We start from the raw sequence: 144,179 nt of genomic DNA on the forward strand, positions 1-144,179 counted from the left end.
TTCTGCCCCCCCCCCTGCCTTTACCTCTGGTGAGTTCAGAATCCATATTGTGATCCCTTCAGCACTGACTTACCCCCACCCATACCTGTGGGACTTCAAAATCCTCAGCCCCATTCTATTTCAACACCTCCTCAGTCATACCCTCAGATATCACAACACTGGAAACTACCCTAGCTAAAAAGCCCAACCCCCCAAAGTCCCCTTCCCCTAATAGTCCTTGCTTCCTCATATGTTCGCTCTTACTAAATATATTTTATGCCCTTAATGTTAGCCAACCATTCACCCTCTCTCTGCTCTTCTAGACCAGGGCCTCATGCCTACCAATCCACCATTCATCTTACTGTCTAGGCCATTTCAGCCTCCTCCCTTGCATGACCATAGAGTCCCTCAACTCCTTGGTCTCCTGCTAAAACTGCCTTGCCACTCTTCAGCCCTTGGGAACACTCACCATCTGCTTTCATCTAATAAAATTCTCAAACCATGCTGATTGGATTCAACTTTCAATACTGTTTCACTTTAGCTGGCCCCTCATTGCTGATGAATCTCCCCTCATGGCTCTTCTGAACTTCCTCCCACTTACAGCCCCGTTCTTATCTGCAACCTTTAACTCCCAGCAGTGGCATTCCCTCCTGCACATGGAGACATTCAAGTTAATATGACAGGAGCTATCACAGCATCTCTCTAAATGGACCTACTCACTTAAGAGTCTCTGGTGACCTCTAATAGCCACATCCTCAACCACTTCCAGCACTTGATCCCATTGCTCACCATTTCCTTCTTGAAGCTCACTCTTCCTTGTGCCATCCTTTACACTGTAGTTAATTCTCCTGCCTTTCTCCTTCTTGGTTCACTTCCTCCTCCAAATCCTAAAGGCATAAATTCCCACCATTCTGAACCACAGGCCTTGACCCTCTGCCCTCAATACTCTCATTGGAAATCTCATTTATCCCCATTACTTTTGCCATTACCTCCAAGAAATTACTTCCAAGTTTCATGCCTCCAATTCTACCAAACACTCCAGAGGATTCTGTCAGGATATCCCAGGAGCATCTCAAATGAAACATCTTTAAAATTTATCTTGTTTCTTTCTCCATCTTTCTCCTATTTCTATTATAACACTACCAATCTTCTATTCATTCAATCATTCTTTACTCCGCCTCTTCTCTCTTCCTTGATAATCCAATCATGCCAAATCACATTTATTCTAACTCTTGGCTCCATCAGTGACTCCTATTCCCATTTGTACCTCTCTGCTTTAGGCTCTCAGAACTCTCACCTAAGATATGATCAGAGCTTTATAACTACTTTTCCTTCCTCCTAAATCCCAAATTCCCACCACCAGATTAAGTGGCGAACAAATTAAATCTAAATCAGAGTTTAGCTTGGAATTCCAGAACCTCCATCATGTGGCCAAAACCTAGACTTCTAGCTTAATCATTCACTACTCTTCTCAATGAACCTTAAATAAATCTAAAATTGCCCTCCAGTTCACTGTTCCCTAAACACGTGCTTACATTTCCTGCTCTGCACTTTTGTTCTCATCATTTATCCCATCCCATTTTGTTCTCATCATATCATTTCCTCAAATGTCTGACTGGAAAAAATCTTATGCATTCTTCTAGATTCTGTTCAAATGCCACACACACCCTGAAGCCTTCCCCGGCCCACCATCAAATATGATCTCCTCTCTTTCTGAGTGCAGCTCTTCGTCCTTCCTTTGCTTATTGGATTTAAAACATTCTGTGTGACTTTCTAATGTCTCCTGCTTATAGATGTGTCACCCCAGAAAGAGGCTCACCTTCCTCTTTCAATCTCTCACACCCTCGAAAATGTCCCCTCTAAGCTATTTTGGCAGGCTCCAACCTCTCCTTTCTCTTTTCCCCTTGCCTTGCTTTGCTACTGCGCTGCAGCCAATGCTCCAGCCTTACTGTCATCACCTACCCCTTTCAATGAAAGATATTACATCTTTTCCACCCCATGTAGTTCTAGTGTCCCTTAATTCCATTGATACTGACCCTGAAGTATGTTTGAAAGTCAAAGGTATGCAGTCTAAACCAGGGGTCCTCAAACTACGGACCGCGGGCCACATGCAAATACAAATATTGTATTTGTTCCCGTTTTGTTTTTTTACTTCAAAATAAGATATGTGCAATGTGTATAGGAATTTGTTCATAGTTTTTTTTTTAAACTATAGTCCAGCCCTCCAACGGTCTGAGGGACAGTGAACTGGCCCCCTGTTTAAAAAGTTTGAGGACCCCTGGTCTAAACCATCAACTTGCGTGGAGGTTCTGTTCTCAGAGAGCTAGACATAAAATTACAGAATTCCTACCTGTGCTTTGTCTTTCATGCACAGTCTTTAATAATATATTTCCATCTTATTGTGTCGTCATGTTCTTCTTTCCTTCACAATTGAACACTCACTTGCCTAACTCACTCAATAGGATGAAAGAGTTCCCAGTTCCAACATACCCAAAATAATCCAACCTGTCATGCTTACATTCACTTGGATGAAACCTACATTTTTAGTTGCCACACTAACATTTTCATTCTCCTGCTTTGGATTAGTTTTGAGGTGTTTTTGTTTTTTTTTAATAATCAGGGGAAATTAGATAAAATATTTAAACAATTGCACAGATAAACATATTGTACAACTAGAGATTAAAAAACACTGCACAAACTATGAGAGGCTGGCAGGCAATATCAAAATTTGGAACTAGCCTATTGACCATGGTAAGAAAGCCTAACTTTGGCCCACAAAAGATAATTTAGGGGTATCAACTACAAAAGTAAGGGATATTCAAAAGCTGGGACCCACTGGCATCCCTCACCCAACACTCAGGATGATGTCCTGCCACCTTGGTAATCCCACTTCCGAGTGAAGTGGCAAAGGAAAAGCCCAGGATTGCAATGGTGGGAGCTCTGGATTTTAACACAACTGGTTTCTCATTGCCTTGTTTCAAGTACATAAGGAGCTAAAGAGGCTTTTGTTTTCTTGCCTAGGATTATGATACTATTTTGTAAACGATAAAGTACTATATAGCTGCAATGTGTTAGAACCTTGTTTATATGGAAAATTCATTTCAAATTCCAAATGACTTCAAAATGCTTTTTAAAAATGTATCTCATTGTAAGCTCATAGAAGGCAGGGCACATTTCTTGCTTATCTTTGTATCTTAGCTCTCATTATATTTTTAATATAAATGCTCACAAGTTCTTATTATAAGCATGACCAAATGAATTGATATAAAAGAGAAGCCAGAATTAACCAAAAGAAACCTTTTAATGTAATCACTTGGTGATGTGTGAGTCCCTGTAAGTTACTTCACATGGGCATATTAAAATCAGACTCTTTCCAAATAAGAAACAGAAAGCCTACAGATAAGAAAACAATTGTGTACATTTACATCTTCATCAGATTATACTTCCACTCATGCAAATCAGCGGAATCAACTTGCGTGGAATTTGACAGCAAGTCTTTCGGCAAAGATGAAGGAAAATTATTCAGCTTCCTTGGTTCAAAGGCAAACTTGGGCTGTGGCTAGAATGGAGAGGAAATAAAAGGCAAGCACAGGCATCCATAGAATGTGGGTCCCTTTCATTTCAAGTTTTCATTCACTCTCTCACACTGGCCAATATGAGAGCAAGAAAATGTTTAACTTATGCAATCGTGTTGCCTGTGCTTGCTATTCAGGGAATCACCTAGCTTGAGACCTCTGTATCCTCCCTGCGTGGTACTGTTACACACACACACACACACACACAAACACACACACACACACACACACACCATTTAAACTGCCACAGCTTCAGAGCTGGCTCCTCTACTGAGAATCTCTTCCCTGGGAGAGACATCAATGGAGCAAGGAAATGGTCTCTACCTCCGGTTGGGTTACCAGGGTTCCCTCTTTTCAAGGCTTGCCACTGCCATGCTCTGAGAAACATTGATCTGTGCTCCCCTCATTGTCCTGCTGTACCAGAAACAAGGAACAGCAAAAGAACAGTCATTATTTGCATTTGGCAAGAAAGGCAGCAGTAAAAGCTGAAAGGCAACGGGCATGGAAATGTCAAAGTGAGGCTCTGAATGAGATAGGGACAGCAAACACGGAGGAGCAGTCTCAGTGGAGAGAAACCCATGATAGATGGACAGATGACGTTATCTATGATGGAGAAGGAAAGGAAGCGAGAGGAAGAGGCAGGGAGACAGACAGGGGAAGTCTACCATTCCTAAAAGCCAACACACGCAGGTTCAAATGCTGCTTTCACATCCTGAGGACCATCCAGGCTCTGGAGCTGAATGTCCACAGTTCAAATCCTGGCTCAGGCAATTATATGATTTGTATAGATAAATTTCTTAACCTCTTTGTGCCTCGGTTTCTTCATCTGTAAAATAGTGATTATGATTATGATGATGATAACTACCTAACAGAACTGTCATGAGGCTCAAGTGGTTCTCAACCTTCCTAATGCCGCGACCCTTTAATTCAGTTTGTCATATTGTGGTGACCCCCAACCGTAAAATTATTTTCATTGCTACTTCATAACTGTAATTTTGCTACTGTTATGAATTGTAATGTAAATATCTGATATGCTATATGTGTTTTCCTATGGTTGCGACCCACAGGTTGAGAACCACTGGCTTAGAACATTCAGTGTTAGAACAGCATCTCACACATAGTACATGTGACTTGCTGTTATGATGCTGAGCTGGTAAAAGTCATTACAACACTGGTGACTTCCTTTTCTTATTTAGAAAAAGAGAAGAAACTAAACCAAAATATTCTATCATTCTACCATTAGATATGTATTATTTGCCACGTGCCTTGGGAAAACAATTGCCTAATTCTGCAGGTGTAGGTAGACTTGTGGGTGAATGTCCTGTAAATCAGGATTCCTGGTGTTATTTAATACAAAATAAGCCTCCCCCTATAGCCAGCACTGTCCTCACACAGCAGGCACTGCCTCAGGGACCTCTACTGGACCAGATTCCTGCCTACAGGCTGAACCCCAGGCTCTGAAGAAGGTTCTAGAAAGAGGTATCACTCCCAAAATAACATTCACTTTCAATAAGTGAAAATATTGTACTACTTTCAACAATAAAGATAAATTTTTAAAAATAAGTAAAAATGCTACTGCACAGGACTGTAAGCCAAAATAAAATGAGTAGTGGGTGCTTTACTTTTTCCTTCAAATTTGGCTTCAAGATGGGTCGTTAGCCAAATCAGGCAAAATCTGTCTTCGATGAACCTTCTTTGGTACTCTACCCTGAGCCTGTTCCAGGCTGAGCTGGACTAAACAGCAGGATGAGTGGGTGGGAAGTTCTATAGGGGCCAATTTGTAAGGGGCACTAAAATATCACTAGGACACAAAACATTTCTAAACATGTCATGAAATGCTGAAAGATGTGCTAGTCCAAACTCTTCTAGGGAGGGCACTGTAATAGGAAATAACTCAATGGATCTTATGTGGGATTGTACTGTTCTCCAGGGATATGTGGAAATGGGTGGAGAGAGGGATTTGGGTAATCACAGCTATTGGGAGAGCAATGCTGGCAATTAGCATTTAGTGGGTGGGGCCAGGAACAATAATCCAGGAAGTAGAACTTTTCTGTCTAAAATGCCATTGGCTGCCTTGTGAGAAACAGCATTAAGTGCTCCCAGAGAGCATGCACCTTGTAAGGCTGGTCCCACCCTGCTGCTAGTACAGCGAGTGTGCCCACAGGGGCCAGAGATGGGTTTTCAGATAAGAGAGAAGATAAAGCTGCCACCAGCAAGCCCCTTCCATGCTCAGACCACTCCTGGCTTACTGCCCAGCCCCTGCACCTGGAATTCAAGGCCAAGCACCTGTTTGTGGAATAGAGGAGTGAATTTTGAGTGATATGCTCTGTTTCCCATATGGTTTCACATTTAATACTCACAGCAACACCGTGATGATGATACAGTAATTTTCACAGAATCTAGAGCAGGGGTCCTCAAACTACGGCCCGCGGGCCACGTGTGGCCCGCCGAAAACATTTATCCGGCCCGCCGGGTGTTTTTGCCGCCGCTGCCTGTCCTGCTTAGCAGCCGACTTGTCCCGGGCCCACAGTGTGCATATGTGGAATGTCTGAGGGACAGTGAACTGGCCCCCTGTTTAAAAAGTTTGAGGACCTCTGATCTAGAGGACCAAAGAAGGAGAGTGAGGGCTGTGCATCACATTCTCTGCCCTGGGCTCTGGATCCCAGGGCAGGACCACCCTCCCTGCTGCACCTAGAAACTATGGGCTGCTCTTTGGAGACCCCAGTTTTTCCAATCACTAGCTCCCAAGCCAAAGTCCCTGTGGGTGTGTCTGCCAGGCAAAGCAGGTTACATATCTGTGCCCTAGGGCAAAGGGGTCTAAGAGAACAGAGTGAAAGACTGGCCTCTGACTCCTAAGGAGACTGAGGAGCCCAATGTGTCAGTACGAAAGAGGCTCCAGGTGGCAGAAAGGCAAACATGCAAACATAGAACTGAGAGAAGAAAATTCATCTACAGGGACTTGGACTTCAATCCTCCCTCAAACTAAGCTGACCACATGTCCTGTCTGCCTGGGGCCAACTCACTTACATCTGCTGTCCTGGCTTCATTATTGATAAGATTCTTTTCACTCTCAGAAATATTGCAGTGTGGACAATGAATTATATTGTTACCCGCCCTGAGACTCACGTCTTGCATGGAGCCTCCAACAAAGTGGGAAGGGACTTGCAGGCATGCATGTGTATGTATGTATGTGTCCCCAGGCTGCTGGGAATCATGCCCAGAGACCAGGCACTGATGAAACAGATGCCACTCCACTTCCAGGAACTGCTCAGCACAGGTTGAGACTCCAACTTAAGAATAATTCACAGGAACCGCTTCCCTAATAGCAGAATGGCCTTGACTTGGTATATGATTTGTTGCTTTGCAGTTGGAAAACCGGGAAGTGATAATTCTTGGGAAAGATTCTTTCCACTGTGTCTGTTCTGTTAAGTGCATTTCTCAGACTCCGTTATTTTATCTTGCTTCCCTCAGGATTCTGCCCTTAGCTGCCTTCCAAGTAGCAATAAAATTCACCTTTTGTTTTAACTTTAAAATGCCAGCCTTTTGGAGACCAGTGGCTAGCGGAAGAAGAAGAAAAGAGAAAGAAAAAAGAAATCCAAAGAGTAAGGTTGAAGAACAGAAAAAGGATGGGGATTAGAGAAGAGAAAGAAAGTAAAAAGGAAGAAGAAAATTAAGTGAGAGGAAAAGGAGAAGAAAGCAAAGAGAATCATCTTACACTATATATTACTGACGTGTTTATTTCTCTTGGACTAAAACATGTGTTGGTAAAAGCTAGCAATTCATCAAGCATGGTGGTCTCAGCCTGATTCCAAAGCCTTTCTCCAGCTAAACTTGCTCCCAGTGTCTGAGCCAGTAAGCGCTTCTGCCACAGGACCCAGGACAGGACCGCAGAGTCCTGAGGATGAGCAAGAATCCACCCAGCAGACTGCTGTCTAGTAGGAGGGATGCATGTCTGGTTTATCCAAGCTGACGTTCACAATGGACCCCGAACACAGTCCCTTGTGATGTTAATCCTAACAGGAAACATGCTCAAATATTATCCCACCGTGATTTTCAGTCCCAGCAAAGCAAAATTGAGAAATCAAGCGATATATTACCTTTACCTGGGAATATTAGCTTTTTGAAAAATCCTTCCTCATCTTGAAAAATCCTTAAGTCAATTCCATTTATGTCTCTGTTATTCCCAGAAATGTTTTAAAACTAATAGAGGGGAAATGGCACTTCCCAAATTAAGACAATGCTACTTCTGGGAGGGGTGGTTGGGGGCTGGATGAAAAAGGTGAAAGGATTAAGGGAAAAAAAAACAGGCAAAAACACACTCAGACACAGACAACAGTATGGTGATTACAAGAAGCAAAGGGCAGGAGGAGGAGGTAGAAGAGGGTAAAGGAGGAATAAATGGTGACGGAAGGAGGTTTGACTTTGGGTGGTGAACACACAAATAAAATATACAGAGGATGGATTATAGAATTGTACACTTGAAACCTATATATTTATTAAGCAATGTCACTCCAATCCATTCAAAGAAATTAAAAGGAAAAAAAAAGACAATGCCACTTCTCAAAATAAAACGCGCCCTATAACCCTGCTATGTTACTGGGTGGCAGTGCCAGCATTTTCTCTCCCTGTTTACAGGTAATTTAGGCCCTGCAGCATGTAATGATCACTAAATACTGAAAGATTTTTTAACGCTTTTGTTTTAACCCACAACCTCATTTTGATTTGTACATGTCTACAAGGATAGAGATGGGGAAAATATCACTTCTCCTGAATGATCCAACCTCACAATTAATAATTGAGAATCTCTTTTTCTCTTTCTCCCTGCCTTCTTTCTCTCCGAACCAGAGTGCACTCTTCAGCTTGTTAAGCTCAGCTCACTCCCACTGATAATTCACTAGAGATCATAATTTATGGACAATTGAAGCTGCAGAAACATCTCTTAGAAGGAATAGAGCAGATCCATAGCAACAATTCTTCAGGGGAATATTAATCCCCGGCTTTATGTAGTGCTAAGTGTACAATAGTAATCAGAACTTGAGTAGAAGCTGCTAATCATTGAGGGAAAAGGCTGTATAAAGAATTCATAATGGAATTAGCCTGCGGCAAACAAAGAAAGACAAAATTAAATCAGCCATCAAATTGCACCAAGGAATTTTAATTTACAGGTTAATGTAGGATTATGTAACTAATCACAGCTAACATTTTCAATGAACAACCAATAAAATTCCGCTCTTTTTTTCCTCTCTAATCTTGCTAATGGTATTCCAATAACATGCTTTTATTGCCCGATAATATGTTAGAAATGATTCTCAGAAATTCTAAGTCTTTCCAATGGTCAGAATTAGTGTAAAATAGATTTGAAATAGTCAGTCAAAAGTGTAGATCTAGGAAGATCCACTCCTCGGTTCAGTCCAGACCCAATAATATCTGGGTGAGTTTACATAAAGTAGATTTACATAACCATATAGCTTTAAAGGATATGCATGTTTTTCATGCAGTGCAGGGAGCTAAAATGGGACAAAAGAGACTAAATTAAATATGTGAAACTAATTTGGAGCACAAAGTATATCAGCTAATTCTAAATAAAACCACCGCCATAGATTTATATGTCAATATTGCAGACATATCCAATGACATAAACACCAAGGACCGCTCTAACGGAGTTTTCATGGTTTATAAATGTGAACATCATAAAAAGAAATAAGGTTTCTAGGCTAAAAAGTTGATTAGCATTTCTCATGGGAGGGGGTGGACTCTGGTGTCCTCCCCAGTTATATTCTGATATCAACCAATGCATGACAAAGACAGGAAAAAAAAAACCTCTACACAATTTGAAAAATTATATGAAACCCGCTGCTTCATAAATATAAATATATAAAAGACAGCATAACTCTTTGCACATTGGCAAGGAGAAACTCCAAAATTATACTGTATGCTTAAAAAGACATCAGTTTAATCAAAAAGATCTTTTTCCAACATATGGCAGAAGGAAAATTATTACAAATGGAGTAAAAAGTATGTTCATAAGCTTTACTTCACGAGGGAAGAATGCTGGGAAGAAAGGCAACGGCATTCTTCTTGCATATGTTTTTCTTGTCGAGAACAATGTGGGAAAGTCTCATTTTCCTTTAATCTAAATGTTCATTTTATGGAAGCAGCAACATTCGGCCCAGTTATTAGCAAAGGAGTTTTGTTGCTTTATAAAGTCTAATTTTAAGATGCTCACTTCCAAAAAAACATTATGGTGTCAATTGCACTACCCTTCAGCAATCCTGTAATAACTTTATTCAACCATTTCTAATTATAATTATATTTTCAATTCCTTTTAGCTATAGAAACTCTTTATCAATCAGAGCACAAGACAGAAAATTACTTTATTACAGCTACAGCTCGTTAGGCTGAGTGCTCTTAATGAAGCAGCCTCATAATCAGATGAAAATCATGCTGGAGAAAACTTGCATCATTAGTCTGGGCCTTAATTACCAAGAAATATAGTCACTAACAATGATATTCCATTTCATGATATGGTGCATGCACCTTCTACACTAGTTGCAATTAATAATTCCACCGACTGCTACAGAATCTTTTCTATTTATTCATAACAATGGAGGGGGGGGGCGATTCTAAATTTAATTGAGCGCTTCGGATTGCACTCTCTTTCTCCCTCTCTCTCTCGCGTTCAGATTAAAATGTCACAAGGCTAATATTCTATCTTACAATAATTCATCATTTTAATTACATATTTTATGTATGTGAAATGTCTTTTTCAGTTTTATAGTTGAGGTTGACATTTTTGGGGACGCATCTAGGAAAATGTGTGGCTTCTTGTGAAGGTGGTCCCTACCACCCAGGACCACATCATGAAAATCTGAGAGAGAAAAAAAAAATCACGCCAACAGTCCATCAACTCCATCCATGTTGGGAAAAGCTGCCACAAGAACAGGGACATTCATTTAAATTAATGACGGCGTCTTCTGATAGGTTTTGGATGGCAGAATGGCGATGTGCTGGGAGGAACAAGGCCCTGTGTCATGGGTCTCTTTGTTAGGCATGATTGATCACAGACAGAATCAGCAACTTTCCTTTGTGAAAGCCTCCTTTCTTCTGCCTCATTTCCTTTCGCCCTTTCTTTGCCTCCCTCTCTCACCAAGATCCTTGCTTTTGACCTCCTGAGAAATACCTTCAGCAGGGAAGGAGACCTGGTCCCTTGCTACCCGTGTGGCCCCCTCCCGCCCCCCGCTGGGTTCTGCACACTACCAGGTCCCTGCAGAGACCCACCTATTTCTCCAAATTCTCTCCAGGCTGAATGAATGCTGGAATTCAAGGTGCTGTTGCAACTGCTGCTCTTTTTCAAACGCAAATTAGGTTACTGGGTGAGGGCAAAGAGCACTTGGGGGAGGGCAGAGGGCAAGGGGGTTGGCATAGATAGATGAGATCCCCATTGACCTCAAACCCACATGTGCCTAGAGCTGAACTTCCTGCCTGACATTGTCTTTTCATAGAAATCGTTGCCAAACAGTTTATTTGATTAATCTGGGCTGCACTTTCCCCAATCATCTGCCTTATAAGCACCAAGCAGTTTGATAAATGAAATGGATAAAAGAATAGAATGACTTGGAAAAACCCACAAGCCACAAGATGAAGAGTTGGCTATGGCATAAGGGAATGGTAATTTAAAAAAAAAAAAAAAAGAAACTGAGCATCCAATCTCTATACTATGAACATGAAGCTCCCCAACTTAAAGATCATTGCCACCATACTAATTAGTGTTGAGCAAGCTGTGGTTCAGATCCTAAAAAGGCAGAAATTCTCCCCACCCAATTTCAGACCCCAAATAAGCAAATGGCTGAATAAATTAATAATGAAAAACTTGCCCCAACAAAAACACCAGATGACAATTAGCTTAAAGATGGTAAAGAACTGACTGTGTTATTAGTGAATCTTTGTCCCTTCTGGCATCTTAAGGTTTGGAAGGAAGTAGAGACAAGTAGTATCACATTTGACATAGACTTTACAGGGAAAGGGGCTCAGGGGAGAGATTTGGAAGATGAGAGCCAGTAGACCCAGAGTCATGAGGCAGAGCGGGGGGCTGGGAGCTGCTTGGAGAAGAATGCTAGATGGGCAAGAGGAGGTAGGCCTGGACCAAGGGAAAAAACACAGGAAGCAGCAGAAATATGAAAGCTGTCCAGGAAGACAGCAAAAGAAGACGGGGCACTAATCAGAGCATATTTCCATAAAAAAAAATTGCTTGGCATTTTGGACGGCCCAATGGCTTGTAAAACAGCTTGAGATATCTAAGGATCCCCAAGGACAACTGGTTTGCAAGGCCCAGCCTGACACCCTTAGAAGCAGCCACAGGAGAGCCAAGTAAGAGTTAAAGGGAACTGGCTGAGTGCTCACATTCTCTTATTAATGCAATGTCAGGAAAAGCCCTCAGCATTACTGCCCTCGTTTTCAATCACTCTTTAATGTTTCCTCCTAACAGCATTTCATTTAAGTACAGAAGTCACTGCAGGTATTTCCATCTGGCAGTGGCCACATGGGCACAAGAGAGGCCCCAGGGCTGCTGGAGACCTTTGTCAGGGGCTGTCTCCTGCCTTCTGATGTTGCCACTCTCTGTGCCTGGCAATGCCCACACCCAGTTCCACAATGAGACAATAGCTCAATAGCTGTATCTGAGGAGACTGAGGTCTCCTCCACCCTGGAGGGTCTTCAGAGGGAAGCACTCAGCCTAACAGCCCAATCACCTTCCATCAGTACAAAGGCTACAGCATAAGATCTTCCTGGGTGATCTCAGGAGGGTGACTAAACTCCTCTGAGTCTCAGCTTCCATATCCCCACATAAGGGCAATAGAAGCATCTGCCTCGTAGGGTTGCTGCAAAGGTAATCTGAGATGAGGCATGTAAAAGTGCTCAAACACAATCTGGCACATAGGAAGTTTCAGTAAATGTTAGTTCTGATCAACATCATTGTTGTCATCATTACAACCATCACCACAGACATGAGGCAGGCATGGCTTGCTCTGAAATAGGTTCAAGGATTTCAAACAGTGGTTTTCAAACCTGGCTACACATTAAAAAAATCGCCTTCTCCCCCGAGTTCTCTCACTCCAGACAGATTAGATCAGAATCTCCCAGTGGGTCGTTTTTGAAGCTCTTTGCATGATTCCAGTGTGCAACCAGGACTGAAATCCACCGATATTGAGTCTCAATGCCTATGCGTGATATTTAAAACATGATGTTGCCTAGCTAGAAGGCCTATATCTTGGCAAGTGGCAAAGCCCTTGTCTGGGTCTCCCAGAGAGCAATGGGAATGTTGTAGCTGCACTTTGAGACGTGAGGGTTTAGAGCATTTATGGCCCATGAAGGAGCAACCACAGCCTTGGCTGAAGGAATGCGCTTGTTGTCTTTTCCAGCTGGCACCGTGGTCCATTCCCACTACACGGAGTATAATGCATGTAGCCAAATGTTCCCACAGGCTGGCCACCTGTGACTTGAAAACTCTTCTGTCTGGACCCAGGACATGCATGGGCCACAAGGCAAAAGATCACCTGTGAGCACCAGAGAAAAAACTGTCTTCCCCTGTGGTTTAGTAAGGGCAGCCCATGCAAAACCTGCCCAGAGAGATCAAATTAAGTCCACGGGTTGGAGGAAATGACTATATTCAGGTCTCTGAGAATAAAGATTAACCTGTCAGAATAGACGAAGTTAGATTCGGGCTAACCCTGAATGAATTCAACAAATCTAACTACTTAAATCCTTAGCTATCTTGATGACTTTGGCAGCTGTTTGACACTTGCATTTACAAGATCTAGGAAAACTAAAAATCTCAACCACTCAGACTACTCAAACCTACATAAATCTGTCAGGCACTCAAAAGACAATCCTCTATTTATTTATTTGCTTTTAATATTTAAGACACTTCCGCCACAGAAAGACCTCCAAGACCATGTATGAAATAACAGAGAAACCACAATTTTAAAAAAAATTAAGAACACTGAGCAGCATCTAAACTCATCATTCATTTCAACTCATATTTTTCTTCCGGCAGGAAGAGGTTTACTTAGACTGTGGTGGTTACTGGAAACCCTGGGGATCAGTTCATGCCCAGTAGTACAGGTTAGCACAGCCCTCCTGTCTTTGCAGGAAGTAGAAAAAGTATAGGAGGGTTCTAGTCCCCTCCCAGTCAGAGACATCCAAACTCTTCCTCTGGCTGCTTTTTCTCCCCACAAAAGGATCATGGGAGAGAGATATACTACGAGAAAAAAATAATCAACAATGGTTAGGAAATACCAGCAGACTCATTTACAACCATGGAATTTAGAATGGAAACTTAAAATAGACTGGCACACCAAAGAACTTACAGTCAAGCACAAAAAAAGAACAAATATTGTATGATTTCATTGATATGTGGTACTTAGAATAGCCAAAATCATGAAAACAGAAAGTAGAACAGTAGTTATTAGGGACTGGGGAGGAGGTGGGAGTATAACAAGGAGTTGTTTAATGGGTATAGAGTTTCAGTTTGGGATGATGAAAAAGTTCTAAAGATGGATGTTTGTGATGACTGCAAAAATAATACAATGTACTTTTGTACATGTAAAAATGGTTAAAATGGCAAGTACTATATTATCCATATTTTCCATAATAAAAGGATCAAACAGAAAAGGGCATTTATCTTGAGGTCCTAAGGAACTTGTTTAACATTGTACATATTTTTATTTCAGTGATTAAAAGAAAAAAGCAAAAACAAACCAAAAAATTAAAGAAACTAAGTTCTCCTTTGAAATGCTGGAAGCAGACCAGAAAAGGAAGATTTGAGGTGTGAGAGAGAAACCGACGAGGTCAGGTGTCCTGGGTGGAAGACCTCTCTCTGACCTAATGGGCTGGGTGACCTCGGACAGGTTACCACACCTGTCTAGGCCTTGGTTTCCTCATCATTAAAACCAGAGAGTTAAAGATGATCACCAAATCCATGCCAACTCGAAAGTCCACAATTCTACACTCTCTTTCCTTTGCCTCATTTTTCTATTCCACCATGGCAGTCATTGAAACGTTGTTCTAGGAAAAACACAGCAGCCACTACAGGCAAATGTCAGTATTCTCGCTAGTGGATAAAGAAAAGAGGAAAGAGCTTGGGACAATTACATAAAAGCAACTTCATTGTCAAACCTGTAGGTAAAGAATCCACAAAATATGCAAACCCCAAGACTGAATATTACTTTTTAATGTTTCACTCCTTTATCAGAAGAAGTGTGGGGGATTTTGCCCCATGATTGTAGATTATCTAGTTAGAAGCTGTTGGGTCAATGCCTGCCCTTGAGTGAGTGGCTGAGCCTGCCCCTTAACACTCAGACCAGTGGGGTCCAGAGTTCATGAATAGTCAGGTCATCACCACAGCAGAACTTGAAGAGTCTCTGCCATCACTGGGCTATTTCTAAACTCTCACTGATCCCACTACCCACCAGTTTGGCAATCAATGCCATGGTTTCAAGGGACCGATATCCCAACCATAATTTGCATCAGTAAGTATCTGTTTGCCTGACTTTTTCCCTTCTTCACACTTCGACACTAAAATGTCTTAGCAAGCAGGACCATCTCCATGCGAAACCCCATGGCATCTAAGGGAAGGTAGGAGCTGTGTCAACCAGCCTCTAGGTCAGTGACGGCGAACCTATGACACACGTGTCAGAGGTGACACGCGAACTCATTTTTTTGGTTGATTTTTCTTTGTTAAATGGCATTTAAATATATAAAATAAATATCAAAAATATAAGTCTTTGTTTTACTATGGTTGCAAATATCAAAAAATTTCTATATGTGACACGGCACCAGAGTTAAGTTAAGGTTTTTCAAAATGCTGACACGCCGAGCTCAAAAGGTTCGCCATCACTGCTCTAGGTGCTACGAACCATGCAGATCTGCATTCTATTCTTTGTGCCTGTGATTCTCAACAAGGAACCATTTGACCCCTTTCCCACTCCAGGGACATCTGGCAATCCGTGGAAACGTATTTGGTCATCACACTGAGGAGCTACTGGCACCTACTGGGTAGAGGACAGGGATGCTGCTACAATGCACAGGACAGCCCCCACAACAAAGAATTATTCCACCCAAAATATCAATAGGGCTGAGAAACCCAGCTATATACAATTCAAAATTTCACAGTAATTGTGAAATAGGTTTTCAATTCCTTATTTTACAGATAAAGCTCAATGAAGTTAAGTAACTTCTCCAAAATCACCTAGCAAGGAAGTAGACAGGCCAGGAATGGATCTCAAGTTTGTGAGGTCCAAAGAGCCACTGTCTCTCCTCGAATGAATGAATGAATGAATGAGCAGATAATGAATAAAGTCAGCCTGCTGCTCTGTGCTAGGGAAGCCGAAGGGCAGATTGCACTAGAGACGGATGCAGGCTGACCTGACACTAATGCTGGATATCACTATTTATGTCCCAGGACAGATGTTCAGGCAAGACCTGCTCATGGCCTCTCTATCACTGCTTGTTGGAGCTGCCCACCCCAAAGGAGCAGAGACAGAGAGGTCGAGCAAAAGTCCTCACTGCCCAGCTCCAGGGGACTTGAGGGGGGGCGTGGCTAAGCTGCGAATTTAGGCCACCGAGTTGCATCACAGAAACTACAGGCCAGGAATGGCCACCTGGGGAGGTGGCCCCTACCTGTTGACTTGCCCTCATAGGTCCTTTCTTTCAGGAAATGGAGATGAATGGAAGAACAGTGATTGGAAGTGGTCCCTGAGTTTCCCCTTGTGGGAAAGCCACCTCTCTACCTCCTAATTGCTTTCAGTTCCTTTGAAAAGTAAGCCATTCACTCAGCAGAACCACACGAGAGATGGTAGTGGTTTTAAAAGATAACAACCCCCCACCCTAACCCACCCCCTAAAAAAGCTTGCTTCACACTACTAAGGTTTCCAAAGATCAATGCCAAGAGCCAAACTTCATGGTAAAGTGGAGTGGGAAGGTTTGTTTCTAAAACCTGGTCACTGGGGCCCCAGCTTGGGAGACCCCTCTCCTCCCAGTGCCTCCTGCCCCCTCACATCTCCACCACCCCCCTCGGAAACAAGAGCCCACTGTCCGAAGCGCTGCAGACTAGCGAGCTGATGAAGTAATGAAGAGCTGCACCTGTCAACCATTTGTGTTCAAAAGTCTTAAGTTATATGTTATATTTAACTCCCGCAGGCCCCATGCGTTAATTAAATCATTTTTACCTGCTGCCTCAGATTTTTCTGGAAGCAGACTTTGGAGAAAGAAGAGATAGTCTATGATATATCACACTATGGACATCAAAACCCATCCCTAGGGGTTTGGAAAGTGCGCCCACCTGTAAGGGCCACTTTCCCGGGGCACAGACCATAGTGACAGAGATGGATATAAGCCTGCAGCAGCCTCTCAAGGTCACTGTGGTTCTAGGGCAGTGATGATGAACCTATGGCACGCGTGTCAGAGGTGACACGCGAACTCATTTTTTGGTTGATTTTTCTTTGTTAAATGGCATTTAAATATATAAAATAAATATCAAAAATATAAGTCTTTGTTTTACTATGGTTGCAAATATCAAAAAATTTCTATATGTGACACAGCACCAGAGTTAAGTTAGGGTTTTTCAAAATGCTGACACGCCGAGCTCAAAAGGTTCGCCATCACTGTCCTAGGGTCATCCCCAAAGCACTTGTGGCTGGTGGAGCTTTTTATCCCCCACTACTGAGCAGACAAACATTTATTAAATAATACATGAACTGTTTGTCATTATTTTTTACTAGTAATTAAACTTCCAGCTTGATTTAGGTATCACTAGTTTTTCCACTCATGCTCTTTTTCTGTTCCACGATCTAATGCAGGATAACTCGCTGCATTTAGATAACTTGGTCTCCTCTCATCTGTCACGTCTCAGTCTTCCCAGGCTTTTCATGACCTTGACACTTTAGGGTACTGGCCTGGTATTCTATAGAAGGTCCCTCAATTTAAGTATGTCTGATGTTTTTGTCATGATTAGACAGAGGTTACAGGTTTGGGGGAAGAATATCACACAGGTGAACAACTGTTCTCATCACATTATATCAGGAGGTAATACACACACACACACACACACACACACACACAAAACATCACTGGAGATGTTCATGTTCACCTTGATCACTTGGTTAAGGTGGTGTTTACCAAGTTCCTCTACCACAAACTTACTATAGTCCCCTTGCTATATCCTCTATTCTTTTAAAGCAAGACACTGAGTCCAGCCCCCATTCAAGGCAGCGTAAGTATTTTCATCATTTCATCACATTCTGCCTTAAGACAGACTCCTCACAAAGAAACAGAAATCCATTGTTTTAAAAAAAAAAAAAAAAGCACAACCTGGAAGTCAGGATCTTGGGCTCTAGTCTCAGCTCTATGACCAGGGATGCATCCCTTGTTGTAATCTCCCTTCTGCATGATAGGCAGGGTGGCCCTGCCTTCCCTGGGAGGGTGCTGAGGGATCAAAGAGGCGAGACATAGGAAAGGACTTTCAACTGCCCCGCTCCACCCCACAGCCCCAAATGTTCACTTCCTGCCACCTTCCTTACTTTTCCCCTCAGCAGCTGCCCACTCTGTCCTGATATTCCCACACATACTCAGCACTTGCCCACTTCCGGCCTCTGCTCCCTTTACTGGAAATGTGCTTCCCTCAATATCCAAAAAATGTTCTCCCTCACTTCACCTCCCTCCTGCTCAAACATCACCTCCCCAGGAAAATCTTCCTGGACCCTGCCACTTAAAATAACATTCCTTTCACCCTGCCTGGTGTCTCTGTGGCTGCCAGTACTACCTGCCCTGCAGTCTGTACTTTTGTTTCTATTGTTTGTCTTTGCTCCTTGAAGAACAAGGCTTGGTATGTTTTATGCCCCCACTGAATCCCCATGACTAGAACGCAACCCACAGTAAGCTGAGCCTTAAGAGGCATTTATTGAATAAAACAACACAAAGGGGGAGGGGGAGAGACATACGTAATACTGTCAACAACGAAGATGTTTTTGAAAAGGAAAAGAAAAAACACATGGGAAGCTTTTTTGGGGGGAGGGGCTATCTTTACGGGGCCTAATGTCCTTGTAGGTTCATAAACCCTTGCAATAACTCTACATCACACAACCTCCCAACGGACTCATGAATGATTACAATTATAACTTTGGATGGAGATATCTTAGAAAGGAGAAAAACCATAATACATGGATTAAAAAAAATAATGGTTTTATCTGACATGATACCTGTGGTCCACTGACAATACTGCCAGAAAACTGGAGAGAGTCTGAGACCAGATCTGGGAGGAGAATGTGCCATAATTGATCTGTAATTTTGTAATGTCTGCCATGAATAAAAGAATGGGAGCATGTATATTCACACATGATGTGTGACTATAGGTTATTCCTGATCCTAAAATCATTCCACTGTGAGTAGGTGTGGTTTTCTAAGTGATACAAAATGACTGCCACTTAGCCAAACTCCTGTAAGGGCATCACCTCTATCAAGGGTTGGCAAATTGTATATGTAAAAGGTCAGATAGTAAATATTTTAGGTGTCATGGACCAAACAGCAGTCTCTGTGGAAACTACTCAGTCCTGCCAAGGCAGCACAAAAGGGGCCATAGACAGTACATAAGCAGTGCGAGTAGCTGTGCTCCAATAAAACTTTATTTACAAATAACAGGCTTCAGCTACATTTGGTGGGCTACAGTTTGCCAACTCCGACCTCCATGAATTTCTCTTCAAAGAACATCTTTCACCTCTTTACTCTCCCCACTCCTCCCCCAAAAGCAATAAGATCTTTAGGGAAAACCAAAATTATTACTCAGCCCTTGCTAGATCTTCTGACTCTTTGCTCTAAAGACCACAGAGAGTATTTACCTATCAACATCTTCTGGCACCTTAAGAGTTATCAAAAATGTCACCAGTCACCAAATGTTTCATTAATTATTGCAAACATCTTTAGGAAAAAATGCCACAGTGGGTTTCTTTCACCAAGTGATTTATTTCAGATATAATTTCAGTTTAATTAATAGGGGGTTTCATTGTGACCTGGAGGGTGTGAAAACCAGCAGCGAGTCTGTGGTTTGGTTAGGAGAAAACTAGAAACCTGTCCATGCCTGTAGAAGGAAAATTTTACAGATAAAGAAAGGGGGAAAAGCTGGGATTCTTTTTTGCAGCTGTGAACACCCAGCTGATACCCTCATTAAAGACAGCAGTGGAGCATCTTGAAAAAACAAGTTAAAAGGAGGTAGAGGAGCTAAGACATTTGGAAACCAATTTCATTTTAAAAATTTGAGGGGGGGGGGGCTGGAGGAATGGGATTTGGTTTATTTATTCCCTGAAAATAATTCTCTTTCTGAGACGTATTGTAATCTGAACTGTGCCATATGTCCTTACAAAATCCTAAACCAGCAAAAGCAACAAATCAACAATGAGATTTATTAGGCCCTGCCTGGCATCGTACAGTCAAAGTCAAGAGACACAGTCTTTGCACTTGATGAGCCAAGTCTTCCTTCAAATGGCTTCATTTGAACTTTCTGGCATTCTGAAAACGTATAATCACTTATCTAAGCAATAAAGTGTTGTTGTTTTTTTGAGAGTTGCATTTGGAGGGGAGATGTTTTTTTCAATTACCAATAAGCAAAATGCCTCGTCCACATATTCCAAAACACCAGGTTACATTAGTTTCAGTTTTAATATCCTGCCAACAAGAAAAGTCTCCAAATATGAAACAAATACAGCTGTCTAATATTGCTGTTCAAATGCCACTGCATTAAATAAAATTCTATGCTGTAAAATTTTGCAAGGTGCTAAAACAAAAATGATATAATAAATATAAAACATCTGCATTTTTTTAACAAGACATTTGGAAACCAATTTCATTTATATTTAAACTTGTTTTGAAGTGTTCCTAGTTTTGAAAAACATCCTAGTTACAGTATATTAGATTTTTTCCCCCCAGGCAAAAGATTAAAGTGCTGGGATGCCCAAGTGAGGGACCAACCACTAGTGGAGGGGTGGAGAAACCATCGTGTTTTTCCAGAATGAACCTTGCATTTGAATCCTCAGCTGGCTTTCAGTCATAAAAGGGGGTGGGGGTGGGGAGAGTGCCCTCCATCAGCAATGCTGGGGAATGGATTCTCACACATGCACAAAAATGCGTTCAAACAACATGAAGTTTCTGGCATTCGCTCAGGCACACACCCCCCTCCTGCCCCCAGGAAGTAGAGACTTTAACAGCATCTCTGCCTCTCTCCATGTGCCTAGGTGGGGTAGTTCCTAAAACATTGAGAGAACAGTAGGACCACCCACCACCTGTGGCTCATATGGGCTCTGGTATGGAGGAGAAGGACTCACCTCTCAGGAGCTCTACCTCAATCTGGGAAACCCAGATCTGGGCACTGGACATGCAACAGTTCAAAAAGGTCTCATGTTTCCTTTGGAAAAACCAGAGGAAAAAAGGACATTTGAGAGAGAGGGAGAGGGTTCAAAACATTTGCATCTGTTTGCCAGGGAGAAGAAGGCATGGTTACCTGAATTCACAGATGGGAACTCCACTACCGGTCACCTACCCAAACACCATTTTATCGACAAGACCCACCTTGTGACCCAACACCAGCCATACAGCTGCAAAATTGGGAGCAAGTTCTTTACGTCACGGCTCACAGCAGTACAGATAGACTGTTTTTGGAACAAAGAGAATCCGGCCTAGGATCTGCTCCTAAGTGAGTGTGCAATAGCAATGCTAGCAGCTTTCACTGAGCACCTTTTGTGTCAGGCATTTTACAAACACTGCCACATTTCATCCCTATGACTACTGCTACTGTAGGCGATCATTACTGTCACCTTCCGAACGAGGAAGATGAGCTTCAGCAGGGCCAAATAAATTCCTGGCTCACACATCTAGGCAGTGGCAGAGCAGGAAACTCAACTAAGTCTGGATGACTGCAAAAATCACCACAGGACACCACTCAGGATTTGATAAATGGGGAGTGGGGGGTAGTCCAAGTTTTACATAGGAAGTTTACTCATTTCAGTCACTAAGGATATGTTCGAAAGTCCTACAACCTTTGAATGGAACAAAATCGACTGAACAGAGTATTTGAAGAGAAATGGAATTTACATTTTGGGGTAAGATTGCATTTAGATCTAGGTTAACTGCATGTCAAGTAGAACTAGAAGACCATGCCTTGATGCACAGTAGATGTGGTTTGCATACAATACATGTCACCATATGCATAAAAGCATTGGTTGGGCCATTTGCACAGAATGTGCTCTCATAAAGAAGCTTTTCTACAATCTTGCCTATTAATTTATTTGGAAAACTTTTTCTTCTTAACTAGTTTAAAAGCTATCTTCATCTCATCCTCTACTCAATTCACATGAGAATGCTGCATGAACATGTTCCTTCACCACCATTCCACATATACAACTATCTATCAAAATTTTAATTTCCCCTCCTCACATAACATGGGCCAAGGCGTTGTTCCCAGGTACCTAAATTAATCAGGGTTTTGGCTTTTTGTTTTTATGTGGGTTTGTTCTATGACTGATGGACCCTGTAATTCTCTCTCTAACATCAATTCTCTGCTCCCAGTAGACCCTCTAATTCTCTCTCTAACATCAATTCTCTGCTCCCAGTAAGGTTTGAGTGGACTGCCCAGACCTCAGCTCCAGGAATCTGTTTCAGGCTGCCACAGTAATCTCATCACTCTGGACATTGTCAATCCAGGCCTGAACCAAACATCCCAAGACTCAGGAATGAACCAATCAGGGTAAAGCTCAGGATTCTTTTTGGACAGTCCTGGGAAGAGACTTACCCTCTTCCCAGATGGGAATTAGGAATCAGGTAGTTTGCCCTGCCGGCATGGCTCAGTGGTTGAGCATGGACCTATGAACTAGGAGGTCATGGTTTGATTCCCATTCAAGACACATGCCTGGGGTACGGGCTCGATCCCCAGTGTGGGATGTGGGCAGCTGAACAATGATTATCTCTCATCATTGATGTTTCTGTCTATCTTTGCCTCTCTCTTCCTCTCTGAAATCAATAAAAAATATTTTCTTTAAAAAAAAGAAGCAGGTAGTTCCATCATGGCTGTGCAGTAAAGAGGGAAACCAGACTGAGAATTAACTGAGAATGAAGTCCAATCCACACACAAAGCAGAGAGCTGAGAAAACCTTAAGAGAGTCAGAGCCCTGACTGAACTACATATTGAAGCTTGACCTCAGGTTAAACATATCAGATACGTGAACCAATTAACCCCTCCATTGTTAAGGCCAATATGAACTGAGTTTTATTTTGTTTGCAAGTAAAAGAATTCTAACAGATACACTGAATTTTCTACAGCATTTTGAGACTGTACTAGGCAACTTCCAGTACTAATTCCTATAGCATCCACTCAATACAATGGAGTTGCATCTTAGCCGAGAGTTTAGAATCTAATATATGAGAAAATCACACATAGAAAATATGTATTATGAAAAAAATGCCTAAAGATGCTATGCAGTAATTCTTATGTGCATTAAAGTTTGAAACTCAACTACATTAGAAAAATACTTACACATGCTCTATTCGACATATTTGTACCCATTGATCAATGTACCTCAAATTCAATATTCCTACATTGAAACCTACTCCTTAGGACAGCAGTTCTCAACCTGTGGGTCACGAACCTTTGGTGGTCGAACAACCCTTTCACAAGGATCGCCTAAGACCATCCTGCATATCAGATATTTACATTACGATTCATAACAGTAGCAACATTACAGTTATGAAGTAGCAACAAAAATAATTTCATGGTTGGGTCACAACATGAGGAACTGTATTTAAAGGGCCAGAAGGTTGAGAACCACTGCCTTAGGAGGTATTCAAGGTCCTTCTCAATCTGACCCCATCTACCCCACTTGCCTCACTATATTTTATGCCTTCATGCTCTTGCACATGTTGCTTCTACTGAAGTTCCTTTTACATTTTTCTTCACCTAGAGTACTCCTATTTATACTTCAAGGCCCAGCTCAAATACCACCACTTGCCTTAAGTCTCTCGTCCTGGAAAACTGAATCACTGAGCTCTCATAGTACTTTGTTCACATCTCTGTTGAAGCACTTACTTCATGACATGTGACTAACTTTACACATCTTTTCTTTTTGTATATGGTATAACACATTTATTGATTTGCAGATATTGTACCAACCTTACATCCCCAGAATAAATCCCACTTGAATGTGGTGTATGAACTTTTCAGTGTATTGCTGGATCCAACTTGCTTATATTTTGTTGAGTATTTTAGCATCTATGTTCATCAAGAATGTTGTCCTATAATTTTCTTTCCTCATAGTATTTTTACCTGGTGTTGGAATTAGGATAATGCTGGCCTCATAAAATGAGCTTGGGAGTTTCCTCTTGAATTTTTTGAATAGAGAAGGATAGGTGTTAGTTGTTCTTTGTTTATGTGATAAAATTCACCTATGAAGTCATCCAGTTAAGGACTTTTGTTTGTTGGAAGTCTTTTGTTGCTTGTTTGCTTGTTTGTTGTTGTGTTGTTTTTTTATGCAGGGAGGAAAGAGAACACAGTTAGTCATGTCCTTCAAGCCAAGGTGGAGAGGATGACTGGCTTACCAGTGAAGAAACAATCTGAGTCACAGTAAGAACAATCTGGGGTGCAGCACCATTATATTGTAAGCGCAGGTGTCTGACCAGTGGGGTCAGACTGGACCTTGGTTCAGCAACCTTGGTACTTAGAAAGAATTCAGAGCCAAGACCCAAACTATAGAGAACATTTATTTATAAAATTAGATAGTAGAAGTAATTTGTAGAAGAAATGGGCTGAGGAAACAAGTTATGGAGGCAAAGAAAGAGCCCTGGGGCTTGGGAGTGGGGAAGGTGACGGTAACATACCTACAGGTGGAGGGAAAGGGGAAAGGGGAAGAGAGGCATGCTCCCAGGAGGGAGAGTGCCTGTTGGAAATTTTTTTATTACTGTTTCAATTTCATTAGTTGTAATCTGTCTGTCCAATTCTCTGATTCTTTCTGATTCATTTTTGGAAAATTGTATGTTTCTAGGAATGTATCCATTTCTTCCAGATGTCCAATTTGTTGTCATATAATTGTTGGTAATATTTCCTTACAATCCTTTATATTTCTTTGGTGTCAGTTGTTATTTCTCCTCTTTCATTTCTGATTTTATTTATTTGGGTATGCTCTCTTTGTTTCTTGATTAGTCTGGTTGAAAGTTTGTCAATCTTGTTTATCTTTTCAAAGAGCTAGCTCCAGCTCTTGGTTTCATTGATCTTTTGTATTATTTTTCTGGACACCATTTTACTTATTTCTGCTCTGATCTTTATTATTTCCTTTATTCTGCTCACTTTGGGCTATGTTTGTTGTTCTTTTTCTAGTTCCTTTAAATGTAAAGTTAGATTGTTTATTTGAGATTTTTCTTCTTTCTTGAGGTAGGCCTATGATGCAATGAAATTCAATCTTAGGAATGCTTTCACTGTGTCCCATAGATTTTGGGTAGTTATGTTCTCATTTTCATATCCTATCCTACCCCAGACCTTGCATCTTCCTGAGCAGAGGGCAGGGACACAGTCGTGACATTACGGTGTAATGGATAATTTGCATATTTCTTATTAGTGTGTGTGTGTGTGTATATATGTGTGTGTGTGTATATATATATATATACGTATATATATATACATACATATAGCCATTTTATTCTTTATAACTATATTCCTGTTTTGTTTTATATATTTTTTCTATCTTCTCTTCCAAATTACTGATTCAATCCTCTCCCTCATCCAGCCACTTATTCCTTGCAGTATATTCTTCATTTCAGATATTGTATATTCCTCATTTCTGACTGGTTCTTTTTTATGGTTTCTATGTCCTTTTTCATGCTGTTGAGTGTCCTTATAACCATTACTTTGAACTCTATATCTGATTAATTGCTTGCCTCCATGTCATTTAGCTCTTTTTCTGAAGATTTCTCCTCTTCTTTAATTTAGAGTTATGTTTCTTTGTCTCCCCATTTTGGCTGCTTCTTTGTGTTTCTTTGTATTAGATAGGTCTGCTAAGACTCCAAGTCTTGGTGAACTGGCCTTATGTAGTAGGTGTCCTGTGGAATCCAGTGGGGCAGTCTCCTTGATCACCTGAGCGGGGTGCTCCAAGAATGTCCCTTGTGTGAGCTATGTGGTCCCTCCTGTTATAATTGAGTCCTGATTGCTCTTGGCCTGATCGTGTGTGAGACTGACCCTCAAGCTGGCTGACTGTGAAGCTCAACCTCAACCACAGTATGTGAGCTGCTGTGCAGATGCTGATCACATGAAGCAGAATTTGCCTCAGCAGGTTATGGTGCCTGTTGAGATCTCCTTTGGATATGCTGCTGGTGAAGCTTATTATATCCCATTCTGATGTTGCCTGAACCTGGACACTGAATGTATTGGTTCTGGGCCCCTTGGGAGGGACTCTGGTGCAGGCCAATAACAAATGCTGCCTGTGAATGGTCCTGCCTTTTTGGAGCTACAAGTGAACCACAGCTTGTGGCTGCCTCTGCTGGGCCTGGCTGTGCATGGGAAGGACCAAGCTGCATACCAAGGCTGGCTTTTACCAGCACCACGCCTGGGTTCAAGTTAGCAAAAGTCCCAACACATGCTGAGATCTTCCTCTGCCTGCCTCCACCTGCCAGCTACTTGTTAGGCTCAGTCACTAAAAGAGCCTCTGGTGATATTGGTGTTTCATGAGGTAGTTTCTCTGTGAATCACTAGGTAGGGGTGAGTGATGTTCACCAGACTGATGTAAGTTCAAACTCGGTGCCAGTGCTGTGTCTGAAGCCACTCAGCAAATGTCCCTGGGTATACCAAGTCTAGCTGCCACCTCGTGGGTGCTCACACACCGTTATGGTAGGGTAGGGATTCAAAGAGTTGTCAGTGAGGCCAGCAGAGTTTATCAGGACCAAACAAACCAATAATTGGCTGTGCAAATGGGGTGAGGACTCTCTTCAGGTCAGGTGTGGGAGAAAAAAATGTCCCCTGTCCTCAAACCAGATTCTGCTGGGAGAAGATGGAACTCAGCAGTTTGGGGAGGCCAGGAGTCAGGAGGATAGTTACACATCTTTGTTACCCACAGACCAGGAGCAATTTTAGAGTGGGAGTATGTCTTATTCAATGTTGCATCTCTTGCTTTAGCATATAGAACTGACTCAGAGTAGGCACTCATTCTGCTTGCTGTATAAATACTCTTAATTCAGTTGACATATCCTAAATCCATTCACGTCTCTCCATCTTCACTACACATGGTCTAATCCTCTCTTACCTGGGTTATAGAAAAACCCTCTTAAATTACCTGACTGCTTCCATTCTTAACCTTTTCAATCTCTTTAGAGCCAGAGGTACCTCATAAAAATTAGAAAAAGGGACTACTTCCCCCCAAACAGAAATGTGTAACACCTTCAAAAAAAGAAGCTGCCTGATCTACTGAAAACTGTTTGAGTGTTCAGATGGGTTTCATATCATTTTTTAATGCTGAAAGATACCCTTGAAATCCTATGAAATGTTGAACAGAAAACCCTGAGGGCAAGTCAAAAAGCAGCCAACATCATTAGATAGCTTACCCTATTCTAACCAAGGTTATAAAAAGTAAACTTAAAAAGTAAGAAATTCTGCCAATGGTTTATTTATTTACTGCTACAGGCACACCAATGATCCTTCCTGCTTACGCACCACTCATCAAGGTTGGATGATTGAAGAGGTCTGGTGGCATGGTGGGTGGGCTTTGGGCTCTTTTCCTGGTTCTGCCACTGACTTGCTGGGTGACCTAAAACCTGTCAGTTGCCTTTGGACTCAGTTTCCTCTGCTGAACAAATAGAGATGGTCATAATCCACAGACTCTTGTGATAAGAGAATGAGATCCCCAATTAGTGCACCCAGCACAGCATCAGGAACACAGCAGATGCTCCAGACACATCTGTTTGCTTTCTTTTCAATGAATTAACTGTCTTTGGCAAAACCAACTAGTTATTTAGGTATAAAATAAGGTAATTTCACAACTTCTTGCTCAAAGTATTCTTGAGCTAATAAATTCCATCAACTTTAGCCACCCCATTGCTAGGCTAAACGTGAAGTACTACCTTGAATCTTGTTTTCCTCCCATCCTACATCCAATCTACCAGCAAGACCTGTTGTTATACCCCAATAAATATCTCAATCTGACATTCACCCCCTTCCTCTTACTTTCCTGTCCATTTCATCACCATCTATCAGTTGGATATTTCAACAGCCTCCTAACTGATCTACTGCCTCCCCTCTCATCTCCCTACAGCCTCCTTACGGAAACCAGAGTGACATTTTCTGAAGTGCCAATAAGTCCATGTCACTTCTGCTAAAATCCTCCCATACCTTCCAATGATATTAATAAAAATAATGATATAATTTATTGAGCACTTACTATATTTAAGGGGCACGGGTCTGAGCACTTGCACATATTAAATTATTTAATTTAAAATTACTGTCCAGTGTTCATCAACAGATGAATAGGTTAAGAAAATGTGGTAAATGGATGTGTGTGTGTATAAAATGGAGTAGCGTTCAACCATGAAAAAGAAGAAAATCCTGCCATTTGCTACAACATGGATAAAACTGGAGGGCATTTTGCTAAATGGAATAAACCAGACACAGAAAGACAAATACTATATAATCACACTCATATGTGGAATCTAAAAAGGACAAATTCATAGAACCAGAATATAGAATGGCTGCAGCTAAGAGTTCAGTGCAGGGGGAGGAGGAATGGGAAAAAAATTGGTCAAAAGGTACAAACTTCCCTTTAGAATTCTGATGAATAAGTTCTGGATCTAATGTACAGCATGGTGGTTATAGTTAATAATACTGTATTGCATACTTGAAATTTGCTAAGAGAGTGTCTGATCTTAAGTGCTCTTAACACACACACACACACACACACACACACACACAAATGGTAACTATGTGAAGTGATAGATGCATTAATTAGCTTGACTGTGGTCATCATTTCACAATGTGTATGTATGTTAAATCATCACATTGCCTGCCTTTAAAAAACCATCATGCTTTACAACCTAAAAATATATAATTTTTATTTGTCGATAAAACATCAATAAAGCTGGGTTAAAAATAAAACTATACAAGGTAGGTACTGTCATATCCCTCCTTCCTTTACATATAAAGGCCATGCAATTAGTGGCAGGAGCCAGGATAATGCATAAACCCCTGTCTCTTTCTAAGAGACCTACCCCCACTGCTGTCTGCTTCCTCACTTTACCTCCTAACACTTCCCCTTCCCCCTTGTTCCCTAAGCTCTAGCCACTCTGGCTTTTTTTTTAATCCCTCAAATGTACAACAGCTCAATTCTTTCTCAGGTTCAAAGACTCTTCATTCAGGCTCTGCTCAAAAGTCAGCCTCGTGGAGAAGCCACCCTTGCCCACGCTGATGGGTGAAATGGATGTGAGCACTCTTTATCATTATAACCACCACCATCTCACCAGTCCAGAAGGGCATTCCTTGAGGGCCTCTTATTGTTTTTGCTGAGGTTTTAAAAACACGGAGAGGATATTGACTCTCAGAGTGCTATGATTTATCACTTAGTATATCAGGTAGTTCATAAATCCCCTTGCTTGCTTCTGAGTTTGATTCTGAACAGAAAAGAGTGGAACGTCTATGGAGCATTTTTGAAAATTGCTTCTTAGAACCCTGGAAGTTTTTTTGCCCCCTCAGTGAATGAACTGCTCTCTAAAAGACTCTGAAGGCTGAAAACCGGCTGTACTGAAAACATTCTCTCACAATAAGGGCTTATATTAACTTTTCAAAAAATATTTGTGTTTCTTCAAATATTCCTACGGTTCTTTTTTTTTTAAAGCAATTCAATTTGGGGGGAACATTATGACAATATGCTGCTTCATGCCAAAGAAAGCTTTTCATTGGCCTCTCTCATGTTTCTGGCTTTCTTTTTCCAGCTGTTATATCAGATATAATCATCCAAAACTGCGATTTGTCATCTCCGTCAAATTTGGTTTCTAATTCTCAATGTTGCAGTTTATATGAAAACATTTATGGATTAAAACTCAGAGTAAAATGAAGATTTCACAAAATAGGGACAAGGTTAATATTCCTCCAAAGGTTGAATTACAAGCAAACCTGAACAAACAGTGGAGTTACCCCAGATGTTAGACCCGCAGCATTGCCTGCACTACTGAAATGCAGGGGACCTGAAGCCATCCACGCTGCCAAGGCAGCCTGGGGATTTGGTTCCCTCCTACAAGTAACTGGAAGACTGAAAGCTCCTCATGTATAAAAGTAAGTTCTCAGATCACTTGACCTGTCAATCTAAGCAGAAAGATCACCTTTAGGCCCTTGATTAAAGTTGACTGAATGGTTATTATATACTTCTGACAATCACTGCCCATGGCAGCAACATACTGATCAAAATAGCTACCATTTATTGAGTGATTACTATGTACCAGGCAGTGTTAGGCTGTGCTATGTGCAGGCAGTATGCTAGGCAATTTGCATACCTTATTTTATTGAACAAATGTCTGTTGAGGAAGTCAAGGTTATTTTAGAATGAATTATATGAGATCGACATTTTTGTAGGAAAAAAATGGTCCAGGAGCAGCAATTTCATGCAGTTCATTCTAATACTTATTCTGTATCTCCCAACTAACTCAGCACAATGCCTATCACACACAGTAACGTTCAGTAAGCTCTTAGTTACTAACTAGAGGCCCGGTGTACAAATTCATGCACAGGTGGGTTCCTCGGCCTGGCCGGCAATCAGGGCTGATCAGGGCTGATTGGGGCCACGGGAGGTTGGTCAGCTGCCCTGATCAGGACCCATGGGGCTGGCCAGCTGGGGGAGCTGGCCAGCTAGAGGGGGAGGGACCGTGGGAGGTTGGCCGGCCAGGGTGGGAGGGGCTGTGGGAGGTTGCCTGTGGGAGTGCACTGACCACCAGGGGGCAGACACTCAATGCAGGAGCTGCCCCCTGGTGGTCAGTGCACATCATAGCGACTGGTTGTTCAGTCGCTTAGGCTTTTATATATATAGACAGTGTTACAAAGAAAGAGCTTAGATGTGGGCATGGGGGGAGCAGCAGTATTTCAAGTAAGATTCAGTCCAGCCACCTCTGCTGTGTTGATCTCAGCCACACAGGTTTCATGTGAACTATCTCAGGCCACCCACCTGCCTGCACCCCCCAAAGTTTACTTAGTAAAACAGTGAAACTTGCCTGTGTGCTCCCCCTCAGTGTAACTATAGAGAGCTATGGGATATTGCTAGTATAAACACAATTTCAATTCTTCCACCTACCTCCAGGCAACCAGCTTTTCCTCTCTTGAATGTCACCATAAAAAGCATGTTATGGTTAAATAGCTACAAAGGATAACCCCAGGAGCACTGAATTTCATGCCAGGGTTAACCTTAAACACTGCATTCTAGAACCAACATGTACATCAATTAGTAATTTTTATCATTCTTTAGGCGGTGAAATGAGATCACTAGACATGAGTGACGAGAAAAAGATTCTACTCCTAAACAAGTTGGGAGGAACAAATGCTCAAAAGCCCCAAATGAAACCTTAGAGATTTATACTAAATATGAACAGGAAAGAAAGTAAAGCCATTCAAACAAGGGGATATGAAGTTGTTCCATTTTAAAACATTGCCTGAAAGAATCTTTGCCAAGTCCCTCCTCACCAAGGTCTCCAAACTCTCACTCCCAACCAAGAAACAATTTTTGTTTTTATTGCTTAAAGTATTACAAAAAGTTTTACATATGTCTCCTTTTTTATTCCCCCGTCCATGACAATCCCCTGGCCTCCCCTACCCCCCAGTGTCTTATGTCCATTGGTTATGCATATATGCATGCATACAAGTCCTTTGGTTGATCTCTTACCCACCCCCCTCCTGCCCTCCCACCCTCCCCGGCCTTCCTGCTGTAGTTTGACAGTCTGTTCAAGGCAGCTCTGCCTCTGTATCTATTTTTGTTCATAAGTTTATAATGGTCTTCATTATCCAGAAATGAGTGACATCATGTGGTATTTTTCCTTCATTGACTGGCTTATTTCAGTTCCATCCATGCTGTTGCAAATGGTAAGAGTTCCTTCTTTTTTATAGCAGCATAGTATTCCATCGTGTAGATGTACCACAGTTTTGTAATCCATTCATCTACAGGTGGGCACTTAGGCTGTTTCCAGATCTTAGCTATGGTGAATTGTGCTGCTATGAACATAGGGGTGCATATATCCTTTCTGATTGGTGTTTCTGGTTTCCTGGGATATATTCCTAGAAGTGGGATCACAGGGTCAAATGGGAGTTCCATTTGTAGTTTTTTGAGGAAACTCCATACTGTCTTCCATAGTGGCTGCACCAGTCTGCATTCCCACCAGCAGTGCACAAGTGTTCCTTTTTCTCCACATCCTCTCCAGCACTTGACGTTTGTTGATTTGTTGATGATAGCCAGTCTGACAGGTGTGAGATGGTACCTCATTGTTGTTTTGATTTGCATCTCTCAGATGATTAGTGACTTTGAGCATGTTTTCATATGTCTCTTGGCTTTCTGAATGTCCTCTTTTGAAAGGTGTCTATTTAGATCCTTTGCCCATTTTTTGATTGGATTGTATATCTTCCTTTTGTTAAGTTGTATGAGTTCCCTATAAATTTTGGAGATTAGGCCCTTATCAGATATGACATTGGCAAATATGTTTTCCCACACAGTGGGTTTTCTTGTTGTTTTGTTGATGGTTTCTTTTGCTGTGCAGAAGCTTTTTATTTTGATGTAGTCCCATTTGTTTATTTTCTCTTTAGTTTCCAATGCCCTAGGAGCTGTATTGGTGAAGAAATTGCTTCGGCATATGTCTGAGATTTTGTTGCCTTTGGATTTTTCCAGTATTTGTATGGTTTCCCATCGTATATTTAAGTCCTTTATCCATTTTGAGTTTATTTTTGTGTATGGTGTAAGTTGGTGGTCTAGTTTCATTTTCTTGCATGTATCTGTACAATTTTCCCAACACCATTTATTGAAGAGACTATCTTGACTCCATTGTATGTTCTTGCCTCCTTTGTCAAATATTAATTGAGCGTATTGGTTGGGGCTGATTTCTGGGCTCTCTATTCTATTCCATTGATCTATATGTCTGTTCTTGTGCCAGTACCAGGCAGTTTTGAGAACAGTGGCTTTGTAATATAGCTTGATATCTGGAATTGAGATCCCACCTACTTTGTTCTTTCTCAGGATCGCTGCAGCTATTCGGGGTCATTTTTTATTCCAGATGAATTTTTGGAGAGTACATTCTAGGTCTGTGAAATATGCCATTGGTATTTTAATGGGAAGTGCGTTGAATTTATAGATTGCTTTGGGCAGTATGGACATTTTAATGATGTTGATTCTACCAATCCAAGAACATGGTATGTTTTTCCATCTCTTTATGTCTTCCTCTATCTCTTTTTTCAATGTCCTATAGTTTCCAAGAAACAAAATTAAGCAAAACCAAAACATGCCAGAATCAAGAGGTTCTATTTCACACAATAGGTAAATTTAAAACAAGACCAGTAGCTAAAAACAGAGTATATTTCCATGCCTCCCACCATCCACTTTAATAATTATAACTCAGAATCCTAGAAGACAAGACCAAGGGTATAGCCTAGATTTGATGTGTTTTGAATGAGGAATAATTTTCCATTTGGGGTGAGGGATGTCCAGAATGTCCCTAAGCCAATCTTTCTAACCTGTTTGTCATGGAACTAATAGACAGGCAAACATCTGCTTGCCAGCTGTGAACAGGAACCAGCTGATTTATCTACAGACATCAGACACCCACTTGCCCCAACTTGGTCTGCAGACTACTGGAGAAGTGAGGAGGGGCGGGGAGGAGGGGGAATGGAAAGGGAAGAAGGGGAAGGGATGTGAGGGAAGAGGAGGGAAGGGAAGGGTTGGATTGGTAAGAGGATGGGAAGGAGCACTTTTTAGAAGCTGGAGGCAAGGAAGCTCATGTAAGGGCTCACTGTGGCCTACTTATGTTTCTACCTCTTTTCTCCCCTGCCCTGCCCTACCCCCTTTTATCTTCATGGGTTAACCAATGAAACTAATATCTTCCAGGTTATTATGCACTGGAATACCAAACAGGAGATGTGTGTTCAAGCCCAATGACAGCAATATACATGACCACTTGGTATTATCTCAATTTTGCGAAATAAAAATGAAGCAGTTGTGACATAAATCTATGAAGAAATGCGATACAGTTTGAAAACTGCCTAGTGTGCACTGAGTGGTACCCAAATGCCCCATTCTTCTGTAAGGAGAGTGGCCACTCCCAATCCAAACAGGGTTCAAGATAGTGCCGATTAGATCATAGTCTCCACCAAACAGATACAGAGCTGATGCCATGTGGGCAGTGATCAGGCTGGGGAAGACTATGTCCTCTTTGGCCAAGTATTCTTCCTTGTGAGACTGAAGTGCCACAGCAGCAATGGGGGTGTAGCGGTCCTGCACAGGGGTTCTTATTGGAGCAGCTGTCTTGAGTGAAAGCCTGTTCATACCTCCCCTGCTTTATAGCTTCTGAAATTCCTCAGCCATCACCACTGAGCACCAGAAGAAATCTTACAAAACACCATTGGCGTTTGCTCTTTTCTGCCAGCCAAACTGTATCCTGTACCCCATCCCATTCCTCAAATGGACAAGAAGTGAACATTTCATCTTAGTGTCCTCCAGGTTGAAGCAATAAAGTTGTGGCCTATTCTACTAATCATCAAAGAGAGTGATGATGTTAAAAGCATAGGCTTCGAAGTCCAAATAACTCAGCTTTAAATGCTGGTCTACCCCTTGCCCTCGCAAGTTGCTTAACTTCCCTGTGCCCAATTTCTCCTATGTAATGGGGATAATAACTGAATCTGTTAGGGTTGTTGTAAGGATTAAATGAGTTAATCTAGTAAAAGAATTTAGAACAGTCCCTGGTACATAGTGAGCAATAATAAATGTTATCTATAGTCGTCGTCATCATCATCATCATCATCAGCCCAGCATCCATTTTTAAAGACGTGGAAAAACTCTGGTCTCCTGAAGTTTACAATCTGGGGTGAAGATTAAGTTGACACCAAACATGAGAAAATAAAACCAGCCCGAATTAAGTCAAGCATGGATTAGGTGACACAGATCAGATACTTTCTCTAGGGGTCTAGATGAGGAGGGAGAGCAGAGCAGGAAGAGCTGGGGAAGGTTCAAGGAGGAGGGAGGGCAGCTTGAGACCTTGCAGAATGGCAGCATTTTTATTGCTAGGGGAGGAAAAACAGGGAGATTGTAGAATTCATTTCCTTTAAAGATTCTTGGGTGAGGGGCTCCTATTATTTATAAGGGGTGAGAAATGTTTGCAAGGCTCTTCTCTCAATTACCTCTCTGAAAAAAATTAATTGTGATAAAACTGTACATTTAACACAAGCCCCACTGCAAAGAGCCAGGGTGAATTCCCACAAAAGCAGCCCTTCCCCCACCACCACCCCCAACCCCCAGCTAGTCAACACTGTAAATAGAACTTCCATGTTATTATTGAGAAGAGTGGTGGCTCCCATGCAAACTACATATTTGATTAGGATCTGAACTCTTTGCTGAACCATGAATTCAAAATAATTTAGGTGATACATATAAATTTAATTTCCTTGTTCAAAAACTCCACATCTGAAATGCTGCCCTGCACATATAGAGCTCTCACTGAGGTCTACAAAATGAGTCTCCTTCTAACTCGTCTATACTGTGTGGAAATAATCTTCAAGGAAAGGAATAAACCTATTTTAAAAACAGCTGAGTCCTTTAGATCATATACCCTAACCAATTTATGGAGATAAATGGAATTCAGTATTAAAGAAACTTTTCCCACGTCTCCAGAAAATGTAAATCCAGCTACAAAATAGAAAGAAAGAAAAAGACAAAGAAATCAAGAATAAAAGCAGCACAGCCCTACCTAGTTTGGCTCAGTGGATAGAAAGTCAGCCTGTGGACTGAAGGGTCCCAGGTTTGATTCTAGTCAAGGGCACATGCCCAGGTTGCAGGCCCCAATGGGGGCGTGCAGGAGGCGATCAATTATTCTCTCTCATCATTGATGTTTCTATCTCTCTGTCCCTCTCTTTTCCTCTCTGAAATCAATAAAAATATATTTTTAAAAAAGAATAAAGCAGCACAGAAAGGACAAAAAAAAATTTCAAGGACAACTAAAGATCCTGTGACTTATTGTCCCTTCCTGCCTTACCTCTGTCACCCCCATGTTCCCATTGACCCAAAGCAACTGTACATAATAACATCACACAGTAGATGAACCCAGGGAAAAACAACCGCTGAAGAAAACAGAATTCATTTCTACCATCTGGAATCAGAGAAGGCATAGTTTTCTATGGAAACAAACCCCGCTCTTTCTACAGTGAAGCAGTGTCCACTGTTGGCTATCTTTGCAGCACTGGATGCTATTTCAGTAACTCTCACATTAACCCTGAGCTAATTACCAGAACAGATGAAAAAAAATAACAAAGGAGAAAGAGCAAGAAAAGGGAAACAAAAATAACACTGTGAGTGATTGCTTGTGCTCTATTAATATAAATGAATACAAAATACTTTTTAAAAAAATGCATTAGGCAGATATTGGCTTATGATGGGGTCAATATCACGATTTATTTAACTCTGGGGACAATAAATCTTGATATTGACTAAAAACATAAGTCAATATGTGTACTGTTGTGTGCATTCTATTACAAAAATAGGTTTTTAACTTTAATGGTCCGTTTTGCAAAGTGGAAAAATAAAAGAACTCTCTCAAAGGCCCTCAAATCACAGCAACACCAACATTTGCTGAGAATGGACTGTATGGCCCACCATCTCAGCATCACTTATCATTGGCCAGTCAGGCCATTAATACAGTAGATTGAATTGCTGATCCTGATTCTTCACCCCTCCTGTATCCACAACCTTTGATGTTCATTCTACACAAAGCAGAGGCCACTACTTGACTTACAGCTTAGCTTGTGATACTTTAGCTAATGAAACAAGAGCAAAATTGAGAGTTTGCCAGTTCCCAGTCTAATCTTTAATAGACATCTTATAGTCTGCTTCTTTTCTTGCGAATCTGTCATCACAATTAAAATAGCTTCCCTTGAAGTAGATGCTATCCCTTCAACCTGAACCCTCAAAGAAGTCCACATAGAGAAGACCAGAGTCCAAGACACAATGAGTATCCAAGCCCAGCTGGACCTACAACTGGAAGCAGAGGCTCCTATTCAAGCTCAGTCTCTCAAGTAAATCCACAGATATGTGCAAATGCAGCTGAGATCTGGTGGTTGTTTGTTATGCAGCTGTAGCAGACTGACACAGCACTCACTAAGGTATCATTATTCACAGATTCCTTACTCCCTTGTGGAATCTTCAAAGAAAGTTGGAGATACATGCCCTGACTCTAAGGAACTCAGAGTATAATAGGGGAAACAGAACACCCACATGATGGACTGTCTCCCTTTAGTGTATGGTCCATGTAACCTTAGATGATTGTTAGACATCCCTCCATTCCCATAGCCAGGAGAATGGATTTGGAGTATGTAGGTTATGGATGAAGACTAGGTTTGAGGAATATGACAGATACTGCTAATTCTCTGACAACATCCATTTTCCCAGTTTTACTTAGTAATAAAACTCTAGAGTTTTAGCTGAACCCATGGCTATCCAACAAAATAGTACATTCCCAGACATTCTTGCAGCTGAGTTTGGCCATATTAACTATGTTCTGCTAATAATGATAGGTGAGCAGAAGTCATATATCCTAATTCCAGGGTGTGCTCTTAAGAAAAATCAGCATGCATTCTTCCTGTTTTTCCTCCCTGTCCCTTACATAGGATGGAAATGGCACAAGCTTTGCACCCAGAGATGGAAACCACATATTGAGGATGGCAAAGGCACCCTACCAAATCCTGGATCTCTGACTATTGTGCTAGAGATAAATACATTTTTGTCATAGTTGAGCCACTATACTTAGGCATCTCTTTGCTACAGCAGCTTACTTGGTACCCTAAGAATACAGAAGAGAGAACAATATGGGCCCATTAAACCCAGCAAAATAACTAGCCCAAATGAGCATGTTCTTGTGCAGGTTTAGGAAAGTAGTACTATCAACGGGAAAAATATTTTGCCCAAGACTGGACTTTGCATTAATCATCTGGCTATTTTCCCCATTGGTCAGGGCCAGATACTCCCAATTTCCACACAGGCTTTGATGTTGCTCATGCAATGTGGTCACTGACATAGTCCTTTCCTGAACAGAGGAACCAAGTCATTCAGCAGCATTGACTGAGAAAAGCTATCATTCCAAGGAGCCAGGACATGAGTTTTTAGAGACTCTAATAAAGTAGAAACCTCTCTGTTACTTTTCAGCTCTCAACTTTAATGCTTCTTGAGTTTCTTGGATGATATGCTCATCCCATCTTGTTTCCTAATACAGAAGAGAAGTTATTTTCTAAGCTGTAGCTTCACAAAAACTATTTCCCCTTAGGTGAGGGGGAAAGTATTAGCAACTCAGAGGAACACAGATTTTTTTTCTTGAACTTAGGCCTTCTATGGAGGAGCCTAAGAGAGGGTTTTCGCCGAGACCGGTTTGGCTCAGTGGATGGAGCATCGGCCTGCGGACTGAAGGGTCCTGGGTTCGATTCCGGTCAAGGGCATGTACCTGGGTTGCTGGCAAATCCCCAGTGGGAGGGGTGCAGGAGGCAGCTGGTCGATGTTTCTGACTCTCTATCTCTCTCCCTTCCTCTCTGTAAAAAATCAATAAAACATATTTTTTTAAAAAAAGAGGGTTTTCAAGTTTAATTATTAAAATTGCCCAGATGTTTATTTAGAAATCTGAACAAAGATTTATTGCAAGAAATATTTAAATTAGGGCTGGGGTAAATATTTAAAAAATAAGAGACTTCCTGAAATCTGAGGACAGGAAATGGAGTAGAAGTGGGAGGTGGGAGAAGTGAGAGTTGGACACAAAGAGTGGTTCTAGATTCAGGTGGTTCTCAGGATCCCATCAATAGATACACTTGGGCCTTCATTCTGCTCTTCACTAGTAACCTGATTCAGCTACTCCCACAGGAATGCCATTGTCTTTTGTCCTGCCATCAACCACTTGAGTTCTCAATATTCTAATTCCTAATGCCTTTTGACAAAGACCAAGAGTACAGGCAGTTTCCACAGAAAATGAACTAAGGGTGAACCATGAATCCCAAAACAATCCCACCACCCCAGTGTTTGGGGGACAACACAGATGCCTGGAATTTTCAGGATAAGTTGGGGGCAGAGTACTGAATTCTTGATCTTGTTTCTAGCTCTGTGGTAAATGTATTTGGCCAAGGTCATCTATGCTAGGAGATCTAAACTCATCTATTTATTCATTCGAACATTCATTCAATAAACATTTATGAGCACTTGCTCTGTGCCATGGACTAGGAAAACAAAGTTGAATAAAAAAGAATCCCTCTACTTAAGAAGCTCACAGGCAAACGCATAAACAGTTACTTCCCAGAGAGTTGAAATATTTGAGAAAATTGGGGGAGGAAAGTCACATGTAACTTGAAACACGAATTTAAAAATAACTAGTTGAAATACGGTTTAAAATGGTTTTAATGTAAACTGATGTTTAAACTGAAATTTGAACTCATTTATATTAAGGAAACTTATTTGCACAAAACCATCACATTTCTTAAAGAGGTCAGCCAACAGTAGATAAAATGCACAAGTGTGATCTTGACTTTGCTAGATAACCTCTCCTTATTGTAGATGGCATCTGCCATCCACCCATTATGTCCCTGTTGCATTTAAGAGTCCCAAATGCCAGTTTTTTTAATTCTCAACCTCTATTTAATATTGCTTTATATTGTAAAAGATAAGTTAAGGATACCTTCAGTTCTGAGAGTGTGAAAGAAACATTTTCCTTGTCCATCAGTAATCAATCCATGCATTCTTTTTGCCCACTACCATGGGTCTAAACCAGCATTGCATTATCAAGGTTGTTATAACAGTATATTTCTCATGGTTTTGATATTTCATCTTCAGTCAACTTCATGGATTCACTGAGGATGCAAAAGAAATGAATTTATCTTTATTCTAAAACCTTAAACACACCAATGCAAACCTGGATGACCCAAAATAGATATTATACATAGGACAAAGCATGCGCTTAGTCCATTTCCAGAACAAAGATGGGAATGGCCAGTGCCATGGGGAAGGTGGGATTAGATGGGGCACTGTGGGGAGGAGATAGTAAGTGTTGAGGAAAAGCTTCACAGAAGAAGTAACTCTTGAGATGAAGTAACTAGTATTGAAAACGAATGAGAAACTATGCTTTCGTAAAGCCAAGGTAGGTAGGATATAGGATTCCTTAACTGCCCTACAGATTGAGGCTCTCTTACAGAGAAGAGATGGTGTCCACACAGCAATCAATATACTCACTGTCTCTGTGCCTACCATCTGATAAGCAGGTGTCCTGCTCTCAAGGAGTATCTAAAACAAGATCATTATTTCCATAAACTCCCCTCCCCCCCCCGCAACCTGTTATCTCTCAAAAACACCTAAAAGCATTATAATTATAGATGGGCCTTCAACAAATCCAAAGTTCCATCCAGCCAACTTTTATTGCCTTGCTTTAATAACAGAAGAGTATGTGATCCATAAAAGCAGCACCTTTCAGCCACAATTCAACTTAGCCCTCACCGTTTAAGAAAAATTATAAGTCAAAATAATGTTGGTTCCTTTTAAAGAAAAAAATTATAAAACATAGCCCATACGAAATTTTTTCCAAATGTAATTAAGAAAACAATGACAAAGCCCATCCTTTAATGAAACTTTTTCTCATTATAAGGCCACCATTGCTGATTATTAGTCACCACTAACTTAAACTGCCTTGCAGAGCATTTCACTTCATGTTCCTGGAAACAGATACAGTGTGAAAAGAAACACAATATAACAGCTTATTTATTCCCTCTTGCTCTTTCCCAAGACACTTCAATGACCTGGGCATAAGAAGTAGTGAAGAAAAGCCCCTTTTTTAATTATCTTTTCTCTCTTTTTCCCCTTTTCCTCCCTGATAACCTTTAAAGACTTCCCTTAGAACTAATATGGGACTCATCATTTGATGATGAATTTGCATGTCGATCGGCAGCCAGTGTAGCAGCCCTCAGATTAGGGACATGCCGCTGCACACTAAAAGGCACAAAGAACAAGAAGTGCATTTCCATCTGCCCTTCCTTTCCAGTCAGTGCCTTCCCAGCCGTGTCTATTGATGAGCACTTGGAACAATACCAAAATGCAGCGTAAGATCAATCCTGCTGTTTACTTCGCTGAGCTAAAGGAACAAAGAACAGAAGAAAGGCCTGAAACCCAGCCGTCGTAAAGGAGCAGGATGAAGGATGAAAAATGGGTCTGATGAGCAGTTGCACAGAGTAAACGTATTTGGAGAAGCAGCAGCCCCAGCTGAGAGGAAACCAATGATGATTTGTATTTTGTACTGAATCTTCGGGGGATAAAAGCACTTCTATCAGATAGCATCGGAGGCAAACTTGAAACACTATGGTACAGGGCTATGTTCCCTGCCAGGGAAAGAATAAAAACTCCCATAATTGCTGAAGAGTGTTAAGTATCCGATTGTGCATGCCTCTGTCCTCCCATGGTGAGGCAACTCAACCAGGTCCTCTTTTTAACTCTACCAGCCCCTGCTAACCCAACAGTTGGCTGGGCCCTGCTATCAACAAAGCAATAGGACACTGGGTTTTAGTGGGTAATTGTAATTTGTAATTGCAATTTGTGGGATTCTTTGTCTTTACACCTTTTAAAAGGTGTTTCAAATGGGAAGCCCAGCAACTTCACTGCTGTGAAAATAAGAGTTGCAGAGGGAGGGGGTGGACCGGATGAGAATGGAGAAGCTGAGCTGGTGTTCAAAGGCAAACATTTTGAGAAAGAGAAGGAAGGATTACAAGGCCATTATAGCAAAGGTGGGAATTTTCTCTTTCTGAATAAAGAGCAGACACAACATATTGCTTCACCGTGTGGTGAAACCACGTGACATTGACCAACTGCAATGAAGGGGCACCCCAGGTGAAAGGTATTTGGGAGGCAAAGGCCAGAAATACACAGGTAAAACTGGGCACATCCCAGCTGGGGTGCCCTCCTCAATTCTCCTCCCAGGGCTAGATCCAGCTCATCTCTTAGCCTCAAAACTCAAGTGTGGCCTTAAGACCAGCAGCACCACCTGGGAACTGGTTAGAAATGCAAAATCTCACGCCTCACTCCAGACCTTCTGAAACCCAAACTCAGGAGGTAGGGCCCAGTAAGAGTTCAGAAGCATCAGCCTTAGATTATCCCAAAGAGAATGTCCTGACTCCAGCTCTCAGCAAACCCTCTCTTCTCTGAATCCTGTATTCTTATTTTTCTGCCAATCACAGGCAGAAAAAAACAGAGGAGATCCAACAAACATATGTTGATGTGCTTTGGCTTTGTTGCTGTTTCATGTGTATTTATGTGTCCTGAATCACCCATCAGATGTCAGATTCTTTAAGAACAGTGAAATAACAGCTTATTTATTCCCTTAGTCTTCTTTGAACCCTTAGTGACTAGTACATACTGGTGCTTGTTCATTGTTAAAGGGATGATCTGGGCATTCAGCTTCCTGTTTCTATCGGGGGGTATTATAATAAGTGGTTTTGAGTAGATTCTTCATTGGCAATGAAAGGTCAGCATTTCCATACTTTAGTTACTTTGACAAAAGAACATAGTGGCCTTAAGGGAAATCAACTGGATTCTCTATCTTCAAGTGGCTCAGTTTCCCCCATTTGCAAAGCAAGCATGGAAAATCATAAATGCATAAGTAAATATTTTGTAGAGATAGTAAAAATTAACCGCAAAAATATTTACCTTTGGATGGGGGGAAGTCCTGAGTAGATGCAATGTAGGATATCTGTGAATTTGCAAAAAAATCAAATACACCCTTTTAACTTAACTTTTTATGAGCAAATCTATTACTAAATTCTAATCATCACATGGAGGCAATCTAAATTAATCCTCAAACAACTAAGCAAGCTAGATATAATTTACTCTAAAGTACGTTAAGGAAACTGAGGGCCAAAGAAATTAGATAATTTGCTCAAGGCCACCAAGTTATGAGGCAGAGCACAGATTCTAAGGTAGACTCTGGAGCCCACATCTGTTCTTTAATATCCCACTACAGAAGAGAAAAAAAGAGGAATTAAATAATGCATCGAAATGCAACCGGAAGGTCTTTCTGTACACACACAGGGAGTGGAAATGCATGCAACTGTAGGCATCTGGGTTTTATCAACCAGAAGACAGATATGCTCAATGTAATTATATAGATAAGTGAAAGAAATATCACAGCATAAAACCATGTCTACATAATATCAAATAGCTGGATTTTTTAAATGCAAATATTCCACCAATCATCTAGATGTTTAACTAGTGGGTCCTTGAGTTTTCCACTTTTTCCTAAAATGTTTGGGAGACACACAGACATAACTCAAAAGTCCAAAATTTCTGAAAGAGAACTGCCTCCAAAGAACACATTAACAAAAAAACACATCAAGAATCAAAACTGTTTCTTAGCATTCGTATTATCTGAGCATGGAAAACACACTAGATACCATATAGAACATTAAGGGAGACTCAATTTCAATCGAGAGGGTCATAATATAAATTAGAATGACACAATCTAAATTAAATAGACACAGTCTAAATTAGATAAACATCATCATCAGAGTTCTGACTCCTTCCCAGTAGAGATTGTGAAAGAGTAAGATTCCCAGAGTCTCTGATTCACAGAAAGGTCTGCATTTCCCAAGTTGATAAGTCATTATGTTTAATTTTATTATATACCCACTGTGCCCAAATACTGATCTGGTATTTTTCTGAGTCTAGCCTAAGGTGGAACAGAGATGTTAAGGATGAGATTTATTATACAGTTTGTCAATCTATTTCATAAGAAACATAGTTTTGAAGAGACTTTGTTTGGCTAAAAAGTCCTATTTATCATCCAGCTAGCCACAAAAGGCAGACCTTCCTGCCTTTCTTCTTGAACTCTGTGTTCTTCCATCAAAAAGTGGGCCCAGTGCAGATTAAAAAGTACCCTCGGTGTATTCTTCTCAGAATCAGGAGGATGTGGCTGCCTGCACCCCAGACATCATCCAAACTGGCTTTAGGAATAAAAATAAGACAACATACTGAAGTGTATAGTTCTCCAACACTGCTTTTTCCTTCTTAGCTATCAGAGCCTCTGTACAGGCTCTTCCATAAAGGCCTAAGGTGCAGATTGGTTAGTTGGCTCATTCAAGGTTACATACTAAATTTGTGCAGAAGCAAGACTAAGATAAGCTCTCTGGACACCTGATCCACTGCTCTTTCCTCCACCCTGCCCTGGAAGTGTATCCCCTTCTAGCAGCACTGGCTAAAGAAAATATAAAATGTGAGCCACATATGTCATTTTAAATTTCCTAGTAGCCACAACTTTAAAAATAAAAATAAAAAATTAGGTTTAATAACAGGTGTTACCTAACCCAATATAACCATCATTTCAACAAGTAATCAATATTAAACATTATTAATGAAACTAGAGGCCCAGTGCATGAAATCCATGCACAGGGTGGGGGGTGGGGTCCCTTAGCTCAGCCTGCACCCTCTCGCAATCTGGGACCCCTCAGAGGATGTCCAGCTGCCGGTTTAGGAGCCTAAACCAGCAGTCGGACATCCCTCTCACATTCCAGGATGCTGCATGCACCAGTGACCATACTTTTCATACAGATGAAAGGTATCTTGCTATTGTATGGGCAGCTACATTTTTTTGCCCTGATTATAAAAAAGTAGTACATAACATGATCCTTCTGAGGCAGTAGTACCATTTTCCCCATCTTATGGGTGGAAAAAACTGAAGCAGAGAGAAGTTAAGTAATTGGCTTTGTCACACAGTTATAAGTGTCAGAATCAGGGCTGACCACAAAATGTGCAAGTCAAAGTCCATGCATGTCATCACTGCATCATCCTGTTTTTTTCAGTGTTAGAGTAGCCTTGCCAGGTTTTAATTTTTAAATCTAAGAGACTGTTCCCAATATATAGGGTAGGGTCCCTAGGCCTGGCTGGTGATCAGGGCCAATCTGTGGGGCAACCAGAGGGGCGATCGAAGGACCCTGCTGGCACCCCCCTTGGCTGGCCTGGTGCCCACCCCCACTCGCCAGCCCTACCACCCACCAACCAGTCGTTCCGCAGATAGTTCTACCATTCGTCAATTTGCATATTACTGTTTTATATAGATATTTTACATTCTTTTATTCATATGAAATGTCCAAAATCTGGAGTGTATTTCACATTTTCAGCACATCCCAATTTGGACCAGCTCCATTCCAAGAGGTCAAGGGCTACATATGGCCACCTCATTGGGCAACACAGCATTATGGTGTCTACTTAAAATATTTCAACAGTAAAGTCCTCCAAGTCCAACCCTGGGTCAGACAGCTACTTTACAGTCAGAGCTGTTGAACTGAGACCCACACAGCTCCACTGGGAAGTGTTAGAAAGATTCCTATGCAGCCTCCAACCCTAACAAGACTCTTATCCCTGATATAAAGGCTGAGAAGCCTATTTACCTCTCTCCCCCCTACAGTGCCCAGTAGAACAGCATCTTCACACAGCCACCTGGCAAGCATTTAAGGGGGCACTGTAGCAGGGAACTGCATCACAGTCTCTGACAGACTATTATTTTATTAAGAAAAATAGCCGAAACCGGTTTGGCTCAGTGGATAGAGCGTCGGCCTGCGGACTGAAAGGTCCCAGGTTCGATTCCAGTCAAGGGCATGTACCTGGGTTGTGGGCACATCCCCAGTGGGGGGTGTGCAGGAGGCAGCTGATCGGTGTTTCTCTCTCATCGATGTTTCTGACTCTCTATCTCTCTCCCTTCCTCTCTGTAAAAAATCAATAAAATATATTTTTAAAAAAAAAGAAAAAGAAAGAAAGCATATTCAGTTTTTAACAAATATCTATCGAGTAACAACTATGTGTCAACAACTATGAGAATGAAGATACAGCAGTAAACAAATTTGATGGGCTACTTGTGGAGCTTACCTTGTAATGGGGATGACATGAGAAATAAATAAACACACATACAAAAGAATGATTACAATCTTTGAATATGCCTACAAAGGAAATAAACAGGATAAAGAGAAAATGGCATCTAGTGAATGTCCACTACATGCCAGGCTCTGCACTAGTCTCCTTTACCTATGTTAGCATGCATCATGGCCATTACTGATTAGTGCTTAAAACATATCAGTAAATATTCTAGGCTATTTACTTCTCTTACCTCTTTTTTTTTAAAAATATATTTTATTGATTTTTTACAGAGAGGAAGGGAGAGAGATAGAGAGTTAGAAACATCGATGAGAGAGAAACATCGATCAGCTGCCTCCTGCACATCTCCTACTGGGAATGTGCCCGCAACCCAGGTACATGCCCTTGACCGGAATCGAACCTGGGACCTTTCAGTCCACAGGCCAACGCTCTATCCACTGAGCCAAACCGGTTTTGGCAACTTCTCTTATCTCTTATCCTCACAATAATTTTGCAAGTTAAATCTTTTTATCTACAATTTATACATAAAAGGCCGATACCCAAATACATCGTTACCAAAGGCCACACTGCTCGTGAGTGGAATAGCCAGGATCCAAACTCAGAACAAACACCACCATTCTCTTTTTACTCTACCATGCTGACGTTCATTTTTCTCATCTGGATTTCTTTAATAGCAATAAGGAATAGAAATTGCACCAACCCTGTGTGGACTAGCCAGAGCCTTTACTTTAAGAATTAAACTTCAAGCACTGAAAATAGGATTTCTAAGAAGCCTTGAAATAAGGATATCAATTCAAGCATCAGGACATTGTGGGACACAGATTACCAATGGGCTGCATCTCCCAGGCCAACTGGTGAAGCTACCTGGGCTCAAGGCCACGTAGGTCATGATCAAAGCTCTGTCGGTCCTGGCTGAGGGTATATTTAGCATCCCTGGAGTTGATCATCAGACCTGAGACCCTCATAGAACCCAGGAGCAAACTCATGGACACAGGACTGCCTACAAAGTAAGTCCAGCCCCAGACCATTCCTGGCTAACATTTTACCAAAAGTCCAGTGAGGTGGGTTCGTAGTGGACAACCAAACTACATTGTAGTTATAACTTACTTGTAATTTGCCAATGATTTATTTATTATTAAACTACTTATGCATAAACTGTGTTTAATCTACATTACAGTGTCCATTAATCATTTTCCACTAACCATTTTGTTGTATTTTAAAAACCTCCAGTTAAAAGCACAAACACCTAAGCAAGAGGAACCAATAGGGTTTTCTATCCTAATCCTAATGCCCCTAATGTGGGTAGGCCTGAAAAACATCACTGTTGGCTAACAGGGTCCACATGGGCCACTGAAATGGGAACAAACAAGGTTATCGATGTTATTTTTCTCCCCAGAGACTGGTGTGCCTCAATCACATGTCCCACTAAGCCAGAGGAGAATTTCCAAAGGCCAGAAGAATCACACACAACATGCAGCTCCTCTCCCTCCCCCATCCTCTCTAATCCCGGAAAATGGCTATATTCCCTTTCAATGGCAAAGAGACCACCTCAAAATCTTCTGTAACTCCTACCTCACCAAACTAAACCCTAATATTACAATGTTTTCCACAACAGTCAGTCACAGGGAACATGAAAATCTCTCTCCCTTCCGATCGTGGCACAATCACAGGAGAACATAATCTTTGGATGAGCAAACTTCCTCTTCAAACAAAAGAATATTTCTCCCTGGGCGGCGAGAGACATTTAGCCCCTCTAATATGCCCTGTTGTGGAAGGTGAGCCTTCCAGGCTTCGGTGATGGGGATAATTACAAGGGGATTTGCAGTCAGGGCCTGCAGGTGGGAAGGAGGGAGGGAGCGAGGAAGGAGAAAAAGCGAAGATTCCAACAGCTTTCTCATGTCAGTGAAGCATCTTCATGCTCAAAATGAGCATCGCTTCCTTATCACTGACTTCTCTCTCTCCCATAAAGTCTTCTTAGCTGTGAAAAGATGGTTGTAAATATGGTGCCCACAGTTTGAAATGTTGAAATGTCGGAGAGATTTCAGCACTTCTTGGTTAAGTTCACACACTGAAGCGTGATTGCCAGGCGGACATTCTCACAGCCTCTGCCATCTTTATTTCACATGTCATGCCAACAGCCAGGGTACATGTGGACAGGCATTTTACAGATAAAGCTGTTCACCAAAAAGAAAAGCAGAAGTTCTACTGCTTGGAGAATCCAGGCAATTACCAGTCCATCTGCTCCTACTAGGGGGCAAAACATCGGAAAAGAGGAAAGATGTAAAAGGCATAAGGACAGCTGACTTCCGTCTAAGCATCTCTGTTGACAAGCATGTGTCCAGTTCAGTGACCTGAGCTGGAAACCAGGGAAAGGGCTGTTCTAAAAAGTTCTACAAAGCCATTTGCTCCAGTAAACACAGGAACACTCTGCCCTTGTCTAAGTGCACGGGGAGATCTCATCAATTCCTCCACCACCTGGAACTTCTTCAGTGCCTGGGTAGATGGTAGGGCATACCTCACAACCATGGAAAGAGTGAGAACGTATTAGAGGAGCATTTCACAATTCACTTAACACTAGATGCATTTCAGCATGCACTCTTCATCTCCATATTTCTTTATTTTGGTTGGTTGGTTGGTTGGTTGGTTGATTGGTTGGTAATTGGTTAATTTAAGCCATCCCTTGTAACCAGATGTCAAGACCCTTCATAGGAAAAAGCAAGAAAGAGTAACGTTGAGTAATAACATGTAATGTTTGTGTGTCTATGTTACTCAGAAAAAATATATTTACCCTCCTTTCTAAGAAAAAAATATCTTCCCTGAGCTCTGCATCTCAGAAAAGGCATTAGACCTCACACCCTTCCCGGCACATCCAGGGAGCAATTCCACTTCCAAGACAAGAGATGAGTAATCCTCATAAAGTGGCCAGGAAGAAAGAACTGTCACTGAACTTTTGCTATTTTATTGTGCATTTTAAAATGCATTGAATTTCCTGTATTCACGCCTACACATTAACAACACAAATAATTTGCACTCTCATGGGTGTGCATGGTCTGAAGGACAGAGTATTTCACATGCCCAGGTGCAGATCCTTTCCACCGTGCAAAGGATGGCAGCAGCAGGGGCATTAACAGACTTGCCTGAAACCAAACAGGTTGTTTCAACATTCAGGCTCAATTTCCCCAAAATGTCTGAACTCTGATGGGAAGGAAGCAAGAGAAAATAAAGGAAGCAACAAAGGAGGAGAAGGGAGGAGAAAGAAAACTTTGAAGACAAGAGGGAAGCATGGTCCTTGATGTCTTGGGCATTTTTTTCCACTGTCCCCCTTTTTCCTTTATCAGCCACTATGGAAAGGAAGCAGAGCAAGAAGAGGGGAAAGACCACTGGCAACTTCACAGCCACACTCCCCCTCCTCTCACCACGTCACTTTCCTTTCCACTCATGTTCTTCCTACCAAACCTTCTTTCTTCACTTCTCTCTTCCTCTGTCTCAAAAATTTCTTCTTGTGTCTACTATCCTTTCTTCTCTCCACATTTATCCTCTTACCGAATTTCCCTTCGTATTCAATTGCCAAAATTAGTTGCTTTTTTTCAAAACTGAACATGAAGCCTGGAGCCAGCATAACCTTAAGAATTATCCATTCCTCTGAAAACTGTTCCTACTTCACACCCAAAGTTCCCCCACCCTGTTCCCCCTCAACTCCCCAGGAAATCCCAAATCTCTGTAGACTGAAAGTCTGCCTGCTTCCCTCCTGAGATTTCCCCACGTGCCCAAGCAGGGTGCCCCCACCAATCACAGCAGATGCCCCCCAGACAGGTATGGTAAACACATGCTGGGATCAAAGATGCTATTAATAATAATGCCATTAAACAGGCCTTGGCAGGCTGGGGTTAATCTGGAAACACGCATGCTCATCACACATGAAGCTCATAATACACGGATAAAGGAGACTCTTTATTCTCCAACTCACTCGCATTCATTTATATTCCAAAGTCTCCACCTCTCTCCCGACGGAATCATTCAGCACAGTAGGATTTTCTCTGCTCAAACCCACTCACTTTAAAAGAACTGAAAAGGACGGGCTTAGCTCCTCGCTGGCATCAAGGCTGTTTCTCTTTGACAACTGGCCCAGGGATCTGCAGCTTCATCTCTTCATCTTTTTCCCCCTGTACACACATGTGCAAAATTCACAGCATCCTTATTGTAAGTGATTTGAAATTCTATTGGGTTCACGTTGACCCCGCAGTAGATGTTCTTGTAAGCTAGAATGATGGGATATTAATTCCCTCCCCCCGCCCCCATCTGGGTTAAAAAGAACTGGCACCTCCTGAGGAGGGAAGCAGAGAGGCTGGTCTATTTCACCTCTAATTTGACTTTAATAGAAGCTGATTCTTGGCTCTACAGCTGTCCCTCCTGGAAGCAGCTACCCTTAGGTCTCCTTCCAGCCAGGAGCAGCAGGAAAGGGGCATGTGAGGTCTGTGTGTGTGGTGTGAACAGAGGCAAAAGCACATGCCAGACAGCCAAGCAACCAAGAGCTGAACATGCTGAGGCTGCTCTGTAGCCCGTGGTTACCAAATCCCACCTGGAACCTCCCTGAACCAGGCAGGAATATCATGGCCAAGGGGCCCATCTATTTTCTCCAAAAAGCCACCTCCTGTAAAAAAAAATAAAATAAATTCTACACGGGAGTGTCCTGGCACCACCCCCAGATTACCCAGAAATACTCCCTGCCCATCCCCGTTGTTTCCTAATTCTGATTATGCAAAACTGCAGGTGGCTCCCCTTATCTCAAAGTGTGTTGAGAAATTCCTAGATATAGTTCTTAAGACAAAATGCATGCTATTCCCTTTCATTTTTGAAAATGCCTTGGACCACTTCAAGAGGAAATGGAGAACAAACTGTTAAAATTAAGGAAAGCGCTACTAAGGCTTCTGTATCCTTCAAAATAATTATATTATTAATGTACTGAATGTGGGACAAAGGTCTTCAGGCCACTGAGGAACTTCTTCCCTTTGAAGAAGGTGTGGACCCCAGGGGTTTCTAAGCAGGTTTTTGCTTTGTGTGTAGAGATGAAGTCTGGTATGTTAAATTACATTTTCACCCAGCCCCATCCAGCCATTCCTTCACAGATGTGACCTCAAACTGGCAAGGACTTGTATGTTCCTTCCCCAAACTGGCTTCACATGAAATGCAATCGTAAATATAGATTCGCTCCCAGTGATAGCTGCTGTCTGTATGAAAGAAACAGTGACCATTTCCGGAGATGAAATACAATTTCAGCTGCTGCATTCTTAGACACACCAATTTTTGCATTCATTCACCATTCAACAAATAGAAACGGAGCCTGTGCATCCCACCAGGTCAGATGCTAGGAGACAGAGGTGAATAAGGACAATGTATGTTTCCGCCAATGAAGCTAACACCATTAATTAATAACACACATATTAAATAATTGCGGATTAGAGTAAGTGGCATGAAAAGACAAACAAGAGTCCAAAGTAGAAACTACCAGGGTGGGACCCACTTTGAACTACCTCTGGGGCGGTCACATTCAAGGAGAGACTAAACAGATAAGAAGGAACTCACGACACTAAAATTCAGAGCATCACCTTCCAATTATGTTCAAGGAGAGGAAAGAGCAAGAGCAAAAGCCCTGAGGTTGGAAAGAACTTGGTGGGTTCAAACATGAAAAAACACTTAATTTGCCTGGTTTGTAGTGACCAAGGGAGAAAACCATGCAGGACGGGACGATGTCTGCCATCCTCTTATGGAGGTGCCCAATTCCCTGTCAGAATGCAAGTCGGGAAGAGGAATGGCATAGAGATGGCCTTGGAGCTCCTCTAATTTGTAAAAGAAGCACAAACTTTGAGGCTTTGCCTAATGTGGGTAATAAATTGCTGGTGGCGTACCTCAGTCCTGAACATGCCGCACCATCACCTTGGAATACTGCATTTGAAAATCTGAAGAACAGAGCACAGGCTGTGGACTCCCACAATCCTGGCTCCCAATCCTGGTCCACATCCCTAAGCTCTCTGAGATCCAGTCTCCAACTCACACATGAGCACATTTACTAACGGAACTGACTTGAAACGGCACATCTTCACTAAATGCCACTCTTAGTAGTAATTCTTTGGATATTTAATGTTGTTAACTGGTTGATACTTTATCAAATAAATAACTGCTGCTTAATCCAGTCTTAGAGCTCACTTGCCCACCAAACACAAAAATGGGTGCTCTATAGTAGTGCTGCCCAACACTAATATAAGGCAAACCATAAACATGAACCACTTGGTATAATTTTAAATTTCCCAATAGTCATGTGAGAAAAAGTTTTTAAAACATAGGTAAATTAATTTTTTAATGTATTTAACTCAACATAGCTAAAACATGGCCATTTCAACAGATAGTGTTTTTAAAATATCAAGGAGACATTTTACATTCCTTTGCTTCTGCCTTTTAAATTGGGTGTATATTCCACACTTAAAAGCACCTTTCAATTCAAACTAGGCACATTTCCAGTGTTTGATAGTCACATGTGGCTACTGGCTAATATCATGAATAGTGCAGCTCCATAAAAACAGAGTTTTAGACACTGAGTTCCATGACCTGTCTTTAATATAATTGCAAGATTGATGAAACCTAGAAAGAAAATAAGAAAAATAAACTAGGCAATACAGATAAAGCCAATCCCATGTTTAGGAGTCCATTCTGGTTTCTGAGTGCTAATGAAACTTCCAACTTTTCTGCCTCCCTGAACTATTCATGTAGCATTCGTTTAATCATCTATTCATTAGTACATTCAGCAAGCATTCATTGAGCAGCTTCTCTTGCCAAGGTGCTAGGGATGCAGACATGAACCAGCATAATTCCTGCCCACAGGATGCTCAAAATGTGGGTGGGAATCTTCCAACCCGATGTTTAGTCAACACATCCTCAGGACTTCTCCCTTCCCAGCTAGAGTTAGGGAGATACATGTTCAGGTTTCAACTCCGCTAACAAGCTGACAATCCCTGAGAAAGCATTTTCCTCATCAGAGTCTTCGCTTCCTTATCTACAATATGTGAGAGTTCATCTGAATCGCCACGAAGCAGCCTTTTGGTCTGAGATCGCAGCTTCAGCATAAACCCCAATCCCCTGTGCCATGTCCTAATGATATGTGGGAACACGGTAGAGCAAGCTGAAGAGAGCCACCTCCCCTACGTCTACCCCCGGAAGAGGCAGCTTTGTTCATTTCTGAATCCTTTCCCTCCTGGGCCTTTTGTGGTTATAGGAGTTGTCTAGCTTTGTTTTACTTTGCTTTGTTTTAATTACATTCAAAATTAGCAAAACAATCCCTATGGTCCACCTGGAAAAATAATTGGCCCATTTGGTACATCTGACTGTGTAGGGAGACCCCCTTGTCATCATACCAGGGCCCCACACATATTCTGCTCCCAGGTAGATGATGTCTAAGAAACCCAGAGAGCTCATCTAGCCCATCATTAACCTCATTTTGAGACAGCCCCAGAGGCAGTCCTTTAGCCACCGGCACAGCCGGCTGTCAATTGTGTCAAGGCAGTAACATATTAGTTAGCAGGGGAGCAATCCAAAGAGGTAGCCATAGATCCAAATGCCTGAAAGATATTCTGGAATGTGGTAATTATGTCCTGCAGCTGCCAAGGGTGTCCTCTGTGAGTTCTCAGATAGTAGTTGTACCATGGAAAGAAGAGGACAGATAATAGCAGCCAAGCTGTTAGTAACAAACAACAGGTCTTGGTTCTAACTCACCAAGACAGTTCTCAACACTTAAGTCATGATTCATCCTCAGGTCCCTACAACTGTCCCCACGAGATTCTGCTCTTAATATGGGTGCTAGGTATCCATGTCCTGAACAGAGGAGATAAGGGAAGGGGGTGGGGGTGGGGGGTTGGGGGGCGTAAGGTATGGGGAAGTTAAGAGTAAATGATATGAGCAAGAGAGAATACACTTGCTGTTACTAAGCATGCTGTGGCTCTATTGTTCACAAGTGAAATCTCCTAATTTCCATGTTTTAAAAAATGAGAAACTTCTCATACTTTATCCCAAAACAGCTTATGCATAGTTTGCTTTTCCATTGGTAGCAAAATAAAATAAAATGGCTTCAAATGACCCAAAGTTACAAATTAGTGGGTTCACTAAATGGTGGTGGAACCAAGAGCTCTGAAATACAGGAAAATTTGAGTAAATCCAATGAATTTCCCCTTTTAAAAAACTTAGCTGCATTGTTCACTGAAACTCGCATACCCTGGCCACCCCAGCCATGTCCATTTGAGCTGGTGTCCAGTGTGCAGTTCACCTTTCAGAGCTGCAAGGAGCATCTGGCTGTTGGGCTCTGCAGGGGGTATTCCCAGTCACCTCCACACGATTTAGGCCTGAGGCGCAGCTGCACATCCTGAACCTCAGGCAGGCATTGCTAATTGATCATGATAATATTTCTCATTGAGTCCATCTAGACTAAGTCTCAGAACCATTCTCAACCTAGAATCGCGGGCACCACCTACTAATTGATCAGAGTTGACATATGATCTTAGCCCAGAATCTCCTCTGAATTACAAATGGACCACTTGTATTGGTTTCCTATGACTACTATAAAAAAAACTACCATGAATTGAGTGGCTTAAAAAAATACAAATTTAGCTTACACTTCTAGAGGTCTGAAATGTGTCCACAGAGCTGCAGTCCTTCTTCAGGCATTAGGAGAAAGTCCATGTTCTTGCTTTTTCCAGTGTCTAGAGGCTAGCATCTACATTCTTTGGCCTGTAGCCCCTTCCTCCTCTTTGAAGCCAGCAGCACACAGCATAGCATCTTCTCTCCTCTCTGAGCTCTGCTTCTGACTGCCTCCCTCTCATTGCACCCACCCTGAAAACCCAGCATAATCTTTTTCAAGATCCTTAATTTAATCACACCTGCAGAGTCCTTTTTGCCATGCGGGCAACAGCAGGTGGGCAACTTTTTTAGCCTACCACACCATGTGTTGGAGAAAGTTCCTCTGTAGAACCACAGAAGAGGCCTGTTGGTAAGAATTATCGATAGAAGCTGAGTAGATAGCAACATGAACTGAGACGCTGACTCACCCTAACCTCTAATTATTAATGAACAAATTCATTAATAATCTTTTGATGAAATTTAGAGTTAAAATACATCTTTGAACCAACCATCCCAGAAATCTTTTAAGATATACCATTAAAAAAATAAAAATTTTACCTGCAGGGTTTTTTAAGTTTGATTTCCCCTTTTTTCTGGTCTTCTGGTCTTATATTCTGTATTAGTTATAACTGCTCCTTTAATGCACAGCATTTGTAAAGTAAATTGTAACTGAGCCCAACTGAATGTCTTGCCTTTGGGGGCTTCAGAACTACATGACAATTTGCCAGGACCTAAGGCAAGAAGGATGCAGCCCTTACTGCGCCCCTCTCTTATTTAGCTTTTTATGAAGATTCCTATTTTTTATTACATGTAATGGAGGTCAGTTTCATTACTGCCAATCTACAAGCTGCTACAGTCACTCTGGGAGATATTAGCCTGTCACCACTTTGCCAGCTGGGTCTCAGAATACTACAATAGGTCTCGCTTTTTAGCTTTAAGAACAAAAAAATTAACCACAGAGAGCACAGCATTACGTGACTCTCAACACCACTCCCAGGAGAATGGCAGTGATGAATTGACACCATCCAGTGCTTGCAGAGGTGCAATACCATGACCAGAGGCTATATACACTTGGCAGACCCAAAGAAACTTTCCAAAGAAACACCACCACTAAACTTGAAGTTGGGCTAAAGTTTCCTCTAAGAAGATGCTTGTTGAACAAGATTAATATGACATGGAAAGACATGTCCAATATTCCACTGTGGGAAAATGATGCCACTTTTGCTTAATATGTGTATAAATAATTAGAAAAAAACACACCAAAATAACAATGATGATTATCTCAGGAATGCTGTTACAATTACTTTTTAATTATTTTTTGCTTGTTTGTATTTTCTAGATTTCTGCAATGAAAACATTACTTTTGTAACATTTAAAAGTTTTTTTGTAATAATAATAATGCATAGCACTCATCTTGGCAACAAGCTAACCAAGACACTGTACAAGCCTTGAATAAATCAAAGAGGCAAGACTGTGTTCAAACTTGTGTAAGCTTGGATAAATTTCTTAATTATGTTGAGCTACATATTAGGAATATACTAAATGGCAGACACTGTTTCTGGTACTGAAAATAAGTGGTGAACAAGGTAAGCAAAGTCCCTTGTGGGAACAGAGGGAAGACAATAAAATGTGCATTCGAAATGTCAAATAGTTCTCAGTGCAATGATAAAGACAAAACAGGGTCCTGAGATAGGGGGTGACTAGGGGATTCTTTATGTTGGGGAATCAGAGAAGACCTGAGAAGGGAACCTGAGAAGCTGAGACCTGAGAAGAAGGAGCTGGCCATAAGAAGAACAGAAGAAAACATTTCAGGCAGAGGAAAGCCCTTCAGTGAAAACAAACCTGTTGTCTTCATGGACAGGAAGAAGGCCAGTGTGGCCAGAGCTTCATGAGCAAGGAAGTGAGTGCAACAATATGAACTCAGGGAGGGAAGCAGCAGCCAGGTCACAGGGGGCCTAAAGACCAGGGTTGGGCCTGGAATTTTATAATAAGTGTAATGGGAAATCACTGTAGGTCTTTAACAAGGAGTACGTGATTTACGTTTTCAAAATCAATCTAGCTGCTAGGAGAGGACTGGGTTGGAGGGTGAAAAAACATAGCAGTCTAATAAGGAGGCTACTGCAATAATGCTGGTAACAGGTATGTTCTTTCGCCCTCCGATTCAATCCTCTTATAGCAACTAGTTTGAACTGAGATGGTTACAGTAGAGAAAAGTAGATGGGTATTGTGAAATAGAGTTGATAGGGCTTACTAATGGATTAGATGTCAGAGAGAGACAGAAATGAATCAAGGATAATATGCATTTATTCAGCAAGTATCAATAAGTACCTAACACATGCTAAGCACTCATGCAGTAAAAAGCAGCTAATAAATAGTGATCCCACTTACGGAGATGGGCAAGAATATGGTAGGAGTAGGTATGGGGTAAAGGGAACCAAAAGTTCTGCTTGGGGTAGGTTAAGATGCTATCTTTATTAAGATAATTCTAGCTGCTCTTACAGACAAATACCAAAATCTAATGGCTTAATACAATAAGATTTTATTTCTTGCTAAAATCCAAATCAGTTATTCTTGATTAGTAGGCAGCTGTCTTCCAAGTGGTGATTCAGAGACCCATGTTCCTTCCATGTTATGGCCCATCCATCTTCGACATTTGGCTTTAAAAGTCACTAGGCTCATCTGTATCCATTTGAAAGATAAAGAGTATGGACAATCACATGTGGGAGGTTTTAACGGGCCAAACCTAGAAGTGATATCCATCACTTTGGCTCACATGCCATGGGCTAGAAATCTGTCACAGAGCCATACCTACTGGTAAGGGAGGCTGTAATGTGCTATTGAGGTGTGTGTCCAGGAAGAGGAAATGAGTTGGGAGACCTCCCAGTAATGCCTATTAGTCTCCCAATAGAGAGGTTAAATAGCAGTTGAATGTACAAGTTCAGAGGGGTGATCTGAGATAGAGATAAAAATTTCAGCATAATCACTGTACACTAGCTATAGTGTAAATAGAAGTGTAAGATCTTGGTTATGCCATCCTTAGAGGTCAAGCAGAGGAGAAGTCAGCAAAAGGAGATTAAGACCGAGCTGCCAGGGAGGCAGGAGCAAGACTAGAAAACAGCTGACATGAAAAAAGATGAGAAGGAGGCTGTTTCAAGAAGGAGGGTGGTGCCTGGCTGGCATGGCTCAGTGGTTGAGCATTGAACTATGAACCAGGAGGTCATGGTTTGATTCCTGGTCAGGGCAGATGCCCGGATTTCAGACTCCATTCCCAGTCTGGGGTGTGCAGGAGGCAGCCAATCAATGCTTCTCTCTCATCACTGATGTTACTATCTCTCTCTCCCTCTCCCTTCCTCTCTGAAATCAATAAAATTAATTTTTTTTAAAAAGGAGAGTGGTCAGTTGTATCAAAAGCTACTGACAAAATGCTAACCACTGGACTTAAAAACATAAAGATCACACTGGTGACCTTGATAAGAACACTTTCAGTGGAATATCGGAATTGGGAGAAGATTGGGGGAGAATGGGAGGTGAGGAAGTAGAGAAACGATAAACCACAATATCAAGATGTTTGCTGTGATGAGAGAAAGAATGTGGCACAAGTGAGCTCATGTGTGTGTTTTAAAATAGAAAATGTTAGCATATTTTTAGATGCTCATGGGAATAATCCTGTTTGAAAAATGGTGATACAGAAAACAAAGGAGAAAATTACCGCACAAAGTTCTTGAGAAAGGATGAAGATGGGATCTAGAACACAAGTAGATGGGTTGGATTTAAATAAGGATAAAACTGTAACAAGAAGGAAGCTGGAAGGTGTGAGTATAGATACAGACAAGGGGTAGATTTGGGTGGTGGGGAGTGATTAGCTTACTGATTTTGTTTTGTTAACCTATAAGGAAATCTCCTCAACTGGGTGTGAACCATGAGGAGAGAAAAGGAGATCTGAGAAAAGAGAATATTAAATAACTTGATGAGAAAGAAAGGGCAATGCGGTAAGAATGACAGGTGGATATGAGTTCATTTGAGATTAGTTGCCCTGATTTGAATATGTGATCAGTTGGTCCAATTGTATGTTTTCTCCAAGAAGTTTTGACTACTCAAAGTTTTGACTACAGGCGGCAACTGTATGGCATTAACCACAGTCAGTTCTAATCAGGAGGACTCCAGGGTCAGAGAGGGGCAAAGGAGTTAGGAGTGATCCTAACCCTGAACCACGGAATCCTAACTGGGAACGGTAGGAAGTATGGACATGAGGACAAGAAAGGACAGTGAACTTGGGAAGTACCCCTGGCCTGGAGGTCTCAGTGAAGGAGGACAGTAGTGATAATAAGGTCGTGAGCATGACCATGAAATTGAGCAAAGGAATTGGGAGGAGGAAAAGATTTTGGAGGTGAAGGAGTAAAACAACTTAGAGGCCACAATGTTCATGGGTCAAATCCCTGGATAGTGAAGTCACCATCTCCAATAATGGAAAGAGGACTAAAGGAGGAACGAGCAGAGAGCTAAGTACTAAATGCATCAATGAATTTAGTACATGTACGAGATATTTTCCATTTGCACCCTCCCTTCCCCCACCTTTACTCTATCCACCCTGCACTATTTGGAAATGTGAACAAGCACCCTTGCCCTCTGGCTTCCAAATGCAAGATTAGAGAAAAGGAGAAGTGGGTGACCTTGGAATATTTATTCCCTTTGCTCCATTGTTGCAGGATTGCTGTGGAGGAACCTCATCCCTTAACAGACCCAACTCCTGTTGACAGCATCCTCAAACAGCCTTCTCTGTTCCCCACACCCACTCCCTCCCCTCCCCCTCCAGTCTTAGACTTATAACAAAGGAGCTCTACTGTTACTAGCCCCAGGCACCCTATGCTTGGGATTTCCCTCACCCTAACCATACTTTTGCAAATAGTCCCTTTATTAAACTCTTCACAAATTATCCTAATTTGAGTGGGCCATCTGTTTCCTGCTGGGAGCCTACAGTAGATGATAGCAATATGAATACCTACCTTGTAGGGGTGTTTAATAAAGATTAGAGAAAATGTATGCAAGGCATCTAGCATAGCATCTGGCACATTATAGATGGTGGGGTAGGAGGGAATAGCAGTTGGTTTAGTTGTTGTTAGTATAAAACTCTATACTCAGGTCCAAGTAGGTCTTCTAATTCATAACTAGTCATTAATCAATTCACAGTTAAGCACCTGGTTTCTGGTAGTACCAAGGAACTCTCAGCCAACCAAGTCACTCAAAGTTATGTGAACAAATATATCCCCCCCCACCCCCACCAAAAAAAAAAAGGAGGATTTCAATAAAAAGATTTCAACAAAGTAGTTGGCTTTTAGAGTGATCTCTGTAGACAGGCTGGCTGGCATGATGTTAATATGACTTCATCCTGTGCAAGTGGGAGAAGTATGAAGAATCAGAAAAAGAAAAGACCTCCATACCTTGGATCTCAAACACACCTCCCTGCTACTGAACTCTGTAGAAGGAATCTCCTTCCAAGACCCAAGTAGAATGGCCACCTTATCATCGGCTAGTATTAGAGTTTATTTTAATCACAAAACAATGCAAATGAAATTATCTATTTACAAATCAACAAAATTTACCTCAATTTTGTTAGAACAAGACCCCCGCCTCAGAATAGAGGTGGGTTTCAAAAAAGTAGTCAGCATGAATTAGCTGGTTTTACTGATGCTGACTCTTCAGAGGGACAACTGCCTGAGTAGAAACCATCAGCTCAGGACTTCCAACTGCAAAGTCCGGCTTAGAGCCTCCTTTGTTTTGGTGACATACTTGGCAGAGTTGGAGTAAAAACATATCAAGAAGGCAAGATTAAGCTCAAAACGAATTCAACTCACTTACCCATTTTACAACACAGAGGAACTCATGCTCATTATAAATCAAGCATACAAGATTGCTTCCTTTTCATGGCCCATCTGATCAGGTCATACTCCCCTGCTTAAAACTCTCAGTGGTTTACCAGTGCCCTCCTGGTAGAAACCAAAATCTTTCATGTTGCCTCAACTTCATCACTCTTCATGACCTGCCCACACTCGACTTCGTTAGGTTTTCAGTTCCTCTATGAGTTCCTCCCCTCAGGATTCTGTCCCTGGCACCAGAGCAGAGCACTTTGCACATGATATTCCCTCTTATTGCCTCTGCCACCATTCCTTAACAAGACACTTACCACTATGTAACTTTTATTCATACTTTAGGGCTCAGTATATTTTATTTCCTCCCAAAAGCCATCCATGGCTAGTTAGTTATGTCATCCCATAAAAGCCTCCTCCAGCACTCAGTACAAAATAAAGCATTCTTTAATTACTTTTTGATGCCTGTCTTCCCCACTACACTATCTACTCCCTGAGGGCAAAGAATGTGTTTGTTTTGCTCTAAACTATATCCTAAGTATCTAGTACATAGTCATCCCTCAGTAAACATTTGTTGAACAAATTAGTGAGAGAATAATATAGAAAAATGTTATGCAGAACTGCCAAAAATATGTAAATCCCTAACCATGTCCAGATTACTGTGCTATAACCTACAGTATACAACATTGGAAATTGCTTTTTTGTTTCTAATTTAGGTAAATTTGTTGGTCTGTAAATAGATCATTTCATTTACAATGCAGGTCATTTAAAAATAAAATCCATTACTAAACAATTAGAAGAGAGTCCTCAAGAAACAAACTGGTGAGCACTGGGGGTCCAGTGGATTCTCCAACAACAAATCGTTCCACATCAATCCGAGGTTAATGAATGGTATTTCAGAAAAGTGTTAGAGAATTCAAAGGACATTTTGTTTATTCAACACATATTTATCAAGCCTTCGCTGTGCATTAGAAGCTGGGAATATGGCAGTGAGCAAGATCCCTGCCTTCATGTAGTCCACAAATGCTCTCCTTTATGTAGCATCAAATGAAGAAATGAAGGCAGAATGACATTATATTGAGTTGAATCGTAACGGCTAACCCGGTGAATAACTAGTCTGAGCTCTGCCATCACTAGTGAGGTTGAAGACCTAGATGGTTTGTCATATTTATGGTAAAAGTGGGTTTAGAAAGCACTGCATTTCAACAAACATAAAAACACTAGAGGCCCAGCATGCACAAAATCGTGCACGAGTAGCTCGCTTCTGCTTGCTTCAGCTGGCCGCCCGCCCTCCGCAGCAACTAGCTCTCAGCAGCTAGTAGCTCGCGCCCCACCCACCCTACCCGCTGTGAGAGCCGCTGCTGGTTTGGTAGTGACGGCCTGATGATCACGGGACTTTTATGATATAGATTGCTTATTTTGACCCTTGTAAGTTATGCCAGGACTTTACCATGGTAAGATAATAAAAAGAAGGAAAGGAAAATATGCCAAAATATCATTGTCGCAGCATTTTTATCATGGTTAAATATAGAAAACAACCTGATTGTTCAACAATGGAATAATAAATAGTATGTTATGGCATAATCATAAGAAGGAATAGTATGCAACTGTTTTACATTTTCACTTTGTGGAATGTTGTAATCCGATGTGTCTTTTATAAATTTTTTTATTGATTTGAGTGGAAGGGAGAGGGAGAAAGAGATAGAAACATCAATGATAAGAGAGAATCATTGATTGGCTGCCTCCTGCACACCCCACACTGGGGATCAAGCCTGCAACCTGGGCACAGGGAATCGAACTGTGACCTCCTGGTTCATAGGTAGATGCTCAACCACTGAGCCACGCCAGCCGGGCTGATATGTTCTTTTAAAACAAGACTACAAATGTCTGTTTGATGATTATAAAGGCAAAGCTTATCATATTTGTGGTAAACACAATTAGAATTCAAAAAGAAAAATATGATTAAGACTTATTAAGCATTAAGCTCTTACTGGAGTTCAAAATATCAATTGTAAAGAAAGACAGAGAAGTGGTTTCCTGTCATTGATATGAAAAAGACCTGGAAGTTTTCACTCTGCCGGTTTAAGATCAGCAAACAGTGCAATGTGGCTGTTGACATGAGAATACACCAAAGTGTGCTAATAAAGCAATTTGGGATGAATTTGTCCCCTGCATTCCCTGACTATACTTTGGGAATGTTCTAGCTTACTGTGTCATGCCTTGAGCGTAACTCTGATAAACCAGATTAGTTCCACAGGAGATCAGTGATGGCGAGCCTTTTGAGCTCGGCGTGTCAGCATTTTGAAAAACCCTAACTTAACTCTGGTGCCGTGTCACATATAGAAATTTTTTGATATTTGCAACCATAGCAAAACAAAGACTTATATTTTTGATATTTATTTTATATATTTAAATGTCATTTAACAAAGAAAAATCAACCAAAAAAATGAGTTCACGTGTCACCTCTGACACACATGTCATAGGTTCGCCATCACTGGACTAAGATGACGAGAAGTCTGATAACTCTTCTATTTCAATATGAAGAACTGTTGAGGGAAGAAGGGAATATTAACCTGGAGAAGATGTCACATTTTTATGATTCTCATCTTGTGGATGTAATTCTTATTAAAAGGTGTGTGTGGTTGTTGTTTTTTATGTAGTTAAAAATGATGAGGGATGAATGCCTTTTCTTTTTATCAGAAGCTTCATTACCTCAACCACAGGACTCATGGTACATTTCCACCTCTATCAAAATTCAAAATGTTCAAAATTGGACTCTGCCCTCCCGTGCTGCAGGCCTTCCCCACTCTCTATACCCCACCCTTTGTCAATGTGCATGCACAGCCCAGCCTATCCAAGCCACTGGTGAATCTTCACATACGCACTACTCTTCCAGGCCTGCCTGCTCTTCCCATGCTCTGGAACTTCCCCCACTTTCCTGCTGACTCCTTCTTCATGACTCACTTCCCCCAACACCCACGAGTGCTTAGCCCTTTCTTCTCTGCGCTCCCATGATACCCAGTAATGTGCCTCCATTGGGAATAAAGGAGTGATCTAGTTAACTACCCACCTTCACCACTGACCGTGAGTTCCCTGCAGCCAGGAGCCTGCCAGTTCAGTTTCAGCCCCAGTGCTTGGCACAGTGAATAGATGCTCTGTTACAACTAGTCAATGAATTAACCCCCCTTTCCTTTACAAAATCAATTTTAACCATTTTCCCCATGAACAGACATCTCTCGTTGCAGAATACCTTGGACAAATATTGAAAAAGCACGACTTTTGTCAAACAAATATAAGATGGTCTCTTTCTCCTGCCTGGTACTCCTTGAGCAAAAGTCCCTCCAGTGGCACCGCCCCTGAAACCAATGCAAACGTGTGTAAATCCCAGCGGCTTAAACACAAAACATAGGCAGGCAGTTTAACTTGCTCTATGAACTCTGCCATTGTTGGGTTGTTGGTTAAAAAAAAAATACCATTCCATCTGCCATAAATCTACATTTCCCCCAAACGAAATATAATACCCCCGCTTTCCTCTAGCAGTCAGATAATCATCTCCTTGTTTTATGGGAAATGATTTAGAAGAGAAAAGAATTGCTCTGACAGTCTCATAAGTTTCAGAAAGTGCTTATCCTGATGGTCTCTTTCTTGTGTGTCCTATTGCTTCTCATCTCTCTATATATACACACACACATGCACACACAGTCACATACACATGTACACACTCTTTCACACATGAAATCCAGGTCTCTGTCACATCAAGCCAAACTGGAATCATGCCGTTATTACCTTGTGTTAGACCTAAGTATATTCCTCTATCTCTAAATTGCTTCCTGCCTATTCTTTGCTATTTTTCCAGCTCTCCATCTCTGACTCAAGTCCACGAAAATAAAGACCTTCAATATTATGCAGCCCTTCACTCCTGACCGCAGAAAACACTGACCTGGTACTTTTACTATTTTGGAAGGCAGGGGCACCCAGTATCTTACTCTGTTTTGACCCCCTCCTTCAACGTTCCCCCTGAGGCCACAGACACAATTGTCCATCTGCCTCCCAGCCAGCATAGCACATCTCTTTCTAAGAGAAGCAGTCATTTCCTTAAACACTCCCCCCCACACACACACACTCAAATCCTCCTTCCATGGATGCTTAGCAGTGTTCACCTTGAGAAGGCAGAAGATGACTCCGTGCAGGTGAAGGGAACATGGCAGAGGCCACCACTGCTCATCACTTCCTGAGATGGAAAAGCCCTCGGGGTACTCAAGAGAATGAGAAACTTTTTTTCTTTACCACTGATGTTTATTGATTTGTCCAGTTCATTGAGAGCATCCCTTAATGTTCTGCTTTCATGTTTCTGCTTTGTTGCATGGGTGCAGAAAAGAATATTGCAAATTGATCGGTCTTCCCAGCCTTTGTTGGGAATGAACTCCTATTACGTTAGTGTCTCAGGCCTGTCATCGCATGCTCACATTCCACAGCATATGTAATCAGCCTGGCTAACCACCGAGAGCCAAGCTGAGTAATTTCCAACACTCTCACCCGAGCCCACTGATGGCATGCCTATTGGAGGTGATGATCTCAATGGCCACGTCTGATTGTCTGACCTTTGCCCTTCAACCTGGAGCAATCTATGCTAGTACCTGTTTAAGTTGCCAGTACATACGCTGTCTACATCATGCCTGAAGAAAACCGTCAAGTCTTGGTGCTATGAAAGCCTAGAAGAAGGGCTTTTAAGGGAAACCCATTTCCATTACCAGCTGAATGGCATTCGAGAACCAATCATATATCCATTAAACAAAAAGAAAAGACATTATCCATAACCTATAATATTACGCCTGTACTTTAAAGTCTACCCATTCATTCTGATTTAACTTATGTGCTAATTATGATCAATGGATTTCCACAAGAATGTAAAACTATATCACAGCTTTTAATTTCTCATTCTGCCATTTCCCAGAATTCTGTTATTTTAATTACTTCATATTCCACTTACTTCTAATAGCTCAGAACAAAGGGGTCATCATCACCATCACCAATATATCTCTCTCTATATATAATTTTAGTCACATTGGCCCTAATATTAGGTTAAATGGGTTTTATTTTTAGTTTTTATTACAGAAGTGGAGCCTCTAACAATTTCAGAGACGTATTTCATTTATCCTAAAATATCTTTGGTGGTAGGATAGGTGGCAGTCTATTTATAGAGCTAAGTTCTCAAAAATGCACATAATTTACATCCTTGATCAGTAGGAACCAAGTAGTTAGAGAGCTAATGCAGGTACCCTTGGAAGCCAATTTTTAAGGTCACACCGACTCTTATCCACTCCACAGGTAAATGGAAGATTATGAGAACACCAAGGTCACCCAAGGACAAGTCACATTTGCATTTAGTTTAATGAATCAAATATGTGTCCTGGATCAAGTGTGCAATGAATAGCATACTGGAGCAAGAAGAGTTTTGCGAAGAAAGGTAAATACACTGAACATTCTACATACTACTAGAGGCCAGCACAGGGAGGTGGGCATATAATTGTGCCAAATTACATCACCTTTTCAAATTGGCACAGAAAAGAATGTGTGTTGCTTTATACAGAATTTAAGAGCTTTGATGGACTGTTGAGACCACAACCCATCCCCCCATTTCTAAATGAGAAATAGGGATACAGTGGGAGGGCCTGAGATGGGTCCAGGCCAGTGTCTTCTGATGCCGATATCAAGATAGTGTTCTTGTCCTTGCACCTGACATTTACCCTTTTCCCAGTTCTCTGAGCCACTTCTCTCTTACCCCAGCTCCTTCCATAATTCTTTTCCCACATATCAAAATGTAAATATTAAACACTGCAAGTTTATAGACTTTGTTCATGTTATCTCCTTGAGAGCCAATGTAAGGAGCTTATGGATCAGTTTCTGAGGTGTGGGCCTCATTGAAACATAAATACATTTTCTTTTAATTAGTGATCAACCTGATTGGTCACATTCACTAATTATGTTAAAAGACATAATGATTCACAAGTCAAAGATTTGAAATACGAAGAAGCAAAAAACACCCAACCAGAAAAGCAAAATGAAAAAAGAATCCAAAAATACGAAGATAGTGTAAGGAGCCTCTGGGACAGCTTCAAGCATACCAACATCCAAATTATAGGGGTGCCAGAAGAAGAGAGAGAGCAAGATATTGAAAACCTATTGGAAGAAATTATGACAGAAAACTTCCCCTACCTGGTGAAAGAAATAGACTTACAAGTCCAGGAAGCGCAGAGAACCCCAAACAAAAGGAATCCAAAGAGGACCACACCAAGACACATAATCATTAAAATGCCAAGAGCAAAAGACAAAGAGAGAATCCTAAAAGCAACAAGAGAAAGACAGTCAGTTACCTACAAGGGAGTACCCATACGACTGTCAGCTGATTTCTCAACAGAAACTTTGCAGGCCAGAAGGGAGTGGCAAGAAATATTCAAAGTGCCGAAACCGGTTTGGCTCAGTGGATAGAGCGTCGGCCTGCGGACTGAAAGGTCCCAGGTTCGATTCCGGTCAAGGGCATGTACCTGGGTTGCGGGCACATCCCTAGTAGGAGATGTGCAGGAGGCAGCTGATCGATGTTTCTCTCTCATCGATGTTTCTAACTCTCTATCTCTCTCCCTTCCTCTCTGTAAAAAATCAATAAAATATATTTAAAAAAAAAAAAGAAAGAAATATTCAAAGTGATGAATGCCAAGAACCTACAACCAAGATAACTTTATCCAGCAAAGCTATCATTCAGAATTGAAGGTCAGATAAAGAGCTTCACAGATAAGGAAAAGCTAAACAAGTTCATCACCACCAAACCAGTATTGTATGAAATGCTGAAATGTATCCTTTAAGAAGAGGAAGAAGAAGAAAAAGGTAAAGATACAAATTATGAACAACAAATACACATCTATCAACAAGTGAATCTAAAAATCAGTGAATAAATAATCTGATGAACAGAATAAACTGGTGATTATAATAGAATCAGGGGCATAAAAAAAAGACATAATGATTCAAAGAAAGAATGCTTAAACAGCTTAATTGTTAGCTTTATTCTGATGTGTGAAGTTACATATGAGCATAACTTAGTAAAAAGAACCAAACTCTAACATTATCTGTCATTTGGACTTTAGTTAATGTGCTATAATTTTAAAAGAGACGGTTCTTTAAAAATAAGTGTGCTTGTATTCATACATATTTGTGTGAATTTCAAATGCTGTGCTTTTTCATTTTATGATCTATACCAGGAAACAAAGAGAACACTGGTATAGATCTCATTCCCCACTTTAAACAAACTTTCAGTTTGCCATATCAGATTTTTTTTTCTTTTACTACTTGTGAATGTACCTATAAATAATATATAATATTGTTTTACATGATTTACATTTTTATATAAATTGTATATAAACTATGTTACCCTTAACCTGCTTTTTCAAATCCACATTAAAGTTTCAAGATTTATAAGGTAGGAACAGTTCATTTTAGTGAAGTGTTCTGTATTTTATTTTACTATATAAATAATAACAATCCATTTATCTATTCCCCTCTTAGTGGCTATATAGGTGGCTTCTGGTTCTTTACTGTTACATATGAGACTTCAATAAATATTCTCACACACATGTCCTTATACACATTTTCAAGAGCTTCCTTCTAGTGCAGCAGTTCTCAACCTGTGGGTCGCGACCCCTTTGGGGGTCGAACGACCCTTTCACAGGGGTCGCCTAAGACCATCGGAAAACACATATGTAATTGCATATTTTTTTTGTGATTAATCACTATGCTTTAATTTGTAACAATGAAAATACATCCTGCATATCAGATATTTACATTACGATTCATAACAGTAGCAAAATTAGTTATGAAGTAGCAACGAAAATAATTTTATGGTTGGGGTCACCAAACATGAGGAACTGTATTAAAGGGTCGTGGCATTAGGAAGGTTGAGAACCACTGCTCTAGTGCATTCTTAGCAATGGAAAGTCTGTGTAGTGAGGTATGTGTATTTTCAGATTTACTAGATACAACCCATTATTCTCTCAATTATTATGCAGTGTCCATAATTATACTTATTAGAGCTTTATCCTAAATTCTACTTCGTTATTAATATTGCTACACAAGATTTCTTTTGATTAGTATTTGCCTGGTATATACTTTTTTCCAATTTCTCTACTTTCAACATTTCTGTATGGCTTCATTTTAGGTTTCATACATCTGGTATTTACTCCAAGCTCATGTATAACTACATAATTTTTCTAATAAATTTCTATCCCTTTCCCAAACACATAGACCTTGGCTTGCCCAATGATCTATTGAAACAACCCCCATATTTAATTGTTGTCCAGTGTTCTATTTTGACCTGTATTAAACATACATGCACACACAAAATGAGGATTTTTAGTCAATACTTAAGTAAATTTACCAACATATCTTATCAATTTCTGTATCAATCAATATTTCTTCTAACCTATGTCTTTCCTCTGGTGCATATTTTGTCTTGCTACAGTGCAACCTTTACTATTCTATAGAATATCAAATTTTCTTAGCCTTGATATGTGTGAAATGTTTTGTTTTCACTTTGAAAGACATTTTAGCTGTATATAAAATTATAGGTGGGAAGATATTTTCCCTGGGCACTTTGAATTTAACAAGATTCTCTGGCACCTAATTTTCCTGATAAGAATTGCTCCTTTAGTCTAATATTCCATCCGTTAAATTTAATATTTCTTCTCTTCCTCGTAGTTTCTAAAATATTCTTTAAATCCTTGATGTTCTATAGAATGAAGAGGATATGTCTAGATGTGTGTTTATATTTATTTGTGTAGCTCAATTCTTGGAGTATATTTTGATCTCAGTACTCCTGTCTTTGTTCAGTAGGAAAAATTATCATTGTTATCTCTTCAAATATTGCTTCTCCACCATTTCTTCCATTCTTTTCTTCTAGAAGTCTTATTAATGTTAAATTTCTCAATCCATCCTTTATGTCTCTCCTCTGTTTTATTTTTTAATATTCTTAACTTTTTATTTCTTTTTGCTACATTTCGGGTAACCAACTCTGTACTGACTTCCAATATACTAAATCTCCCACCATCTGTCCTATCTAGAGCTCATCATATCTACTGAGTATCTTATTCTGATGGTGATATTTTTACTTCAAAGATGTACTTCTAATTTTGAAATTATTCTTTCTTAGATGCAACCTTTCTAGCTTTGTTTCTGCCTATTTTTTAATGGCTATTATTTCTTCCCTAGTTAATATAAGCTCTCTAAAATTATTCATTAACAGTTATTCTGGCTATAATATAGTTAATTTTATTTGAATAAATTAATTTTCTGATTTTTTGTTTTGTTGGCAATCTTCTTTAGCCTTTAGTTTCTTGGTGTGACTTAAAATTTAACTTTTGAGACTTAATTGAAAGGATTTTTATACTTTGTCCTCAATCCTCTCCTCGGACTTCACCCCTTTCTGTGTTTACCTGCATGGTCCAGAACCTGGTTTGACAAAAGCAGCTTGAATTCCTATTCCTCAGGGGTTTAGGGAAATCAGCCAAAAAGCAGCTTGATTTCGTTCAGTATCTCAGTTTTCCTAGGTTTGTAGATACTGTTAAGCTATAGTCCTACCAGCAGTAAGCCTGATCCAATCCCCCATCCTTCAGTTGAGCACTTTCAGTCTAGTTGAAGCCAACCTCTACTTGCTTCTCAGCCTGAAGCCCAGTATGGGACTCATTCAGCCCTATACACTACCTTAGGTAGCTGTTCTATCTCTGATCTATAAGACTGTTTGCCTTCTTTTTTTGAAATTAACTATGTCTTTTTTATTTTGTCTTTTATAGTTTACCTCCAACGGCTAAGAGGTTGAGCCAAAGCATGAACTTACCCTGCCATCTTGGCCTGTGGTCCCAGCTTCATGTTTATAACCCACTACAAAAAATTTAACATGAGGGCAGAGCCCCTGGCTAGCTGACTCACTACTGGATGCCTTGTAATAGGTGCTCAAAAAAGATGTGCTGAATAAACAAATGAATACAAGTCATTTTCCTAAAACACAGCAAGGACTTCAGATATCATGTTTCAGTTTTCTCAGTGGACTACAAACTCTTGAGGGCAGAACCCACGTCTGATCTATCATATTACCCTGAGTATGGTAAATGGTCCATAAATTATTTCAAAGAGCCAACACATTTCTCCTGTTGACTTTCCATATGACAAAAGGTAGTGGCATCCAAGTACATGCAGTGTTGCTCTAGACTCTAGAGTCTAGAGGATTAAAATTATTATCCTCTGGTCCAGCTGGCATGGCTCAGTGGTTCAGTGTTGACTTATGAACCAGGCGGTCATGGTTTGATTCCTGGTCATGGCACATACCCAGGTTGTGGGCTCAATCCCCAGTAGGGGCGTGTAGGAGGCAGCTGATGAATGATTTTTTCTCATCACTGATGTTTCTATCTCTCTCTCCTTCTCCCTTCCTCTCTGAAATCAATAAAAAAAATTTTGTAAGATAAATGAATAAAATTGTCATCTTTTGAATTATTTTATAAGATATTGGTTCTTCCTTATACATTACATTTTTTAAAAAATAAATACTTCTTAATGAAAAACATTTCATTCAAGAGTAGATAGGGTCAGGTGAAAATAGGACATTTTCACTAGAAAAATATAAAAGTGGGACATGTCTGACTTCAATTAATCAAGACATTAAATAAAAATTCCTTTTCCTACTATCTTACAACAATATCAGGGGCCAGATACAGAGAGAATGCTAAGCGAACACAATTCCTCTAACTGAAATAACATTTTTCAAACACAGACCAAAGGACACGGGGACAAAGACAATGTCCTTGTTGATTAATTACCTTTGGAACCAGGCCCAGCATAAGGAAAGAGTATAGTCTAGTGGTAAAGCTACAGGTCTACTCTTCGTCCCCTCTGCCCTCCCAGGAAACGATCCTCTGGTTTTCTGAAGGACAAACACACTTAAGTGCTTTAAACCATGATACCCATAAAGAAGAGGCATTTCCATATATTTTTAAAATGAATTCACAACCTCCCCATTAACACCCATTTCATTTCTATACATATTGAGCACCTACTGTATGCCAGGCACTCTGGAAGTTCCAGGTAGTTTGAGAACAATCCATTAAGGGGAACAAGCTATATTCAGACAAAGCCTTCCCCATGGGCTGCACCTTCATAAGTGCTGCAGGGAAGTAAAGGAGGAGCAGATCTGCAGGGGCAAATGGACATGGAAGACTTGGTAAGGAGACTTAAATTCAAAAGGCCTTGAAAGTTGGGTAGGATTCCTGTGAGAGACACAACATCTCTGGGCCTTGATTTCCTTATCTGTTAAGGGAGGGACCTGGGTTAAATAATTTTATTAAGATTCTTTCCAGTTGGAGCTTTAACTGGTGCTCTTCTTCAGTCTTCCTAACAACTGATACCCCTGCAAGGGGCATTGCTAGCCTAGTATACAACCTCCATTGTCTAGAACAGCCGTGGGCAAACTACGGGCTGCCCCCCTTCCGTACCCTTTTATGTAATGATGTTTACTTTGAATTTATATTAGTTCACACAAACACTCCATCCATGCTTTTGTTACGGCCCTGGCCCTCCGGTCCAGTTTAAGAACCCATTGTGGCCCTCGAGTCAAAAAGTTTGCCCACCCCTGGTCTAGAAACTCATTTACAACAGAGAAACTTCAGAGACATTTGCCTCCAGGCAAAGAGAAACTTTCCTTCTTCAGAAGGTCTCCCTCCAAAAGTGAAGGCTGAGAGAAAAGCAGGCTTGCCCAGAGCTCCCTGAAGGGCTGAAATGGGATCCCAGGGGGCCAATGAGGGAGAGAAAGTCTGCACAGGGCAGGCAGAACCATGCTTTCAAATATGTAGGTTGATCACTTCCTTCAAATTTCAGGCCCTGCATGGAAAGTGCCTCTGAAGAAAAATGGCATTCAAAATTGACAACTGATTAATACACAATCTTGATTATATGCAAATCATCACTTTCTGTTGACTTAATTGTGATCTGATGTAACATGCATAATTAACACCTGTATTTAAAATAAATGTATATGTAATTGATATGCATATTTACTAAATGAATATTTATATTTACATGTTGTCTTTTTAAAATTGGGGATGAATTTCTTTCCCACAGAAGTGAGAGGTTAGCAGGTCCTATCATGAACTAAGCAAACAGAAACAAAGGATTGAGAACTCGCCTTCAATATGTACCTAGAGACAGCATACCCAGCTGTCACAAAGCCTGATTCTAGACCTGGCCCTGCCCCCTGCTGTGTGACTTTCATCTCTACATCTGGGCCTGTTTCTACATCTGTGAAAGGAAAGATAGCTCTATAATTCTATTATAAACTCACAGAAGCACTCCAACCTTTCATTTATTCTGTCAAAATGACTGGACTCCAACCACTGATAGCCCAGATTCTCTCTGGCGGTAATTAATGTACCTGAAAAGTATACTTAGAAGGTTCCAGAAGGATTCTGAAGCATGAGGTGCCCCATCCAAGCCCACAACACTAAGAGAACAGAGGTCCGGAGATGAGACTATATAAACACACATATGTGGAACAAGAAGGACAGGGAGAGTTCATCAAAAGAGGGCAGGACCCTCAGAAAGTGGGACCCAGGCCTGGTCCATTTTGAAGGAAAGAGAAAAGAAGGAATTGGATAAGGCTCAACATTGTCCTAGAGACACTATCTCAGTAGATGGGATCTTTGGTGAGTGGCTCTATAAAGAACAACTTTAGAAAAATATAGTGGGCAAATGTATAACCTCCATGGACTTTGGCAGACAAAACTGTGTGTTATGTGCCACTGAGTCAGCTCCAACTTTGGGTGACACTATGAATAAATGATGGCCACAATGTCCTGTCCTCAACAGATAAAACCGCACAGAACAAAATGAACTTCTCCTTCATCATGAATACAAGTAAGTTCTTTCTGTCTTTCACAAATAAAGTGACTCACCATAAAATATTGTATGGACCAAAGGATTAGGAACAGCACTCCCCCCTACAAAAAGCTCTCAGTGTGCTATGGTTCTGGATATTTCTTGGCAGCTTGGCAGAGTAAAAGGAGCCAAAAGGCCTGGGTGTGCCTCTGTTCCATTCCCGGCGAGGTAGCGATCTTGAGTAAGTTGCCTTTTTCCTTCCTGTCCTGTCTTCCCTCCTTCAACTACTTTCCTTTTTGGAAAATGTAACTTGGCTCTCATCAAGCAAATGAATCAAAAAACTATTCCAGATTCAATGCTAGAATTCAAAACATAAATAAGACATGGGATCCAAAGGGATTCTAATCCAAAGGAGAGTGTGGAATATATAACTAACTGCAAAGCAAGGAGAAAACAGCTACCTTAGTAATATGGATGGTATTTAGGGAGAGAGAAAAAGAAACAAATTAATTTACCTGTGAGGGACTGTTCAGAAAGTTGGGTCTTGAAGAATGAGCAACTTTTCAAAGTTAAAATGCAATAAAGGTTGCACTTTAGCCATAAAGCCAGGCAACACTTAAGCCATTGTCCATGTTAGGAAAACTACGCTTACAAATCTAAAGAACCTTAATAACAAACTCTGTTGATCAGTTTAAATCTGCATGTTACTAACTGACATGACCTCCAGAAAAGAACCGCACAAAAGCTCATATGCACGCCCATGCGTGCACACAGCATTTTACCGTATGCTTTGACACATGCATTTCGTCTGGGTAGCAGTGCCTTTTGCAAGTGGATGAGGAAGAAAGACATTAAAAGATGAGCTCCTATTGTTCCACCACACAACTTAAAACTGATCAAAGCCTCAGGGGAGAAAAAAAGCAAAGCCAGGTCTCTGAGGCTTTCCATCTACCCCTTCAGAAAATCATTGGCATCCCAGGCAATTCTTGGAAAAGTATTAAAATGTGAGCAACACTGGTTTACTTGTTTATATGCATCCCCATAGAATCCCCCACCACGTCTACAGAAGCTTCAAAGGCTCCACAGTAAGACCCGTCAGGATGTGGGGAGAGGAAGAGAAAAAGACACTGTCAAGCGTTTGGAGACCCAGCCCAGGCATGCAAGGCTCTCAGGCATCTGGTTATCCCAGCCTGACACTGTGACTGCGATTTCAAACTGTTTAATTAATTCTGATAATTCCACATCACAGGTGCTGCAGGAAGTATGTTAATTTAAGATCACATCTTACCAATTCCCACAGGTTTCATTCAAACCTAATAAATGAAATAATCTCCACTGTGAGCAACTTGCTTACCTAATTAGGCACAGGGCCATGAGGCATTCTCACTTAGGGTACGTCGGTGCCACGGGTAACCTTTGAAAGCATAGCTGTGACCTGCCTACAGGCTCCTTCCTCAGGCTTCTATATCATACACAGATCAAAGTCAAGCAAATAAGGGACCACACTGCCCTTTCCCTACCAACAACCCTGAATTTTTTGTTCCCTCGAACAATTTTTTGTCTTTTTATTTTTTAAATATATTCTTATTGATTTCAGAGAGGAAGGGAGAAGGAGAGAGAGTTAGATACATCAATGATAAAAGAGAATCACTGATCTGCCGACTTACTGGGGATCAAGCCCACAACCTGGGCATGTGCCCTGACTGGGAATTGAACCATGACCTCCTGGTTCATAGGTCACTGCTCAACCACTGAGCCACGCCAGCTGGGCTTTTTTGTCTTTTTAAACACACCTATATGGCTGGATCCTATGAAATCTCACCATATTTAAACTAAACTTTGGTTAGTTTAAATTAATTTCATATTAATTCATTTAATAATTACCAAAAGATTCAGATGGTCTTTGACCAAAAGCTTATTTCCAACCAGTGGGTTTTCTCCACATTAATGAGGATTAAAGGGAACCAATTCTATCTGAACCAGTGTGCTAGAAGTAACACACATGCCTTTATGCCTCCCCTGTCCCCACACACACCCACTTTTAAAAACTAGCCTTCTGTTGTGGGACGGGCACAAAGCTGCCTAGAAGTGTATCACCTTGACCCTGCACATGGATCAATGTCACTTCCTTCATGTCCATGCTCAAGCGCTGTCCTTCAGCAAGGCCTTTCTGATCATCCAAGTAAAAGAGCACCCCCATCCCTACAGCTATACGCTGGCCTCCCTACACAAAATGAAGATGGCAACTGTGATACCTGGTTGATTTGAATAGTGTAGCCAACAGTTATTAACCATGGCTGCTCATTAGATTCACCTGGGAGCTTTGACATCAATGGCCAGGTGCCCTACCACCCCCCCCCCCACCCTAATTCACTGGTCTGGCATGGGCTACAGGAATCAGTATGTGTTAAATTTCCCCCCAGATAAACGCTGAGAATTCCTACTGCACAGAGTCAAATGGACTCAGTCAGGCCTGAGTAGTCATTTAATGGGAATGGTCTATTTTGAGCATCTACATCAGGGGTGAGAACGTCCAGTCTTCAGGCCATACAAGGTCTGAGAAATCACTTAGTCTGGACCTGCCAAGGCATTAAGGATGAGTTAATTAAATATTTGACCAAATATAGCAGGCTAATTTTTAAGTTGATAATTTTGTATCGCCCTCGACTGATGTTGTAAATATCCAAATGGCCCTTGGCAAAAAAAAAGGTTCCCCACCCCTGATCTACATGCTCAAATAGATTACTTCCTAATCATAAGTGGATTAAGGCAAAAGTCATTTTCACTTCACTTTCTTCCACATAAACCCCAATGTCAGACACCCTACCCGCCCCCCCTCCCCACTCCCAGGGGTAAGAATTTATCTTAATTCCCAGTGAACAATAGTGACTTCTGGCCAATGTGTATTTTCCATTGCCCTGGTGTTAAAAATCATTAGATTGAGTAAATTGAGATAAAATACAAAAATATGGCCTCCAGTATTCAGCAGTCTTGTCATGGAGATAAAATACAGAAAAGGAGAAGTTGCACTCAAGATTTTCTGTGTAGCTTCAGTTTTAGAAGTGCCGCTCTCCCTCAGCTACTAAGACCTGGCTCTCTCCCCACTGGCTCAAACTCTGATTCTCCTACATCTTCCCCAGCGCACCGGAAGTGGGGTATGACAGACAGAGGTGGCCTTTACCAGACGTAGGGCCCCCAACAGTGGTTTTTCCACCACGTAGAGGATTTTCAGAGGGGCCACATTTGGCTGCATCCCTCTCCTAGGGAGCCTTGGACTGGGCTGCAGCGTGGCCCCTATCCACACTGCTTGCAGAAGCATCGCCCAGGACTAGTCCAACTTTCATTCTAGATTCAGTTGACTTCTCCCATTTTCTGAGCCTGGCTTTGAACAAATCTCTGAACTTCAGAGGGGAAACCCAGAAAACACTGCCAGGTTTTTCTAACCCCTGCTTGAAATAATCAAACCCCCAGTGTATGCCCGAACTCAGCCAACGCTGGCTCAGCCGCCGGCCCCAGCCTTGCTAAAAAATTCACAAACCACAGAACAGCTGGGCCACAGTCTGCTTTCGGAGCAAAGCATCCACTATCAGGTTTCATCGAGGCACTACTGAAGAACTAAGTATTTATTCCTGACAGAGACTTGAAAGAGGAAATCTTACTGGCTGTCTGCTCAGAGTCACATGAGGACAGATTTGATGGGAATCCCATGCATATTCCAACTAGACAAAAGATATTATTCATTCCTAAAATGTCTCCAGAGACTCCATTAATGGAGAAATTCCAAGTGGCAGAAATAATCAAAAAAAATTCCCCTAACATTTACATACAACTGCATTAGGATGGATCAGGAGAAGGAATGTTTAATATTTAGGCTCTCCCTAAAATCATGCTTCTTTCCTTTTCATCACAAAAGATAAGAATTGGCTGGGGGGATTGACAGGGGAAAGAAGGTACCCCCTGGAAAACATGTGGGATCAGTTAAACACTCCTTTTCCCTAACAGAAGAGATTTCATTAGGAAGTTGCCGTATTTTGCCAATTTCTATGGAGACTTATCCTCCCATGAATTTCCTCAATTATGACAGGCTGTGGTAAATGCAAAGATATCTTGTTATTATGCCATTAATATTCTATGCATAGGTGATATGCAGCTTAAATAGGCATTTTTTAAAATTTATTTAAACTTTATTCTTTCTCAAAAGACTTGGTCTAAGAAAGAAGATGAAGACATTAAAGCCCTGAAATCTTGTGTCCAATCCAATAGGGATCCAGAATCAAGATTCTCAGACTCCAGAAAATCATCCTTCTAATATGAGGAGTTTTTGTTATTTTTTAATGATTAAAACAAGATTTTTTCATTGTTACCTCTATTACCGATGTCTCCATTCCCTCCTCCTTTGCCTCCCTCCACCACACCCCCCACTTCCTCTAGGCCAGTGGTTCTCAACCTTCCTAATGCCGCGCGACCCTTTAATACAGTTCCTCATTTTGTGGTGACCCAACCATAAAATTATTTTCGTTGCTACTTCATAACTGTAATTTTGCTACTGTTATGAATCATAATGTAAATATCTGATATGTAGGATGTATTTAGGCGACCCCTGTGAAAGGATCGTTCGACCCCCAAAGGGGTCGCGACCCACAGGTTGAGAACCACTGCTCTAGGCCTTCACCACATTGTTGTCTGTGTCCATGGGTTATGCATACATATTCTTTGGTTGATCGCTTCCCGTCTCCCCACTCTCCTCTGCTCTGAGATCTATCTGTTCCATGTATCCATACCTCTGGTACTATTTTGTTCATCAGTTTATTTTGTTCTTTAGATTCCACATATACGTGAGATCATATGATATTCATTTTTCTTTGACTGGCTTATTTCACTTAGCATAATCATCTCCAGGTCCACCCCTGCTGTTGCAAAAGGTAAGAGTTCCTTCTTTGTTACAGCCTCAGAGTATTCCATTGTGTAAATGTACCACAGCTTTTTATCCACTCATTTATTGATGAAACTGGGCTGTTTCCAGATCTTAGCTACTATAAGTAATGCTGCTATGAACATTGGGGTGCATATATTCTTTCTGATTGGTGTTTTGGAATTCTTAAGACATATACCCAGAAGGGGGATTGCTGGGTCAAAAGGCAGTTCCATTTTTAACTTTTTGAGGAAATCCCATACTGTTTTCCACATCGGCTGCACCAGTCTTCATTCCCACCAACAGTGCACCAGCGATCCCATTTCTCCATAGCCTCTCCAGCACTTGTTGAGTGTTGATTTATTGATGGTAGCCATTCTGACAGGTGTGAGGTGATGCCTCATTGTAGTTTTTATTTGCATCTTTCTGATGATTAGTGACCTTGAGCATTTTTTCATGTCTATTGGCCATCTGTATGTCCTCTTTGGAGGGGTGTCTATTCAGGTCCTTTGCCCATTTTTTATAAGACTTTTTGTTTTCCTAGTGTTGAGTTGTGTAAATTCTTTATATATTTTGAGCATTAACCCTTATCTGATGAATAACTGGCAAATATGTTTTCCCCTAGGGTGTGTTTCCTTTTCGTTTTGTTGATGATTTAAACAAGTTTTTTTTTTTTGCACTCACAACCAATCACAACTCTCTTGCCTATCTGTACATTTGTAATTGCAATAATAATTACTGCTCACAATGGTGCTCTTGAAGTCCTACAAGACTTTTCATAGTCTTAACAATAAGATAATATTCTGTTTTTTTACTGTGTTCTCAGTCTTTGAAAACAAACTATTTAGCAATAATGTAAAATGTGATCCTAAGTTAATTGTCTTTAATTCCATTTTCCTTATATGCTAACTAGTGTATTCAACTAACACACAGTGAATGGATGAATGGCTGGCTGGCTGACTGGCTGGCTGGGTAGATGGACAGATGGATGCAAAGAAGGCAGGTAAGAAATGGGTTCTACAACCTAGAAATAATACACTGCCTGCCTTAAATAAACTGGCTCGGAGAAAAGCTATGCTAATTCATAGATCAGAGGTCCCAGTCCCTATTTTTCCTATTTCTAGTCCCATATAAATTCATTGTTTATTTTCACAATCTACCTAACAACCCTAATTTAAATTAGACCAGCCCCAGTTTGAATGTCATAATGCTTTGCATTTTGTATCAGATTTTCGTGTTTCAAAGCACCTTCGCAAACACTACTTTGGATCCTCACAACAACCCTGTGAGGTAGTTGTGGGTAAGTCACTGCCCTTTTCAGATGAGGCACCATCAGCCCAGAGAAGTTAAAGGCAGCACTCAAGGAACATGGCTAGTTTGATATGGGATCAAAATTAGACCCAAGAATCTTTTCATCCCAGTAATCTTCTCTATCCTGAGGAAGTTCTCACGTTGATGAAAAAGTATGCTCTCTGGCCAGGAATAAAAATAGTGATTCAGCACCAGCTGAGAAGTCCACAGAATCCTCGGCACACACAAAGTCTACCAATTTTCCAGAATTGGGATATTATTACTACCTTGCTTATCCCAAGCCATTGTTTTTGCTCTTTCCCTTCTGCTCCCATCTTCCCTTGTCCTTCACCATCTCCCCAAATTCCTCCATAAAGTGTTCCCACTTACTCTAGTCCAGTCACTTCTTTCTCCCTCAAGCTCTTACATTTGTACCTCTCATGGCACATGGCACTTGTCACATGCAACTTGGTCACACCTCTCACCTAGCTGTCTTGAATTTTACTTTACACCCTGAATTGTCTTTTATGTAACTGTGGGTATGTCCACAAATAGACTGCACTTCCTCAAGCACAGAGAGGATACGGAGGGGACAACTGCTGTTTCCTGCACAGGACCAATTACCTTCATCTTCCCCACCATCCAAGCCCCCTTGTCCTGGTAACTGCAATGGGAGAATCACCCCTCTCCCTTCTCAGTCACTGTGGCTTGGGGGTAGCCAAAACCTTCATCCCGCCCCAGGGACAGATACATGATCCAACCTATCTATGAGGTGCTATTCTGAGATTGTGATAGCAGAGGAAAGGAGAAATTCAATTTCTGGTGAGATTGCCAATAGGAAAGATGATGTAAGCCTGGAGGTACGGTGAATCCCAGGTGGAGCCCAAGACCAATCCAGCATGGAAAAAGCAGAACTAAGGGATGAGCAATTCCAAGTCCTGATGAGAACATTTGAGTCACTGGATCCAGCTCGACCTAACCCCTAGACTTTTGGGGGTACATGAAATATGTGTTCCCTTTGTTTTAAGTCAGTTGAAATTGGGTTCAGTTAAGATCCTGTTATTTCTTTATGGAAGTCTTTGGTGGGCAATCTGATTAGGAAAGAGATGATGGCATTTTTCTGGGAACTGAGTATACAAAGCAATCTAATTTATTGCAGATCAATAAAGATAGTGAGATTTTAAAGATGCTTTTATTTACATTTTACGAAAGGATGAGAAACATTTTACTGTTCACAGCAATTTTAGAGTTATATAAAATTATGTTAATATGATAGTCATAAAAATCATTATTATTATTATCATTCTGCATCAATTCTTAGATGCACATTATTATCACATTTTAACATCCCTAAAATGAGAATGTCATATAATCAATGGGATCATATAATCTCTGGGCCTGAACTGAAGTTGAATTCTTCCAGAGAGGACTGGCATTTGTTTCTGCCAGTCAGAGTTCTCTGAGGCTACTTGAAATCAATTTCTATACCACAGGTACTCCTCAGGCCTGTGTGAGTACCAGCTTGTGGCTCAAATTCTGAGAGAGATTTGGGTTTCCTTCCCCCACATAGAGGCCCAATGATAGGACATACAGGCTGGCTCTTCCAGAGAATTTTCCTTTACCCTATCACTGAGTGAGTAGCTCATTGGCGTCCTGCCTTTATGAAGGGGTCTCCTATTAGACTTCCTATCTTGGTACATAAAATAATGATGCTTTTGCTATAGCCAGTTTGGCTCAGTGGATAGAGCGTTGGCCTGCGGACTGAAGGGTCCCAGGTTCGATTCCGGTCAAGGGCATGTACCTTGGTTGCGGGCACATCTCCAGTGGGGAGTGTGCAGGAGACAGCTGATCGATGTTTCTCTCTCATCGATGTTTCTAACTCTCTATCTCTCTCTCTTCCTCTCTGTAAAAAATCAATAAAATATATTTTTTTAAAAAAAATAATGATGCTTTTTGAAATATATGACATCTTGACTTTCATGAATTATAGTATTATAATTAATATTAGAATTGGCTTTGAAAAGCAATGGTGGGTGATTCTGAATTGGGAAGTGGGAAAAATCCCTTGAATTAACTCCTTGATGCTTCCACTGCATGTCTGTCTCTTACTGGGAAGCAAAGAGTCTGGACTAATGGAGACTGTGTTATAAACATCTTTCTAAACCTCACTGAATCTAGAATAAGGCCAGGAACATAATAGTTGCTCAATAAATAATTGTTGGGTTTCTAACTCAACTAATTTAATGACTGATTATAATTTTATAAACCCAGATGCAACTAAAGAAGCAGAGAAAAGTGCACCAGGGCAGCTCTCGGGCTGAATGTCTTCTCAACATGAGCTCAAGATGTGGTTCCTATTAAAAGGGGCTCCCCTTTCAGAAGAGCCCAATTAAATATCCCTCCATACTGTGTCATACCACTGGGAGCTCGAGTACCCACAAATCTGGAGGCACTAGATGTTCCAATTAAGATGGTTTCTGCCATTGCATTTGAACTTCACTGGATACTTAGGTGATCTTCTAAGTACACACTTTGGTAACAGTGGTTCAAGTACCAAATGAGATTTCTTTTCATTCAATTGAGCTTCCAGAAATGCCACAAAATTACTTCCCAATATTACAGAAAATGATTCCAGAGAAGGCTGAACAAGAGGCAACCTTTCACCCTCTAACTCTATTACCGCTGGGGTGAAACCTTTGTTAAATCCAGATTTATAACCCTTCTCAGTTCATACTGCCTAGTGGTCCTGTGAGCACGAAGCCTGTATTTGTTGCCAAAGAGAAACATTTGCTCAGTGAATTCTTTTGGTCTTTATCTCCTTTCTCTTGAGGACTGTTAGAAAATAGAGCATTGACTCCCAGTCTCTTTCTCTCTCTCTTTCCCCTCAGAGCCTCTTGCCGTATAATAAGATTGTTAGAGACAAATTGCTAACCATCCCTCTTACACACACACCTCATTAAACTGGTTGCACAATTTTCTTTCATTCTTTCTCCAGGGTTGCTGTAGGAATATAGTCATTTATAATAACTGCCACTGTTGAGTGTAACTGCGGGGCTCAGGTGAGAGTGTGTATATACTCTTTGTTTTGTAAAAGGCTTTCTTTCAGGTATAAGTAATTTAGTTCTGTTTCCTTAGATGAATGATTGGCATATTGGAAGGCCTTAGCTCACCTGGTGTTCAGGTTGGTTTTTAATGAATTCTGTTGAAATTCCAGGAACTACATGAGAGACTTCTAAATGAGCACGTCTTATAGGTGACTTGTCATCATCATCCTCATCTTCAGCATTATTGAAAAGCTAGTGTAAAAGGACAAGAGTAGGTCTCCCTCACCACCTCAGTTCACCCAATTAAAATCCCAAGTTTATTTTCTCAGAATCCAACAGAGAGAATCTAAGAAGAGAGCATATGCGTTGGGCAGGGCACATGCCCACAAGTCAGGAGATCTCAAGCAAGACTTACTTCTGATGCTCTCCTGTTTTATGGCCTTTGAGCCTCAGTTTCCCCATGTATGAAATAAAATACTCTCTAACCTGACTAACAGGGATCCTAAAACCATTCCAAATAATAATTTGTGTGAAAGTACTTTCAAAAGTGTAAAACAGCAAACATATGAAGTATTATTATAGACATATCAATGGGCCCTCCCACCATTAGGCAGATGGCATTTTCTATGTGACTTGAAGGGGCTTTTCTATATAGCTTGAAGATACAGAAAGAACAGGGAGGGAAGAAAGCCAGCAGCAATGTACTTACTGAGATTCCTGGGGGCTCCAGAACCAAGTTCTGAACATCACAGCCCATAACATTTAGCATCCTCTGCAGAGTCAGTAAAAACATCAGGTCATCAACTGAGCCACTTACCAAGGAGGTCACAGAACCGAAAACAGTAACTATAGCTTCTGTAAAGAAATACTCTCCAAACTCAAACGTGGTAAATACAGAGACCCTCACTGATAAGCACGGAATAAGAAAACATGGAGGGAAGCAGAGCCTCGCAGGGTCAGTCCCATAACGGGGGCCTTGCCCGTCCCCAGCCCTTCCCACCAGCCACCACCAAAGCCCTTCAATCACCCATCTCAGCCCCACCCTGTCTCTGAGCCAGTGTCCACATGTCCGACTAACTTGGGAGCCATGCCTGACTAGCTAGTGAGATGGAGAGGCAGAGTATCCGTTTCACAGGCCCCAGTCATGAGACCATGCATATCAGCTTCAGTTGGATGCTTTTGAAGACCTTCCCTCTACCTTTCCCCAGGGCAAACATTGTCTGCCTTTTATAGGGGTCAGCAAGCAATCTTTGACATCACAAGCCTCTCCCTTTCAGTTTGTCCTATGTTCAACTCACCCACTGAAGGTCTGCTTACGGATGCTCACAACCCCGCTTTGCACCAAAGCTTCCAATGTCTGGCCCTGGCCCTTATACAATTCTACTCTCCTGACCTTAGCGCTCAAGGTTACCATGTCTGGCCCCAAGTAATCTATCGGTCTTTTCTCCACCCTGCCACAGTCCAATGCCTTCTGTTCCAGGCACTTGTACCCCAAGTCACCTGACTCCTTCCCATTTCCAAGGTTTTCTCAGACCATTTCCCACCTAACAAACCATTTCCCTTCTCTCTACCTCTCCAGATCTTATAGGGTTCTTCAAGACCCAATGCAAAACCCTCCTACCCCATGAAGTATTCCAGGGCTGCTGTGCCTACAATTGTTGGCTCTCTTCTGAATCCTTGTAGTCCCACCTTCTGTTAGCAGTTTGGGGTAAATGTCTTTTGTGTGGTGTTACAATGTTACTTTTATCATTTCCATTATTTAATTTATTTTTATCTTATTAATGAAAATCTTGCCATTTTTTGTATCTCAGTGCCTAAGAACTATGCTTCACTTAAAGCAGGCCTTTAATAAATACCTATTAATTGCTCTGCTGAAATGATTGGCTTTATGCATACTTTAAAGACTTCCTTCAATCTATCCTAAGAACGCTAATTCTAGGGCAAGAAGAAGCAGTACAGTGGTAATGTTTATCCTCTTGAGTCAGACCACTAGGATTTGAATCCTGGTGGCCCCACTTACCACCTGTGTGACTTCAGGGTATTACTTAACCTCTCTCTGCTTAAACCTCACCCAGACTGCTGCTATGATGCCTAAATAAACTAACCCGCAAAAAACTCTTAGGTTCTTACATGTATGTAGTAAGTATGTACTTAATAAAAGATGCCTCATGCTCACTTAAGCAGCACATATACTTAAATAAAATAACTAAAAAAGATAAGTAATATTAGAGTAGAGGTCATAAAATAAATTTAATATTTGCAAGTTTAATATCTTCTATTGCACTATTACTGTAAGCTGAGAACCTATAAAATGTGAATAAATTTATTAAGTTTTCTTAAATGCCTAAATGAACTCAAAATGATTTTCCTGTGTATAGACTGATATTCCGTAATTTATTGAGGGTCATTAAATATATTTTGGTTGACTCTCCAAGATTTGGGGTTCAGTTTTACAGTCTTAGAATCTTTAAGAGGACTAAAGTCCTTTGGTTGAAAAAAAAAGGAGAGAAGAAAAGCAGTCTGCCCTCCTACTATCCTTCAATTATTTTCATTCCTTAGAATGGGGTTTGATTATTTTTAACAGGGAAAATGTTGCCATAGAACAATTCAAAATCGATTTATTAAAATTGACAGATTATCCAATCCTTTACCATAAAAGGATGCACCCTCCTGCAAGCTTTTCTACAAGAAATCTGGGGTTGCAAGCACCTTCCTAGAATGCTATCAATTTAAATGATTGAAAAAAAACAACACATAATAAGTGACAGATTTTTCAAATCAGATAAAGATGGGAACCAGATTATCTGTCTGTGGGTGATAGATTGCAGCAATAATAAATTCACTTGAAGACACTGGATCAATTTTTAATCAAGCCAAGAATTATTATTGCAGAAAGATAAAATGACCCATGAGAAGATGCCTTAATTTTCCACCAATCAAATTATAGCCTTTCTAAATAAGATGTAATGAGATCCATGGAATATCCAGGTTACACATCCCACCTAATTACCCATGTTCCCTGTCATGTAGTGATATACTAGTGGTAAACTGACCTCTGAATTTGCCCAGATGAAAAGGTAATTAGTTTTTCCACCAGGCTCTAGTGGAAATAACAGCAGTGACACATGTCATCTCCTTCCACCAAGTCACAGTCTCTGAGGTGTTTGTTCTTAAAATATACAGGATATGACCTACTGAGTAATAAACTACACAGTCATTAAGTGAAGCTTGTGTCTGACAGAAAAACAACCACCATCTCTAAGTTGAGAAAAAAAGGGCCTGGAGGTAAAGCAAATCAGTGAATACTTGACACTAAACTTTATCAGCAGGGAACAATGCTCCCTCCCCAGCCTCCCCCAGGAACCACCAATCGGGAGATGGCGCTCGTAATTACTGCCGATCGTGAAGACGCTGTAGAGAGATCCACAGCTCCATCTGCCCTGCTTGTTCCCATCTCTCCTTTCAGGATTTGGGATCTCTTCCAACTCAGGTTCCTTTCCACATCCAAAAGCTGCTGCTAGGAAAGGTATAAATCCAGGTTTTAAACCCTACACTAATCCTCATCAGCACCCCTTCAGTATTTATTCATTCAACGAACACCTATACTCCCCCTCTGCTTTCTCCAGTGCTTGAAACAGATAACCCTACCTGCCTGGATCAACCTTCTTCATCAAACCTATTTGTTTTTCATCCCTGTCGCTGAATACATAACTGAGCTCTTCTAACATCAGGATTTCCTCTATTTATCAGATATTCATTCAATTTCTCACTTACTTCAGTTCATTTTTAGTCTCCTACTAATGCTTATATCTGCCTATAGATTGTTAATAAGTTAGTGAGCAGGATCATGAGTAGACTTCCAATGTTAATGACAATCAGTTGTTGATTTGAAATAAAGTCTCTTTAATTCATTCCTGTCATTAAATCCTTTGAAGAATTGCTTACATTTCACCAAGAGTATGAGAATTGCAAAGACCTTACGCTTTCAAACAGTGCAAGGCCAACCCAGAGTTTCCCATTGGATAGCTCTCAGAAAGACAGGATCTTTTAAACTAATGAACAGTAATCTTTCATGATGGCACTTACATTTGGAACTCTATGAATGCATTCCCTCCACTAATGACATTTCCCAAGTTTCTGTCTTTTTAAAAACTACATGTACATTTAACCCATTTTTTGGTAATGTGTGGTTCTTCAAGTCACCATATTCAAGGCATTCTCATAGTAAAGGCAAAATAATGACCAAAAAATTGCCAATTCTTCTAATATACTACCAGATTTCATTCAATTGCAAATCTCAACACTGATAATCCCAAAATTTATTTAATAATAGCTAACAAAAATTAGTTCTTTATTTTTTATTATTTAGTATATTATATATACTGTGGACTAAATGTTTGTGCCCCCCCTAAAAAAAAAAAAATTCATCTGTTGGAGCCCTAATCCCTAGCTAGCTAGTGTGGCGGTATTTGGAGGTGAGACCTTTAGAAGGTAATTAGATTTAAAGGAGATCATAAGAGTAGAGCCCCCATGACAGAATTAGTGCCCTTATCAGAAAAGAAAAAGCCTGGCCAGTATACCTCAGTGGTTGAGCATCCACCCATGCACCAAGAGATCACTGGTTTGATTCCCAGTCAGAGCACATGCCTGGGTTGTGGGCTTGATCCCTGGTGAGGGGAATGCTGGAGGCAGCCAACTGATGTTCTCTCTCATTTCCCTTCCTCTCTCTCTCTAAAAAAAAAAAAAAAAAGTTTAGAAAAAAGGAATAGAAGAAGTCACCAGAGCTTTCCCTCTCTCCACCATGTGTAGCTACAGCAAGCTGGTGGCTGTCTGCAAGCCAGGAAGAGGGCCTGCACCAAGAATTATTAAACCTGCCAATAACTTGATCTTAGACTTCTCAGCCTCCAGAAATTTGAGAAATAAATGTTTGTTGTTTAATCCACCCAGTGTATGGTATTTTGTTATAGCAGCCCAAGCTCAGACAATATAGAAATATAGTATGTAATATAATAATTGTTATATTATACATTATATTAAGATTAATAGATAATAACACATAATGCATGAAAAAATATAAACTAACACTTTTTCGGGCATTCTCCTAACAGTTTGACATTCATTGTCTCAACTAAACCCAATAGCTTAAGAGGTTACTCCTTTATTCTAATTTTACAGATGGAAAAATCAAGGTTTGATAAAGACAGCTAACTTGCACAGGTCCCATGAGGATGATTACCCAACCAAGCTGTCTCCACACTTACCCACTAAGATACACAATGAGCTTTCTGGGAAATTGGTCAAGTTTATTTGCAGTTACTATTTAACTAGGATTATAATTCCTGGACAACAGCCACTGCTATGATGTCCCACTAGCGATTTTTCCCCATTTTTATGATATCTTGGCTTTGGATGTTTCTGCCTCCTCTGAGCATCTGTCTTAGAAATAATTGGCTCAAGCACAAAGAGAGTTATCCTCAATTTAATGAATCCTAGCAATTCATCATTTTGCTACCCTTTCCTTGCTAATTTATTAATAACAATTACAACAAAACTGGTATGCACTATAAATTCTTACATATTCTCTTTACCTTAAAATATTGTTCCTGGTATTCTTAAAAGGTGATGTGTTAAGATTTATACATTATTACCCACAACAGAGCTATAGCCAAATGACCATAAAAGCCAACTATTCTTAAGTAATTCAATATGCCCATGGTAGTGAATAGAATATTTGCTTGAATATGTCTTTAAAATATCAGTATTTCAAATATCCCTTTGCATTGTTGCGCTTGGTCAAACCAGTGTTTGCACTGAATATATGCTGCTCCCTCAAAGCATATTTTTATGGATTAAACCAGATAATTATATAAACAGACACTGGTCCATGGATTTATATTACTTGTCTGCATTAACTAAACACTAGCAAGTAGCTCACGGATTCAACAGTAAATACTTTCACAAAACTATATCAGTGAAGACCATTTAAATGGTAGAGCATTACAAATCTATTGATTCTCATAGGTTCATAGTTAATATAAGAATAGTCTCGATACTCTTATGTAGATATGGCAAGAAAGACTTGAAGTTGACCAAAATATTTTCTACACATTACTTTCCTGTTATTACACAATATTGAAAACATCTTCATGGGGTGACCAGCTGTCCCAGTTTACCTGGGACTGTCCTGGTTTCAGCACTGAAAGTTCTGTATCACAGGAAACACCTCAGTTCCAAGCTCCTCCTAAACCTTCCTTCAGCCACCTCTCTCCAACACTAATCCATTGTGACACGTTAAAACCTATTCTCAAAATGTGTTGAAAGCACCACTGATACACGGTGTAAATGGCTTTTCCCAAAAATGTATGATTTCCAATATTCACAGCACTTAAGAAATTGCTTCCAGCACACAGATAGACCAGCGGTTTTCAACCTTTTCATCTCATGGCACACATAAACTAATTAAAATTCTGCAGCACACCAAGAAAAATATGTTTGTTGTTGGTCTGACAAACAATATAAGTATAATTTTGATTGGTTAACAAAAAAACATAATAATAGTAATTATTATGTTATGCTCCAATATGTGTATATAAGGATTTCTGGTACCAAGAATTAACCAATCAGACTCAACTTTATTATGCGACATGACCAATAAGATGCATCTCTATTATATGACTTACATATTTAGGGTTCAAGACAGGGCATTCACACCAGATGGCTATTTTTGTGTTGGCTGCTGTCATTTTTTATTTGACAATCTAAGGGAAAAGAGGTCGGTGTCCCTGACTAAGTAGTCAGGTATTACATATTTTAAAAATTCTTGTGCTACACCAGTGTGCTACTCACACACCAGTTGAAAACCGCTGATCGTTCAACACAACGGGACCTGCTAGCCTAGACTCTAAGTGCAGAATTCCTTTCACCTGTAAACTAAGACAGGATGGTAGCAATGAAAGAATTCAAACTTGTACAGACATACTCTGCCCTCTCTTTTGCTTAAGAAAGCCCAATGAGCGAAAAATGTTTTAGCCTTTCACCAAAAAAGTGAAAACAGGAATATATTAAAGATTGGGATGAGAAAGGATAATTAACTTAGTTTTGAATAAGATGAATTTGATGTGCCTTTGAAACAAAGAGCTATATCCAGTACATATCTATCTATATAAAAGCCCGGCGACCAGAATGGTGGAACGACCAGAATGACTGGAATGACTGGTGGCTATGACGCGCACTGTGGCAGCCAACCAGCCTGATCCAGGCCCCAATCAGCTCCCACTAACCCCTGCCTGCCCGGCCCCCAATTGGCCCCCAATACCCTGATCAGGGGTGGGGCTGGCCGGCCAACTGCCTGCAACCCCTACTCCCCCCAACCCAGCCCAATGGGCCCCCATCAGGGCAGGCCAGCTGGACCCCACCTGTGCATGAACTCATGCACCGGGCCTCTAGTTCAGATATAAGTAATAAGTATCTGGGGCTGAGATAAGAGATGGCACAAGAAAGGCAAGTTTACGAACCACTGGATTATAGGTAGATGTTGAAATAGATGAGGTGAAGTGGAGTGGATGAGATGACCTGGGGACACATAACTAATTGCTGATCTGACAAAAAAAAAAAAAATTTAGGGAGAGATGAGTGAGAAAAGAGGAGGCAGAGGATGAATAGCTTGCCTGACCCCACTGAATCATACTGATTTTTAAAGTACCCTGCTCTGAATTGCACTAATTTAATTTCCTGTGTCTTCACCTTCCTGAATTTTCGCTGGCCAGTTATTCTTTTGCTAGATGGACTATTCTGAACCATTCCTGGAAGCCTGGTTTTCCTGACCACCTCAAGGCAACTTCTCTGTATACACATACTAAGGTTTGTCCTGAGAGTCCTGAGATAGTTAAAGCTCTTATTATGAGCTTCCCCCCCCCCCTTTTTTTCCTTCTTTCTTCCCCTTGCTTTGTTTTCCACAAAAATTTATTTAGCACCAATCATGTGCCAGGCATTGCTCCAGACACTAGAAGCAATGAACCAGAAAGCACAGTATTACTATCGCATATACTCAGAGGCAATAGAAGATAAATTTTTTTCTATTTTTTTTTAATTTGTCTTGTTAAGAAAATAGTAACATAACTCTGAAGTCACTGGAACTTGTTCTTCTAAAAAGAAGCAAAAGAGCATCATATAGTTACTGAAGGTATAGATATTCTTTCTAAGTCACTAAGCCCTAGAGCTCTGGATAAACATGGGATATAATATTAAAAAGAGACACATTAGAGTTTACAGAAAGCTCAGAACTATATTGACATAGCTCTCAGTCCTCACCTCTCCCAACATAACTATCCACTCATTCAGCATTCCATAGAACAAACCTATATCATCCTTTGTAATATCTATACCCTAATTCAGTAGTTTGAAACATTCCGTCTAGTAGCAATATGTGTTCCTGTGGGCTACTGTGTCAAGGTCATTAGGATACTTTTTGAAATGCCTCTACTTGTTAATGGAAAGTTCACTGAGATGGTAAGTAGGCATATGGTTGGCTCTTTTTATAGAACCTGGACCATTCAAATCACATATTAACAGGTTCTTTTAACTTCTAAAAAGGCAATAAAAGGGCTTCCTTTTTTTTAGAAAAATTATTCTTAAATGTTTAATGTTTATTGTAGTTAGAATATTAGTTTTTGTTCATATTTATGATGCACTAGATTTCTTATATAATCAATGTTTATAATATATTTGATCCCATTTATATGGCAGCATAATTTTATTATTTAAAATTATTACACAGGTTTATAGCTATTGCATCTTTGCTTTTATGACATATTTTTATCACATCTATGGTTTATTTAATGGCAAGTCCTTGATCAGGAATGCAAAGCCCAATTATGACATTGTTCTTATGGGAAATGTGACTGCTTTATGAGTTTCCAGGAATGGTTTTTGGTCAAAGACAGAAACTGTGCTTTAAAAGGATCAACTCTTAAGAGTGTGTGTGCATATATAAGACCCCCTTCTCTAACCAAGACATGTCAGTAGGCACCCTCTTCCACCATTCAGGTTTGGAATGACACACCAACTCTTTTGAGATGTTTTGTATCATTCGCTGAGGTTCAGTGATGGAGAGAGAAGGGCTACATATGATGATCTGCTCATTCATTGCATACCCCAAAAATATAAGTCAGATTGGCATGTCAGGTGCCATTTCCCCATTGCAGGTAGAAGGAAATCGCAGTAACTTCAAGCAGTCCCTGGACTCTGCCCATGTTTCATGGGTCCAGAATAAGTTCAGCTGCTTCCTCTGAGATGGGCTTCAGGAGGATCAATGGTTTGATGGCACAGAACCCACCTGAAGAATCCACAATCCCAAAGTTCAAGTCAGGGACTTCAATATAACTCTGAATGCCCCCTGATATTTCTGATTCCTAAAATGTCCACATTTTTTTCACAAACGTTCCAGCACATATGTTTGATTCTTCTAAAAGGATTTCCTGGAAGATACTATTTCATAACACCTAGAAAACTGCATAAACAAAAATTTTTGAAATGAAAAGTGTCTTGCCGTTCACTTAGGAGAGTAAATTTAAAAAAAAAAAATATGACAAATGAATGAGTGAAAATTTCCAGATGTCTGGAGAGGTTAAGATACCTAATAGGATAGAAAGATACCTCATAGGATCAGAGAATTTCTGATCGGCCTCCAACAAATCAATGCATTTGAAAGAGAACAAGATCAGGCCATGAAACTATGTATACTCATATATAACTCATCTGTCTACATCCAAAGTTCAAGCAATTTAGTGGCATTTTTTGATTGCTCAAGTCACAGGACATACCTTGACTGGCAGTGGTAGCAGCAAGAGTTCATGCTAAGGAATGTGCCTGCAAAGGCTCCCATCACCCTGGAATAACAGGTGTGGCCACAACAGTGGCGAGACTGGCTGGCCAACAACAGAGGTATGAAAGCTGGTGAATCATATCAGGGAGAATGGCAAATGCCCAGTCAGTATATCAGTTAGGATTCAGCTGCAGCCAACAGAAACAGCTCTAGTGAGTTTCAGCATTACATGATTCATTGCTAGGCATTAGGTGGCTTAAAACACCTATGCAGAGTCTCCAGGAATAACTCCCAGGCCCTGCCACAGTGGAGAACACCATTGCCACTGCAGCCACCAGTCTGTGAGCGCAGAATACGGCAGCCTCTGGCCTGAGCAGCGCCAGCACAGTGAACGCCTCATGCCCTGCCTCTCACACCGTTCCACTCAGCTCTGAAACCTAGCCTTGCACAGAGGCAGAAGCCACACAGCACCGAGAAGCCAAGCTCTAGGCGAGTTTTTCAAGCAGCGTTTTGTTTTCCAGTATCTGCAGCCCAGGACATTTAAATGCATGTTAAGATCACAGATAGGAAGCCTGGAGTTTACACTGAAAAATTAAAACAGCAACAGAGCAAGGGAGAGTCAGGACTTGTTGGGATGCAAGAAAGAAGAAAATCTGGCTTCTTGTCCATAAAGATAAACCAGACCAAAGGGAAAAATTCAAAGATGGGTACTTACCAAAGTAGCCTAGCCTAGAGACCACATTCTATAGTCAACAGTTCAAATTTCTCCCTAAGCGGAAAAGCTTACTAACAGGATCTGGTTTTGGTTTACCTATTTATCTAAATAGGCATCTTAGGGCTTCCTGGTAAGACCCTTTAAGGAGCCAAGGCTGTAGAAGAGACAGGGTGAAAAGGGATGGTCTGCACTGAGGCGCTGACCACAGATTTGTTAAATTCAAGTCACACCTTCTTTGCTAGCCCTTCACTATCTCCCATCCCCATGGGACAACACGCTGTGGTACTCGGATGCAGCCAGGGCTTGCCATGCGGCATAAGTTCCACCACAGGGGAGATGGGGACAAATTCACTTGTTCAGCCAGTGAAGTAATCAGCTCCCACTCACTGCAAAGCCAACTACAGCAGCCATGCCTCGGGCTTCTCCCTCAGTGTTTCACAGTGAAAAGAGGTTGCCAGATCCCAAACTGTATAAATTAGCAAGAAAGCCCAGGCCTTCCTCATGTATGTGTATGCCCAGCCTTTACAGGCCAATGTTTTTAGGAACACTTTTTCTTAACATATTTTTATTGATTTTAGGGAGAAGGAGAGGGAGAGGGGGAGGGGGAGGGGGAGGGGGAGGGGGAGGGGGAGGGAGAGGGAGAGGGAGAGGGAGAGGGAGAGGGAGAGGGAGAGGGAGAGGGAGAGGGAGAGGGAGAGGGAGAGGGAGAGGGAGAGGGAGAGGGAGAGGGAGAGGGAGAGGGAGAGGGAGAGGGAGAGGAGAGGGAGAGGGAGAGGGAGAGGGAGAGGGAGAGGGAGAGGGAGAGGGAGAGGGAGAGGGAGAGGGAGAGGGAGAGGGAGAGGGAGAGGGAGAGGGAGAGGGACACATTGTCTGTGTCCATAGGTAATGCATATAAGATCTTTGGTTAACCTTTTCCCTCACCTCACCCCCTTCCCTCTGAGATTCATCAATCTATTCCGTGTTTCCATGACTCTGGTTCTATTTTATTCATCAGTTTATTTTGTTCATTAGATTCCTTGTTTGTTTATTTTGATTTTTAGATTCAATTGTTGATATGTATTTATTGCCATTTTATTGTTCATATTTTTATCTTTCTTCTTCTTTTCCCCTCCCACCCTCCCCTTCTCCTCCACCTCCACCTCCTCTTCCTACTCCTCCTTTTGCTCCTTCTTCTTAAAGAATACCCTTCAGCATTTCATGTCATACTGGTTTGGTGGTGATGAATTCCTTTAGCTTTTTCTTGTCTGTGAAGCTCTTTATCTGACCTTCAATTCTAAATGATAGCTTTGTTGGGTAATCTTGGTTGTAGGTCCTTGCTATTCATCACTTTGAATATTTCTTGCTACTCCCTTCTGGCCTGCAAAGTTTCTGTTGAGAAATCAGCTGACGATGGTATGGGCACTCCCTTGTCGGTAACTAACTGCTTAACTGCTTTTCTCTTGCTGCTTTTAAGATTCTCTGTCTTTTGCCCCTGGCATTTTAATTATGATGTGTCTTTGTGTGGGCCTCTTTGGGTTCCTCTTGTTTGGAATTCTCTGCACTTCCTGGACTTGTAAGTCTATTTCTTTCACCAAGTAGAAGTTTTCCATCATTATTTCTTCAAATAGGTCTTCAATATCTTGCTCTCTTCTTCTTCTAGCAACCCATAATGCAAATGTTGATATGCTTGAAGTTATCCCAGAGGCTCCTTACACTATCTTCATATTTTTGAATTTTTTCTTTTTGCTCTTCTGATTTGGTGTTTTTTGCTTCCTCATATTCCAAATCATTGATTTGATTCTCAGAATCCTCTACTCTACTATTAAATCCCTGTAAATTATTCTTTATTTCAGTTAGTGTATGCTTAATTTCTGACTGGCCCTTTTTCATGTCTTTGAAATTCTCACTAAGATCCTTGAAAGTTTCACTAAGTCCCTTGAAGCTCTCATTGAGTCCCTTGAAGCTCTGATTAAGATCCTTGAGCAACCTTATAACTATTGTTTTGAACTTTGTATCCAGTAGTTTACTTACTTCCATTTCATTTCTTTCTTTTTCTGGGTATTTCTTCTGTTCTTTCACTTGTGACATGTTTCTTTGTTTCCTCATTTTGGCTGCTTCCATGTGTTTGTTTCTATACATTAGGCAGAGCTGCTATGTCTCCCACAATGGATAGAGTTAGCCTTGTGTAGTAGTGTCCTATAAGGCCCAATGGCTCAGCCTCCACTGGGCACCTGAGCTGGGCACGCTTGGTGTGCCCCTGTGTGGACTGTGTGCAGTCTTGTTGTAGATGAGCCTTGATTGCTGTTGGCATTACTGGGAGGAGTTGACCTCCAGGCCAACTGGCTATGAGGACCAGCTGTATCTATAATGGAAGAGCTGCTGTACAGGAGTCATCCCTATAGAGCAGGACTTGCTTCAGTGAGGCTTTGGTGCTCACTGAGTCTGCCCCTTGAGTGTGTTGCTTGTGGATATATAGCGTTACAATCTGGTATAGTCTGAAGCTGTATTGACTGTATAGTCTGGGTGTATTGACTTTTGGGCCTCTGAAGAAATACAAAGTCAGCTACTGACTGGGGTCACCTAGCAGGAGCTACAGAGCAATCTGCAGATGGCTTCTATTTATATTGGGCTTGGAAGTGTCCACACAAGGCCAAGCTGCAAAGCAAGGCAGGCTGATGCTAGTGCTGGGTCTTGGTCCTCTTACTGATAGGTATGAGGCACACTGACACCAGCTCCTGCTTGTTTGAGAGATTTTAGGAAAGTCTGAAGCCTGCAGGACAGGTTTAGGTATACTTTTAATAAGACTTCACCCATTGAGTTTGGGGAACAAAACTGATATCAGGGCACCCCAATATTCTCTGAGGCCAGCTCGACTCTTGAATTACAGCAGTCTTCCCAAGTGACAAGACATCTCTAGATACTTTATTTGTTCTTCACTACAACCTTGTGATATAGGCAGGAACATACATAAAGATTTCCATTTAAAGATGAGAAAACTGGACTTTAGTATAGATGAGGAATCTTCCCAAGGTCCCAGGCCAGACACCAGGCCCACTAATTACAGACCCAGAGTTGATACTCAAGACTCCAAGCTGTCTAGGGCTTCTGCTGTTTAGAGCCAGATTCTAGGAGAAAATGTGGATGGATTCAGAGGCCCACCCAAAGCTGGAACAGATCCTCAGGAGTCAGAAGTCATAGCACTGAGCCTCCCCAGGAAATACTGAAAGGCTTCATTGCAAAGAAGCCATTTTAAGGCACTTTTCTGAGTCATACTGGTTCAAAATAATTTCACATAATTCTAAAAACAATTTCACAACTGAAATGGAAGGAATGGGAAAAGGCAAGTAAATAAAGGAAGGGGGAAAGTCTAATGCCAATTCTCAAAGTTTTTCAGTGTCCACACCCTACTGAAGTCTGACTAGCCTTAAGACCTTCCACAGCCCTTTACAAAGTGTTAGGTATACTCATTTAATACTAATTTTGCTTTCAGAATTTTCCTTAAGATAACAGAAGAAACCTTAGTCAGGGCATAAGGATGGGAATGAGTAAAATAGAAAACCCATTTGTCCTTCAAAATACCCATCACTTAATGTTTGTACTTCCAAGAAAAGTAGAAGCTCACAGAAGAAGAAGAAAAACAAGCAGAAACACACAATTTTGACCTTTAAAAAACAAGTTGCTGTAAGGAAAGAAATTACTTGCTTTTCTTCACAAATTGGCTTAGTAATTATAACTAGTAACATTTACTAAGGGCATGTTCTATGCCAAGCACTACTGCTAAGTCTGTGAAATACATTTCACTTCACAACATCCCTAGGAAATAAGTATTATTCCCATTTTACAGATGAGAGAAATTAGGAGCAGTGAAGTTAAGTCAGTGCTTCTCAGATTTAATATACAAACAAATGACCTGAGGACCTCGTTAAATGTAAATTCTGATTCAGCAGATCTAGGTAAGACCAAGACCTAGGACTTGAGAATGGTGGATTCATGGTTCAGAATCACTAGGTTTACTCCTACCCACAATGGCAATGGTCCTCAAAGTGTTATCATGGACCAGCAGCTACATCCCCTGAGAATGTGTTAGAAATGCAAATTCTAGGGCTTCACCCCAGATCTACTGAATCAAAAACTCTAGGGGTTTGGCCCAGTGATCTGTGTTGTAATGGGCCCTCTAGGGGATTCTGATGGCACCAAATTTAAAGTCAGCACGCTATGTCACACCATGGGTTCTCCATTTTTGCAAGTCTTTCCTGCCACTTTGTATTTAAGTCTTGGAAGGTCTTTGAGGTTTCGACATATTGCAATCTCTCTGTGCTAATTACTACCATACAAAAGGAAATTTGTTCAAACAAGACTGCAAACACACTACCTCTCATGACTAAAGGTGCATTGCTTTTTCTTCTCCAGACCAGAGAAGAATGGTAAAACAACGTACACAACTGGTAAGATGGAAGGCAAAGGGGGAACTTAACCGGCTTTCCAAATCAAACAGAGTATATGCTCCAGGTTTATAAAGTATAACTGTGGTGCTTCAGGTATGTGCAGTATACCTAGGAAATGATCATTCTTGGAGACCCAAGCAAAGAGCAGATTTCTGTGAAGGAATGGGAATGTTTTCCTGGAAAATTTCCCAGCACAGAAACAACAATGATGCAATCATTTATTTTTCACATTCAGAAACACAGAACTTCAGTGAGTCCCCAAAGCAGGCCTCTGAGGCTCCCACGATTGAAAAAAGTATACAACCCTAAAATGGAGACTAAATGCAACTCAAAAAAAAATGGAAGAAGAGACACGCAGAGTAACATTTTTCAACTTATTGAGCCAAAAATAATAGTATCCCATTCTGTTCAATTTACAGTCTACTTAAGGTCTGCTTTGGTACTTACTTTATCTGACCCTATACATTCATCCTCACTAAAGCGCCCACCTCTGACTCGCTCTGGCCAGACTCCAGTCAAGATATTTTATAAGTTGAAAGTGTGATAGGCTCTTGATGACAGCACATATTTTCCCCCATCTGCACTAAATTTAAACCATTCTTCGCAGCCCTATTAGACATGAGCAGTCGCTTGTGGCCAGTAGGTGTCCTTTGATTATACTTTTAGAATAGCCCATGAATAAAATACAGTTGGATTACCCAAAGAAAGCCGGTAACTAAATATGACAGTCTGAATAATCAGGAGAATTCTATCGTTTTATCTGGAGAGGAGCCTCCCCCGATGCCATTGGAATCTATGTGCTCTTTTCAGATCCTGATTTCAGATAATCCAAAAGAGTCACTTTAGGTGTCAAAAGACACTAGAAAACAACACAAAAGCACAATAATGCTCCCAGTGAAGAAGCAAGCATGAGTGTGCACACACACATACACACACCATGCAAGACCAAGAGAGGAGGCTTTGGTGGGAGATAAAGCAACCTCACAGTCCTCTTGCTGTACAATCCTCTCTTCCTAAATTCCAGCCTTTTCTCTAAAGCCCAGACTTCCTCCATTGTTATCTTTAGATAATTAATTTGCACCCACATCCCCAGAACTCTGATTCCTTAACTTGCATCTGAGCCTGCCCCAGAGAATCAAATACATATTTACACTCTCCGAAGCTGAAGGTCTTACCATATTTAACAAGAAGCATCTCTGACAGTAATTGGAGTTTCGTGTGAAGGTAAATAAATGGTAAGATCATAAGAACATACTCTAGTGACCGTATGCATCCTGGAAATGATAACATCAGAGAGCAAATTTAACATAAGGCCTCGGTGGAGATGAATTTTCTATAAACAAACAATGTGAAGAAAGCCTCACTTTTGTCATGTATTATCCCCATGGAAGAAAAGATGAATATTCTGTTTCATATGTTTGTTACCAGAAGCTGCTGCTTCATTTATTTAATAGGAGGATTTTCACTTTCCCGCTGGGTGAACCAAGTTATCATCATATCTCCGCCAGCAATGGACAAGCAACTTTACCCAGCAGTGCCTTTCAAGGCAAACTGTTTAACCTGTTCAATGTGCTGTGATGCTAACACTTTAAGTGAGTCAGTTTAAAGGTAGCTTATCTTTTTCTTTTATTCACATTGAATGAAGCACCATCCTCTGGAACTAGGAAGCTTCTCTAGGACAGACTTCTCAACCTCAGCCCTACTGACATGTGGATGGATCGTTTTTGTTTGTTTTTGTTTTTGTTGTGGGGGCTGTGGTAATCAGAACAATGGCCTCACATCCATATCCCTGGAATCAATGAATATGCTAGATTACATGGTAAAAGGAAATTAAAGTTTACAGATAAAATTAAGTTTGCTAATCAGCAGACCTTACAATAGGGGCATTATCCTGGGTAATCTTGGTGGGCCCAATATAATCACTGGGGCCCTTAAAAGTAAAAGAGGAAGGCAAAACAATTGGTCAGAGAGATGTAATGATGAAAGAGGAAGGAGAGATTCAAAGCATGAGAGGGACTTGACCCACCATTGCTGGCTTTGAGTATGGAAAAGGGGCTACAAGCCAAAGAATATAGCCGCTAGAAGCTGGCCAAGGCAAGGGAATGAATTCTCCCCAGAGCATCCAGAAAGTAACGGAGCTATGCTGACACCTTGATTTCAGGTCTGTGAGCCACATGTCAGACTTTGACCTACAGAACTGTAAGATAATAAATTTGGACTGTTTTAAACCATTAAATTTATGGTAATTTGTATGGCAGTCCTTGAATTTAAAAAGTAAATACAGGTGCCATTATGTACATTGTAGAGTGATATTTAGCAGCATCAATGGTCTCTACTTTCTAGAATGCCAGTAGGAGCCTCCCACAAGTCATGACAATCAAAAATGTCTCCACATAGCCCTAATTGGTTTGGCTCAGTGGATAGAGTGTCCGCCTGTGGACTGAAGGGCCCCAGGTTCAATTCCGGTCAAGGGCATGTACCTTGGTTGCTGGCACATCCCCAGTAGGGGGTGTGCAGGAGGCAGCTGATCAACGTTTCTCTCCCATCAATGTTTCTAACTCTCTATCCCTCTACCTTCCTTTCTGTAAAAAAATCAATAAAATATATATATTTTTTAAAAAGTCTCCAGATATTGCCAAATGTATCCTGTGGGGCAAAAATCACCCCTGGTTGAGAACCCCTACCCCAGCACTACCACACCTATTTATTTGTAGCATAATATTTTCCTCTCAACATTACGGCATAAATGCATACTTAATCCCAAACTTCTGGGTCAGATCATTTTACTATCCCAATATAGTATCAAAAAAAGTAATTTTTATTTTGAAAATAAAGTTTTTAATCAAACAGAACAATACCATAACTCATTTTATACTGGAAAAAGCAACCTCACTTTATAGGAAGCAAGTGAAACAGTGTGAATGATAAAAGTTAATGCCAGACCCATGCAGGGAGTTAGCCCATTACCAATAATGTTTTTAAAAAGAGTAACAGCGATGAAAATAACTAAGGGCTTTATATCTATTGCCTCATTTAATCCTTAAAACCATTGTGAGCCACAATTTGGGGGTATTGGAACATTCTTGCCATCATCTGAGGGTTACTATAGCTGACACTTCAGAGGTGGAGGTGAGGTGAACTTTTATTCAGGGACAGAATAGATGGGAGTATAGGTCGTCTGGAACGGAGGTCGAGCCCAGCAGACTGGGTGTTCTGTAAATGCCTGGAGATTGACGGGAGAATGATGAGGCCTGCACATAAGCCTCAGAAACCAGCACTCAGCATTTAACTGGGTGTTCACAACCACTTCGGACAAAAACATACACATGCACAGATCTTGGGAAATTTTTTAAATGAGTTAACTATTAAAACTTAAAGTTAGGGCTATTCCCCGCTCTCCTCCCTCCCTTCCCAATAAAAACCCTATCCAGTACTTGGTTAGTAATTTCTACCTACAATCCCAGTAGCTTTAAAAAGTTCTATGTCATGGGAAGTGCGAGCAGGACATCCAGAAGAAATCTCCATCCCCATCTGTTCCCTGACTCTTAACAGCCCTTAACTTCATAGACTACACATTCCTTTGGTTTTTCCATTATCATTCTCTTAATATTGAACATGTGATTTACCTCAGACCCAACATGAAACTTGTCTGCAAGTCCCACTTGCTCTGAAGACTTCCTAATTGGCAGAGCAACCATCACCATCCCTAGGCCACATCTTGTGTGGCCAAGCAGCCAATGTTTTTAGTAGGACCCATTCTGTCTTCCATTCTCTCTGAGCATGACCCGTCTCCTGCAGCCACCTCCCTAAAGCATCAGTCGCTGGATGAACTGAAAATTCCAAGTTTGGCTGATGTTGCCTCATAGAAATGACTGTTGGGTACTGGTGTGTTTTTTAATCTTGGGGGATTCAGAAAAGGACTGCCTGGGTGCACTGGGGAGGCGGGGAGACAAAACAACTCTAAGGACTGCCAGCGGCCCTTTCCCACAATGGACAGTAACTATATCATATCCACATTATCCGTAAAGGACCATTCTGCTAACATGGATTTTTTTCTTTTCCAGCTCGGCAATATCTGGCTTACTTTACTATCATATTAAATGTAAGAAATCAATTTTGCAGAGTCCAATGTCAGGAATATTTCTTGCTTTACCTGAATTTCCCTTTCCTCTGCTCTTTAATTTTTTTTTATCTTCCTCCAGGAGGTAATCAGCCTCAGGGTAAGGAGACAGAAATGCAACATTGCATCGGAAAACACCATTCAGATTATATTTTATTGATGTCATGCCAACAGCACCTCCAAAAATGGGACAGTAGTTAATTAAATTGGTTGTATGATGAAGCTGTTTATTACCTTAGACTGAGCTAAAGAAACGAAGGCCAAACCATTTCTAACATCCAGTCAGTAATTAGGGAGAATAAAATGCAATTTCAATCTGAACGAAAGAACCTAACTGCTACTGGGTTGCCAGGCCCCACCGGAAAGGCCTTTCAGTGGCTGGAAAGCCAGGCTGCCACGCAGTCTGGATGCTTTTTCAGCAGGACCAGGAGTGACCGGTCAGCAGTAAGTTCTGCTTTAGGCATCTGACTGGCAGGATGGAAAGGCAGGGTAAGCAGGGCACAAAACCTCGGTGAGTCGCAGAACACTATCCCATCGGTTCCTCGGCAGCTTTCACCTTTGGATCTTTCCAAGCTGGGCCCACAAGGCCCTGAGTGGGTCCGGCAGGGTTGCTTGCTGTAGTTCATTGGGGCTCCAGGGAAGAGAAAAGGAAAGAGCTTGAGGCAAGTTTTCTGTCCCTTTTTAAAGGAAAAGACCCAAACCAATACTAAGAATGTTGATGATTTATATTCCTGAAAAATAAAAGGGACAAACTTAAAAATAGGGTCCATTGTTTGGGAGAAATTTGTTCAGCAAACATTTCATGTAGTGCTTCCCATGTAAAAATGATAGGCTCTGGCCCCCAGAAACATCAATATGTAAGACATAATTCCTATCTTGAAGAATCTAGATAATTATACAAGTAATTATAATACAATTCAGAATTAAGTGCTTGCTACAGGAAGATACAACCAAGTACTCCTGTGCCACCCACTATGATGGAAAGATGGTGGAAGGTCTGGGGAAGGCCACCATATCTGAGCTGAGCCTTTCAGTCTGACGGTGATAGTAACAGATGGAGCGGACCTAGGAGGGCATTCTCAGCTGGAAGCACAGCTGAAAGCAAAGGTTCAGCAGCACGGGCACGCAAAGCACATCTAGGGAGTACACAAGTGCTCCCTATAGACTAAAAGGAAAAAGTTGAAATGGAAAATGATGCTCCCTGATGCATATTTCAGACAACTAGCTAAAACTAAGCAGCACTTACTGTTGGGTGTGGCCAACACACCCAAAAATGACCCCCAGTGAATCACACACTTGTATAATCCTCTCTCCTTGAGTTTGGGTGGAACCTCTGACTTGCGTGGCACCAATGGACTATGTCACAAGTGACCGGATGTCACTCCCTTGATTAGGTCACATTATATCACAGGCTGTTACTCCCATGATGTTATGTTATACTTATAAAAATTCATCTTCACAGACAGGAGAGAGAGGCTCCCTGCTGGCTTTGAAGAAGTAAACTGCTATATTATGAGAAGGTCATGTAGTGGGCAGACCTTAAGAGCTGAACAGCATCCTCCAGCCAACAGCCAGCAAGAAAAAGGGAGGGTGAATTCTCCCAACAAGCACAGGGAGCATGTAAATAGATCTTTCCCCAGTTAAACCTCAGATAAGACCACAGTCCACACCAACACCTGCATTTCAGTCTAGTAAACCTCCATAATCTAGATAAGCCTTACCTGGACTCCTGGACCACAGAAACTATGAAATAATAAATGAAGTTTTAGAGGAGGATTAGAAGATGGTAATGGAGTAAGTGGATCTTTCTCCTACCTCCTCCCAAAATCTAACTAGAACTAAACTAAATTGTACAATATTCACCCTGAAATACTAGCTAAAGACTGGCTGAAGAGGAGACTTTTAAACAAAAATGGGCAGAAACCACCCGGAGACTGGTAGGAAGGGTGGGGCTGAGAGAGGCGCTGGCCCAGCTCTCAGGAGTGGCAGGACAAGGGTGAAGAAGGTTCTCCCGAGAGAGGCCTAGACCCCAGGCAGGGCGCCCCAGCCTGGACAGCCAGAGCTGGCAAAAGCTTCCCATGCAGCAACCAGCAGTGGGGCCTCTAGCAGCCAGAGAGAGGAACCACCCTGAGACAAAGCCACTTTTTTAAAGGGGCTGGCACACAGGATTTTCATTCCCAGACACTCACCCTGTGTTTTAGCAGAGGGAGGGCAGTGTGGACTGGAGTTGCCTGTAAAGAGACTGGGGCGGAAGGAGTTGGAGAGACTCTCGGGGAGGATGGCTGCCAGAATCATCCCCTCCCATTATTGCAGTGGCCATTTTTCCTGAGAAGCACAAGCCCTTCCCAATAGCAGAAGCCTGGGGAAAAGCAAATACCCCAACCCCCAAGCAATGTCCGAGATTTTACTGCAATGTTTTCTTCCACGATTTTTATGCTTTCCCGGCTTACTTTTTTTTTTTTATCCATTTGAGTTTATTCTTGTATGTGGTGTAAGAGTTGGTGGTCTAATTTCATATTCTTGCATGTACCTGTCCAATTTTCCCAACACCATTTACTGAAGAGACTGTCTTTTCCCCATTGTATGCTCTTGCCTCCTTTGTCAAATATTCATTGACCTTATAGGCGTAGTTTGATGTCTGTGTTCTCTGTTGTTTCATTGATCTATATGTATGTTCTTATACCAGTACTAGGCTGTTTTAATTACAATGGCCTTGCAATATAGTTTGATATCAGGTATTATGATATCTCCAACTTTGCTCTTTCTCAAGATTGCTGAGGCTATTTAGGTCTTTTTTTGGTTCCATATACATTTTTGGAATATTTGTTCTAGATCTGTGAAATATGCCATTGGTATTTTAATAGGAATTGCATTGAATCTATAGATTGCTTTCAGTAGTATGGACATTTTAATAATGTTCATTAATTCTTCCTATCCATAAACACAGTATATACTTTCACTTCTTTGTATCTTCCTCAATTTCTTTTTCTTCTTCTTCTTCTTCTTCAATTTCTTTCATGTCCTTCTTCAACGTCCTATAGTTTTCTGCGTACAGGTCTTTTACCTCCTTGGTCAAATTTATTCCTGGGTAACTTATTTCTTTGTTGCAATGGTAAATGGGGTTTTTTCTTAGTTTCTCTTTCTGATAGTTCATTATTGGGGTGTAGAAATGCCACAAATTTTTTAATATTAATTTTGTATCCTGCACTTTGCCGAGTTCATTTATTAAATCTAGTAGCTTTTTGGTATAGTCTTTAGGGTTTTCTATGTACAGTATCATGTCATCTGCAAATAATGTCAGTTTTACTCCCTCCCTTCCAATTTGGATGACTTTTATCTCTTCTTCTTGTCTTATTGCTGTGGCTAGGTCTTCCAGTACTATGTTGAATACGAATGGTGAAAGCAGACATTCCTGTCTTGTCCTTGATCTTAAGGGAAATGCCTGTAGTTTTTGCCCATTGAGTATGATGCTGGCTTGGATTTGTCATATACAGCCTTTATTACATTGAGGTATGTTCCTTCTATTCCCGCTATGCTGAGAGTTTTTATCATTAACGGGTGCTGGATTTTATCAAATGCTTTTTCTGCATTTATTGATATAATCAAATGGTTTTCACCTTTCATTCTGTTTATGTGGTATATTACATATATTGATTTATAGATATTGTACCAAGCTTGAATCCCCAAAATAAATCCCATTTGATCATGTTGTATAATCGTTTTAATGTATTGCTGAATTGGGTTTGTTAATATTTTGTTGAGGATTTTAGCATCTATATTCATCAGGGATATTGGCCTATAATTTTCTTTCTTTGTAGTGTCTTTATCTGGTTTGGGAATTAGGATAATACTGGCCTCATAAAATGAACTTGGGACTCTTCCCTCCTCTAGAATTTTTTTGTAATAGTTTGAGAAGGATATGTGTTAGTTCTTCTTTGAATGTGTAGTAAAATTCGCCTGTGAAGCCATCTAGTCCAAAATTTTTAACTGTTTGGAGTTTTTTTTTTATTACTACTTCAATTTCACTAGTTGTGATCTGTCTATTCAGATTCTCTGATTCTTCCTGATTCATTTTTGGAAGATTGTATGTTTCTAGAAATGTATCCATTTATTCCAAATTGTCCAATTTGTTGGCATATAGTTGTTCATAATATTTTCTTACAATCTTCTGTATTTCTTTGGTGTCAATTGTTACTTCTCCTCTTTTATTTCTGATTTTATTTATCTGGTTTTTCTCTATTTGTTTCTTAATGAGTCTGGTTAAAGATCTGCCCATCTTGTTTATCTTTCCAAAGAACCAGCTCTTGATTTCATTGATCTTTTGTACTGTTTGGGAGTTTTTTCAGACAACAAGTGAGCATTTTAAGCCACTTCGTTTGTAGTAATTTGTTATCCTGGATAGAAAATTAATACTTTGGGTAAATAAATATTGAAAAGGATTGGCATTCAAGGCCAGAGCAGGAAGGCCTTTGAATATCATGCTAGAGGAAATGAATCTCTTTCTGGAAGAGTAATTACTCATGATGGCCCAATATTCTGTTTTGCTTTTTACAGTTAGATACCTTATTAAATGAACTAACATATACAGAGTGCTCAGCACAATGCCAGCGATGTAATAAATGCCATAAGAATTAACTATTATTATCATTGCTGCTATTATCATTATTTCTCGTTATAAAGAAATTTTTAGAGAAAGAAGGTGCTGTTCAAGACAAAGGCTCACCTAACAAACACTACTCTCCTTAGGTCTCAAGCTTTTGGAAGCTTTGAGAATCTGAAGAAAATGACACACTACCAAGAAAAATGCACATATTCACATAACCACATTTTGCCTACAGTTTTAAGGGGCACTCAGATAAAAACCAATGTTCTAGCAGCGGTTCTCAACCTGTGGGTCGCGACCCCTTTGGCGGTCGAACGACCCTTTCACAGGGGTCGCCTAAGACCATTCTGCATATCAGATATTTACATTACGATTCATAACAGTAGCAACATTACAATTATGAAGTAGCAACGAAAATAATTTTATGGATGGGTCACAATATGAGGAAATGTATTTAAAGGGCCAGAAGGTTGAGAACCACTAAAGGAATTTGGCATTCTAAGGCAATTGGGAAAGTCTCTAAAGACCCCAAGAGACAGTACTCTGGGGATCACTGATTTTACCCTCAGCTCTGATGCTAAAATTTTGCATCAGATGGCTATTATCTTCTTTGGCCCATTTTAAGTGCTACTCAAACTGCCCCAAAAAGGGTATTGCTCTTATGTAAAGAGTAGTCTCCTGTCCAGTTCTTTTGAGTGATGGGCAGTGCCCCATATTTTCAGATTGCCAAGTGTGAGGACCCACAGCACACTTAGCATTTGAAAGCTGACCACTGATAATTCTCCTCAGGCTACACATCTTATGGGCAATATACACAATCCAGGGAAGCAGCATCACCATCCCAAAGCATTGCGATCTCTCAACTCTGGTGTAGGCAGCACCAAGAAACTAAGGCATTGGTCCAATTTCATGAAAGTCGACCATCTACAGCACAAACAAGTTGCCCACCCTACACTAAATGATCCATATAATTAATCCAGGTATAAATGTATGTTCAAAAGCTGCCTAAGAACAACTATTTCTTAGGATTGTGAGGCATTTACAATAAACTGGAATTTTAGCTTTCTGCCTGGGAAAAAAAAAATTTTAAACGTATATGAAAATGTAATACACAATGTGCGTACCAATGAACAAAACATAATGTACATAAAATTGGTAAAAAGTGAAACTCATGCTTGCAAAGCATCCCATTGAGTTGTTCTGAAATACATATTTTATGTGTGTGTATATTACATTCACACAGTGGGTTGATATTAATAACCAAATTTACACATCATTTTTAATTAAGTCCACATCTTTCCTGACCCCCAGCTGATGGCCCAGTGTTTAAATGGAATACATCTGGCAGCCCTCAGCATTCTCCACAGTCACCCATCCTCTCAGTCCCCAGATACACCTGCTTTCTGCAGCTGGTCCTCCAATAGGTGCAATGGAAAGCCTGGTTGATGGGTATTATAAACACCCCTGCTATTGAGGAAAGGGGAGGTAACAAAGAGCCCCAACTCCAACTTCAATGTCCCTTGCTTCAGTGAAGGTTAAAAACACCCTGTGTGATCTAAACATGCCGGAGTCTCCATCAGTCACTTCCCCACTCCAGGAAGAAATGCTTCAGGTCAACGGGGCATAACAGCTGTGCTACCATCTAGGCTATTAACAAGGTCCCCACAGGAAGCTGGGCCTTTTTCATTCTTGGTTTGTCTGAGATTCTCAGCCCACAGCCAGTGGCCTGGATGCTCCATCTCCATGTGTCCTAATGAGCAAGGCACGAATCTTCTTATGGTCCCTGGCTTTGGAACCATTAACCACCTGGTTTTGATTGGGGAGCCCACAGACCAATGCCTCCCACAGTACTTCCAAATAAAAACCATGTGGGAGCAACACATACTATGGGAATTACTATTTTGCAATTCCTTGGTGATAGAGTAGTAGGTATTTCAAAGCAAGAAAAATTCATTTTGTTTTGTTGTGTGTTGGTTCTTATTATCCCAAACCTTGAAGTCTGGAAAGGTTTCAGATTATTTTTCCTGTGGTGATCTGAAAAAATACCTCATCATATACTGAAAGCATCCATGCAATTAGTCTAGATATAAATAGCGGCTCTAAAACTATGCTCTGTGGCACCTAGGTTAACGTACTAATGCAATAAAGTAATAGGTTACCATAAGGAATTTCAAAACAATTAAAACCATAAAGCTAATGATGATCTGTTTCAAATGAAGCTCTAGATGAAAATAAAGCACTAAAAGTCACGTATTCATTAAACAGATTTGATTCCATTTGCAAAAGTTCACAGAAGATGTTAGTCATCTAAGCATAAGATACACTGGAAATAAAATGTGTAAAAATGGCCTCCACACTGCTATTTGCTGACACTCTGTCCTCCGTGCCAGTGGACTACTCCCCATTTGTCTGTAAGGCAGAGTTCAAGTACCACTCCAGGAGAATTTTCTTGTAGTTTTTTTAATCCACATTCCAACAGTCCGGGCATTAAGCTGGCCACCTGTGACACACTGAGGCTGGGCCAGCTTATTGTTAGCTGCTGTCATGTCCCCCACTTTCTTGAAAGAGTTACTGCATCACCTTGTGATCCTTAAAGGACTCTAGTTATCCCCAGGGAGCTCCTGATGCCCTGGATGAATCTAGTGCCTTCATGAAATGACTGTTCCATTTCAGCTTCTGTATTTTTTTATGTTGTTAAAGACCCTCCTGGTCTCCTCCCACTCAAAACTTCTATTATTGCTGAAAACAGAAGGAGATAAACTCTGGGTCTGTATATACTTACCCACCAACCAAACACATAAGGGTTACATCCAAAGAGCATGAGCTACAAGTTCTCGGATCTGCGCGCTCTATTTCCAAAGGCAGTGTTCCCGGGGAGGAGGAAAAGGGTGCCCTACATTCTTAGTGCCTCTCCTTTATGTGGTGTGTGCCCAGAGGTGTCTCTGGGTATAAAAAGACAACCCCATCCATTGGCAAGTGAAAGCTCTATATGTGGTTTTCCTTACACAAAATATTTAGTAAAATCCTATCTTTTACAGATATGTTCCACCTAAATCCTTAATGCTTTCAGAAGTCATGGGAGAAAAATGCTGCTTGCTCTCTTCTCCTTGGTCTGAGTTGTGATTCTAAGATGAAGACAAAGAAACTGCCAGAAACCTGATTCATCTACTTGCCAATGGGGTTGAGGGTAGGAAGACTGGAAAGCAAGGATGGCTTTCGTCATTTTTGCTATCATAGATTTATCACTGTGCTGGGTGTCCTCCCCTGTGACTCCAAAGGCCCTTTCCCCGCTTCGCCACTCACCTCTGTGCTCCCTGGCCCTCTGACTTTCAGATGGTTTGGGCCCATGGAAGACACCGGGAGGAGGTGGAGAACAAAAGCAAAGTGTTCTCTCCCCTGACTTTTCCTGCGGGTGACTCTGGGGTGGCTGTGTTCCTCAACTAGGCTTCAGCTCCCATGAGGCAGCCCTCTCCATGGAACTGCCATCCTGTCCTTCCACACTGCTCTTCTCTTGCCTCTTAGACCTCCAGTTGGAGACCACTCCCTACTGTTACTTCCCCAGCGTAGTTACTGCACTGCTCCCTGTTGGTTTTCTAACTCTGCTTACACCTTTGTGATTCACTTTGGAAATTCCTACTTTGAGTGTGCCTTTTATTTCTTGCAAGAATCCTGCCTGACATAGTCAAAATCATATCTAAAAACAAAGGACTAACCCAGGAATACACAGATTTGGGAATCCTAAAAAAAAAAATATATTTCTTTTCGCCCTAACTGGCTTGGCTCAGTGGATAGAGTGTCAGCCTGCGGACTGAAGGGTCCCAGGTTCGATTCCAGTCAAGGGCATGTACCTTGGTTGCGGGCACATCCCCAATAGGGGGTGTGCAGGAGGCAGCTGATCGATGTTTCTCTTTCATCGATGTTTCTAACTCTCTATTCCTCTCCCTTCCTCTCTGTAAAAAAAATCAATAAAATATATATTTTTAAAAAAATATTTCTTTTCCAACAATCATTTAGAAACAGAATGTTAGAGTGCAGCCATGCAAATCATAAAAAGCATTGCCCACTTCGTCATTCCTTCAACAATATCTACTGAGCTTCATGTGCCAGTCAGTGTTCTCAGAGGAAATAATAATATCCCGGCTCCTAGGGATAATCTAGAAAGTGTCCTCAGTGATTTCCCTCTTGCAGATGTTATGCGGAGAGGATACGGGGGGCATTACGCAATCGTTCGATGGAAGGTAAAAGGTAATACAGTAAATTAACCTGTGCTGTGGAAGACAGTAGACAGGGAAGTTGGCAGGTTTACTAGTAGCATCACATATATCTATTGTTCACAAATTTGGTTAAAAATTATAATTACCTATGAGCTTTCTAAAATTACTGATGATTCACCTCCACCTCAAAAAGTCTAGTGTTGGAGCATTTAGATGATTCGTATTCACTGTGTCTGGAGTGGGGGTGCTGTTGGTCTTTGAACCCCCTTTGAGTAGCAAGGAATATACACCATAATTTACTTAATCAATTTCCTATTGTTGGACATTTTAAGTTCTCTTTAATATTTTACTAATATAAATAACAATGCAATGAACACCTTTGGACACACATGTTAGTAAAAGTTTCTGAATAGCCGAAACTGGTTTGGCTCAGTGGATAGAGCGTCGGCCTGCAGACTGAGGGGTCCCAGGTTCGATTCCGGTCGAGGGCATGTGCCTGGGTTGCGGGCACATCCCCAGTGGGGGATGTGCAGGAGGCAGCTGATGGATGTTTCTCTCTCATCTATGTTTCTAACTCTCTATCTCTCTCCCTTCCTCTCTGTAAAAAATCAATAAAATATATTTTTTTAAAAAAAGTTTCTGAATAATTTACTTTATAATAAATACATGAAAGGGAAATTTCTGAGTTAAAAAGGATGTAAACTCCTTTTAAGTTCTTAATACATACTGCTAAATTGATTTCTGTAATGCTTATGCCAATTTACATTCTAAATAGCAATGTCTGCAAATGTATTTCACTGTATCCTTGTCAACACTGAAGCACATCTTTATTTTTGGCAATTTGATAAGCAGAAGTAGTCTCTCATTTCAATCTGCACTCATTAGTGAAGTTGACCTTTTTTTGTGTTATTAGTCATTTAAGTTTCTTCTCCTGTAAATGGCTTATGGCCTCTGTTGGGCCAGTCTTAAATTACTCCCTTGTCAAAAGTTTCAACTCAGTCTGTCATTGATTTTCCCCCACTTTTATGAAGCAACATCTCCAATTTTATAATTGAAGTAGTAGGGGAAAATGAAAGCCCCTTTAAAGAAATTCAGTTTATTGCTAAGTTATTAAAATATGTTCCTGTACTGACTTTAAGGAAGTGCCTTCTCCAATACTGCAGACAGAGATTTCTACCATCAAATAGAAACTGCATACTTTTTTCTTTGCCATAACATTTGTGTTTCAGCTTGTAGAAGGGAAAGGGAAATTCTGTATTCCATTCCTTAAGGGATAGTTGTTTGCTTGGCAGTATTTTTTTTAAAAGGAAATGAAAGAGATGAAACTCTCATCCATGTTTCTCCAGATCAGAGTAAAACAGCTGCACAAAACCACAGTGATGTCACAAACACTGATATCACTGTATATATTTATGAAATGCTGCCATCAAGGAAATAGTTCAACATGCAGTATTTTATGATTGCAGAAGCATATATTTTCAACATGATAAAACTAAGATATCTAAATCTTCCATAACAAATGTGTACTGTGAACACTGAACTCAAAGCTGCCCAATATTAAAAAAGTTAGGTTGACACAAATTTGTTAAGTACTTACTATATTCTTTCCGCATATATATATGTATGTACATATATATATACAACATATCCCAAGAAATAGATGGCTTAATCCCTGCAGTTGCCTAGCTTTAGAATCACATTACTCAAACTCGTGATTAAGATTAACTTTTGAGGACAACTCCATACATTGTCAGTGAGGATGTAATTGAAATAATCTCTTCATAAAGCAATTTTTGTTATATTCAAAATCCTTACAATTGCTTATACTTTTAAATTTCACTTCTGAGAATTTATCAAAAAAATATAGGAAGACTTTCATGCATAAATATGTCAATAGCAGCAACATGAATACAATGAAAGAATGCCAACTTAAAAGCAGTCTACAAGTTTGTCCATTTAGTATGATCAGCACTATGTAAAGTAAAAAGCTAAGCATATGGAAGAAAGGCTGGAAGGGAAAAATAAAATGTTAATGGGTCATTTCCTATAATAAGCATTATTATAGCAACTAGAGGCCCAGTGCATGAAATTTGTGCACTGATAGGGTCCAGAGTGACTGCTGGATGCCAGCCAGGGCCCCCCTCCCTTCCCCCAGCCAGCCCCGCCCCCTGGTTTAACTCCTGGATGAGGGGACAATTTGCATACTACACTTTTATTATATAGGATAACAGATATAGAGTTTGCTTTTAAAATGAATAAATGCATATGTTGCCAATACTGTCCCTGTATGATTCAGTTTTGTTCACCTGGAGCATTGCCTGACATGGAAAGAGGGACTTTGCTGAGGGACCTGAGCAGCCAGAGGTTTCTTCCCAGTTTGAGCCCTCAGGGAACCATGTACAGCATGTTTCATTTGGCACAGTGTCTCCCCACCCCATTTTAATTAATAATTACTCGCTCATGTGGATTCTCTGTAAGTGTTGTCTGACAGAAAGTAGTTCAGACCTTGAAATTCAGAAATAGCTCATGGTGGGGCACTGCTGTTCTTAAGGGACATCTCACAATGTGTCAAGAGTAACCCACACTACCCCGACCCCCACCTTGGAGCAGGAATCCCCTGAAGGCAAAAAAAAAAAAAAAAAAAAAAAAGATGCTTCATTTATCTCTCTATCCTCTACCTCTGAGTTCCTCAAGTTCAGTGCTACTGACGTTATGGGCCAAATAATTCTTTGTTAGGAGGGGCTGTCCTATGCATGATAGAATGTTTAGCAGCATCTTTGGCCTCCATCCACTAGATGCCAGTTGTACAGCCAGTTGTGACAACCAAAAATATCACCAGAGCCTGGTCAGTGTTGCTCAGTGGTTGAGCGTCGACTCATGAGCCAAGAGGTCATGGTTTGATTCCCAGTCAGGGCACAGCAGGAGGCAGCTGATCAATGATTCTCTCTCATCATCAATGTTTCTGTCTCTTTCCTTCTCTCTTTCTCTCTCTGAAATCAATTTTTGAAAAAAAGTATTTTTTTTAAATGTCACCACACATTGTCAGATGTTCCAAAGGAAAAAATATCACCTCCCCCTTCAGTTAAGAACCACTGTTCTATATCCAACTGGTTTCTTTATATCTAACTGGCTCCAAGAATATTGTAGATGCTCAATAAATACTTACTGAGTGGAATGGTAAGAAGAGTGGAGGAGAAGGTCAGAGGAGAGGTTGGCCAAGAAATGAATGGGCAAACAAGAGACTAAGTAATTCCAAGTATATTAAAGTCTATAAATAACTATCTAGGGTCGACATTACAAAATATTGTAAAATAAAGAGTGTTGAGTGTTCCCACTTAACACACATCAGAATCCCATGAAGAACATCTTCAAAATAAAAACTGTTATGTCATATCTCAGCTGGTACAAATTAGGATCTCGGGGGTTATACCTGGCAATATGTATTTTTAACACCAATTCTTCTGGCGCTTAAAAAGCAGCAGGCCACATCCTGATTAGCTGGTGAACAATTTTGGAATCATTGGTATAAGTCCCTGTCAAGTTTATGTGGTCAAACTTCTGCAGATCTTATGTTAATATTGATAAATCGGAATTCATGGTTGCATAATTTTACAGAAAAAGAAAAGAAACTATAAGATGTGGTACCTTGCTCTTGAATGTTTATTTCTCTATATGGAAGAAAATACTGACTCAACCAAATATTGGAAAAAGAAATAATAAGCTCTCTGGGAAGACATGTAGGCATAAATGATACAACCCTAACTAATCAGCAACTCTTAAGTTATATGGTTGAGTCTCTGGATTCCAAAGAAAGAAGTCCTTTCATAATTTAACCTCCAAATACTATATAGGTGACAGCATTTGGGGGACTTTTCATGATTTCCACTCATCAAATGCAAGGTATTTTCGCTCATGCAAGAGCCACTCATAGAATTCCTAATACGACCTGCTTATAAGGCCCCAGGTAACCCAACTCAACAGGATATTCAGGTGATAACAAAGAAAAAGTGTGAATCTTGGCAGTGAGGTACCAGTACTGATCAGATGCCAATTGACTCATAAATTGGCCCACAAGATGAAAGCACACTGCTATTTTTTGAAGAGGTCAGCAACCCAGCTGGCAGAAAGTGCCAAAGAGTCTGGATTAATTGCTTTTAAATGTCTAAACAACTAATTAAAGTGCTTAGAAAGAAATCTTACTCCATAATCTATCAGTGGAACTGCAGGTCTCTGGAACGATCCCAGACATACCATATTCTATCAGTATTTATTGAAGACCTTTTGTGGAGTTTCCTGTAGAGAAAAAACAGACCCAAAGGTAAAATAATGCTCCTTGTGGCCATGATAAAGCAGAAGGGCCTGGCAGGGATGCTGCATCCAGCCCCCAAACACAGGTTCCTGTATGTTGGCTACTGGGAAAAAGTCAGTAAGGTCAAAAGTCATGGACCTCAGAGCCAGAAGTCTGAGCTCACCGTAGCAAGCCCAACGTTTGTGTTTCAACAAGGAGCACAACAAAGGAATCCCAGCTTCAGGAGGAAAGACACGAGGTCCTCTACATATTGGGAGAGGAGGCCTTTATTCTTTCAAAATGAGCCGGAGAGTACAGAAGGTCCTAGAATAATGTTTTTTCATTCAATGTCATTTTGTTCCCAAGTTGATGAGATGCCATAGGAACTTAACTCCTGTTTATATAATTTAGCCTATGGTAAAATTGGTTTTGTTTTACATCACTTCACCACAGTTCTATCCACAACATTAAATGAAGACATACTGTATCAATTCTCCAAATAGCAGAGTCAGGTCAACTGGGGAGAGCACAAGAAGTGGAGATGTAACAAAAGCCCTTTCAACTGAACCTCACTTAAGCAATGCACCAGATTAACTAATATTCCCCATTCCCTCTCTAAAACCCAGAGTAATGCCAGCCCATGTCAAATGCCTATAGCCAACGGGTTCTTCTTCAATGTCCCAAGGCACCTCCATTTCTACCAGTTATGCTAACAAGAGACTCAATCTACGCCAACTACCTACTATTATAAGTATGCAATTTGCTATCCTATATAATAAAGAGGTAATATGCAAATTGACTGCCATGCCCTTGCACAAGATGGATGCCCCCATGTGGGCACAAGATGGCCAGCAGGGGAGGACAGTTGGGGGCGATCAGGCCAGCAGGGGAGGGCAAGTGGGAGCGATTGGGCCAGCAGGGGAGCAGTTAGGCATTGATCAGGCTGGCAGGGGAGTGGTTAGGGGGTGATCAGGCTGGCAGGCAGAAGCGGTTAGGGGCAAACAGGCAAGCAGGCAGGCAAGCAGTTGGGAGCCAGCAGTCCTGGATTGTGAGAGGGTCCTGGAATGGAGAGGGTGCAGGCTGGGCTAAGGGACACCCTCCCCCCACCCCAGTGCACGAATTTCATGCACCGGGCCTCTAGTAACATATAAAAACAATGAAAAAGGAAAACTAAAAAGAGTTTCCCTAGAAATGAAATTGCATTGAAAGGATATAACAATGTGAATTGTGTGGGGGTGTTTTAAGTTGCTGTGAAATTAGGGATAAACTTAACAACTTAAAGACTGAGAATATTGTAAAAATCAGAAAGGAGTATTCACTCCTTGTTCTGCTTTAAAGGACCCAGACAAGGAAAATGGAGAAGATGCTTTGCGGGTTTGGTTTAACAAGAAAGATAACTCAGAACTCTAATTAGCAGACCCATATTCAGAGGAAAGGCCCAAGTGCTGCATGCAAAAGAAAAGAACAGTTGGTTGTTACAGAATAGTCACGGGGATGTAAAATACAGCATAGGGAATATAGTCAATAATATTCTGATAACTAGGCAAGGTGATGGATGGGTATGGGACTTATTAAGTTATGCAATGTCTGGTCACTGGGATGTAAAATATATATTTTTTAAGAAAAAGAAAAGAACTCGATGTGCAAAAATAAAAAATAAAAATTGACCATGATCCCATTACCAAAAGTCGATCACTGGTAACATTTTCATGTATATCTTTATTATTTATTTATTTCATATTTTTAACATAAATTTATACATAATAATTTAAGAAGCACATATACATATGTGTGTATATACATGTGTGTGTGCATATATACAGGGTGTCCCCCAAAAAATATATATACAATTTAACAGCTGATAGGTCAATTTTAAAAATGAAATGTATTTTTAATAAACACTGCCTTTATAATTATTCAAAGTGTGTGTATACACTTTGGGGGACACCCTATATATAGCAATAGATTTATATATACTTGGGTTTTATTGTTTAAAATGCTGCCTTATAATGTATTTTTCTTCATTAATGAATCACGACCATCTTCTGATGTCAATAAATACTCATCTACAATACCTTTTTAGTCACCTTATAGCATTCCATTTTATGGACAGACCATAACTGACTCAGTTAATCCCCTTTTGTTGGGTGTTTGACTTCCATTTTATCTGTTATAAACATTGCTGCCACCAGTGTGCATAGCCACTACTATTTCGTTAGGGCAGTGATGGTGAACCTTTTGAGCTCAGCGTGTCAGCATTTTGAAAAACCCTAACTTAACTCTGGTGCTGTGTCACATATAGAAATTTTTTGATACTTGTAACCATAGTAAAACAAAGACTTATATTTTTGATATTCATTTTATATATTTAAATGCCATTTAACAAAGAAAAATCAACCAAAAAAATGAGTTCACGCGTGCCATAGGTTTGCCATCACTGCCTTAGGACATAATCTGATGGTTGTAATTCGGTACACCAGATAGGCGCTCCTGGCTCTGCTCTTTCTGGTTCTTAAAAAGATCAATGTGGCTGTGAGATGGATTGTGGAGCAGATCGCAGCAAACTCACCCCCAGACAGAGGCAGATCCTGAACTCTTTCTTTAATTACCTACAAAATGGAACATGAGCTTTATTTTCCAAGTACTTTGAGTTCTTGAAATAGATCTTTCTTACATATGCATCTGTAATTTTTTTGGTTATTTTTTTTTAATGCAAGCTCAGCAAGCTATGTACCATTCCTCTTCTGATCTCTTAACATTTCTTGAGTTCCCTCCCACAGAGTGCTAATGGCATTTCCATTGTATGAGTGTTTTGTGGATGTGTCCTCAAGAAACTTAAGATGGGCCTGCACACTCATAACTTACGGGGACATTCGTCATTTTCTTGGCTGCACAGCATCTCAACCCCTTTCCTATGCCTCACGAATCCCTCACTTTACCTCTACAGACAGTTGCTCAGCCAGCTATCCAAACAGCTGAGGTGTGGCAGCACCTAGGCATGGCCGGGAAGATGCACCTGCCTGGATCTGCACCAGCTGCCAGCACAGAATTCTTTCTTGGTGGCAGCCAGCGGTGGTGCCAGTGATGTTCTCAACCGATGACTGTGCAGCATGACTCATACTGTGATTCTGATGTCAGAACCGCTCTGCTCTCCTGCTCATTTCCTGAGTCTCATAGCTCAGGAAATTAGCTACGAATATTCTTCCAATGAATTCCTTGTTGCAAGAGTCCATCCGTTGCTTCCTGCAACTTAGAAGCCTGATTGAAACAGTAATACCTAAGATGATACATAGACTATGTGTGCCAAAACTGTGCAATGTGAAGGCCTGAAAGAGAGAGAGAGAGAGAGAGAGAGAGAGAGAGAGAGAGAGAGAGAGAGAGAGAGAGAGCCCATTTACTAAAGCCCAAGCTCACACACTTCTCAACATCCTGATATTTTGTATGACTGCTAGGAAGGAAACAATGTGAGACTGTAACTACTAACAATGCAGTAAATCAAATGTATTTTCTCTTGAAGCACTTAACAGCACATTTATTAAATAAAGAAGGGCGATTTTCTCTGTAGGAGTTTGGTCTTGAAAAATATACAAATCAAGTAAATCTTTGATGCACCCTGTATTGACTGACCTACATATTACACGTTAAAGGAACTTCAGAGATCATCTCATCCAAGGGTTGTCAAACTTTTTCTGTAAAGGGCCACATAGTAAAGATCTTAGGCCCTCTAAAGTGACAAACAATCTCTGTCACTTCTTTTTTTTTTTTTTTAACAATCCTTTAAAAATCATTGGAGGCCTCATACTTCCTAATTTCAAAACTTACTACAGAGCTACAATAACAAAAACAGTGAGGTACTGGCATAAAGACAGATCTAGAGACCAAATTAACCCTTTGCAGTCGTATTAAATTTGGACATGGGTGTCGTACTGGTCGGAATTAATTTCCATTAAAAGAGCAGTGATATATAACATGCAAGATTATGAAGGATAAACAAGATTTATTAATTCTTTTTTGAACATTAGATGTATGTTTAGACAATAATGTGTTTCAATAACATGTTTTTATGTAAAAATTATATTTTATATTTCTCCATTGTGTGGTATCTTTGAAAGCAGTCTCCAATATGCAGTCCTGGTTTTCGACTACATGTATCGCAAAAATAATTAGTTTGGTGTCTTCCACCCCTAATCTTTCTGTTCTAACATACAGAGCAATCTTTACTTTTCACACCTTCACAGTGCCGCAATATATACAGTTTCCCATTAAGCCTTTCATCTTTATCTGAAGCCGATGGTCTTCCTGCCAAAATAAAACTCTTCATCGTTACTTTTAGATTCGCAGTACACTTCTTTCGGTAACTTTCTTTTTGCCATTTTGGAGTATTATTTTGAAATATCTTAATAAGCGAGAATGCCTAATTACAGTTAAACGTAATTTGTAAAGCTTAATTTGAAATTCTGCAAAGTATCTCCGAAGCTTGTCGATTTCTTCACTCTCAAAAGGTGACTGACTCGCCACGGTGTTTTGCATGGCGAGTGTGGAACGACCGCGTTTGTTTATATTGAGTTTTGATATCTCCGATTTGTAGGGGCAATGTTTTGGTTCGTGACAAGGTCACTTAGACACTTAAGAGCTTTCAGAGAAATTATGAACTGATACATGAATGAATAGAGTTAAGATTCGTACGGTTTCTTGCTGTGGTGGCTGAGAGCAGACATATGACCAGAACGGTAAAAAAGCTTTGGTGGCTGAGAGTAGACAAACGACAGCAAAGGGTTAATGGACTAGAGACCCCAGAAAAAAGCCCTCACCTATATGTTCAAGTGAGTTTGAACAGGTGTGCTTAGATAACTCAAGGAGGAAATGGCAGTCTTTTCAACCAATAGTGCTGGGAAAACTGAATAACCACATACAAATGAATAAAGTTAGCCTTAGCCAGTTTGGCTCAGTGGATAAAGCATCAGCCTGCAGACTGAAGGGTCCCAGGTTCAAATCCTGTCAAGGGCACATGCCCGGGTTGCGTGGCTTGATCCCCTGTAGTGGGCGTGCAGGAGGCAGCCAATCAATGATTCTCTCTCATCATTGATGTTTCTATCACTCCCTTTCTCTCTGAAATCAATAAAAATGTATTTTTAAAAAAAGAATAAAGTTAGACCTTTATTTTATGCCATGTAAAAAATTAACTCAAAATGGGTTAAAGGCCTAAACATAGAGCTAAAACTATAACATCTTAAAAGAAAAGATAGGACATTTTCATGACACTGGATTTGACAATAGCTGCTTGGGTATGATACCAAAAGCACAGGCAACAAGAGAAAAAATAAATAAACTGGGCTACATCAAAATTAAAAACTTGCATTCATCAAAGATCACAATCAACAGAGTGAAAGAAAGCAACCCATAGAATGGAAGAAAGTATTTGCAAATCATATCTGATGAAGTTTAATATATAAAAACTCCTACAACTTAACAACAACCAAAAAGCCCTATTAAAAACTGGGCAAAGAACATGAATAGACTTTAGCTAGACTAAATAAATAAATAAATAAATAAATAAATAAATAAATAAATAAATAAATAAATAAGGCAGCAAATGAATAAATAAAATCTGAAAGAGGAGACATCACAACTGATACCAGAGAAATACAAAGGATCATAAGAGAATACTCTGAACAATTATATACCAACTAAGTAGATGACCTAGAAGAAATGAATAAATTCCTATATACATATATCCTACCAAGACTGAATCATGAAGAAATAGAAAATCTGAACAGACCAATAGTTAAGGAGATTAATCAGTAACCAGAAAGGTCCCATCACAGAAAATCCTAGGACCAAATGGTTTCAGTGGTGAATTCTACCAAACATTTAAAGAAGAATTCATGTCAATCCTTCTCAAATTCTTCCCCCCAAAAAAACTGAAGAGAGCACTCCCAAACTCATTTCATGAGGCCAGCATTACCCCTGGTACCAAAGCCAGATGAGGACACTATAAGAAAACCATAATGGGGTATCACCTCAAATATGTTAGAATGGCTATATCAAAAAGACTAGAGAAAGTAAGTGCTGGTGAGGACATGGGGGAAAATGGAACCCTTGCCCTAGCCCAGTAGCTCAACTGGTTGTAACATCGTCCCATACACCAAAAAGTTGCGGGTTCAATTCCCAGTCAGGGCACATACCTAGGTTTCAGGTTCAATTCCCAGTTGGGGTGCATATGGGAGGAAACCTATGGCTGTTTCTCTCTCCCATCAATGTTTCTTTCTCTCTCTCTTTCTCTCTCTCTCTCTCTCTCTCAAAAAAAAAATCAATTAAAAAACATATCCTCAGGTGAGGATTAAAAAATAATTTTTAAAAATTTTAAGAAACTCTTGTGCACTGTTGGTGGAAATTGTAAATTTGGTCCAGCTGCCATGGAAAGCAGTATGAAGGTTCCTCAAAAATTAAAAATAGGACATTGATATGATCCAGCAATCCTATTTCTGGGATATATCCAAAGGAAGAGAAAACAGACCTCAAAGAGATATCTGTACCACTATGTTCATTGCAGCATTATTCACAATAGTCATGACATGGAAACAACCTAAATGTCTGTCAATGGATGAATGAATGAAGAATTTGTGATACACAGACACACACACACACACACACACACACACACACACTTGAATATTATTCAGCTATTAGATAAAAGGAAATCCTGCCATTTGCAACATGGATGAACCTTAACAACATTATGCTAAGTAAAATAAGTCAGACAGAGAAAGACAAATACTGTATAATATCACTTACAGGTGGAATCTAGAAAAGCAAAGTCATAAAAACATAAACCAGAATGGCAGTTACCATGGACTGGAGGTTGGAAGAAATGGGGAAATGTGTGTCAAAGGGAAAAAACTTCCAGGTAAAAGATGAATAAGTTCTGGTGATCTAATGTGCAATATGGTTAATAATACTGTATTACATACTTGAAAGTTGCTAAGAAAGATCTTAAATGTTCTCACCACAATAAAGAAATAAATGGTAATTATGAAATATGATGGAGGTGTGATCTATGGTGGTAACCATTTTGTAATATGCAAGTATATCAAATCAACACATATACACTAAACTTATAAACTAGAAATATTATATGTCAACTAGAGGCCCAGTGCACAAAATTCGTGTGCAGGTACAGAGCCTAGGCCTGGCCTGTGATCAGGGCCATCTTCCCCAGCTACCCACAGCTGGCCCTGCCCCCCCACCACTACCCACCCCCAGTTCCCCATTCGCCATCAGGTGATTAGTGCCTGACGGCCAGGGGAACTAACCGAGAGGTCAGCTGTTCCTGCCCACTCATCAGCCCTGGCCCCACAGTGGGTGGCCATCAGGCAATCAGAGCCTGCCTACTGGGGAAAGGGACCAAGAGATGGTCAGTGTGCCTCATAGTGACTGGTCCAGCAGTCCTTCTGGTCATTCTGCCATTAGGGTCATTTGCATATTAGCCTTTTATTATATAGGACTAGAGGCCGAGTGCATGGGATTCGTGTGCTGGTGGGGGGCGTGGCCTGCGGGGATCGGCCCACTGTGGGAGTGCCGCTCATCCCGTCAGCCAAGTGGCTGTGGACCCGCCCTCTGAGCGGCTGCCTCCTTGTCCATCATCTTCCATGGACCTGGAGCACTCGCCTGTCCAGGGACCCAGTCGGGGCTGGGCCCAGGAACAACAGCACTGAGAGGTGGCGGAATGGGCCTCAGTCCCGCAGCAGCCACGAACCGGCCTCCCAGCCTCCAGGGTCAGCTCTGCGAGCCCAGTGGCGGTGGCAGTGGCAGTGCTGCATGGCCTGCAGGCATCAGGAGGAGGTGGCAGGGAACAAGGAGGAGGAGCCTAGGGCGAAGAGGCGACAATCACAGCCCGGGTTCCTGCCCATCGGCCTGGGGTTCATAGAGGGAACAGCCACTCATCCCGGTCAGCCTAGCAGCACTCCCACTGTGGAAGCGCACTGACCACCATGGGGCAGCTCCTGCATTGAGCATCTGCCCCCTGGTGGTCAGCACACATCATAGCAACTAGTCGACCAGTCATTCTGGTTGTTCCGCCGTTCGGTCACTGGGCTTTTATTTTATAGGATTATCTCAAAGTTTGAAAAAATAAAATAAGAACATTCTCAAATATTTGCACACCTATGCTCATAGCAGTATTATTCTCAATAGTCAAAAGGTAAAAGCAGCCCAAGTGTCAATCAACAGATGAATGGATAAATAAATCATGGTAAATATATATAATAGAATGTTTTTAGCCTTAGAAAAGAAAAGAAATTCTGACACATAATATAACATGAATGAAGCTTGAAGGCATTATGCTAAGTGAAGTAAGCCAATCACAAAAGACAAGGAAAGTAAAATGGGGGTTGCCAAGGGCTAGGGGAGGGGGAGTTATTGTTTAGTAAGCACAGAGTTTCAGGGACAAGAGTTCTGCAGGTGGATGGTGGCGATGATTGCAAAACAATGTGGATGCCACCGAACTGTACACTTAAAAATGGTTACGATAGTAAATTTTATGTTGTGTGTGTATATGTATGTGTATGTTTGAGTGTATATATGAATTTATATATTAATAAGTCATATGTACATATGTATAAATATATAAATTCTTAGTTCAGAAGCCAAGTAAAAACAGACCTCAGACCTGATTTAGACTATGGGCTACAATTAGCTGACCCCTGACGTAGTCCAGTGATCTCCAAACAGTGTTCCAAGGAGCCCTAGAAGGAGCTGCACCTTAGGGTGCCGCCAGGCAGCTCGTGTGAAAGGCCTGCAGGAGGGCTCTAGGCTCCCCACCCTTGCTTCAAACAGAGCAACCCTTCTCTTACCTTCAGTTCCATAGGCTTGACGTGAGGAAAGGTCTCCAATGCCTGAACAGATTTGGAAATGTAGAAAGAGGGCCTCTGTGATCCATCTCCAGCATAGTCAACTTTTAATGGAAACGGTTACTGAATTTCCCCAGGGCAAACAGAATGTGGGGAAGAGGACAGAGGACATAAGGACAAAGAACTGTACCTGAGCCAGCATCATGGTGGAACTTTCCGAGGCGCGCAGGACAAAACACCGCACACCTGCCTCAACTAGGCTGGGAGAGGTGGAGACAACTAGAAAAGGCTCAGCCCATATCTTTAAATGGCCCAATGGGAGACAATGAGACCTGGCATGAGGAAAACTATTAACCCCATAGTACTCAGCCAATGAGAAACCGGAGGAAGGACTCTCGCACCCTAAGGATTAATAGCCTGTGATCGCTACTCCATGTGTGCCTGTTCAACCAGACAGATACCTGCTCTTGCAAGAACATATTAAAAGTCTCATTTTCCCCATACTTCTGTCTCTGAGTCTGTCATTTTAATTCGGACAGGTGAGAGCATTTCTCACAGGAAACAACCGCCTAATCCACCTTCATCATCTGTTATAAGCGATAAACCGAAGGACCAGAGATGGCAAGTGAGATGCTCAGCAGAGTTGTGAACAGAGACTAAGGCCTTAGATTCTGAGCTCAGTACCTGCCCATTATACCATCCAAGGAAGGCCACTCCCCACTAACACAGCAGACTCTGGCTTCCACTCAACAGATCCCCTTAGTCTAATGGCTTAGTTCCCAATAAATTCAAATGATTTATTCAGCACTTTTTTTGTGTGCCCAGAAAGTTTCTGTGAGAAAAGTACAAGGCAGGATTCTGCTCTGCGATGGGCAAAATAATAACCTCCACTAAGTCTCCTAGTTCCAGTCCCTGGAACCTGTGCGTATGTTACATTACATGACAAAAGAGACTTTCCAGATACTATGTTTAAAAACCTTGCACAGGGAGTTAACCTGGGTTACACAGGTTGGCCCAATATAATCATGTAAATTATTAAAAACAAAGGGATTTTCCTGGCTGTAGTCGGAAGGAAATGTGAAGACTGAAGAACAGTCAGGAAGATGGAACATTGCTGGCTTGGAAGACGGAGGAAGGGGGCTGTGAACCAAGAAATGTAGACAGCCTCTAGAATTCAAAAAAGGCAAGAAAATGGGTTCTTCCTAGAGCTCCCAGAAAGAATCACAGCTATGCTAACACCTTAATTTAGTCCAGTGAGACCTACGTCAGACTGGTAGCTTAAAGCACTAAAAGGTAACAAATTTTAGTTGTTTTAAGCCATGAAATGTGTGCTAATGTATTAGGGCAGCCATAGGAAATTAATACATGCTCTCAGATACACTCGGAACAGTTTACTTATCCTGCAGCAGCTGACTTATCCTGTGGTCAGCTAGGAGAATCTGCTCATCTTCTCCATTAATAAGCATCTTGGCCCCTTGGACACCCGGGCTTGCCCAGATGGCCTGGAAATCAAAACATGAGCCAACCTGGAGATTTCCCAGGGAAAAAGGTAATAACAGAATTAAAAGTTAAAACTACCTCTGTAAATAACATTGACAAGTATTTCAAAAGGTGAGAGAAAAAATATCATCAATTCAGGATTTCTGATCCTACATTTGGAGACTTGATGGGCAAAGCCCCAGTCTGCATCATAATAACGCTAAAAGCACGGTCTAGTCTGTATACCCAAAGTGTGTGTATGTGTGTCAGACACAGGATCGAGGGATCATTTCAGCCAATTCTTTCACTACACAGATAGGGCACTTCATTGTAGGTCAGAGGTCAGCAAATGACCTCCCTCAGGCCAAATCTGACTGCTGCCTGATTTTGTAAATAAAGTTTTATTGGGACATGGGCCCATTCATTCATTGATGTATTGCCTATGGCTGCTTTCCCACTACAATGACAGAGTTGAGTAGTGTAACAGGTACGGTTAAGACCTGTTACTGAAAATATTAAAATGCCAAAAATATTTATTATGCCGACCCTATAGATTGGCTGGGGCAGCCACACGTAAGAATCTCTGAGTAAGAAGAGTTCGAAAGCTCACAAAAGCCTCCACTCCCTCCACCCCCACCCCATGCAGGCATGACATGAGGGGCCCTGTTTGTCTTTCCTCCTGCAGTTGGTTTTGTGACTCATGTCTGCTGACCCTGTTCAGTGCGGCTGAGAAAGGCAACCACATAACCCAAGGAAACCCAGCTGTGCAATCCAGCTACATTTTCCTTTGAGTCAACCACCCCAGCGTGCAAGCAGCCTCACTTGATCCGTTTCTTCTAATCCAGAAGTCCCCAACCCTTTCTACCATATTTTTTAAAATATTACACTAATGTATTTTTCATTACCCATACATCATGTTGCCCTGCAGCTCTCCACCCACTGAATCAATGGCCTTTGTTGTTTCAGGGAAAGAAGAGGCACAACCTTGAACCAAGAAATCCTTTTTTGTTTGTTGGCTTGTGTTTTATATTAGATTTCTCAAGTCAGAGAGACACTATTGTCTTTAGAAGTCAGTTTTGTTGAAAGAGAAAAATATTATTTCTATTCAAAAATCATCTTTGTACATATTGAGAACAGAGCTCATGGAACTAAGCACAGTTTTAGCACAAGCCACAGTGCAGAGAGTAGAAAGGGGATGGTGTAAGGGCAATTGCTACCATACAGAGGATAAGGGGGTACACTTTCCACCCATCACCTCACCTACCAGGGAGCCTGGCCCCAGAAGAGCAGAGAGAAGGAGGTGGCAAAAATTCTAGACAGGTAGAGGGAGAATCCAAAGATATTTATGCCAGTGATTTAGTCAATCATACCTATGTAATAAATCTTCCATAAAAATCCAAATTATGGGAGTCAGAGTTTCTGGACTGGTGAACATGGGGAGGTGCTGGGAAGTGGTGAGGTCTGAAGAGGGCATGGAAGCTCCGCACCCCTTCCCACGTACCTTGTATCTCATCCATCTGGCTGCTCATCTGTATCCTTTATAATAAACCGGTAAATGCAAAATATATGTATTTAGGCTGGTGCTTTAATTTCTCCCTTCCTTCACTGCTCCCAAACATGCATGCATTTATACCACACACACACACACACACACACACACACACACACACGGTCCATCTAGTTCAGAAATAGAACATCATTGGCAAAGGGAAATGCCTAAATTGATGGGTCAGAGTTAACATTCCCTTGTTTCCCCACAAGCTACCTCTGACATGGGGATGGCCAAAAGTTTCCTAGAAGCCCTGTGGTGGACATGGGACAAGGTAGGTGAGAAGTAAGAAAGTGTTTGCTAAGGGTTTGCCTGGCATGTGGCAAGAGAATCCTATAGCAGAGGCTGAAAGGTAGACCACCTTAAGCAAAGTTCTGCTGGGAGTTTCTGGCTAAGCCTCAGAAGCAAGAGGCAAACTGGAGAATGCTAAACCTAGCAGCAACCACCACGCACTGCTTGTACCTTGCTACCTTCATGAGGCTCAGCAACCAAGGACACCTACCACGAAAAACTGCTACTACGCAGAAGCTAACTCCCAACGAGCAGATATGAGAAGCTGCGCCTCAAAGAGAGGTCAACAAAAGCCTGCAGAGAGAGACAATACATGTACAAAACATCCTGCCCCCAGCAAGACAGTGTTAGGAAGCCTTTCCCTGTGCCCAGTTGTCACCCAGGGAGAAGGAGAAGGGCTTAGAGGAGAGCGCCTGAAAGAAAAAGATTAAGCCCACAGAATCTGAGCTTATATGAAAAATATTTCTTCAAACCAGAAAAAAAAAAAAAAAAAACAATTTTACTTAGTGAGCAAATTGAAAATCTTTGGGTTACGCTGTATAAATAGGGTATACAAGATAAGAACAAAAATAGTCTCCATGGTGATGGACGTTAACTAGAGTTATTGAGATGACCACTTTGTAATACGAACATATCAAATCATTGTGTTGTACATCCAAAACTAATGTTATATGTCAATTATATCTCAGTAAAAGATTAAAAAGTTCTATACCTTCAGTACTATTTGAGTATGGTTAGTAGAATTCCAGATACCTCACCCTTACATCTTACCCCCTCCCCTGCCCCACATACATGCTTCTATCCCCTTTAACACCAGGAAGGAAAGACTCCTCCCCCTAGACCAGTGGTTCTCAACCTTCCTAATGCCACGACCTTTTAATACAGTTCCTCATGTTGTGGTGACTCCAAATTTCATTGTTACAAATTGAACATAATTAAAGCATAGTGATTACTCACAAAAACAATATGTAATTATGTATGTGTTTTCCAATGGTCTTAGGCGACCCCTGTGAAAGGATCGTTCGACCCCAAAGGGGCCGTGACCCACAGGTTGAGAACCGCTGCCCTAGACAAAGAGGAGGAAGGGAACACTGATCAATTAACACAAGGATGAAGAGCATGCCTCCTCACCCCAGTCCTTGGCTCTGACTGTCCTACAAGCAGGGAAGTGGCTCAAAGGCTCTGGCCAACATTGCTGCCTGCCTAGCCATCAGCAAAGCAACAGGGGTTGAGGAGTCTACTTCCTCTCACTGAGGCTCACTGCTAACATGAGTTTTCCAAGACCAGTGTCCAATTCCATGGGTCCCATGATTTCTGATGAAACCAGTAACTCCCTATTTCCACAAGGATCTACTTTCTTGCTTCACCATATAATCACATCAAGTCAGTGCCCCCTACGAAGCCACTGATTGCAGCACTGTGCACACCTCCCTGAGAGGACCCATGGAGCGGGGTGCAGGACAGAGACGTGTGGCTGCATAGTTGCAGTATTTCCCCCAAACTGGAATTAATTATCGCTACTTACTCCTCTGTCCCTCTTAGATCTGCAAAGCGTGGGTCACAGGGACTTTGTTTTTATTGGCCCACCACATATTGAAACCATTCCTGCATATTGATACTGAATATCTCAGCCAAAACCTTGTGAAAATCACTTACTGTGCAGCGCAACAGAGCGACTTTCTAAAGTTAAACGTCTTGGGATATTTTATCTTTTCAAGTACATACCAAAAGCAATTAAGTTCAAACTATGGAATACAGTCTTTGCCAGTTTCCATTCTTGACACATATGTGTCTGTGTTTATAAGTTCAAAGACCTCTTAGAGGATCAAATCTCTAGATTTAATTTTCTCCTTGCGAGTGAAAAACAGCCCTGCATCCTTCCTTAAATCATCTGCAAGGAAGTCTGTGTCGTGAGGCCTCTACCCAAGACGTCTCTAACGTGGCCTGAAAGGTGGGACCAAGAACCTATTGCTGTCCTCCCCTCTCCAGCAGCCCACCGGGTGTAGCCCAACTTGTTGAAAGTAAAAAACTCGGTCACAGAGCTCTAAGCAAGAGAAAAGTACAGCATCCCTCTGCCAAAGACCCAGTGTGTCAGAGTTCTGACTACATCAACCCAAATCATGGTGGTTATGGCAGCCACATTCATCTTCCTGCTCCTTTTGCTCTTCCCTGTCCTAGCTCTTCATACTCGGTGACCCTGATTCTAGAGAACTCTCCCATCACTCTCATACCCCCATTTCCTGATCCTTAGGCTTTACCCAATGCCTTCCTTTTCTCCACACTTCTCTGAGGGCCACAGTATTCTCTTTCCTTCCCCTCAAATCTGAAGGCGTTTATCAGTGGGATCAGCACAGGTATTTGAGTGATGCAATCTGAATGTGTGGGAAAACTCCAGAAAGCCTGTTGCATTTCTCCACCTCTCCCACCCCAAGTTTATCTTTCAACACTGGTTTTGACATTATAGTCGATCCTCATTAACAGATTCCATATTTGCAAAGTCACGTTCTCAGTAAAATTTATTTGTAACCCTCAAATCAACACTCATAGACACCCCCACGGTCATTCGTGAACATGTGCAGCACAGCCAAAGATCTGAGTTGTCCCAGCTGAGGTCGAACAACGTGACACTGCCTTCTTGGTTCAGCCATTGTACTCTAAACAAGTGTCCTTTTTATCATCTATTTTAGTGCCACCTTTTTGCATTTTTTTGTGTGGCTTTTGTTGGTGATTTTGCTGTTTAAAATGCCCCCAAGCATAGTGCTGGCTAGTGTTCCTGAGCACAAGAAGGCTGTGATGAGACTTATGGAGAAAATAGGTGTACTAGATAAGCTTCGTTCGGGCATGAGTTATAGTGCTGTTAGCCACATGCTCAGTGTTAATGAATCAACAATGTATATTAAACAAGATGTCTTTAAACAGAAACACACACAAAGCAATGTTATGTATTAATCAGTTGTGACAGAAGCTCACGGTTACCTAACCCTGAATTTCCCTTAAGAGCAATGGTTCAGTATTTGCTAATTCAATGTTCACGGTGACTTTATAAAGCCTGGCTTCCATAAATAACAAGAATGAACTGTAAGTATAACAGAGAAATCCAATAGAGATTTTCAACATTCTACATTCTGAGGAAAAACACCACCACCTTCCTCAGAAGTATATTTTCAGAAATATAATTCATAAGCTTGTATGAATCTACTTATGGGGTAGATGCTTCCTCACTCTCTGATATCAGCCTCAGGAAACCCCACCTCCAGGCTCTATCCCAAGTGTTCCTCTCCTCCCTCACTCCAGCTCCAGGTTCTCCACCCCAGGAAGCCTTCCACACTTGCCTCAGTTCCTGTAGGAAGCCTGCTAATTTTCTTCAGCCCCTAGCTATCACCCTGATGAAATCCCCACTTGGGTCATGATGTAGAATAGAAGTAGATTTTGTTTATACCCATTTATGTTTCCACCACTTTTGTCCCATATACATTTCATTGACCCCCATCTCCTCCTTGGTTTGTGAGCTGCCTATTTCCTTCAAAAGGCTCACAATGCCTACCTGAGTGTTTTATATTTTTGTACTGATTTCACAGAATTGCTCCAAACTTTCCTGTTATTTACACCGATGCCTTCTATTATTTCATCATGCTCCACACAGACTAAAACATCATCATTTTTGCCCCTTTTGTCCCTCAATCTGACTTGTAGGTTTAAAGGGAAAGACTGTTTAAGCACAGTATATGAAAATGTCAAAAATCACCATATGTTTCAGGGTTTCATCATGATATGATCACCAGGTCATATGTTTGCAACCAGTTAACTTGTGGATACAAACAACCCAGACAACCTACTTCTTCATGGGTTTTACATCGTCTCAAATGCTTTGAATTCATCTCTTCTCCCTCTGTGCTCCTCCCCTGGTGTGTCATTTTGTCTCTAAAAACAGTGGCACCTGCTCAAGTCAGACAGGCTTTTAAATCTCAGCTCTTCCTGCAGATACATTTGGGCTGCTACAAAAGAATGCCATTGACCAAGCAGTTCATAAACAATAGGTACATATTTCACACAGCAATGGATGCTGGAATTCAGGAATCAAATTGCCAACATGGTCAAGTCCTGGTGAGCGCCCACTTCATAATTCACAAGTAACCGTCTTCTCACTGTGTCCTCACGTGGCAGCAGAAAGAAATGCAAAAAAGCACTCTGGGTGTTTTTTCATAATGGCACTAATCCCATTAATGAGGGCTTCCCCTCATGACCTCCCACAGGCCCCGCCTCCTAATACCATTGCACATGCTGGGAGTTAGGATTTCAATATATGTACTTTCAGTTCAATACTATTCAGTCCTGAACAGTACTATGAAATCACCACTGTGTCACCTCTAGTGAATTAAAGTATCCAGGCACTGAACATCCGTGGCCGCTACATCACAAAGATAAAGAGAACCTCAAAACGGAAAAACACAACATCACTTACGAATTACTCTTGCATATATATATATATATTTACACATACACACCACATGAATTGAGCCAAACCCGTGAACCCAACTCCAATTTACAGGAAATACAGTGGACAGAAGAACATGTGAAGCTACATCATGGGGATGCAACCAGAAAGATCCAGACCATGAGAAACTCTACAGGTCAAATAATTTGATTTCTTCAAAAGATTAATGCTAAAAAGGAAAAAAGAAATGGAGGGAGAACTCATAGATTTAAACAAGAATCAAAACATATCAACCAATGCAGTGTATGGACCTTATTTAGATCTTAATTTAAATAAGTTGTCAAAAAGTATTAAGATAATTTTTGTCATAAATTATTTATGAGATAATTGGAAAATTAAACAATGCCTGAATATTTAATATATAAAAATTATTGTTAAGTATTTTGGGTATAATAGCATTGTAATTATTTTTAAAGAAAACAGACCTTATCTTGTAGAGATTCATACTAAAATATTCGTGGGTAATATGGGGAATTCACTTCAAAATAATAATGCAGGGAGAAAGTGGATGGGGGTTGGTTAATGGGGGATTAGCAAGAGGCTGCTGTTGGTTGGAGCTAAGTGAATGTAAATAGGGCATTCATTATTCCACTTTGTCTACTTTTGTGAATGTTCAAAATTCTCCATAATTAAAAGATCATTTTCAGCTCTGCCATGTGACATTGCTGAGTTCCTCAACCTCTCTGAGCCTCAGTTTCCTTAGCAAAATGGCCTGTCTGTTCGTGTCCTGGGAAGGGTTCCATGAATTAAAATGTAGGAAGCACAAAACATACCAGGCTAATAAAAGAAAATGTCTGTCATCTCTCTTTTATCTTTCAAATCTGTCTCCAGTCCTAACTGTGTATCTTCAATACAAGACTCTATTTCCAAAAGCTAAGAGATTGTTTCCCAAAGCCAGCAATTTTAAGGAGAGGGAATGTTTGCCTACTCAAATGCCGTTTTTCACTGTCTTCTCTGCCAACAGAGATGATTTTGTTTCAGTTTCGGGGGTTTTTTTGTGGAGGTTTTTTGCCTCCCCATTTCCTTTGCCAGTGATAGGCTCAGCAGTGGGCCTCCAACCCATTTCTGGCCACTGAAATAGAAGAAATCTGCTGAGGGTTTCTTGGATAGGATTGTGTGCCCTTTAAAAAAAAAAGATGCACAGGGAAGAACAAAGTACTTTTTCTTCTGCTAAATGTAGCCACCTCTGCATGTGAAGAACTGCAACAGCCATCTGTGGCTTAGGAGGAGGTAGTATGAGAGGTACATGGTAAGGGTGGCAGAGTAGAAAGGTATAAGGACACCGGGCTCTTGAACACAGTATTCTATTATTTGAACCTGAAAGTCTCCTAAATAAAACAAGCTCATCAGAACTACCTAAAGAAGGAGGATGTCTACATATCTCCCCTCTCAACCCTCTGCATTCTGCTATTCCCCCCCTAAGGGTATGCTCCCTCCTCCATGCCTACTCCTTCTCATATCCTGCTCACACCCTGCCATTTCCACTACCTTAAGTGTGTCACATCCCTTATGGGTGCTGGAACTGTAAAAAAAAATGTGAGACCAATTGCAAATAAGCTGAAAGCCATACAGGTGTTCTATGTATCTTTTCCTCAGCACCCGGTATACTGCCTGGCAAACAAAGATTTGAGTGCAAAGGAAAAAATGAATCCATACATGAATGCCCTGCTACCTCTTAAAACTTAAGTTTCAAAGTTAAACTCAACTTTCCCCCAATACTTGACAAATAACCATTTATGCATCATGTCTTGCCTGAACAATAATTGCCTCCTATTGGTTTCCTTGTCCATAGCCTCTCCCTATTGCAATCACTCTCTCCAAGATAACTACAGTTACCTCCTCAAACACAAACCAGTAAGTCACTATCTTCCTGGAAGGTCTCTAGGACAGTGATGACGAACCTTTTGAGCTCGGCGTGTCAGCATTTTGAAAAATCCTAACTTAACTCTGGTGCCGTGTCACATATAGAAATATTTTGATATTTGCAACCATAGTAAAACAAAGACTTATATTTTTGATATTTATTTTATATATTTAAATGCCATTTAACAAAGAAAAATCAACCCAAAAAATGAGTTCGCGTGTCACCTCTGACACGCATGTCATAGGTTCGCCATCACTGCTCTAGGATCAAGTCCATATTCCTTTCATAGAATAGGGTCCTTCTTTATTTGACCGCAACCTAACTCTGCTGCTAAATCTCCTACTTCCCCCTTCTCTCCTTCTATTCCTCTTCTCCAATCAACCCTAAGTTCAAACCATACAAGTCCCTTGTAGTATCCATACATCAGTCTCATCTATGCTTCTTACATTGTGTTTTTCTTCCCACCCCACCTATCTAGACTAACAAACTCCTGACCATCCTTCATACCTTCACTCAAATATCAACTTGCCTCTACTTTCCCAGGCAGACTTGATTGTGCTTCCTCTGTTTTCTCAAAGCCTCTGACCAAACCTCCACAATAGTGCCTGTCACACTAGATTATAATTATTTGTTTAAATGTACATCCCTTCTACTCAACTAAAAAGTATTCCAGAGATGAAGGTATTTCTCTACACCATAAAAATACCTATTACTAGATAAGAAGTTTTGAATGATGGGAAGAAGAAGGAAGGAAAGTATTGGCATTTTCCAGTTGCTAAGTCTAGAAACCTGGAAGTCATGAATTCCAGAACAGAAAGGAATGTTACAAATCATCGTGAAAAACCTTTACTTTAAAGATAAGTAAATTGATCCTTCTTTCATCCCTTTTACACAATTTGTCAACAAATCCATTTGTCATATCCTCTTTCAAAATATCTACCAGATTTTCTCCTGCCTCTCCATCCCCAGGGACCCACACCCAGTCCATGCTCATTTACTCTTGCTGGGATTGTTGAAAGAACTCTCAAAGAGGGTCTCCTTTTCTCGCCACCATCTGAGTCATCTTGTACTCAACTGACAGGAGAAACTTTCTAAACTGGTTCTTTTAACTTTACCCCAATTACCCAAAGAAGTCGCTACAATTTCCTAGTAGCCTTGTTGGTGTGTTGCGGAGGGGGGTGGGGGGGGAGAAATATGGACATATTTCTGTGTGCAGGCACATGTGTGTACCTGTTCCCCAGGTTGATATCCAGGTGAATGGTTCTCAGGGCTAACTCTGAAAAGAAAAGGTTGTAAGAGATGAGGCAGAGAGACAGATCTATTCCCACACAGTCAGTCTTAGTGACCTCCAAGGAGATTACTAATGGCCTGCCATGGTTTTAGCATTGAAAGGCCTACACCCTAGGAAATCCCTAGAGCAGTGATGGCGAACCTTTTGAGCTCGGTGTATCAGCATTTTGAAAAACCCTAACTTAACTCTGGTGCCGTGTCACATATAGAAATTTTTTGATATTTGCAACCATAGTAAAACAAAGACTTATATTTTTGATATTTATTTTATATATTTAAATGCCATTTAACAAAGAAAAATCAACCAAAAAAATGAGTTTGCGTGTCACCTCTGACACGCGTGTCATAGGTTCGCCATCACTGCCCTAGATTGTGAGTGAATCTGGATGATTGGTCGCCTATCTCCAAGCCCAATTTCAGCACCTGAGGCCACCTCCTTTGCTCCCTTCTTCCTGACTCCTAAAGCCACTGTTCATTCACCAGCATTCGCCGGCAGTAAACATATCAATTTATCATAGCCTAGGCCACACCAAAATTTGGTAATACTTCAAACTTCTCAACACTGAATTAAGCCTTGCTTTGCAATGTGGGTGTTTTAAATCTCAGTAGCATTTATTTTGGCAGATTAGAAAAGCTTTTGATATTTGAGATGCTTCGGTAAAACATAAGGCAGGTGGGAAATACACTGAGATTATGACAACACCCTGAATATGTCATTAAATAACAATTTATTTTCTCAATCCACCCTTGAATCACAAACACAGTTGAAGAACCTTCTAGAATAATATCAACATGTCATATTTGGCTTTGAGATCCCCTTTTACACAGAAAAAAAATGTTTCAACTCCTTCCATCTTCTTGATTCTGTCTTATTGTGATGGTTTCAGACACCATATTCTAAAGTGTGGTATACTTTGAGGTCACATTTCTATTCACACAAAGTAATGTTAAAATGTTCGGAAATAAGCTATGCATAGGACGTCAAGCCTCATGATTACTCACGGGGTGCCCTGGTCATTGGCTGGTGTTTACCACAGAATCTTCAATGTGGGCGTATGTTCTCCTGCGTTTCCATTAGTTCCCACAAGAGAATGACAAACCCTTTCAACACGTCTTACAGCCTTGCTTTTAGCCGCTACCATGCCTAATGCTGCAGAACCAACATCTGAAACAATCATGTATGCACTGATGTGATTGATACCTGAGGACCTATAAAATGTGCTGACCTTGGTCAAACAACCAGTTCATATTCTGGGAGTTTCTACTTGGTTTGCAGCATGCAAATTGTTCTAAGTGGACTCAAGTGGCTGAATTTTTGCTGGATTAACTAGAAGTTCAGACACCTTCTAAAACCACCATTGCAAGACTTGAAATATGTGACTAGCACTACCCATAAAGTCAAATCAATTATTTTTTAACAGGGAGAAACCCTTAAATTGTCCCTTTGCATTGGCTGCGCCATCAGTCGAACATGCTACATAACTTCTCATAGAAATATGACTTGATATGAGAACATCTGTAACCGTCTGGAACATATTTTTCCCAGGACTTTACTTCGAGCTCTCTATAAATATCAGATGTTCTCCACAGAATCTGTGACATGTCTTAGGATTCTTGAATAAACATCAGTTATGCCTCTGTCTTGAATAGTGTCAATCTGCATTGAAAATCTGCCAGCCTACTTAACATCACTACCAGCAGACTTCTTAATGAATCTGCTGATACTGTGCATGGACTTATATTAAAATCAGAGTTGAATAAGCTGATCTTCCACTTATTTTAGAAACTCACTTTGGTTTCCAATGATTTGAGATATGTTTTAGCAAGCAACAATCTGAGAAATACGCGCTGGAGTTTTATCTCTCCACTTATATTTGCTAGATTGTTTTTGTCCCATGACAGCTGACAGGGTCCGTTACCAATGGCCTTAAGTCCATTATTAATCATGCAAGATAAAAATACTTCAGCACAACTTGTTCTATGTTCATTTACTTTTGATTATAAAATGAAAGACTGTTGGTGTAATTAATAGTACTTATTAAATGGAAAGTCATCACCTCTAACACCAGTCTCTCTGACATGAATATTCTGTGAATTACATATGAAGAACACATTACAAAAAAGAACCTACCTAAGTTTAATTGTCTCGGATATGCACAAAAATGTATGTGCAAAGATATTCTTCTCAAAGCAGTTTAGCAATTCTAAAAATTTGGAAATACTTGCATCACATGAAATAGTTAAATGATTCACAGCATATCCCTATAAAGAAATGCTGTACTGTTACTGATATTAATGTGGTAAAGTATTTTTATTTACATGAAAAAATAGTCCACCATTATTAAGTGGAGGGTAAACAAATTTAAAAAATAAATAAAAGACAGTATTACAGTTCAACAGAATTTTGTTCAACATTGTTTTCATTACATATGTCTATAATTGCATGGATATAAGTCTGGCTAGATATACTAGTACACCAAACAGTAAGAGTGGTTATCTCTAGATGCTGGAATTATGGATAAATTTATTTCCTAGCTCTTCTTTTTTTAAATACATTTTTATTGATTTCAGAAAGGAAGGGAGAGGGAGAGAGAGATAGAAACATCAATGATGAGAGAGAATCAATCATTGATCAGCTGCCTCCTGCATGCTCCCCACTGGGAATCGAGCCCACAACCCAGGCATGTGCCCTTGACTGGAATCGAACCCAGGACCCTTCAGTCTGCAGGTCGATGCTCTATCCATTGAGCCAAAACAGCTAGGGCTCCTAGCTCTTCTTTATACCACCACCACTAAGCTATGACTTATGAGCATCGAGGACAGAAAGGGGCAGAGCCTGAAGTATAAAAGCGAAGGACAGAGGGTGCTCACAGGTTAACTAACTCCTTGACAGAAGGCTCTGGAATGGGACCTGAGAATTTGCAGTTCTAACTACTTCCCAGGTACCCCTGAAGCTTCTGGTCTAAGAATCACACTCTGAGTAGCCCACACTCTTGACCCCAGCACTCGGAAACCACTTCCCTTCACCTATGCTGTCTTCTATTGGTAGGTGTTGAGAGAGAGAGAGAGAGAGAGAGAGAGAGAGAGAGAGAGAGAGAGAGAGAGGCTGACTTCTGATTCTCCCCCTAGAGTACAGCCTCCTGGCCCCAATCCTAGGCAGAGCCTTCCAAACAGCAAGGATTCAATGCATGTTTGTTGAGAAAAATTAATGGACTTTCAGGCATGGTGGGAGAGTATTGGGAAAGATCTGTGGTATTCACCACTTTTTATGTGGTACCATGACATCATAAACTGCTTCACCCATGTGTGGGTCAGAATCTCTGGCAGCAGGCCTGCACATTTATTAGCTATGCTCACTAACGTTCAAAAACCTGCCCAGGCAATCAGAAGAAAGGAAGGCTTCTGTGACTTGGTCAGGCAAGGCAAGTCCCTGGAAAAATGTGAGATTGTTTTCAAGGAACTTTATCACACTGTACCCCATTAACTATCAATAATTGAGTATGAATTGGTGCCTCCAATCAGCCCAGAGAAGAGAAAATGGACACGAGGTAGGTATAATTTAATAAAATCCAGAGACACAGAAGCATGGGACAGACTGACAAATCTCAGAAGGGGGTTTTTGTCCATATAAGAGATTAATTAAAGAACTTATATGCATACTAGAGGCCAGGTGCACAAAATTCACGCATGGATGGGGTCCCTGGGCCTGGCCGGCGATCAGGGCCAATCAGGTTCCCCGCCTCCCCACCTCCCTGCCTCCTCCTTCCCTCGCCTCCCCCTTCCCTCGCCACCCACACACTGCCACCTCGCGGTTCCCCACCTCTCCACCTCTCCACCTCCCCCGCTCCTCCTTCCCTCACTGCCCATGTCTGCTGCCACCCACCCCCGGTTCCCCGTCCCAGCCCAGGGGCCTGGCCCAATCGGGCAACTGGGGCATGCTGGCCGGGAGGAGGGACCAGGAGGTTGGCCAGCAGGCCCAATAGGCAATCAGGACCTGCGGACTGGGGCCAGCTCCTGCATTAAGCGTCTGCTCCCTGGTGGTCAGTGCACATCATAGTGACCGGTCGTTTCAGTCGTTCCGGTCTTTCCGGTCATTCTGTTGTAATGGTCACTTAGGCTTTTATATATATAGACTAGAGGCCCGGTGCACAAAAATTTGTGCACTTGGTGGGAAGGGGGGGTCCCTCAGCCCGGCCTGTGCCCTCTCGCAGTCTGGGACCTCTCGGGAGATAACAACCTGCTGGCTTAGGCCTGCTCGCGGGTGGCAGAGGGCAGACCCAATCCCTAGGTGCAGCCCCTGGTCGGGCTCAGAGCAGGGCCGATTGGGGAGTTGGGGCGCCACCCCCTGTCATACACAGAGCAGGGTGGATTGGGAGGTTGCGATGCCACCCTCAGTCACGCTCAGGATAGGGCCGATTGGGGGGTGGGGGAAAGCCCCCTGTCACGCTCAAGGCAGGGTCGATGGGGAGGTTGCGGCGCCACCCCCTGTCATGCAAAGAGCAGGGCCAATCCGGGGGTTGGGGTGCTGCCCCCTGTCACGCACAGAGCAGGGCCCATCAGGGGGTTGAGGAGCTCCCCCCTGTAACTCAGAGAGTAGGGCCGATAGGGGAGTTGGGGCACCGCCCCCTGTCACACACAGAGCAGGGAGGATCAGGGTGTTGGGGCGCCGCCCTCTATCACCCACAGAGCGGGGCCGATCAGGGGGTTGGGACGCCACCACTCTCACACTCAGGGCAGGGCCGATGGGGAGGTTATGGCTCTACCCCGTCACACAGAGCAGGGCCCATGGGGGGGAGGGGGGGGTTGGGGCGCCGCACCCTGTCACACACAAAGCCGCAGGGCAATCAGGGGGTTGGGGAGCTCCCCCCTATCAGGCACAGAGCAGGGCTGATCAGGGGGTTGGGGCGCCTTCCCCTGTCACGAACAGAGCAGGGCCGATAGGGAGGTTGTGGCCTCGCCCCCTGTCACACACAGAGCCACAGGGCGATCGGGGGTTTGGGCACTGCCCCCTGTCACGCTGATCCCGGTGCTGGGAGGCATATTACCCTTTTACTATATAGGGTAGAGGCCTGGTGCACGGGTGGGTGCCGGCTGGTTTGCCCTGAAGGGTGTCCTGGATCAGGGTGGGGGTCCCCACTGGGGTGCCTGGCCAGTCTGGGTGAGGGGCTGAGGGATGTTTTCAGGCTGGGGGTGACTGAAGCTCCCAACCGCTCCTTTTTTTCTTTTTTTTTTCTTTTTTTATTCTGGGCCAGCTTTAGCTTTGAGGCTTGGCTCCAGCTCTTAGGCCTCCGCTGCTGAAAGTAGGTTTCTGGCCTTTGCTTACAATGTTGCAAAGCCCGGCGACGAAAGCAGGTTTCTGGGGTTTTGTTTAGCTTCTATATTTGTTACGTAGTTGCTTAGAGTTGCAGCTCAGAGGCCTGCAGCGGCAGGCGGGGAACGTTGGAGTCCTCCGTCACTGAAGCAAGCAAGCCTCATGTTAGTTTCAAGCTGCCTGGCTGCTGGCTGCCATCTTGGCTGGCAGTTAATTTGCATATCTCGCTGATTAGCCAATGGGAAGGGTAGCAGTCGTACGCCAATTACCATGTTTCTCTTTTATTAGATAGGATATTCATAACCCATGGACACAGACAATAGTGTGGTGAAGGTCTGGAGGGGTGGGGGGAAGAGACAGGTATAGGGTGGAGGGGGTCAATGGGGGGAAAAGGAGCATCTGTAATACTTTCAACAATAAAGACAAATTTAAAAAAAGAAAGAAACTTTTGAAAGATCCAGGGAAGAGCTGAGAATCAACTTGAGGACTAGATGCCCTTTTCCAAGAAAGAGGTGGAAGAAGCACATCACTAACTACCCAGAGGCCTTCTTGTTTTCAAGCAGTACAACCCCCAAATAGAGATTTTTTTTTTTAAGAAAGAAAAGAACTGACTGTTCCAACTCCCCAAAAGACTTGTAAGCAAGCTCCAAATTAGAGGCCAAGAGGGAACTGGACTCAGAACATTTGGTGGATTTGTCCCTTGCCACATGCTACTGTTCCCAGCTGTATCTGCCAAGACATAGAATGTCAGGATCTTATAAAAGGCATTTTGAGAGGCCACAACACTTCCTCCTCTTACCCCAACACCAGGCCCTCCATTAAACCGGAACTAATTCTTATGACAAGTTACAAACCGCAGGCAAAAATAATGAAAAAACACTGACACTTACTCACATTGGGAGAAGACTTCAGGGAGTGCCTATGACAAAGCCCCCATTATTCACCCAGCTCTCCTGATGGCCCACAAATCTGGGCATGGCAGCCTCCCTGAGCCCAGTCAAATAAGGCAGAGCAGAATTTCTACTGGAGTGCTGGTTTAAGCTTCTAGCAGATGATTCTGCCTATTAGGCCAAAATTTTGATAGGATTTTCTTTAAATCAGGATGAGGCAGAGGGAAGAACATGATACTCAAGAGTCAAAAGTCCTGGGTTCTATGTCTCCATTGATCAAAAACGGGATGGCCTGAAAAGATTAGTCCATTTCTCTGAGTCCCTGTGTGTGTACATATTTGTGTGCTTGTGTGCTGGTGTGTGTACATATTAACAGCCAATTGGTAACTTCAAAACAGATCTGAATACCTCTAGTGTGGGGGTCACACCCATGACTCCAGTTATCTATTTTCAGACATTGTTAGCTGTTTCTTTGCTAGAAAAGGATGAATTCAGGAACACAGGTCTGAAGAAGGAGTGAGGACAGTGGAGGATGTTCCCACAACAATGGCTTCACTCTCATTGGAAGTAACCTGTCTGCCTGCATATGGTAGGGAGTGATTTGCCAGCACAATGAGGCCCCAGTGGCAAAATACATGAAGCCTGGCTGCTGAACCCCACTGAGAAGCCTCAGGGGATCCCAGAAACAACAGAGGATTGAATCCTTAAGGGAGATCCAGCAATCCCACAGTTATTCCAAGGAAGGTCTGAGCACCTTCAGAGTTGAGTCATTCCACGTAATGAGATTTCCCTCCTACTCACTGGTGGGCAAGGCCTGGGGACATCCAGTGGGTATAAGAGCTCTCATGCTGACAGGACCGGGCCAGTATGAAGCTTGAAGTAGTTAACGTATGGGAAAAGGAACTTGTAAACCACAAAGGAGATCTAAAGATATAAGGGTGTTCCTGCTCTCTTTGCTTTTGCAGTATGAGGTCAATAGCCAAGAGGTCATAGAGCTCAGATTCCAAAGGCAGATTGAGTCCTCAGAGAGCCCAGTGTAGCTTCATCTAAAAGCATCTTTAGGAAGGAGGTCGAAGGTTCTCTTACTTTCCAAAAAGTCCTCAAACTGTTGTGTGTGTGTGTGTGTGTGTGTGTGTGTGTGTGTGTGTGTGTGTGTTAATATATATTTTATTGATTCAGAGAGTAAGGGAGAAGGAGAAATAGAAACATCAATGATGAGAGAGAATCATTGATTGGCTGCCTCCTGCACACCCTCCACTGGGTATCGAGCCTACAATAAGGGCACATGCCCAGACCGGGAATGGAACTATGACCTCCTGGTCCATAGGTCAACACTCAACCACTGAACCATACTGGTAGGGTCTCAAACATTTTTGAGGAGCTGATCTGAAACTCTGCAAATTGGGAATTCAGCCAATCTCTTCCAGTTTTCCCAACACCATTTATTGAATAGACTATCCTTACTCCACTGTGTGTTCTTATCTCCTTTGCCAAATATTAATTGACCACATAGGCCTGGGTTTGTTTCTAGGCTCTCTACTCTCTTCCATTGATCTAGATGCCTGTTTCTATGCTGTTTTGATTACTGTAGCCTTGTAGTATAGTTTGATGTCAGGTAGTGTGGTATTTCCAACTTTGTTCTCCTTTCTCAAGATTGCTAAGGTTATTCAGGATCTTTGTGGTTCCATTTAAATTGTTGGAATAATTTTTCTAGTTCTGTGAGATATGCCATGAGTATTTTAATAGGAATTGCATTGACTCTATAGATTGCTTTTGGGTAGCATGGGCATTTTAATGATGTTAATTTTTCCTATCCATGAACACGGTACATATTTCTACTTATTTCTATCTTCCTCCATTTCTTTCTTCAGTATCTTATAATTTTTTTAGTGCAAGTCTTTTACTTCCTTGGTTAATTCCTATATAGCTTATTTTTTCCTTTTTTGTTGTTGTTGTTGTTGCAATTATAAATGGAAATGTTTTCTTAGTTTCTCTTTCTGATAGTTCATTATTGGTGTATAAAAATGCCACTGATTTCTGAAGATTAACTTTGGACCCTGCTACTTTACTGAATTAGTTTATCAGATTTAGTAGTTTTTGTGTGTGGATTCTTTAGGGTTTTCTATATACAGTTTCATGTCTTCTGCAAATAATGAGTTTTACTTCTTCCTTTCTAAGCTGAGTACCTTCCTTTCTAAGCTGAGTGCCTTTTATTTCTCCCTCTTGTCTGATTGCTCTGACTAAAAGTTCCAGTATTACGTTAAATAAGAGTGGTGAAAGCATACATCCCTGTCTTGTTCCTGATCTTAAGGCAAATGCTTTCCGTTTTTGCCCCTTCGGTATGATGTTGGCTATGTGTTTGTCATATACGTCCTTTAATATGTTGAGACAGGAGAATGTTTAAAGGACTTATGGTCAAAGAGTTTTCAAGAACCCAAAAGAATTTCTTAAGATAAAGATACGCATGCCAAGTACTAGAAAGCTAGATGGAGATAATCCAAAACGCTTTGTTAGCCTACACGCTCATAAATTTAGTTTGAGCAACTTGAAATTATACAGGAATCTCTCTGAAAAATAGTCTGCAATTCAACTTCACCAATTCAGACTGATTTCCTACGTCAGTCAGTCCAGATGAAAGAAGTTTTGCCAAATGTAGAGGATTTCCCCATCTAACACCTTCTCCAGTTACACCTTGTGAAGATATTCTTAAGAAGAATATCTGATCTTATGCTTAAGCATTAACCATGTGCAAGAAAAGCCATTAAATGAATGATCCTTCTGTGAATTAAATTGATTTTCTAGAAAATGAAAACAAAATTGAATCCAAGAGTAAACTACCTTAAAATCACATTAGTCGAGTAAAACATAAAATATTTTCTCACCAGAGCTGTAAAAATTAAATTAGCTAAAAGAGGAAATAAATGCTTTTGTGTTCCGAGCAGTTCCATTTATGAGGACAATAGGTACCTATGAAGGGACCAAAGCTCTAAAAGGAACTGTAATTGTTTCTCAGGATGATGCTTTGTGTAGCAAAAGGAAAGTCAGCTTTTTCTCTAAGTAACTTACCAGGAAGAGGAGAATCATACTCAATGGCTGCTCCCACTGGGGAAAAAGGAAGGAGAGGTAACCGGAAGTTTAGGGAAATCCACATTTGACCCCAAAATAGGCTTCTAAGTGGGAACTGGCTTCATACTGAGAAGAAAGTGGGCAGGCTGGATGCTTCTCCCCAAGTATCACCAATTTGCCTAGGTTTACAGTTTTCTGTACATTTCTGCTTCTCTTATGGACTGGGTCAATATGCTGTTCTGAACTGAGAGCTTTTGCCAGCAGACTGAGTCACATGATACCCTGATGTCAACTGAAAAAAATGTCTGTTGTGCCCAGATCCTTGTTTTATTAGCCAGGTAAGTACACTAACTGCTATAATGACCAGGCTCAGATTTCAGAAGCCTGACACAATTTTAAAAGTCCAGATCCCTCTTTTCCAAGTAGTGACACAGGGATCTGGGCTCTTTCTATTCTAAGATGCTGCCATCTTCCAGCCAATTGGATGGGAGGCAAGGAGAAGGCTCACAGAAGATC

The sequence above is a fragment of the Myotis myotis genome, unplaced genomic scaffold (genome assembly GCF_014108235.1).
Source record: "Myotis myotis isolate mMyoMyo1 unplaced genomic scaffold, mMyoMyo1.p scaffold_m19_p_14, whole genome shotgun sequence".
Taxonomy (NCBI): domain Eukaryota; kingdom Metazoa; phylum Chordata; class Mammalia; order Chiroptera; family Vespertilionidae; genus Myotis; species Myotis myotis.